The 109282-nt window shown below is 42.8% G+C and overlaps 1 protein-coding gene across 9 annotated transcripts; it reads right to left on the bottom strand.

The window, feature by feature from the left end:
- Positions 1–14696: 14696 nt before the first annotated feature.
- LOC140212604 (uncharacterized) lies at positions 14697–107442 on the bottom strand. 9 transcript variants are annotated; one of them, XM_072283604.1, is made up of 13 exons: positions 72100–72187; positions 59791–59825; positions 51760–52138; positions 45847–46018; positions 39019–39197; positions 36551–36647; positions 32303–32362; positions 30895–30937; positions 19199–19372; positions 17100–17212; positions 16881–16965; positions 16592–16674; positions 14697–15191 (listed from the first exon to the last, which is right to left on the bottom strand). In XM_072283604.1, exons 3-13 carry the CDS (start codon positions 52133–52135, stop codon positions 14798–14800), a joined length of 1776 nt encoding a protein of 591 aa, XP_072139705.1. In that variant the 5' UTR covers positions 52136–52138; positions 59791–59825; positions 72100–72187; the 3' UTR covers positions 14697–14797. The 9 variants fall into 9 exon arrangements, with proteins under 9 accessions (XP_072139705.1, XP_072139709.1, XP_072139706.1 ...); XM_072283608.1 differs by having other exon boundaries at positions 51760–52087; XM_072283605.1 differs by having other exon boundaries at positions 59791–59897; positions 72100–72185.
- Between the last annotated feature and the right edge of the window lie 1840 nt (positions 107443–109282).

Below are 109282 nucleotides of genomic sequence, written 5' to 3'. Positions count from 1 at the left end.
GCATCTCCAAGTTTGCGGATGACACAAAGCTGGGCGGCAGTGTTAGCTGTGAGGAGGATGCTAAGAGGATGCAGGGTGACTTGGATAGGTTACATGAGTGGGCAAATTCATGGCAGATGCAATTTAATGTGGATAAATGTGAGGTTATCCACCTTGGTGGCAAGAACAGGAAAACAGATTATTATCTGAATGGTGGCCGATTAGGAAAAGGGGAGGTGCAACGAGACCTGGGTGTCATTGTACACCAGTCATTGAAAGTGGCCATGCAGGTACAGCAGGCGATGAAAAAGGCGAATGGTATGCTGGCATTCATAGCAAGAGGATTCGAGTACAGGAGCAGGGAGGTACTACTGTAGTTGTACAAGGCCTTGGTGAGACCACACCTAGAGTATTGTGTGCAGTTTTGGTCCCCTACTCTGAGAAAAGACATTCTTGCCATAGAGGGAGTACAAAGAAGGTTCACCAGATTGATTCCTGGGATGGCAGGACTTTCATATGATGAAAGCCTGGATCAGCTAGGCTTATACTCTCTGGAATTTAGAAGATTGAGGGGGGATCTTATTGAAACATATAAAATTCTAAAGGGATTGGACAGGCTAGATGTAGGAAGATTGTTCCCGATGTTGGGGAAGTCCAGAACGAGGGGTCACAGTTTGAGGATAAAGGGGAAGCCTTTTAGGACCGAGATGAGGAAAAACTTCTTCACACAGAGAGTGGTGAATCTGTGGAATTCTCTGCCACAGGAAACAGTTGAGGCCAGTTCATTGGCTATATTTAAGAGGGAGTTAGATATGGCCCTTGTGGCTAAAGGGATCAGGGGGTATGGAGGGAAGGCTGGTATAGGGTTCTGAGTTGGATGATCAGCCATGATCGTACTGAATGGCGGTGCAGGCTCGAAGGGCCGAATGGCCTACTTCTGCACCTATTTTCTATGTTTCTATGTTTCTATGAATCATGGTGTACAAAGGCTATTGTAAATCGAGTCAAGAAGAAAAGAAGAACTTACAAAAGGTTAAAAAACTAGGTAATGATAGAGATCTTGAAGATTATAAGGCTAGCAGGCAGGAGTTTAAGAAAGAAATTAGGAGAGCCAGAAGGGGCCGTGAGAAAGCCTTGGCAGACAGGATTAAGAAAGACCTCAAGGCATTCTACAGGTATGTGAAGAGCAAGAGGATAAGACAGAATAGGACAAATCAGGTGTGACAGTGGAAAAGTGTGTATTTAACCGGAGAAGGTGGCAGAGATACTTAATGAATACTTTACATCAATATTCACTACAGAAAAGGATTTTGGTGATTGTAGGGATGACTTGCAGTGGACTGAAAAGCTTGAGCATGTAGATATTAAGGAAGGGGATGTGCTGGAGCTTTTGGAAAGCATCAAGTTAGATAAGTCACCAGGACCGGACAGGATATACCCCAGGCTACTCTGGGAAGCGAGGCAGGAGATTACTGAGCCTCTGGCGATGATCTTTGCATCATCAATGAGGACGGGAGAGGTTCCAGAGGATTGGAGGGTTGCGGATGTTGTTCCCTTATTCAAGAAAGGGAGTAGAAATAGCCCAGGAAATTATAGACCAGTGAGTCTTACTTGCAGTGGTTGGTAAGTTGATGGAGAAGATCCTGAGAGGCAGGATTTATGAATATTTGGTGAGGCATAATATGATTAGGAGTAGTCAGCATGGCTTTGTCAAAGGCAGGTCGTTCCTTACGAACTTGATTGTATTTTTTGAGGATGTGACTAAGTACATTGATGAAGGAAGAGCAGTAGATGTAGTGTATATGGATTTCAGCAAGGCATTTGACAAGGTACCCCATGCAAAGCTTATTGAGAAAGGAAGGAGGCATGGGATCCAAGGGGACATTGCTTTGTGGATCCAGAACTGGCTTGCCCACAGAAGGCAAAGAGTGGTTGTAGACAGGTCATATTCTGCATGGAGGCTGGAGACCAGTGGTGTGCCTCAGGGATCTGTTCTGGGACCCCTACTCTTTGTGATTTTTATAAATGACCTGGATGAGGAATTGGAGGGATGGGTTAGTAAATTTTCTGATGACACAAAGGTTGGGAGTGTTGTGGATAGTGTGGAGGGCTGTCAGAGGTTACAGCAGGACAATGATAGGTTGTAAAACTGGGCTGAGAAGTGGCAGATGGAGTTCAACCCAGATAAGAGTGAGGTGGTTCATTTTGGTAGGTCAATTATGATGGCAGCATTTAGCATTAATGGCAAGACTCTTGGCAGTGTGGCGGATCAGAGGGATCTTAGGATCCCGGTCCAAAGGACACCTAAAGCTGCTACGCGGGTTGAGTCTGTGGTTACAAAGGCATATGGTGCATTGGCCTTCAGAAGCTGACAGCGATGCAGGTGGATGCTTCCCTGGTGTCATGGATTCTTGATTACCTGACTGGCAGACCACAGTATGTGCGCTTGCAACGTTGTGTGTCCGACAGAGTGATCAGCAGCACTGGGGCTCCACAGGGGACTGTCTTGTCTCCCTTTCTCGTCACCATTTACACTTCGGACTTCAACTACTGCACAGAGTCTTGTCATCTTCAGAAGTTCTCGGATGACTCTGCCATAGTTGGATGCATCAGCAAGTGAGATGAGGCTGAGTACAGGGCTACAGTAGGAAACTTTGTCACATGGTGCGCAGAATTATCTGCTGCTTAATGTGAAAAAGACTAAGGAGCTGGTGGTAGACCTGAGGAGAGCTAAGGTACCGGTGACCCCTGTTTCCATCCAGGGGGTCAGTGTGGACATGGTGGAGGATTACAAATACCTGGGGATACGAATTGACAATAAACTGGACTGGTCAAAGAACACTGAGGCTGTCTACAAGAAGGGACAGAGCCGTCTCTATTTCCTGAGGAGACTGAGGTCCTTTAACATCTGCCGGACGATGCTGAGGATGTTCTACGAGTCTGTGGTGGCCAGTGCGATCATGTTTGCTGTTGTGTGCTGGGGCAGCAGGCTGAGGGTAGCAGACACCAACAGAATCAACAATCTCATTCATAAAGCCAGTGATGTTGTGGGGATGGAACTGGACTCTCTGACGGTGGTGTCTAATAAGAGGATGCTGTCTAAGTTGCATGCCATCTTGGACAATGTCTCCCATCCACTACATAATGTACTGGGTGGGGACAGGAGTACATTCAGCCAGAGACTCATTCCACCGAGATGCAACACAGAGCATCATAGGAAGTCATTCCTGCCTGTGGCAGCTCCTCCCTTGAAGGGTCAGACACCCTGAGCCAAAAGGCTGGTCCTGGATTTATTTCATAATTTACTGGCATAACTTACATATTATTATTGAACTAATTATGGTTCTATTACTATTTATTATTTATGGTGCAACTGTAACGAAAACCAATTTCCCCCCGGGACCAATAAAGTATGACTATGACTATGACTATGACTATGATCAATCGTGGGACTGAGTTTAAGAGCCAAGAGGTAATGTTGCAGCTGTATAGGACCCTGGTCAGACCGCACTTAGAGTACTGTGCTCAATTCTGGTTGCCTCAGTACAGGAAGGATGTGGAAACCTTAGAAAGGGTGTAGAGGAGATTTACAACGATGTTGCTTGGATTGGTGAGCATGCCTTATGAGAACAGGTTGAGTGAACTCGGCCTTTTCTCCTTGGACCGACGGAGGATGAGAGGTGACCTGATAGAGGTGTATAAGGTAATGAGAAGCATTGATCATGTGGATAGTCAGAGGCCTTTTCTCAGGTCTGAAATGGCTAACACGAGAGGGCACAGTTTTAAGGTGCTTGGAAGTAGGTACAGAGGAGATGTCAGGGGTAAGTTTTTTATGCAGAAGGTGGTGAGTGCATGGAATGGGCTGCCGGCGGCGGTGGTGGAGGTGGATACGATAGGGTCTTTTAAGAGCCCTGAATGGATACATCGAGCTTAGAAAAATAGAGGGCTATAAGTAAGCCTAGGTAGTTCTAAGTTAAGGACATGTTCGGTGCAGATTTGTGGGCCGAAGGGTCTGTTTTGTGCTGTGGGTTTTCTATGTTTCTATTGTTGGCATTGTTGAAAGAAGATCAACGTTGGGAGCTAAGCATCCAATAATACACATTCTATCAAAAGGACAGATGGGTTGGCAGAGGGGGTGAGGTGCCTCTGTTGGTAAAAGAATTTAAATCAAATCCTTAGAAAGAGATGACATAGGAAGATGTAGCATCCTTGTAGGTAGAGTTGAAAAACTGCAAGGGTTAAAAAGACACTGACGGGAGTTATATACGGACCTCTGAACAGTAGCCAGAGGACATGAGGTAAAAATTACAACGGAAGATAGAAGAGGCATGTAAAAAGGGCAATGTTATGAAAGTCATGGGGGATTTCAATATGTAGGTAGATTGGGAAAATTAGGTAGGTGCTGGATCCCAAGAGAAGGAATTGGTGGATTGCCTACAAGAGCAGCTTGTGCTGGAGCCCACTTGAGAAAAGGTAATTCTGGATTGGGTGTTGTGTAATGAAGCAGATTTGATTAAGGTATAGGAACCTCCAGGAGGCAGTAGTCATAGAAAGAAAGAATTCACCCTGCAGTTTGAGAGGGAGAAGCTAATATCGGATGTATGAATATTACAATGGAGTAAAGTGAACTACAGAGGCATGAGAGAGGAGCTGGCCAAAGTTACTTGGAAGGGGACACTACCAAGGATGACAGCAGAACAGCGATGGCTGGACTTTTTGGAAGCAACTTGGAAGGTGCAGGATGCATCCCAAAGAAGAAGTACTCTAAAGGGAGGACAAAGCAACCATCACTGATGAAGGAAGTCAAAGACAGCAGAAAAGCAAAAGACTATATAGCAAAAAATTATTGGAAGATAGAGGATTTGGAAGCTTTTACGAACCAACAAATGGCAACTAAATAAGCATTAAGGAGAGAAAAGATGAAACATGAAGGTAAGCTAGCCAATAATATACAAGAGGATACCAAGAGTTTTTTGTTACTGATTAACAGTATAAAGAGTAAAAGAGAGCAGGAATAGATATCACACCACTGGAAAATGACCCTGGAGAGGTACTAATGGAGGACAAAGAAATGGCAGATGAACTTACTAAGTATTTTGTGTCCATCTTCACTGTGAAAGACACCAGCAGTACGGCAGAGAGTCAGAAGTGTCGCTGGGTAGACATTGCTATTACTAAGGAGGAGGTGCTTGGGAAGCTGAAAGGTCTGAAGGCAGATAAGTCACCTGCAGCAGATAGACTCCACCGAGGGTTCTTAAAGAGGTAGTTGAAGATGTCGTGGAAGCATTCTGGAACAGTTCCAGAGGACTGAAAAATTACAAATGCACCCCACTCCTTAAGAGAGAGAGGCAAAATATAGGACATTATGGGGCAGTTATCCTGATTTTAGTGGTTGGCAAGAAGTTAGAGTCCATTACCAAAGATGAGGCTTCAAGGCACTTGGAGGCACTTGACAAAATAAGTCAAAGCCAACATGGTAAGTGGAAATCTTGCCTAACATTCTATTGGAATTATTTGTGGAAATAACATAATCATCATCATAATTACATGTCATATCATATGATATGGATGATCATGGTCTTATCCATGACCATGATTGTTCTTGGCAAATATTTCTACAGAAATACTTTGCCATTGCCTTCTTCTGCACAGTGCCTTTACCAGATGGGTGACCCCAACCATTACCAATACTCTTCAGAGATTGTCTGTTTGGCACCAGTGGTTATATAACCAGGACTTATGATATGCACCAGCTGCTCATATGACCATCCATCACCTGCTCCTATCACTCACATGACCCTGATGAGGTGGGTAAGCAGGTGCTACATCTTGCCCAAGGGTGATCTGCAGGCTAGCAGAAGGAAGGAGCACCTCCTTTGGTGGAAAGGTATCTCCACCCTGCCACCCTGAGGAAATAACAGGCAGGATAAACAAAGGAGTTGTTTGCTTGGATTTTCAGGCCTTTAATGAGGTGCTGCACATGAGACTGCTAAACAAGATAAGAACCTCTGGTATTACAGGAAAGGTACTAGCATGAATAGAAGACTGGCTGATCGGCATAAGGCAAAGAGTGGGAATAAAGGGGGCCTTTTCTGGTTGACTGCTGATGATTAGTGGTGTTCCACAGGAGTCAGTGCTGGGAGAGCTTCTTTTCATGTTATATGTCAATAACTTGTATAACGGAATTGATGGTTTTGTGGCCAAGTTTGTAGATGAATCAAAGATAGATGGAGGGGCAGGTAGTATTGAAGAAGCAGGGAATCTGTGGAAGGACTCAGATTAGGAAAATAGGCAAAGAAGTGGCAAATGGAATATAGTGTAGAGAAGTATATGGTCATGCACTTTGGTAGAAAGAATAAAGATGCAGACTATTTTCTAAATGGGAAAAAATTAGAAATCAGAGGTGCAAAGAGACTTGTAAGTCCTCATGCAAGATACCCTAAAGATTAACGTGCAGGTTAAGTTGGTGATAAGGAAGGCAAATGCACTGTTGGCATTCATTTTGAGAGGACTAGAATATAAAACCAAAGATGTAATGCTGAGGCTTTATAAGACAATGGTCAAACCACTGGTAAGCAGTTTTGTGCCCTCTGTCTTAGAAAAGATGTGCAGGAATTGGAGTGGGTCGAGAGGAAGTTCAGAAGAATAATCCCCAGGAATGAAAAGCTTACTGTATGAGGAGCGTTTGATGGCTGTGGGCCTGTACTCACTGGAGTTCAGAAGAATGAGGGGGAATCTCATTGAAACATATTGAATATTAAAAGATCTAGAGTGGATGTGAAAAGGATATTTCCTATAATGGAGAGGTTTAGGACCAAAGGGCACAGCCTCAGAATAGAAGGATGTCCCTTTAGAACAGAGATGAGGAGGGACTTCTTCAGCAAGAGGGTGGTGAATCTGTGGAATTCATTGCCTCAGACGGCTGTGGAGGCTGAGTCATTGGGTATATTTAAAGCGGAGGTTTTTCTTTAGAAAGGGCAACAAAGGTTATGGGAAAAGGCAGAACAGATTTTGAGAGGTTTGCTAAATTGGCTATAAAGGAATAGTGGAGTGGATTCAATGGGATGAATGGTCTAATTCTGTTCCCATGTCCAACGGTCTTATGGACTTAATGTTGAAACCAGTCAATGCTGTAATTGAAGATGTTTTTTTTTTTTACCAAGGACAAAGTATTGAAGCATTTCTACAGTGAAGTCTTGGAGACAGTAATGCTTGGTGTTGAATCACTATGGAGTGAGCTTTAAATGTTTGTTCCTTCACCAAAGCATCCCCATATCCTTATTTTCTTTTTCATTACATCGCTTCTTATGCTTTGAGACTTTTTTTTACATTGAAGGTCCCATTGAAATACATTCTCTTATATTATGGTTAGACACAGGATGATTTCCCTTTGATCATGCTCCTGACCTCAAGGTTATTGATGTGATGTGGTGCTCTGCCAGTTGAGTAGTTATGCTGAGGACACCCATATCCAATTTTTGTATTTAAGCTTGTCTGATAAGGACTGGATTGAGAAGGTTTTGCAAATCTGAACAGAGTAGTAGCAAGGATGTTCTGGCTGAGTGTTGTTAAGATGATTCCTTGAACATCTACCAAGACTATGAAAAGATAAACAGTAGTGAATGGTCATGTTTTATTTTGGGAATGAGCAGTTTTTCCAGATAAGTAGATGGCAAAATACTGGTGGGTGGTGGGTGTGAATTTGGGGCAATAGAGAGCTGTTTGTTTTAGTTATAATGCTGGAGGCCTATACCCTAAGATGTTGTCAAGACTCACAATCATTCAATATGATTGAAGAATACACTCAATATGAGATGACTGGAATAGCATGGCATTATTACAAGAACCCTGGCCTCTCCTGTGCTCATAATATCATAGATGCCAACTGATATCCACTATATGGTGTTTCTAATATTAGTCATTACAATTATCACTGTAGTTTATTTGTGTTCTTTTAAAACAACCTTTAATATGTATCAGCATTTTTTTTAATATTAGGTATCCTTATTATATAGATAGAAGACAACCTGCTTATAAATTACTCCAGCCTAAAACTGGAAATCACTTGCCATTAATACCTACAGGAAGACAAGATTTATTTGTGGATTTAATATCAAATTTGCACATTCTCTGGTTTGAACTAAATATATGGTTCAGCTACATTAGAATACAGCCATCTGGTGCTACTCTTATATTTACAACCATTCTGGCACTGAGAAATTTTTGTGCTCTTGTACCATTACCTCTGGAGATCCCACAAATCAGTTACAGAAGCAAATAAGAAGGTAGATTAATAGCCAGTTTTTGACGATCCAGGGTCTTGATCTCTCAACTTCCCTTTGCTCAACCAAAGAAGTGCTGCCATATGGACAAAAATAGTGAAAATTATGGATGTCTGCTTTCATTGAGAGATCATTCCCAGAGTATGGGAAACAATCAACTTTTTTGTCAAAGAGGGCAGTGGGGAGAATGGTAGAGGACTTTTCTGTTACAAACATTGTCAAATACTTTTTTGAACAAATTGATGATGGCTTTAAGGTTGACCTCCAAACAATCAATACAAACTGCATCTACTTTTTAAGAACATAGAAAATAGAATAAAACAGCACAGTACAGGCTCTTTGGCCCGCAATGTTGTGCCGACCCTCAAACCCTGCCTCCCATATAAGCCCCCACCTTAAATTCCTCCATATACCTGTCTAGTAGTCTCTTAAACTTCACTAGTGTATCTGCCTCCACCACTGACTCAGGCAGTGCATTCCATGTACCAACCACCCTCTGAGTAAAAAACCTTCCTCTAATATCCCCCTTGAACTTCCCACCCCTTACCTTAAAACTATGTCCTCTTGTATTGAGCAGTGGTGCCCTGGGGAAGAGATGCTGGCTATCCACTCTATCTATTCCTCTTATTATCTTGTACACCTCTATCATGTCTCTTCTCATCCTCCTCCTCTCCAAAGAGTAAAGCCCTAGCTCTCTTAATCTCTGATCATAATGCATACTTTCTAAACCAGGCAGCATCCTGGTAAATCTCCTCTGTACCCTTTCCAATGCTTCCACATCCTTCCTATAGTGAGGTGACCAGAACTGGACACAGTACTCCAAGTGTGGCCTAACCAGAGTTTTATAGAGCTGCATCATTACATCGCCACTCTTAAACTCTATCCCTTGACTTATGAAAGCTAACACCCCATAAGCTTTCTTAACTACCCTCTCCACCTGTGAGGCAACTTTCAGGGATCTGTGGACATGTACCCCGAGATCCCTCTGCTCCTCGACACTACCAAGTATCCTGCCATTTACTTTGTACTCTGCCTTGGAGTTTGTCCTTCCAAAGTGTACCACCTCACACTTCTCCAGATTGAACTCCATCTGCCACTTCTCAGCCCACTCCTGCATCCTATCAATGTCTTTCTGCAATCTTTGACAATCCTCTACACTATCTACAACACCACCAACCTTTGTGTCATCTGCAAACTTGCCAACCCACCCTTCTACCCCCACATCCAGGTCGTTAATAAAAATCATGAAAAGTAGAGGTCCCAGAACAGATCCTTGTGGGACACCACTAGTCACAATCCTCCAATTTGAATGTACTCCCTCCACCACCACCCTCTGAAGCCAATTCTGAATCCACCTGGCCAAACTTCCCTGGATCCCATGCCTTCTAACTTTCTGAATAAGCCTACCGTGTGGAACCTTGTCAAATGCCTTACTAAAATCCATATAGATCACATCCACTGCACTACCCTCATCTATATGCCTGGTCACCTCCTCAAAGAACTCTATCAGGCTTGTTAGACATGATCTGCCCTTCACAAAGCCATGCTGACTGTCCCTGATGAGACCATGATTCTCTAAATGCCTATAGATCCCATCTCTAAGAATCTTTTCCAAAAGCTTTCCCACCACAGACATAAGGCTCACTGGTCTATAATTACCCGTACTATCTCTACTACCTTTTTTGAACAAGGGGACAACATTCGCCTCCCTCCAATCCTCCGGTACCATTCCCATGGACAACAAGGACATAAAGATCCTAGCCAAAAGCTCAGCAATCTCTTCCCTCGCCTTGTGGAGCAGCCTGGGGAATATTCCATCAGACCCCGGGGACTTATCTGTCCTAATGTATTTTAACAACTCCAACACCTCCTCTCCCTTAATATCAACATGCTCCAGAACATCAACCTCAGTCATATTGTCCTCACCATCATCAAGTTCCCTCTCATTGGTGAATACCAAAGAGAAGTATCATTGAGGACCTCACTCACTTCCACAGCCTCCAGGCACATCTTCCCACCTTTATCTCTAATCAGTCCTACCTTCACTCCTGTCATCCTTTTTTTCTTCACATAATTGAAGAATGCCTTGGGGTTTTCCTTTACCCTACTTGCCAAGGCCTTCTTGCTCTTCTCAGCCCCTTCTTAAGCTTCTTTCTTGCTTCCTTATATTCCTCAATAGACCCACCTGATCCTTGCTTCCTAAACCTCATGTATGCTGCCTTCTTCCACCTGACTAGATTTTCCACCTCACTTGTCACCCATGGTTCCTTCACCCTACCATTCTTTATCTTCCTCACCGGGACAAATTTATCCTTAACATCCCGCAAAAGATCTCTAAACATCGACCACATGTCCATAGTACATTTCCCTGCAAAAACATCATCCCAATTCGCAGCCGCAAGTTCTAGCCTTTTTGCAGTTTGACTACTGTGGTTTGTGTGAATATGACTTTGGATGCAGTGACGATAGACTGAATAGTTTCCCTTTCACTCCAGAAGTTAGTTCCACTCCTGTAGGAAGATAGTTGCAGGACAAACGATTAAAGTGCTGGGGAAACACAAGCGTTGTTTGACACCTTTATTAACTTAATCACTGGCATTCCATTTTAAGCAAACATCAAAATTTCTGTAGGCAATCAAATTTGAGGACAGTGTTCTATATTCCTTCATCATTAACTTTAGTGAGGTCACCAAAGGGTATTATCGTGGGTAATGTTGCTCCCTGCATCTGCCTTAATCATCAAATGCTGAAGATCATTCCAGTCTAGACAAGGAGGATTCACACTGTAATTCAGGGAAGTTTTTAAAGTCACTGGGAGGCAACTAAGGAAGACCCTGGTGATGACTTTCCCCATGGTGGGCAGCAGGGAAGGTAGGCAGCACTTGTCTCCTTGCATCAGACATCCCAGAGTATATCCTCCTTTCCCCAAACTGTAGATAGGTGACTGAAGCTCCATTCCCAAGGACTTGATTTTTTTTTAAAATTTGGGATGTGGCTTTTATCAGGACAGGTGGCAAGGCTGGACTGTGGAAAAGTCAAGAGTGCCCACATTAAGGACAAAATCAGTTGAGATCCTTTAAGTTTTCTTTCCAGGTGGTATTTTCTCTGTCCTGGATAAGTTCACCACTGTTCTTGGGTCTGTTTGGTATTGGCCTTGACAGTGCCAAAGAACTTGTTGATGTTATGACTGTCTGTTGCTCAGCTTCCTTAAGTCTTTGAATCACAGGGCTTCTGCTGGACCTCTATCTTCAGGTGTCTAGAATTGTTTTGTTTTTTCCCTAAGGAATGATGGCATTTCCAATACCAGAGCACCTTATGTTTGAAGTTGATTAGCTCCTCCATATTCTGGTCAAACTTCTCCTGGTTCTGCTTAGTAGAGATGCCAAAAATCTCTTCACAAGTATCAGTTATGGTGAACTTCCAGGCAGCCCATAAACTATGCAGCTGGTTGTGAGTCAACAGCTTAGCTGGAGGGCACCATCTGAGAACAAGTTTTGTGGTTCTAAGCCTCAGCATTGATCTTTCACCAGATTTTGTTGATGCTCATACTTTGCAGCCAAGGTAGTGGAGATAAACACAAAATAATCTGCAGATGCTGGGGTCAAAGCAACACTCACAACACACTGGATGAACTCAGCAGGTCAGGCAGCATCCGTGGAAAAGATCAGTCAACGTTTCGGGCTGGAACATTTCGCCCTGACAAAGGGTTCCGGCCCGAAATGTCGACCAATCTTTTCCCACAGATGCTGCCTGACCTGCTGAGTTCCTCCAGCGTGTTGTGAAGGTAGTGGAGATAACTGGACATGCACAAAGAAGATCAGACCAGTAATCATGATACAATTCTGCAGCCCCTCACCATAACAGCGATATATTCTAGCAGTTACAAGTACCGTTACTTGGGAATACTGCCATTGTTTTGTGCATCTCTCACAAAACATGATGGGTTATGATAGGAATACTGTATCTTCCAAACATATTATCAGAAGAATCCCAATGGAGTTGGCCTTCCCTAAACCAACCTTTTGCACCAGGCCTTGGCAGAGAGTTGCAATTTTTCCCACTCTGGCATTGAAGTCATCAGTAGGATCAACTTTTCTCTCTCTGGGATACACACCAGGATTTAAGAGAGATCAGAGTATAAGTCCTCCTCTGTAACAGAACTTCTAGGATTGAGGTATGCACACTGTCAGATACAAAATATTAGTTCCAACTTAGAATGGGACAATGGTCAAAAAGCATTCACCAGGTTCAGAGGGTTATTATATTGTCAAATAGCCTTTTCTCAATGATACCTTCTCTCTTGTGAAGATAACATTTTTCCTCATTTGCCTGAGTTTTGTCTAACTCAGAAGGGATGTCAGTGTCGAAGTATCTGAGTTCCAAGAATGGGGGTCAAATCTGACAATCATACTGAAGAGTAGAATATATTTATGCATGCATCCTTTTAACACGGAGTGGCCACTGCACACCACTACTTTGTTCTAATTTGTTTTAACAAAACATCTTTATCCTGTCCAGATGTACAGAACTTTTGCCATTGTTAGGATGATAGGATGAGCAACTATTTAGATGTAGCAAAACTAGGAACAGGATACTCTAATAAGACTAAAAGAAAATGTCATAAGTACTGAGCAGTAACCTCAATATAAAGTATTAACAGGGTCTTTTAAGAGACTCCTGGATAGGTACATGGAGCTTAGAAAAAGGCAGGGCTATGGTAACCCTAGGTAATTTCTAAGGTAAGGACATGTTCGGCACAGCTTTGTGGGCCAAAGGGCCTGTATTGTGCTGTAGGTTTTCTATGTTTCTATGTGTTCACTTCATGAATCTATGCCTATAGATAGTTTCCATCTGAGGCAAATGGCAAAGTACAGAAAATATATTGTTACATTAAATATGCATAGAATAATTGGATGGTATACTACCAACCACTTTAATAGTTGTCTCACCAATATGTCAAGCATAGCAATCAAAAAGGCTAAAGGAGTTGAGTGCATCTGTTCCAGTCAGAACTCGTGTTGCACATGAAGCATCCCTGCATCTAGACCAAGGGTAGCCAATATACTGTATATCTCATCAACCAAAAAGAAATTTGTCTGTTCTTGAAATCTAGGTTTTGACACTTGGCACTTGCTCGTTCAATAAACTCCATGCAAAAGATACAACTGCAAAAATTATTGTCATTTGCAACCTATTCTCATTCTGAACCAACTAAACAACATTTTAAACCCATTATAATAATCAGATGTTTGTTAGGATAATGGAAAATCTCCCAGTTTGTTTTTTATCTGAAGAGGAGCATCAATGTCAATAAAGCATGTTCCAAGACTGCTGTCAGTTTGGGAGCATTTATGTATATTACAAGTTCAAGTTACTAAAAGGAACTTGAATCTGCACTGATAAACTTTACAAGCTCTACAATCAGAAAATAAAAGCTGCAAATATGTCAATAATTCAAGTACCATCTGCAGTTGTTGATAGATGTTGTAATCTCTGCCACTTCTAAAAATACAAACTCTGGTGCTCGCTCCATGGATGCCAATCTGACCTGAGCATTTCCAGCACTCTTTGTTTTTATTTCAGATTTCTAGCATCTGCAATTTTTTTTTTCTTTTTTTTAATCTACAAGCCATTAAAACTGAATAAGTTTCAGGAAGGTTTAAGCCTCCAGCAGTGCAAAAATCAGTTACAAATTCATGTTCAGAAAGGGAAATGAGAAGGATAACAAAATCAGAGTGAATATCTTTTGAAAAGTATTACAGAAGCTGAACACAATGAATTCAAACAAGTTATCAAAAACTTTTAAATGTAGAATTACCCTTTGAAAGGGCAAGAAAAAATATTTAGTCTATCTAGCTAACCATTTAGGTTTCACTAATACTCACTCATTTCAGTCAATACCTGAGGGCCTCAAAGTGTATGCTCTATAGTCAAATACAATCCATTTGGTCAAAAGCCACACATGTATTGAAGTTGTTCACCTTTTGAAAATATACCACTTGTGCAAGACAGTGCATGTCAGGAAATTGTTAATAGTATGACTTGTACCTGTTAAATATAATCTATCCAAGTCAAATGCAAATTTGAAGGACTGTTGTAATTCCATAGAAGTATATTTGTCTTTGAAAATCATTTGCAGTACACATTATTTCCCAACAGATGGCAGTAAATGAAAGAACACCCAAGGAAAAAACTTCAAGGCTAATTGGAGGCCTACAATCAAGTGAAAGGTCACCATGTTCAAAACACAATTGTCCCTGCCCTCTCGACAGCTGTTGATGAAGGTAAAACAAAGTTAATTATGCTGTGACTTTTTAAATTTGGGATTAAGTAGATGGACTGCAGACAATGACATTCAGCAGATCTTCTGCAACAAAATAAAATAACATGGATGCAACTTCATCTATGGAGTTTCAACAGGGTTAACACCATAAGCACAGAAGAATCAAAATTTAATTAGTTGTAGAAATTGGAGAAATGAAGGCTGTTACAAAATACATTTATTTTATATCTTCCGGAACTTTTGACGGATTTTCTCAATCTTCTTCCTCGAATTCAAGCTCTTTTATTTCATCTAATTCTTTCAGTTCCTCTTCCCTATCTGAAAATGTGTCCACAGAGTCCACGTTGTATTTTTCTAACAAGTACATTTCTGGTGTGATATCATCAAAACTAGAATTAAATTTCTTCTTCTTTACTTTTAATTTTTTTAGCTGAGCTATTTGTTCCAGGTGCTGTTCTGACAAGGTTGAATTATCAGTTTCCAGTAACTTTTGAGTATTTTTCTTTTTATATTCCAGTATTTGTTTGTTCAATAAGTCATGGTCAATACCAAAAAGGTCAAGTCCAGGAGCTGATGGTGGCAGGTGGGATGAGACTGGAATAGCTCCTTGATGAGTAGGCTTCAACGCAGGATCTGCAGCAAGTTGCCTAGAATAAAAAAAAACTAACATAGTAATCCAGAGAAAATGATTTGTCCTGGGACAGATGAAAAAGATGAAGTTCAATTTACTTTGCTTTAAAGTAAAAGAGTGATACAGCATGGAAAGCAGCCCTTTGGCAAAACTCATCCATGCCACACAAGATGCCCATCTAAGCTAGCGCCATTTGCCTGAGTTTAATCCACCTTCCTCTAAAAACATTCCCTATCCCTGTAGCAGGGTATATAATGAAATGGACTAATCATAGGAATCCACCTCTTTCAAATTTGCCCAGTAGGTGCAGACATGATTCACTATAAAACTTCAAGAGTTAGAATTTTAATGTCACTTTCCTCCTAAACATGCTGTATTGACTGCATTGTGTCCCACATACATTATTTTCTGAAAACTCTCTTTGAGTAATCATTCCCCAACCCTCAAAGAAAATGTGGGAATGGTGTTTTCTAGTTTGCAGCCTTCCTCACCTGGTCGGTCATTTGTAGGTTGACACCAGAGAAAATAATAGTGAAACCAGTTAGTATAATGTTAAAGCCCATAGTGTTATTAATAATCAGATGGATTTCTCTTATATACAATACTAGCTCACTGCAAAGAAAAGAGTCATCAGTAGCATCACAGAGGCTGCTGTACAAGCTTCCAGATGGAACCAAGGACCAATATACTGGGACACAAGCCAGGAGCAACTGAGGGTATGAGACTAACCCCCCCCCCCCCGGATAGTACGCCAGTCTATCACAAGGTTAACCCCCAGCATTTTTGCCAGTACCCATTCCCAGCTAGGTAGACTGGAGCATTGTGTGGTTAAATGCCTTGCTCAAGGACGCACACATTGCCTCCGCCGAGGCTTGAACCCATGACCTTCAGATCGCTAGTCCAATGCCCTAACCACTTGGCCACACGCCACACGAAACACCCAATGACTCCAGGTTACATCACTGATGATGTGTCCCAGCACATCCTAAGATGTACCTCAGAATCATAATCAACTGCTTAAGTGCCTTCTGGAAAAGAAAACGCCAGCTTGCAAAAGGAACTTACAAGACAGCTAGGGAATCAGCAATAAATCAGTTCTCCCCAAGGTATGAATAGATTTATTTCAAGTCAGCTCCATCTAACCCTGAGAATGAAAGCTGTGGATATCTTCCTGGCTGTTTCTCTTTTTTCCCTTGCAATTTTCTCCATCCCCTAACATAGCTAATTGCTGACACTGCATAAATTGACTTGGTACAGAAGTTTAATTATTGCAGATGTTGTGATCAGATGAAATACTCTGCCACAAGTTGGTTTTACTTTGTGCATCTGCTAAAACTGTCAAACATATACAGCATTCTAAGATTATAAACTAGACCTGATGGATTAAAACAGTTTTAAATTATATTATGTAGTTACCCAAAATGTTTTGTGTCCAAGACTTGCGTTGCATCAGCAGTGTTTTCAGAGCCATAATCAGCAATGTCCAACAGATTCTCAACCTGGGATAGCAAATTAAATGTTTTAGAATCATGCATTAAAAAGCAACAATATACATTAATTAAATTTTTTCCTGGTCATGATCATGAAATCACTTTCTTGAGTAGTTAGTTGAAGGCTTACAGCTGTACTTTAGGACTTTAGCAGTACATCATCAACTGGCCTCAAACTTTTCACTTATCACCCAAAACATGTGATTATTACCCACCTCAGCAATTGCTGCTTGTTCTCTGTCTCTAACAAAGACCACAGGTGGAGGACAACCCATAACTTGCTGGGTTATGAGAAGGTGTCTAGAAATTAATAAAATGTTATAAAATAATTTAAAATTAACCTCTAAATCAATTTTGAGCACTATTTTGAAACTATTTAAATAGCATGTAATTGCCAGAGTTCCGTTTAAGTGTCAGGTGTTGAGGACACTTACCTTACACGAGGAGAATGTTTTTCTAAGACTTGCTGAATGTGATTATCTTTTTCCAGCAAACCGCTTGGTACCCAGTATACACGGCATGCTGAAAAGTCAACAGTCAACCGAACCTGTAATAGTAGCACATTTCAACTTTGATGCCAAAACATGAACCAAAGAGAATTCTGTCTAGATTATTAAAGCATCAGGGTTTCTGTACCACTTTTCACCCAGTTCTGCGGAAGGATCATGGACTGAAAATCTTAACTGTTTCTCTTTTCACAGAATCTGCTTGATTGGTTGAGGTCTTGCAGCATTTCTGATTTTGTTTAGGATTTCTGAATAGTTTGGTAGCAGATTATCCAAGTTATATAAAGTTTGGATCCTAAGACAATAAAGTTGTAAACTTAATGCATTATTTCATTATTTAGCTACTGAGCGACAAGGTAAGAAAAAGAGGAAAATAAATAAATGTCCATGTACTGTACATGGAGATGTGTTAAGATGCTGCATGAAGCAGAATTCTATGGATTTCAGACTCTGGCAATTTCTGTTGAAGTTCAAGAGGAATTTGCTGAAATTTTTTGAACATTTTCACAATAATTTTTTGAAGTTTTTTTTTGCAAAAGGTAAAATTGCAGTTGACAAACTTAACAAAGCTTGTCAAAGTTCACAGTCCAACTAAGTTATAACACATAATTCAAATATGCAGGTCAAAGTGGAGGTGGGTCTTCCCACCAAACCTCAAAGCTCTAATTACTTTCACAAATTACTAGAGGTTCAAAACTCAGTCAAATTCAGAGTTCTCAAATACTTCAATCCATTGAAATATATCAAATATAACTGTCTGGCTTCAAAAGTAAGATCCAAAGTGAAAACTCAAATGTTTTTCAAGTGTTCTTAACTTTGTTTGCTTTTGAACAGATGATCAGTCAGAACGGCATATCAGAAGGACAAATTATGTCTTACAGGTTTCCCAGATTTCTGATGATCTGTGCACTTTATCAGTTAGATAACACAGTTTAAGTATTTGATTTCAGAAAGGCAAGCAAAATGGTTATACATTACACTGACACGCCAATGTGATATCACTGTTGGGGTGAACAAGGACAGATAAGAGTTTCAAATAAGCGTCTCCCATTCAAAATTAAGACAAGGAAAAATTCTCTGAGAGCTGTGAACCTTTGGAATTCACCACAGGCAGCTATGGAAGCTGAAATTGTTTGAATACGTTAAATGCTGAGAAAAATCATCTATTGGGAGTCAAGAATTTTGGGAAACCAGACAAAAAGATGGAATTAAAACAGAGATCAGATTTGCCATGATAATACTGAATGGCACAACAGGATTGGTGTACAATCCTGCTTTTACATTTAATGTTCTTATTAAAAGGTATCAGTATTCGTTTGGCAAAAATTACAAAAGACAGACAATAGAGTTCAATGCAAGTATGCTGGAATTAAATGAAAGAACTGAATAAACTAAGTCCTTCTGCTAGTTTCAGATCACTAGTTCAAAATACAAATGGTAAGGAAGGATATCATAAATGTAGTAGGTTAGAAGACAAAAAAGAGGTGATATTGAAAGAGGTATTTGAACTTGGTGGGAAAGTTCAGCCTGAACTGTACTATAGTACACGAAGAATAAAAAGTTTTATTCCAAAGGGTTGAGTTAAAAGTCACATCCAAGGATTTGAGTGCTCATGAGGGAAAGCAATGAGAATTTTTAGACATTCAGAAAACCCAGATTTAGGAAAGCCCCTCTTTGGACTATTTAAAAGAAATAGCATGAAAATACACGGAAGCAGTTGGAAATTCCATGAAGGAGTAATGAAATTGAAACTGGTTTCCATCAATGTGTTAAAAAGAAACAAATAGTTTGGAAAGATTATTAAGTGGATCAATGGTTTGCTGTCACAAAACAGTAATAACATTTATAAAAAACAATTAATACAAAAATATACTGTACATTAATGTATGAAGTTACTGATAAATTTTCACTAAAGTTCTCAGTAAGTTACAAAATACTGCTATTAAAATAATCTGAATTGTTTCTTTTCCCTGCATTATACTTCTGGATAGAACAATGCATTTTCAAATAAAAAAAGATGCTCTTACTTTGGATATCTCGACTTTCTCCTCAAAAACCTCTGGGCTGACTTCAGTGCTGTTCAACAGATCTGTGATTGCTTTGTAAAGAACTTTATTAAGAGCTCTCATCCGAAGAGTGTCCTCCTTCTGCATCTTGTGTTGAGGTTTCAACATGTTCTCCAAACTGGAGGGCTTGTAAAGCTACACAAAAGCAGCAAACAGAACAGGGTAATTGTGGAATCTTATTTATAATAGAGATCCAATTTTACACAAATAATACCCAAATGTGTCCAAAATGGTTAAATCCAGTCAGTTTGATTTCATTCATGCTCTAATGTTACAGTTTAAATGATGTGTAATGTCATAAATCAGAAGTTAGTGGACCAACGATCCTTCACAGATCTGCAGACAATCAAGGCAAACTCTCCTGTGATGCTTGTTATTCTTTGTTTTAAAGTCGACCCTTTGCATTTTAAGGAACATCCTCTAGCCACTATTTTCTCTAAATCCAAGCTAACAACTGCGATCATTATATAGATAAGATGCTGGTTTAATTCACAGCTGTTTTATTAAAGCAGGGAAGTCATATCTGGTAATGTACAAAACATTACCCTGCTGCTTGGTCTAAAACTTCATCTGTTAAGTAAGTAGGGGCTAAAATCAAAATTTAAAAGTATTTGTAAATTTAAATACAGCCAGACATAAGAATTAGTATCCTCTGAACAGACCCATAGATATTGTACAGGAAGGTTTAATTATTTGACAAACAGGCTTGATTTCAACGTTCAAGTGAAAACTCCAACTGAGCATAAAGCTGCCAAGTTGTAAGGATAACAGATAGGTTCCATAAATTTAACAAATGGGTATCGATAACAAGCTACTTGCTAAATATCCTGTTCAAACATCTCAAAAAGTCACTAGAAAGCAACAGCCTAGCCTTTAAAGCTGGAGTGCAGAATATTTATTTATTCAGATACAGCGCAGAATAGCCCCTTCCGTTTCTTCTAGCTGTGTTGCCCAGCAACCCACCTATTTAACCCTAGCCTAAACATGGGACAATTTACAATGACCAATTAACCTACCAACCAGTACATCTTTGGACTGTGGGAGGAAACTGGATCACCCAGCACAAACCCACGCTGTCATGGGGATAATGTACACACTCCTTACAGATAGGAGCAGGAATTGAACCCAGATCACTGGTACTGTAAAACACTGTGCTAACCACCACACTACCATGCATAGCTCCCAGAAATCTAAGAAAATGGCCATTGGTTCAATATAGGAAATCCAATGAAAACCCCTTCTTTCCATATTTCCATAATTGGCCCGGCACCTCCCACAAAATTAGCATGTTATATAAATAAACAAACACACACACACACACATATATATATATATATATATATATATATATATATATATATATATATATAAAGAAATGGATATTTATATATATAAAGAAATGGGTATTTTCTAGCTCTGGCTTTGTTATTTCCATTTGCTTACTATCAAACAAGTATCTAATTAAACTTGTTTTATTTTCCCAAACTGTATGCTCATTTCAAAAGCATATTCCAAATGAACTAGATATATTCATTTTCTCAATTGCAAGGACCTAAATCTGTCCATCCTTACCAAGGAACTTGGATGATGAATGAAGTTTGGCCAGAATAGTTATTTCGATTTCCTTATCTGGGCTCTATTATCACCCATTACCACGTCAGGAGCAAAATTTGGCATAATACATTTATGTAAAAGCCAATAGCAACGACGTTAGTATTAAGTTTAAATATGAAATACAACTAAACAAACTAAAACTGCCTGAAACGTCGACTGTACTTCTTCCTAGAGATGCTGCCTGGCCTGCTACGTTCACCAGCAACTTTGATGTGTGTTGCTTGAATTTCCAGCATCTGCAGAATTCCTGTTGTTTGCGAAACTAAAACCTTCTTGTTTTTCTAATAACTAGTAACAAATACTTCTGGGATGATTTAAGCTAACTTGGTAAAGGAATTAACAATGGTACAAACCATTATAGAAGGTATACAAGGTGTATGGAGGACCAGTGAAAAGAACCATTAAAATAAAATGAATCAAACAAGGAGTAATGTGAAGCAGAACAGATCATACCCATAAATCAATAAGATCATAATATTAGATTGGAGAACTACTACATAAGTAGCCAGAAGAAATATGGTGGTAATAACAATGAAAAGGTAATCATGGCCAATGGATTCAGAAAAGACGGGGCAGGAGAAAGATGATAGCAAAGAATTTGAATCAAATATAGCATGGTACTAGAGGTTATGTTAAAAACAATCCTTTTGCTTAAAATTATGCGATAGAGATATTAGCTGTAGAATATAATAAAAGGAAAGAAACAAAAAAGCTAATTTACAGAGTGCAGAAACCTGTATTATTTGTAATATGTTGAGAGAGGATAGAGGAAAGGTGTAAACTAAAGTACTTAAAAAAATGAAAGGAAGCTTCAGTGGAGAGGCCAGGAAACTGAAGTTCGAGGTACATTTGACAGATATTCAAACTCTTGAAGACCACTGCCAGAGTAAATACAATAAGAAATAATTTCTAGTAAACAACAAATAATACAAGGATGAAAATTTAACATAATTCTCAGGCAATATTAGATTAGATTCAACTTCATTGTCATTGTGCCGAGTACGGATACAAAGCCAAAGAAATACAATTAGCATCTGAACAGAAGTGCAAAAGAATAGTATTATTTACAAAATAACTACAAATAAAAAGTAAGTGCTACAGCACACATATATAAAAGTACTGAGACAGTCCAATATAGGTGCAATACTGCTTAGCGCTGTGATGTGAGGTTCAGCAGGGTCAAAGCGGAGGCTCCTGTCGCGCCTACCGGACGGGAGGAGAGTAAAAAGTCCATGGTTAGGGTGAGATGCATCCTTGATAATGCTTTTCACCCTGCCCAGGCAGCATTTATGGTAGATGATCTCAATGGTGGGCAATTGGGTGCTGATAATCCGCTGGGCAGTTTTCACCACCCGGAGTGCTTTGCGGTCCAATACGGGACAATTGCCATGCCACACTGAGATGCAGTTGGTGAGTATGCTCTCAATTGTACAGCGGTAAAAGTCCGTCAGTATCCTGGGACAGAGGCGAGCTTTCTTGGTGCTCCGCAGGAAATAAAGATCATCGGAAATGTGGACACCAAGGAATTTGAAGCCTGATACACGCTCCACTACAGCTCTGTTGATGTAGATGGGGACATGAGTGTGGCTCCTAGCATGCCTTAAGTCCACAATGATCTCCTTGGTCTTCAGGGTGTTAAGGGCCAGGTTGTTATCAGCACACCATGCGGCCAGGTGCTGGACCTTGTCCCTGTAGGGCAGACAACCCCAACAGGCGGACCACGGGCCAGGTCCGGTCTGCGAGAACCAAACGTCTGGACCGTGCCGACCCATTGGCACTTACATGAACACGCCTGTCATAACATGTAAATAAAGCGCACACTGCTCCAACTTATTTTAACCTCATCCCATACCGTATACTTGACCTACGCCCCTGTTGATTGCGCGATGCCCAGTTGATTAAAACATGTGCAATTGATATGGTTGGTGAAGTTTTAAGTCATGGTGAGAAAACCAAGAAAATGGTTGTGGAGCTATTAATGACAGTGCCATTGTCAGCTAACACAGCAACAAGAAGAGTAAAAGTTTTAGCGGAGGAGTGTTTTTCTAATCTACTCACCGATTTGGAGAAAGCAGAAGCCATATCACTAGCCATAGACTCCTCCTGTGACTGAACCGATATGGAGCAGCTATCTGCATTCGCAAGCATTCAAGCTCTTAATCGTTAACTTGCCATAACTGGTGAAATATTCTGCTATTTAATGGATGAGCTTTAATTTTGTTGATAGCAGATGTTACAAGAAATATTGCTTGAAAAAAATTGCTGCAAGATGTTGATGATGGGACTTTCCACTAGGGGGCCCAAGGAGTGAGCTGTACTTTGGCATCGCTCCTTACCCTTTACTTTTTTACATCTTAATTACTTTACCTATACCTACACTAAACAATTTATATTACAAACATATCATCGAACTTCAACTTTTACTTACTGAAAATGCTCACCAGAGGACGAGAAGTTAAAAACGGAAAGGGTCCCAGCGGGAACAGAAAAAAAGATGGTGATCCTGGAACATCGAAGGAGGCTCCGTTAACTATGGAGCTAATGAAGAAACTTCTAGAAGATACAGCTAATCAAAGACTCGCCGCAACTGAAGGAGTGTTGAAGATGATTCAAGATGATGATTCTAAATTATTCAGACGTGAAATCGATCAACAAGAAGCTAGAATCTCGGAACTAGATGAAGATGGCCACAAAAGGGATCGAAAAATTGAAGCTCTTGAAAAAAGTTTAACTTCGGTAACTCAACAGCTGGAACATTATCAAGCTAAGACTATTGATCTTGAAAATCGCTCTCCATGACAGAATTTGCGAATAATCGGTTCTAAATTGTTAACGGATGTGTTCGGTCCAGACATATTGGAGGAGCCCCCACTTTTAGATCGCACACACCGTACTTTTCGCTTTAAACCGGAGAATTGGCCAGACCAAGACCAATTATTGTTCGGTTTCATTATGTCCGTGATAAAGAACGAGTGATTCGAGCAGCTCGGCAGAAAGGCATGATTGAGTTTCAAGATTTTAAGTTTCGGATTGTCGAAGACTACAGCCAAGATGTATTGAAAAAATGGATGGCTTTTAAACCACAGATCTCAGAATTTTATCGTCAGGGCTATAAAATAGCATTACTGTTTCCAGCCTGTTTGAGAGTTGTTATGCCGGACAACTCTCGTAGCTTGTTTAAAACTCCGATGGAAGCCCAAAGTTTCCTTGACAATCTGTCTCCCCCCACGGAGGATTAATTAATGTATCGTTTTTTTTTCTTCCTTGCCTTTGATTTGTTTTTTCTTTTTAAAAGGAAAAAAAGTTAATATTTAGTTTGTAAGAGTAGAACTTTATAGAGTTTTTGCCTTGATCTTGTATCGTAGGTCCACTCTAGATTGTTAAATGATATTATGCTTTTCTGTTAGTGATCTTGTATACCTTACTCTTAATATTTTTTTCTTTTTGAAAGTTATTTAGTTACAATTTTAATGCTTGTTTTCTTTTTTTTCCTGAAATGTTACTGGAGTATTATATTTTAAGATGGTGGATTGTTTACTTCTTCTTCCTAGAATTCTCTCTCTTTTTTTAACGTCACTTCCGATTATTTATATACGAAAAATCAATAATAAGATCTGGCACTTGATTTTTTTTTTGAAATATGAGTAAGAAGTAACTATTCTATGCTTGTAATCGTTGTAAGCTTTTTCTTACTGTTATAGTAACTTTTTTTTAAACTTCTTTGAATATGGGTGGTATTTCTTATGATAAACATATTTCTTTTGGGTTGCCTTCTGGAAAGATGGGGTTAGAATTAGCTGTAGATTTAGCACTGGCCACTTTCTGGCTTTTTTCCGGGTTTTTGCGGGAGGAGGGTGGTATCCTTGTTCTTACTTTCAATTTATTTTTGCTTTTAAGCAGGCTGACCTGAAACTACCAAAATGTCCAAAATGTTGTAACTTCCGGTTCCTCTTCGGACCTTTTTTCCTCTTCCGAGGTCATGAATTTGTACTCTGGCTAACCCTTTACATACCTTATGCTCCAGCTCATTACGATGGATAAGATTACTAATTTGGTTTCTCGGAATACAGATGGTTTAAACCACCCGAGTAAACGGAAGAAAATTTTTAAAGTATTCCATAGGATGAATGCTCACATTATCTTTGTACAAGAAACTCATGTCTGGAAAGAGGTAATCAGCATTTTTTTAGATTCTGGAAGGATCAACAGTACCACTTAAATTCACAGACCAAAGTAAAAGGCGTTTCTATTTTTATAGATCTGTCAATTTCATTTCTGCACCATGAGACGATTTCAGACCCGAATAGCAGATTTTTGTTAATTACTGGTTTGTTATTTAACAAAAAAGTTGTTATGCTTAATGTTTATGCCCCAAATGTTGACTGTCTCGATTTTTTAAAGAATCTCTTTACATCTCTTCCTAATTTAAGACTCTGTGACGGTGGTGTCTGAAAAGAGGATGCTGTCCAAGTTGCATGCCATCTTGGACAATGTCTCCCATCCACTACATAATGGACTGGGTGGGCACAGGAGTACATTCAGCCAGAGACTCATTCCACCAAGATGCAACACTGAGCGTCATAAGAAGTCATTCCTGCCTGTGGTCATCAAACTTTACAACTCCTCCCTTGGAGGGTCAGACACCCTGAGCCAATAGGCTGGCCCTGGACTTATTTCCTGGTATAATTTACATATTATTATTTAATTATTTATGGTTTTATTACTATTTAATTATTTATGATGCAACTGTAACGAAAACCAATTTCCCTCGGGATCAATAAAGTATGACTATGACTATGATTAATTTAAATGACATTATGGGTGGAGATTTCAATTGTTGTTTAAATCCTTTGACGGATAGATCCATGTCCAATCAAGTACTTCCGAATAAATCAGCTATCCTTATTAACTCTTTTATGACCAACTCTGGAATCTCAGAAATTTGGAGATTCTTGCATCCAAATGAGAAAGCTTTATCATTTTTTTTCCACATGTATATCATCACTACTCAAGAATTGACTTATTTTTTTTTAAACGATTCTCGATTAATTCCTCTTGTTACTGGTTGCGAATATGATTCCATTGCTGTTTCTGATCATGTGCCGTTGAAATTATCTATTAAGTCAAGGGATACATCTACTAATTCTAGACAATGGTGATTTAATACCACTTTGCTTCAAGATTCAGATTTTGTCAGGTTTATTGAGGAACAGATTAATTTTTTCTTCACAATGAATTCTACAGAGGATATTTCCAGTGGGACATTATGGGATACCTTTAAAGCATATATTCGTGGACAAATTATTTCATATACTGCTGGATTAAAAAAGCGAACCAATAATGAAATACTTAATCTGGTTGACAAGATTAAAGAAATTGACAAGAAATATTCTATAGCCCCTAATCAAGAGCTTTATAAACAGAGAGTTGAACTTCAAATGGAACATAATCTCTTACTACCATCTTCGATTGAAAGTGAATTAATCAAAACTAAGAGTCAATTCTATATACAAGGTGATAAAACTGGGAAACTTTTGGCTAATCAATTGAAATCGGCCTTGGTTAAACGACATATTGTTAAGATTCATAAACAAGATGGCACTTTGACGGTTGACCATGACGAGATAAATAAATCCTTTCAAGAATTTTATACCTCCCTATATCAATCAGAATTTCCTGATGACTCCACTATAATGCATGAATTTTTAAACAAATTGAATATTCCAAAATTATCATCTAATGAACGCTTAAAACTAGACATACCTATTACAATAGAGGAAATAAAAAATCCTATTCTTTCGATGAACTCAGGTAAAGCACCTGGCCCAGACGGATACACAGTAGAATTTTTTTTAAGTTTTTCTCTACTACACTGACTCCTTGGCTATGTAGAGTTTTTAGGGATACAGTATCTATAGGTAAATTACCACAATCTTTTTATCGAGCTTCTATTTCCCTAATTCTCAAAAAAGATAAAGATCCTACTGAATGTCCATCTTACAGGCCTATATCTTTGCTGAATGTGGATTCTAAGATTTTTTCTAAAATATGTCAATGAGATTGGAGAATGTATTACCACAAATTATTTCTGCTAATCAGATTGGATTTATTAAAAATCGTTATTCTTCTTTTAATATTAGATTAATGAATATTGTTTATACTCCTTCACCCAGAATTTCAGAATGTGTTATTTCATTGGACGCTGAGAAAGCTTTTGACAGAGTTGAATGGACATATTTGTTTAACACCCTTGAGAAATTTAACTTTAGTCCGATATTTATATCTTGGATTAAACTGATACATCTCACTCCTTTGGCTTCGGTATCTACTAACAATCAAAGATCTCCTCTTCTTCATCTATTCCGTGGTACTAGGCAGGGCTGTCCTCTTAGTCCACCACTATTCGATATTGCCTTGGAACCGTCAGCTATTGCTATTCGAGACTCCTCTAATATATTTGGCAACACCCATGGAAATGAGACTCATAAATTATCACTATATGCAGATGATTTACTAATATATATTTCTAACCCAGGAAAATCTATTCTGGCAGTATTAATTTTGCTTGCTCAGTTTAGTAGTTTTTCTGCTTACAAACTGAACCTAGGTAAGAGCGAACTTTTCCCATTAAATATGCAGGTTCCCATTTATAGATATTCTCCATTCAGAGTGACTACTGACTATTTTACTTACTTGGGAGTTAAAATTACTAAGAGACATAAGGATCTATTAAATTTCAACCTTTTAATAATTAATTAATTTTATTAGGAAATGACTTTATTTGGAAATGCACGGAGGACTGTGTGTCTCACAAGATGATGAGGATATTCCCTAACCGGAAACCTTGCATGAATTATGAGGTCAAGTCCCTTTTAAAGGCTAGATCTGCGGCTTTTAGGTCCAGGGATACCAGTCGCTACACAGAACCCAGGCATGAACTCCGGAAAGCCATTAAGGGCGCCAAGAGGCAATATCGAGCCAAGTTGGAAGCCCAGGCTAAACAAAGGGATGCCAGTAGACTATGGCAGGGTCTAAATGAGATCACTGGGCGCAAAGGCTGGGAATATCAATAACTGTGGCGCTTCTCTTCCTGACGAACTTAACGTATTCTACTCAAGATTTGAACAGAAGAGGAGCGTCCCGCTCCCTCCAGATGAACCGGACCTGGTGGCATCAAGATTCATCGTCACCAAGGAGGACGTTAGAGGGGCCTACCTGAAGATAAATCCAAGGAAGGCGACGGGCCCAGATGGCGTCCCGGGATGGGTTCTCCGGGCCTGAGCAAGCAAGCTAGCTGGAGTGTTTGCTGACATCTTCAACTGCTCCTTCCTTCAGTCTAAGATCCCCTCGTGTTTTAAGAAGGCAACGACAATCCCAGTGCCGAAGAAGAGCAAGGTGGCATGCCTGAATGACTATCAACCTGTGGCTCTGACATCAATTGCTATGAAGTGCTTCGAGAGATTGGGTTTGGCACACATCAACCACAGCCTACCGGTCAACCTCGACGCTTTGCAGTTTGCCTACCGGAGCAACAAGTCAACAGCAGGTGCCATCTCTCTGGCCCTACATTCCTCCTTAGAACACCTGGGGAATAAAGACGCATACGTAAGGCTCCCTTTCATTGACCACAGCTCTGCCTTTAATACCATCGTTCCAAATAAACTGATTCCTAAGCTCCGGAACCTGGGCCTTAGCACTCAGATCTGCAGCTGGCTCTTCAACTTCCTCACAGACAGGACCCAGGCTGTAAAAATAGGGGACAAGCTCTCCTCTACAATCACTCTGAGCACCGGTGCCCCACAAGGCTGCGTACTCAGCCTCCTGCTGTACTCACTGTACACCCATGATTGTGCAGCCAAGTTTCCATCAAACTCAATATATAAGTTTGCTGATGACACAACAATTGTAGGCCGTATCTCGGGTAATGATGAGTTTGAGTACAGAGAGGAAATTAAGAACCTGGTGGCATGGTGCAAAGACAATAACCTATCCCTCAACGTCAGCAAGACGAAGAAATTGGTTGTTGACTTCAGAAGGAGTAGTGGACCGCATGACCCAATTTACATCGGTGGTGCGCAAGTGGAACAGGTCAAAAGCTTTAAGCTCCTCGGGGTCAATATCACAAATGACCTGACTTGGTCCAACCAAGCAGAGTTCACTGCCAAGAAGGCCCACCAGCGCCTTTACTTCCTGAGAAAACTAAAGAAATTTGGCCTGTCCCCTAAAACCCTCACTAATTTTTATAGATGCACCATAGAAAGAATTCTTCTAGGGTGCATCACAACCTGGTATGGAAGTTGTCCTGTCCAAGACCGAAAGAAGCTGCAGAAGATCGTGAACACAGCCCAGCACATCACACAAACCAATCTTCTGTCCGTGGACTCACTTTACACCTCACGCTGTCGGAGCAGTGCTGCCAGGATAATCAAGGACACGACCCACCCAGCCAACAGACTTTTCGTTCCTGTTCCCTCCGGGAGAAGGTTCAGGAGCTTGAAGACTCGCACGGCCAGATTTGGGAACAGCTTCTTTCCAACTGTGATAAGACTGCCGAATAGGTCCTGACCGAGGTCTGGGCCGTACCCTCCGGATGTCCGGACCTGCCTCTCGGTTTTTTTGCACTACCTTACTTCCCATTTTTCTGTTTATGATTCGTAGTTTGAATTTTTAATAGTTACTGCTTTTAACTATTTTTACTATCTTTAATATTTAATATTTGTGATCCAGGGAGTGTGAAAGCGCAGAATTAAATATCGTTGTGATGATTGTACGTTCTAGTACCAATTGTTTGGCGACAATAAAGTATAAAAAGTATATAACTCCAAGCCCACATTGGGTAAACCTTGAAGGCTACTCTGTCCAAGAGTTCTCTTTAGCTTCCATCTTCCATTTTAGGAACTTCACTTCCTTTTGTACTATCTAAATTGAATAAACAAATGGTTAATCCAATAGTTAAACATACATTGCAAATATGGTTTCAATTTCGTAAATTTTTTGGTTTGAACAAATTTATGTTATCAAGTCCTATTATATCTAATTTCTTTCTTCGACCCTCGGTTATGGACCAAGCCTTTTTGATATGGAAAACGAAAAGTATAACATGTTTTCGTGACTTATTTCTGGATAACTGTTTCATGTCTTTTGAAGTTATCTAAGAAATTTGATTTGCCTAGATCCCACTTTTTTTTAGATATTTACAAATAAGAAATTTTTTAGATACTACGTTGCCTACCTTTCTGACTTCATACCCTACTGATATCACTGATAAAATTTTAGGTTTAAATCCTCTTCAGAAGGGATTAATAGCATTTATCTATGATATAATTATGAAATTACAGCCAGGTATATCTGATAGAATTAAAAATGAATGGGAAAGGGAACTTCAACTTTGTCTACCTATAGAGAAATGGGATAAAATTTTTCAATTAGTCAGTACTTCCTGTATATGTGCTAAACATACATTAATACAATTTAAAGTAGTGCACAGAGCCCATATGTCTAAAGATAAATTAGCCCATTTTTATTCCCATATAAACCCTATTTGTGACAGATGTCACTCTGAGGTGGCTTCTTTAACTCATATGTTTTAGAAACATAGAAAATAGGTGCAGGAGTAGGCCATTCGGCCCTTCAAGCCTGCACCGCCATTTATTATGATCATGGCTGATCATCCAACTCAGAACCCCGACCCAGCCTTCCCTCCATACCCCCTGACCCCCGTAGCCACAAGGGCCGTATCTAACTCCCTTTTAAATATAGCCAATGAACTGGCCTCAACTGTTTCCTGTGGCAGAGAATTCCACAGATTCACCACTCTCTGTGTGAAGAAGTTTTTCCTAATCTCAGTCCTAAAAGGGAATTCTCAGAACAAATCAACAATTCAACATATGATTTGATGTTTATCAAGGCTTTTCACTGCTATAGAAAGCACACACATTCCTTATAATACACAAGCTAACAAGTTTTGAGCCCAAACAATCAATGACCAAACTATTTATTTTGGTAAGAAGCAACACTAGTTTATTTACTAAACATGTTCTTACCAGTTGTGATCCCAGCATAGGGCTATCATACCAAAACTTCTTCCTGCATGGAAGCACAAAAAAAAAACAGGACTGACAATTTTTTTCTGCAGTTTTAGGCTGTGATTACACCAACCAGTTCGTGCTAGAAAAATCCCAAGTCCTCTCCACTCTCGTTCCCCTCTCTATTACAAATGACAGTCATGCCATTGAAATGGTTCACAAACATGTATATCAAGGCTCCAGGGAAAATTCTCAGAGTCTAGATATAATCATAGGTCCAGAATTGGGCCTTTGGCCCATCAAGTCTGTTCTAACCATCATGCATCCACTTACCCTGATCAATGAGCAACTTTCCAACAACTACCCACATTTTAATCTATATATATATCACTAAAGCATTAGTGTGCAGAATAATAGCAAAATATCTACAATTAAAATATGAAAACAGCAGCATGTAAACGCAGGTGCAACCACGCGCTCAGATCAAGACTGATGTTACTAGCACCCATGTAAAACGTGTAATAACTTAGGTTTGTCCTGGTCTTGTAATGTACTACTGTAAAAAGAAAACATGGGATTTATACGCTGTGTATGTATGCTTATATTGCTCTGTTTATTTCTTCCCACAGATGCCACATGACAATAGTACACTTGAGTTTTGGGGTCACCGTGCTTATTTACAAACACTCGGGTAGCAATCTTGGTGACTAATGATTATACCTAGAAGACTTACTTTGTCTTGGCCAGAAATTTCTTGAGGGGATTTCTCTTCGCGAGCGCGCATCCAGTGGTGTGCACGCACATCCTCTGGGCTGCCTGCGCGAGCTGGTCTTTCACTGGGGCCCGGGCCACGAGCGGCGCGCATACACGCAGCGCGCCCCCCAAACCGGCTGCAGCTAATGCCTTCATCGAGTCGCAAGGCCCACAGTCTGGGACTGGCGTTGGAAAGCCGCAGAGCGAGTTGTTTGCAGCTGGCGGCCGCGCGTCCACAGTTGTCTCAGCAGACGGACGGGAGGATGTGATACGGATTTACGGAGTTGAATGAAACAGAAACGGCCAGGTAGAACCACTCGGCCTCCAAGACGGGTACCGCCATGTGACAAAACTGCGCATGCGTTCTCACCCTCAGCGTGCGTGACGTACACAAGTATGGTCCACATGTTGAGACTCATGCTGGGAAGTATGAACGCTACTGACTGTACGGACACAAAGGCTGTGTTCGTTCTTCCGTCTACATTTCTATCATGAATATAGTTTATTTTTGGAAAATAAAAAAAAGTAGACTGATACTTGCTTCTGGCAATTCAACATAATTGTGGTCAATGCAAATAGGCCTCTGCATTGTTAAGGCAATTTAGTCACAAACAAGAGAAAATCTACGGATGCTGGAAATCCGAGCACACACACAAAATGCTGGCAAACTCACCAGGCAGCATCAATGGGAAAAAGTACAGTCGACGTTTCGGGTTGAAACCCCTCGGCACGGCTGGAGAAAAAAAGGGCGATTTAATGATCACCGAGTTAACCTCAAATATAAAACTCTCGAGCACTATATTATGAATCTTGTCCTAGCACTAAAACAACTCCACCACAAAAGCAACAGTATCTTTACTATCATAATGTTTTCTAATTATTACTACATTACAAAGTGTTGGAAAGAGTTAGGTGCCATCCGTGAAAAGATTAAGGATCTTTGACCTGAAGTAATTGCTCTGTTTATTTCTTCCCACAGATGCCACATGACCTATGTTCCCTCTAAGTTGTGCGCGTGCACACATTTTCAACCAGCTTACAAAGGAAATTAATGTGCACACAAAACGTTAGTTACCTAAAATAATGTAGTAATTAATAATTATACTTAATGAAAATAATCCTTTAGCTAAATGTTTCTGTTAATGCACACAACAGGAATTCTGCAGATGCTGAAGATTCAAGCAACACACATCAAAGTTGCTGGTGAACGCAGCAGGCCAGGCAGCATCTCTAGGAAGAGGTGTAGTCGATGTTTCAGGCAGAAACCCTTCGTCAGGACTAACTGAAGGAAGAGCTAGTAAGAGATTTCAAAGTGGGAGGGGTAGATCCAAAATGATAGGAGAAGACAGGAGGGGGAGGGATGGCGCCAAGAGCTGGACAGGTGATTGGCAAAGGGGATATGAGAGGATCATGGGACAGGAGGCCCAGGGAGAAAGACAAGGTGGGGGGACCCAGAGGATGGGCAAGGGGTATAGTCAGAGGGACAGAGGGAGAAAAAGGAGAGTGAAAGAAAGAATGTGTGTATAAAAATAAATAACAGATGGGGTACGAGGGGGAGGTGGGGCATTAGCGGAAGTTTGAGAAGTCAATGTTCATGCCATCAGGTTGGAGGCTACCCAGACAGAATATAAGGTGTTGTTCCTCCAACTTGAGTGTGGCTTCATCTCTACAGTAGAGGAGGCCGTGGATAGACATGTCAGAATGGGAATGGGATGTGGAATTAAAATGTGTGGCCACTGGGAGATCCTGCTTTCTCTGGCGGACAGAGCGTAGGTGTTCAGCAAAGTGGTCTCCCAGTCTGCGTTGGGTCTCGCCAATATATAGAAGGCCACATCAGGAGCACCGGACGCAGTATATCACCCCAGCCGACTCACAGGTGAAGTGTCGCCTCACCTGGAAGGACTGTCTGGGGCCCTGAATGGTGGTAAGGGAGGAAGTGTAAGGGCATGTGTAGCACTTGTTCCGCTTACAAGGATAAGTGCCAGGAGGGAGATCAGTGGGGGGGGGGAGAGGAATGGACAAGGGAGTCGCATAGGGAGCGACCCCTGCGGAAAGCAGGGGGGGGAGGGGAAGATGTGCTTAGTGGTGGGATCCCGTTGGAGGTGGCGGAAGTTGCGGAGAATATGTTGGACCCGGAGGCTGGTGGGGTGGTAGGGGAACCCTATTCCTAGTGGGGTGGCGGGAGGATGGAGTGAGAGCAGATGTGCGTGAAATGAGGGAGATGTGTTTGAGAGCAGAGTTGATGGTGGAGGAAGGGAAGCCCCTTTCTTTAAGAAAGAAGGACATCTCCCTTGTCCTGGAATGAAAAGCCTCATCCTGACAGCAGATGTGGCGGAGTCGGAGGAATTGCAAGAAGGGGATGGCATTTTTGCAAGAGACAGGGTGAGAAGAGGAATAGTCCAGATAGCTGAGAGAGTCAGTAGGCTTATAGTAGACATCAGTGGATAAGCTGTCTCCAGAGATAGAGACAGAAAGATCTAGAAAGGGGAGGGAGGTGTCAGAAATGGACCAGGTAAACTTGAGGGCAGGGTGAAAGTTGGAGGCAAAGTTAATAAAGTCAACGAGCTCAGCATGCGTGCAGGAAGCAGCGCCAATGCAGTCGTCGATGTAGTGAAGGAAAAGTGGGGGACAGATACCAGAATAGTGGTGATATCTGTTATTTGTCAAGTAGGGGACCGTGCACAATTCTGATTTGATGCAGACAGACATGAGAGTACGGAGGAACATCTGGAGAATCTTCTGAAATGCCCGCTTCGCTGCTGCTGTTACTGTGTGGGCCAGAATCTCCGGAGAAGGCCCCGAATCCTCGGCTTTGCTTGTTTCGGTGGCCGGGCAAGGTCGAAGGCACTTGGCAGAGGACGGCACTCGGAAGGCTGTATCGGAGGGGTTGGTCGGAGGATCGAAGTTTTCGGACAGATGGACTCAGTGTCGGCTGTGGTCGGGTGCTTCCAATGCATCAGCAGTTGTCGGTGCCTGGAGGTTTATGGCAGGGAGCTTCTCCCTTTGCCGCCTGCTATCGGGGACTCGGGAGTCAATCGACTCGGAACTCTGAGACTTTTTTTTTACTGTGCCCATGGTCTGTTCTTTATGAAATTATGGTATTGTTTTGCACTGCTGTAACTATATGTTATAATTATGTGGTTTCGTCAGTGTTAGTCTGTGGTTTGTCCTGTTTTTCTGTGATATCACTCTGGAGGAACATTGTATCATTTCTTAATGCATGCATGCATTTCTAAATGACAATAAACAAGGACTGAGTGTTATCATAATCTAAAAAAAAAATAATTCTATGGGCCCAGAATAGATCCTCAGAGTTGTCAACACCCAGGAACTTGAAATTGTTCACTCTTTCGGCTTAATCTAATACTTATGTATGGCATGATCTGTCTGGATTGCACTCAACAAAAACTTTTCATTGTATTTTGGTTCATCTGTCAATAACAAACCAATTACCAATGGTCTTCTAATTATTGATCATGATTGATTTGTTTCTCTCAACATCTCTGCACAAGAAACTTTTGCTTGCTTATAAGAGTAACGGTAGAAAGAGAGAAGAGTGAATTCTCAAATCAGATGTTATATGAAATCCTTTTTTGGGAAGAGGGAAAATAAATATTTCTTGGAATATTACTGCCCTATACATGTAACCGTATATTTCAACTATCATTGCATACAGAAATGCATAAAAGATAAGAGGAAGCTAAGATTCAACAGGCCAGGCAGCATCTGTGGAAACAGAAACAGAGTTTCAGTTACCTGATCTTTGATGAACCCACCATTATCAAGTTTCAAACAACTCCAGTTTTTTTTTGTTTTCTATATATTGATTAGATTGGTTACAAATGTGAATGTGGATAGGTGGAGGGGGCAGCTGATTGAGAACATTTTGGGGTATGATAATTCAGTTACATTTAATGTTTTTAAAGGACAGGTCAAGACAGTTCCAAATCTAAGCTAATCTTTCTAAGCAGTGATAAGAAATGGGTAAAATTGCCTAAAATGGCTACTTGCAGGTAGGTCTGTGTCAGAGTGAGAGTTATTCAAGGAAGAGAGAGTGAGCATGCACACCAAATATGTCCTTGATAGTTTAAAAAATTGAAAACGTCTAGCTCTAGACCTTTTTGATATCAAGAGGTATGCAGGGTAGAATAAGAAAAAAAATATGACGTTGAGCTTAAAAAAAACCCAGAAAATCTGGGGCAGTATATTAAGTCCAAAGGTGAAATTAAAAAGGAAGTTAAGGTGACAAAGATGTTGCAAGAAAACATACTGGAAAATTAAACCAAGGAAAATCTAGGAGCTCATTAAAGTAAAAAGGACGACTAAGTGTTCCTAAACACAAGAGAATCTGCAGATGTTGGAGATCTTGAGCACAACATGCAACTTGGCACATAGTAAAGGATTATCACCAACTAGAGTTTTATTATTTGGAAGGCTAAATGTCATGGTTTTTGATCAGGCTCAGTGATAGATTCCTTACCACAAAATGTAGAGGTCAAGATTAAGAACAGCCTATATATTTTAAGTTTAGTGTTTTCAATGGACAAAATGGTCTCCTCTATGTTGTAGATTTCTATAATAAATCAGTGATTATATTGTTGGTGTTAGATGAACAATATCTCTCTTGCTTGCATCCTTCATGATAACAGTACTTCATCAGGAAGTGGAAGTCCGTGAATGGCAGCCAAAGCATTTTCAATCATTTTCTCCAAGATTTTAAAGCTCGCCTGGTCAGTGGCAGTTCCAATATGGGGAGTCAGAGTGATGTTTGGAAGGTGCAGCAAAGGATGATCCCTTGTTTTGAAAAAAAAACACACACACACAAAACATTTGTAGTATCAGTTGTGTTCCTGTATTTAGGTTATTGACATGCTTTCAATTGACATGTATGAAACTTTGAGTAGTGGAAGAAACAACATACCTCGGAAGTAGTTCCGGATCGGTAACATCCAAAGCTGCTGCCCGAATCCATCCCTTCTGAAGTGCTTGTACCAATGCAGCCTGATCAATCACTGCACCTTGCAACATCAATATTAATCTCTATTAGTCGTGACTGGATGTTCTACTGAATATAGAAAATCGACTGTAAACATGTTGAAACTTTGTCAACAAAGCAGCGGTTGTGTATCTTTTAATACCAGTTGTGCTATTGAAGTCTATTCCAAGACCTGCATGCATCAATTTTCAAAATGAAATATTAAATTTATTGAAATAAGTACAAATCAGAGAAACATGATAATATATAATTGTTTATGACATACATCCATAATCACAAAATTTTGAATGAAGTCTGATCCTTCGTAGGTTGACAATACCAAATTACATGCCTGGTTTAAGTAACTTCCCAGTATCTCTGACATTAGTTTTATTATATCCCTTATTATCCACCTGACAAAGCTGATACAGAAGATTTATGGTCAAATCCTAAATTGAAATGAACCTCTGGTCATTTTGAATTCAGTGTCGGGATACACAAGCCATACAATGCTGGATTATCTTCCTATGTCAGTTAGTCCCAGGAATCCCCAACTTTGACTCCACACCCCAAGCAGTCTCATGGCAGCAGGTTAAACATGGGTCGGGAACCTTCTCTTGATTATCACCCACTTTCCTCCCTCAGCTCGATTGTCCACTATGTTGAACCGGATTTGGAAGAAGCACTGAAAGTAGCAAGGTCATAGAATATACATTGGGTCAGGCATTTTGATGTCCATCACCAGAAGCAGCGTCACCACTGGCAGAACCCTGAAGGGTAAAGCTCTCAGAATGGTCCTTCAGTGGGCTCCAAGTGAATCCACACAGTAGGTTACACTACTCTGTTTTCACCAGTCTACCCAAGCTAGATGCAATTGCCCAAAATGAAGACACCAACACACAAGGTTTGTGGAGACAAAAATCAAATCTCTATGTCAAGGACATCTTAGAGCATGTTGCATTGGCACTATACCATGTTAAATGAGATAAACTGTAAACAGTGTGGCAGCTCAAACCTGAGGGTCCATGAGCACTGAGGGCCATCAATAGTGGATCTGTACACCACCAAAATCTGTAACTACATAGCCTGACACATCCATCCCCTAAGGTTACTGCCAAACCTTGTTTGGTGAAGAATACAGAAGAGCACAGTAACGGCAAGCACCAGTCATACATAAAAATGATGCCGTGCTAGCCCAGGAAAATTGCAGCCAATGATTACAAGTGCTCTAAAGTGCAAACAGAGGTAAGTGATCTCAAAGTCAAATAATTCAGGTTCAAATGCTGCATCCTGCCACATCTCATCATGAATGGTGTGGATGATTAACAGGAACAGTTATCATTAACCCACTTGGTCTCACCCATCGGGGATATTCCCTTTACTCTACTTACTGGACTTGTTGCGCACCATTCTGCTGAGATGAAGCACGATCCAACAAACTTAGTGAGTGATTATCTTGGAAGCTTTTATTAGGATCGCAAGACCCTGTTGGACATTGGTAACGTTGAATACTGCAAGTCTGTTGATTGGCAAGACCAATGGTGGGGAAAGCTGCATTGCCATGGTTGTGGCAAGGACTAGGCCTCAGCCACAGCGGCCTGTTGCAGCTGCCCAAGGTAGAAAACAGGGTCCTCTGCTGGGTCCACTGGAATCGTGCTGGGTTGCAGCTGCCCACGGTAGAAAATGGGGTCCTCTGCTGGGTGCACTGGAATCGTGCTGGGTTGGAGGCCGAGCCCTCCTGTCAGTGCTGCCTTCTAGTGCTCACTTGGTGCTGTCCTCCAGTGTTCGCTCAGTGCAAAAACAAGCTGGACCAGGACAATCTATGGTCATGCCACTCAGGGCCTTGGGCTATATAATTTTTTTTCTTTGTGACTTTATGTTTTTTTGAAATTGTAACCATATGTGCCATTTGCGCTCTGTGTTATTTGCACTGTGATATTTTCAGTGTGCTGTTGGTAACTGTGTTTTGCACTTTGGCCCCAGAAGAATGCTGTTTCATTTGGCTATATTCATGTATGGTTGAATGGTAATTAAACTGGAACTTGAATTTACATCTTCTCTCCTGCTAAAAACCATCTTATTTCTCCACCAACCCCCAATTCCTCCATATTTTTTGGGGTTATTTTCTAACCCTGCTATCCTGTATCTAATCCTGCATGAGTGCAGTTAAACACGAGGAAGACAAAAACTTGTGTTTTCAGCTGCAGCCAAAAATTCCATTCCTAAAAATCTGAAATCATTTATTTATGGAATGAAGGTAATGTAATACCATAAAAGTAGTAGCATTTTATGACTTTGTCTGAGTAGAATTAATCTCAAAGTGAGTTCACAAAATAAATAAGAAAATAATGATTTTTTTTTTGAAAAAGAAAACACACAGTTTTCTATAAAACTAAACCATCATGCATTTCTACCTCGAGAAATATTGATAAGTGTTGCGGTGGACTTCATAAGGCAAAGCTCTCTTTCCCTGATCAGTTTGCAGGTTTGAGGAGTCAGATTTACCACTACTATCACAAAGTCTGATTCCTGAAGGAGATCGTCAATCCTTGCACAGTAGCGAGCGCCAACCAGTCTCTCCTCCTCATCGGCTCTAAATGTAAGTAAAAGCTACAATGAGTATATTTTGCTTACTAGTTAGCAACAATAAACCTGTAAAACTTCACCACACTATAACCCTCTCATTATTCAACATTACTCAAAAAGTGTCCTTAAAAACAAAGTGCAAATTCAGATGGTTAGTCTGATGATTATAGAGGCTATGCCATATCCTATTGGCAAAGTGCAAGTAAAAGAGCCAATGTTAAATTTGTACACAAGGTATGTTATGCCATGGAGTGAAATTCCAGAATCCATAATGCAAAAGGTTATTGAATCACCGGAGAAATTACAACAAATAAAAATGGTAAATTTATTAACCAAACATGAGAGTGCAACTTTCAAAAAAGATTTGTTAAGAGGAGATTTGATAGAGAATCTTCAAATTATGAGGGGGAGTTGATTGGTTGACTATGAAGCAAGCAACAGTTTCAGTTAGAACAGAAGAAATAGCATCTCTACACGTCATAAATTCGTTTGACCTTTTTCTTCAATTCAAATATAGGATCATGACTGATCCTAGTACTGTGTCAACTTTTCTGCCAAATTCTCAAACGCTCACCAAAACATTTTCATTGCAGTTGGGAATAAAATACAGGCTTCTCTTGAGGTAAAGAATCAGAAGAATGAAGAGTCAAGTTTTATTATCACTGACAATATGTCATGAAAATTGTTGTTTTGTGGCATCAGCACACTGCAAGACACATCTATCAGAGATGCCTTAATGTTTATTTTGCACATTTCATGGACTAGCTTATGATTCACTTGCTTCTCATTATAAAATACTGTGTTTTCCTATTCTTCACACAACATGACCGATGCCAAACTACCCCCCCCCACATTATATGCCACTTCCTTGCCAAATTGCTTAACCACCTTTCTTCCTTTTGCAACTCAAATTCATCATGTCTTCCTCACAATTCACTCTTCCACCTAATTTTGTACCATCAGCAAACTTGAATGTCCTTATTTTATCTTCTAAGCCACTTCTACAAAAACTGAATTGCTGAGGGCCCAGTACTAATCGTTCTTCATCCTACTAAGAACAGTCTGCCAGCCTGAAAACAACCCATTTACTTCATTCTGTTCTGACTCTAACTACTTCTGCACTGATGCTACTTTTACCTCCAACCTCACTTTATATAATAAACCTTGTTGGATAGCTTGTCGAGTACCTTTCTCATAATCAATCTTGCTACATCCAGATGTTCTCTCTTATCTACTCACCGTTTGGCAATGGATCAATCTTTGGTCACTTTAATTATTATGCACTGGATCCACATCAGGGAAACTCCTAACAATTCCACAAACATTTCAAGGAATTTTGGTGTGATTGCAACTTACCATTATATGCAATCCCAGAAATATTCATAAAAAAAACTACTAACACAACATTCCCTTCACAAAACATACTGACACTGCCCAATCATATTAAAAATGTGTCAAAATTACACTATTAACAAAGGATTCCCACAGTTTGCTTATAAGAAAAATCAGACAAAATGTCTATATGTGCTTTCTCCTTTGTCATGTACTAGTGTTATTGATGAGTACTAAACAAATAAACAGAATCATAAGGGAGTCATTTTACCTAAAATAAAGTACTTTGGATAGATTCTTAACACAGTGTGAAAGACATGGAACAGGTTGAACATAGAATGAGTGACATTTATTTCCACTACAACTTAAAAAAAATCATACTCTTTCTTAGTTATTGCACTGGGATGAAATTCTGGGACACACTAAGATGCAAACATTAGATCTCAATCTGCAGCTTTTCCAAAGACAAAAAAAAGTACTGTTATCCTCCAGCTCATTGAACACATGAGGGAACCACCTGATGAAAGGGAGTGCACCTGCTCATTGGCATTTTGATGGTTGTCTTCCTGGGCTTGAATGTGGAATGGGAAGGATCAAGACCAGCCAGGAAGATACAGGAGAACAAGGCTGGTAAGACAGATTCCTTCACTCTTCTGGACTTATGCCGCTAGGACCTCCATTGCCACTTCTGAGAATCTACACACTCAGGCTGTTCATCTGAAAGACTTTTACAATGTGCCAGCTACAACAATCAGCACCTTCAGTAGAAGTAGTGTGTGCTGCCCACGGGTATTGCTCCACAGAAAACGTTTATCCAACATCACTTTTTGAAACCTTCAAAAAGCTGTTTATTATCTCCAAGCAAAATCAAATTTTATCAATGAAGCATTGTGCTAAAACAGATAGGTAAACCTTACCTGTACTGCTGGTAGTTTGTTTTATTTAACCATAGGATTTTCATGAATTGGTTCAATTTTAAAGAGGATGGACGTACTTACACATAAAGGTTTGAAATTGGCAAATCAAGAAGTTCATCTGACTGTACATATATACAACCAAATGAAACAACATTCCTCTGACCACGGTGCACCCATACAACATACAACACACACAGCAAATAAACCAAAATAGTATACCATAAACAAGTTAATAACATGTTATTCAAAATGTATAAAGCACAACATAGGTAAACAGAAGAGTAAACAACTCACTGCCCTAGTGACAAGATCTCAGTGGTGGCAGGGTACCAGAAATCTTTTAACAAACATATTTGAGTACCCCATTTTTATTGAGAGAGATACAGAACACAAAAATTTTGCTGAACCTCTGCAACTAGGCTCCAGTCATGATGGCGCTGAGCTACAGTCTCCATTGAGGTCATAGCTCAGACTGTTTTTTTCAGGTTCTTAGGGATGGCATGGAGACAGAGTAGGGAGTTTGGAGTCAGATTAAGGTTTAGGGACAGGGATGTGGGGAGCTGGAGGTCAGGCTGGAGTCTAGGCCTCATTCCATGCTCTGTGTTCAAAGGCCAGCAACCATGTGGAAGAAGGACATCTGTGAACGTACGTCGGGCTGGCAGACCTGATAGACGAAGACCTACAAGGGCAAGGTCTGGTGCCCATCCCCAGGTCAGCATCTACTCCACAGGATCAAAGGTCCATGTGGCCAATGATCCCAGGTACGTGGGTCAGCGGAATTTGAAGCTTGAGTTTGGAGTCCTGTCATCAGTAAATCAAGAGCTGAAGGCCTGGGGTTTAGGGTCCCATCGTCAGCCAAGGATCGAAGTCCAAAGATCAATACAGTACTCTGGAAGTTGAGGTCCGGTGACTCAAACCCTGGGTCGGTGAGATCATGGGGAAGTCGGAGGCTAATGTCTGCAATTCGAGTCCAATGGAAGCTGGAAGGAAGGCCTGTCAGTTTGTGTGAGTGGATGGGTGGGCGGGAGGGAGGAAAGGCGTTTGTTGTTCTGCTGAACATTGTGGGTATGCTTTGTTGGCCCAGAATGTGTGACAACTCTTGTGGACTGCCCTCAGCACATCCTTAGGTTGTTAATGCAAATGACGCATTTCACTGTATGTTTTGACATGTATGTGATAAATACATAAAAGAATCTGAATCTGATATAAGCTTTGGTGTCATTTAGACTATTGTGAGAACTTCATGTCAAGGCTTTTGAGAAGGTGAAGAAGAAATCTACTCTGTAACAGGGGAGAAAGAAATCAGTTTGTGGAGACTTGGATATTCTCTTTGGAGCTAATATGTCAAGAAAATATTTGACAGGGTAAATAAGGTGAAAAACAGATTACAGGAAGGGTCATTAGCCAGAAGACAGATTTGAGTTATTTGCAGAAGAATCAAGGATGACATGAGGAAAAATTTTTAAAGTTTGGGTCTGGAATGTATTGCTTGAAGTGATGGTGGAAATATAACATATTTTAGAAAAATTAGATAAGTTGCTTAGGGGAAAAAAGAATAAAATGCTCTACAAAAAGAACAAAAGAATGCAACAGACTGAATGGGTAACCATGAGCTAAAATACTTCCTGCTAATGGTCTTGGGAGTAGCATTGTCTAAAGATCCTAAGACACTTTGATAATCAAGAATAAATAATCAGGAAGTGCATCAAGAGTAGTAGAATATAAGAATAAAATAAAATTACTTTGAACAAAGCAGCATTCAATGGGTATTGACAACCCCAATTTAAAAGAGATTTATCAGATTCAGGTTTATTATCAATGACACTTGCCATGAGAATTGTTTTGTGGCAGCAAGTCAAAGCAAAGACATAAAAATCACATCAGTTACAAATAAATGAATCACTTACACAAAAGAGTGAAAGTGAGGTAGTTCAAGGCCCATTGAAAAGCTGAAGCAAGTTCTTGCTCTCAGACTGATAAAAGGAGTACTGAGAGATTCTGAAATATTTAATGGAAGCTAAATGGTGAACTATTTTTAAGTCACACAGCTTGACATTTTACAGATAATTTATTCTTCCATTCTGCTGGCGCAATATATTTTCTTCCCTTAGGTCACATATTTTAATTTTGTTGGACATATCGCTGCCAAGCACTGCTGGCCAGTGGGCTGCACTGCAATCCCACAAAGAAAAACTCTCAATTAGAAGCCGTATCATTTCTGATTCAGAAGATCATGGTTTCCAGACCTGGTGTACTTTGAATGGCACAGAACTACTGTCCTTCATGCTGATATACAAAGACCTGAAGTCAGATATACATAAAATATTCCACTGCAATACCTAAAAAACAGAATATTCTGCAGGTGCTTCGGCCAACATTCATCCCTTAAACAATGTCCCAAACACAGCACAATGTATTTATTTGTTGTTTCTGGAACCTGCGTTTGCAAGAATTCTTCATTTGCACATTAATTGTTTTTTACTAATCCCCAGTAAGCACATCAAGGAAGGCGACAGACCCAGATGGCGTCCCGGAACAGGTTCTCCGGGCCTGTGCAAGCGATCTAGCTGGAGTGTCTGCTGACATCTTCAACAACTCCCTGCTTCAGTCTAAGATCCCCTCGTGTTTTAAGAAGGCAACGATAATCCTGAGGCTGAAGAAGAGCAAGGTGGCATGCCTGAATGACTATTGACCTGTGGCTCTGACATCAATTGCTATGAAGTGCTTCGAAAGATCGGTTATGGCACACATCAACCACAGCCTACCGGTCAACCTCGACGCTTTGTAATTTGCCTACTGGAGCAACAGGTCAACGGCAGATGCCATCTGTCTGGCCCTACATTCCTCCTTAGAACACCTGGAGAATAAAGACACATATGTAAGGCTTCTTTTCATTGACTATAGCTCTGCCTTTAATACCATCATTCTAAATAAACTGATTCCTAAGCTCCGGAACCTGGGTCTTAGCACTCAGATCTGCAGCTGGATCTTCAACTTCCTCACAGACAGGACCCAGGCTGTGAAAATAGGGGACAAGCTCTCCTCTACAATCACTCTGAGCACCGGTGCCCCACAAGACTGTGTACTCAGCCCCTTGCTGTACTCACTGTACACCCATGATTGTGTAGCCAAGTTTCCATCAGGCTCAATATATAAGTTTGCTGATGACACCACAACTGTAGGCCGTATCTCGGGTAATGATGAGTTTGAGTACAGAGAGGAAATTAAGAACCTGGTGGCATGGTACGAAGACAATAACGTATCCCTCAGTGTCAGCAAGACGAAGGAATTGGTCAAAAGGCGTAGCAGACCACATGACCCCATCTACATCGGTGGTGCGCATTGGAACAGGTCAAAAGCTTTAAGTTCCTCAGGGTCAATATCACAAATGACCTGACTTGGTCCAACCAAGCAGAGTCCACTGCCAAGACCAGTGCCTTTACTTCCTGAGAAAGCTAAAGAAATTTGGCCTGTCCCCTAAAACCCTCACTAATTTTTATAGATGCACCATAGAAAGCATTCTTCTAGGGTGCATCACAACCTGGTATGGAAGTTGTCCTGTCCAAGACCAGAAGAAGCTGCAGAAGATCGTGAACACAGCCCAGCACATCACATCACACAAACCAATCTTCCGTCCTTGGACTCACTTTACACCGCACGCTGTCGGAACAGTGCTGCCAGGATAATCAAGGACACGACCCACCCAGCCAAAACACTTTTTGTCCCTCTTCCCTCCGAGAGAAGGCTCAGGAGCTTGAAGACTCGTATGGCCAGATTTGGGAACAGCTTCTTTCCAACTGTGATAAGACTGCTGAACGGATCCTGACCTGGATCTGGGCCGTACCCTCCAAATATCCGGACCTGCCTCTCATTTTTTTTTTTTGCACTACCTTACTTTCCCTTTTCTATTCTCTATTTGTGATTATTATAATTTCAAATTTTATTATATTTACTATCGATTTGTACTCCAGGGAGCGGGAAGCGCAGAATCAAATATCGCTGTGATGATTGTACGCTCTTGTATCAATTGTTTGGTGACAATAAAGTAATAATCCAATCTAGTCACACTTTAGATATCTATGACCCAAAGGTATCTACAGAGTTTGATTTTATTACCCTTCCTTCCATTTCTTTGAAATCAAAGAATGTAGTTAGTTTGTTGCAATTATTTTAAAAAGTTAATTCATGAAAATAAATATCATTCAAAATTAACACAGGTCCCAAAATACATTCGTATTAGTTTTACATCACCAGTTTAGTACAGAAATCCTGGATTTCACCATTGTCCAACATAAATAAGCTTAAAAATGAGGATCAAGCATGAATTGAGCTCCCCAGTCTATTCCTATCACAGTGTGTCCAAGTGTTTGTCAATGCACATTAAATGATATTGCTCAGAAAACTTGCCTCCTATTTCTGTTATGATACAGAATTTTCATATCAAATCCTCTGGCTCTTTGGGCAACTCTATATCCAACCCGTCCCATTCCAATGATTCCAAGAGTTGCCCCTGTCACATCCGTTCCATTCCAGTTGACAGGATAAACTTTAGTATCTGGTGAAGTTGCAATCCTGTGACCTAAAGTTTTAAAAAAACAAACCATCAGGAAAGTGGATCCTGTCACAGAGGATCTGATTTAGTTTCAGAAAACTCGAAGGAGGTGAAAACAGGTCACTGTCAGTGTGCTATTGAAATGCACAGCCTTTTGTTGGCAAACTGGTTTCACCTTGAGGTTAGCAATGTATCACATGTAATTCCAACTGAACTCTTGGGGTTAAATATTTACTGTAGTTGCAAAGACAAAGTTAAAAACTAATTATGTCTAAGGTGAAATAACAGCTGCAAATTTTCTACTAAAACACCAATGTGTACTGTGGAAAAACAATTTTCAAGTAGCACCATTCTGTTACCATAAGTGTTAACGGAAACTCTAACAAAAATTTCTATATAAACTAATTCAATTTCCTTTCAGTATACAAATACCAAAAAGGCTTAAATTCAAAGCCTGCTCCTGCTGCGGCCCATTAAGCCACAGTGCTGGTATACTAGCTCGTTTGCACAAGGCAAGGTTCTTATGCCTAAATACTGCTTCTGGACAATAGTGTTTGGAATTCAGTCATGCAAGCTTCCCCCAAAGAGTCACTGTATGCCACTAATGCATTTTAACCTTCAGTGAGCAATCTAAGACAAATGTGAATGATTTCAAAATAAATTGGAATGTACTTAAGCTTTGACAAATGTCAAGAAAACATTCCCTAAAAACTATAAACACAAGAGATTCTGTGGATGCTAGAAATCCAGAGCAGCACACAAAATGCTGGAGGAACTCAGCAGGTCAGGCAGCATCTATGGAAATGAATAGACGTTGCTTCAGGCCGGGACCCTTTATCAGGACTGAGAAGGAAGAGAGAAGATGCCAGAACAAGGTGGAGGGAGAGGAAGAAGGGTAAGCTAGCCTGGTGGGTGGGGGAGGGGGGATGAAGTAAGAAGCTGGGAGGTGACAGGTGGAAGAGTCAAACAGCTGGAGAAGGAATCTGATAAGAGAGGAGAGTGGATCATGGGAGAAAGAGGAGGAGGGACGCAAGAGGCCAGAGCAGGGAATAGAACAAGGGAGAAGGGGAGGGAAAAAAATATCAGAAGTTGAAGAAATCCATGTTCATGCCATCAGGTTGGAGTCTGCCTAGACAGAATATGAGGTGTTGCTTCTCCACCTGAGAGTGGCTTCATTGTGGCAGAAGAGGAGGCCATGGACCGACATGTTAGCACAGGACTGGGGATAGGAATTAAAATGGTTGGCTACCGGGAAATTCCAATTTTTGCCGACTGAGTGGAGGTGCTCAACAAAGTAGTTGCCCAATTTATATCAGGTATCACCAATGTAGAGGAGGCCACATCGGGAACACCAGATACAGTAGGTGTTGGTCCTCCATCTTGAGTGTGGCTTCATCATGCCAGAAGAAGAGGTCAAGCACAATAGAAATGGCCAGATACAATTTATTGTGCACAGAAACCTTTCCTTCTCTGGGCCTTATCATGGATAAGGAGTTCAATCCAGACAATTGCACAGTGATGCATTCTGCGACCATTAATGAAGCTTGGATGCATTTCCACTCTGGAACGTATACAGAGAATACTGCACTCTGCTTACATGTGTATTGTTGATTGATAATAAACTTGAGAGTTTGAAATAGGCCATAAAAAGTAATGTCTTAGGGAGTATCGACAATTAGTGTGAGTCCTTGAAAGTAGCAACACAAGTAGACAACATGGCTGAAAAGTAATACAAGACACTAGCCTTCATTCGTTGGAGCAGTGAGTGCAGAAGCAGGGTAGTTATGCTCCAACTTTATAAAACTTTCATCAGACCTCAGCTGGAGTACCCTGTGCACTTGTGCTCACCAAGATAGAGGAAGGATGTGATAGTGGTGGAGTTAGTGCAGAGGAAATTCACCAGATTTGACCTTGGATGGAACGGTTCAGTTATGATAGGAGAAGCCAGGTCTTTTCCCTCTGTAGCAGCAGGGGCACGATGAGGTACATAAAACTATGCGGGGTATTAATAGAGTAGACTGCAGAAAACCTCCCCCCACATAACAGCCAGATAAAACTACAGAATATACGGTAATAGGGAAAAGATTTAGAAGGGGTATGACGTGAACCTATCATACACCTGGGGTATGGTAGAACTGTTTGAGACAGCATTTGAGGCTGGGCTGGGTACAGCACTTAAGAAGTGTCAAGGTGAAATGTTGAATCACTTGTGCATAGAGTGCTGTGGATCAAGTGCTGGGAGATGGGGTTAATATCGAAGGGTGCCCACTAGACAGTATGGATAAGTTGAGTCAAATGCCTTGTTTCCCTGCACCACAATTCTATGATTCCAGCAGGAATACAGTAATAGTTATTGCCATTGGATGGAAGACCTTAAAATTGCTGTTGCTGGAAACCTGATACAAAGAAGATAAGCTGAAAATACTCAGATCAGCACAGATCTGTGGGAAATGAAACAGAGTCAATGTTGCAGGGTGAAACCCCTTTGGGCCTTTGAAACTTGCTAAAGCCAAACGTTGGGAAAGGTAAGGAAAATACCTCTGATAGGGAAAACTGGGGTGACCATAGGGGATAAGCTGTAAAGAAGGTTATCAATGGCAGAGATGCTTCACATGCTTTATGCATGCTTTGAAAGGGAGAATAAAACTACAACTGTGCAGATTTCCACAGCTCCAGGGAACACTATGACCTCTATCTCAGAGGCCAAGGTCACAGCATTTCTTTGTGAACACACACAAAACATCAGGTCTTGATGGTGTTCGTTGGCAGGGTAGTGAAACCTGGGGAATTTCCTTTGCAGTCTCTCCAGCACCATTCTACATCTTGATGAGGATAAGTGCACAGAGCACTCCACACCCAAAAGAAGTGCTGCCACACATTCTGCTGCCATCTTATCATGCCCACAGTTATCAACAGAATAATACAAGCAGGAACAACAACAGCAACAAAACAAAACAAAACAATAACAGCAAAACAAGCTCCTTTCGTACCCTTCCACCCACCTGCCTCCTTGCACACACTGCCAAGCCTCAGGAGAGGCCGCCTCCAGCCTCTAGTCCTGGCCTGGACTTGCAGACTCAACATTCAAGATTCAAAAAACTTTATTGTCATTCCAACCATACATCAGTTCTGCAGGGCAGAATGAGACAGCATTCCTCAGTGGCACTGCAATCATAACATAACAAACGCAACACTAAATAATAAACATAACAATAAATAGTAAAACACAACAGCCACATGTCAGTTAAATCAGTTATAAGTGTCCAGTGCAAGTTAAAAGTGTCCAAAGCAGAGTCAAGTGGAGCAGCTATTTAGCAGTCTGACTGCCTGTGGGAGGAAGCTGTTTAGTAGCCTTGTGGTTTTAGTTTTGATGCTCCTGTAACGTTTGCCTGATGGCAGAAGAACAAACAGTTCATGAAGAGGGTGTGAGGGGTCTTCAGTGATGTACCGTGTCCTCTGGCCCTCTACCTCCAGACTCGGCGACTTTGGTTTTTTTGACCCGAGTTGGGTTTTGTCCCAGCCACTGTTGAAGTCCCTGCACACGATAGAACCAACAACTTTCTCAGAGGTCATTGGGGTTGTTTCATTACTAGCAGCCTTGCTTCAGCAGGAAAAGATTTCACTTGTAACTTCTCTGTCCAGAGATAGTGATGAAAGCTTTTATTAATTAGCTGTGTCGTATCACTTTACACAATGAGGACAAGAGTCCAGTACAAACTCATATACAGATCGGATCCTGTATAATTAAATTCTCTTTCATATATGCATTGCTGTTTCTCAAGTAAATTTAACTCCCACAGTCAATTGTACACTGAAATAAGCTCAAAAGTTGTTTCTTTGGATCCAGCCTCAGCACACCATCATATTTCCACTGAGTTTAACTTCCCAGTCAAGCCCACACCTTCTGGAACTGAGAAGAGCAGGGTGAGGTACCTCAATGTCAATCGCCTGGCAGCACTCATATCTATCGCGATGAAATGCTTTGAATGGATGGTTAAGGCCAGAATTAATTTCTGCCTATGCAGGGATCCAGACCAACTGCAACAGGGCATAATAGGTCCGAATCAGGTTTCAATATCACTAGCAGAAATCCTGAAATCTGGTCTATAGCAGACGTAGCTTTACTGGCTCTTCACTCAGCTTTGGAGCACCTGGGCAACTACATCAGCCTGCTGATCATCAACTACAGCCAGTATATCAAAGCCTAGGTCTCTGAACAGGGATCTTTGACATCCTCATCAAGGGACCACAGTCAGTGCAGATCATAATAATATCTTTCTTGCTGATAATCAACAGAGGCGTACCTCAAGGATATGTCTTTAGCTCACTGCTTTGTCACACGTACATCGAAACATTCAGTGAAATGCATCATGTGCAGCAAATCAATCAGCGAGGGTTGTGCTGGGCAGACCGCAAGTTTCACCACACTTCCAGTGCCAACATAGCATACCCACAACTCACCAACCCTAACCATACATCTTTGGAATGTGGGAGGAAACAGCAGCACCCAAAGGAAATCCATATGGTCACTGGGAGAACGTGCTGTAAGAACTCTTTACAAGCGGTGGCAGAAACCGAATCCTGATCTTACAGCTGGTGCTGTAAAGCATTGAGCTAACTTCAAGGTGAAGAAGGAATAGGGGAAAGCACAATGGGTAGTAGAAGGAGGCGGAACCATGAGGGAGGTGATAGGCAGCTGGGGGAGGGGGCAGAGTGAAACAGGGATAGGGGAAGGGAGGGGGAGGGAATTACCGGAAGTTGGAGAATTCAGTGTTCATGCCAAGGGGCTGGAGACTACCCAGACAGTATACGAAGTGTTGCTCCTCCAACCTGAGTTTAGCCTCATCATGGCAGTAGAGGAGGCCAGGTATGGACATATCTGAATGGGAATGTGAAGCAGAGTTGAAGTGGGTGGCTACCAGGAGATCCTGTCTGTTGTGGCGGACAAAGCTCGACAAAGCGGTCCCCCAATCTGCGTCGGGTTTCACCAATGTAGAGGAGGCCACATCGGGAGCACCGGATGCAATAGGTGACCCCAACAGACTTACAAGTGAAGTGTTGCCTCACCTGAAAGGAATGTTTTGGGCCCTGAATGGTGGCAAGAGAGAAGATGTGGGGACAGGTGTAGCACTTACGCTTACAGGGATAAGTGCTGGGTGGGAGATCTCTGGGGAGGGACGTGTGAATCAGGGAGTCGCGGAGGGAACAATCCCTGTGGAAAGTGGAGAGGGAAAGAAGTGTTTAGTGGTGGAGTCCTGTTGAAAGTGATGGAAGTTGTGGAGGATAATGTGCTGGATCCGGAGGCTGGTGGGGTGGTAGGTGAGGACAAGGGGAACTCTGTCCTTGTTGTGGTGACAGGAGGATGGGGTGAGGGCCGAAGTGCGGGAAATGGAGGAGATGCGGGTGAGGGCATCATTGATGACGGCAGAAGGGAAACCATGATCCTTAAAGAAAGAGGACATTTGAGATGCCCTGGATGGCAGATAAGCCAGAAATGATGCCATCAAAAGTGTCCTTCGTTAAATGAGGAGCAGCTATATTTGCTTTGCTATGCGTCGTTCTTCTTTAATAAACTGGGGTTTTCTACTTTAGTTTCCAAAGCAAAGCGATACCAATAGCATTCAGGAAAATTTAATGTTCATTCTGGTCACATCAGATTGCACTACCCTTCTCTCAAAGGGTGCCCCAACGGGTCACCCTGTTGTCTAGTACATTCACAAAATTTAGTTCCTGCTCATTTTACAGAAATAACCTGAATCCCATCCTACCTTCCAAGATATTCCTGGCAGATGCCAACATTAAAGCCATGCCCATATCAGCAGTAGAAGCATCCACCACGTGAGGAGTGTTGGTCACCTTCACCCCAAAACTGGAGATCAAAGACAGGTCAAGATGGTTCACACCAACACCATAGCATACAACCGCCTTCAGAAGAGGTAGTGATTTCAGAAGTTTCTCGTCTACCGTGGGGCAGAACTCCCACACAAAAATGACCTGGATTTTATTTCCAAACTCCTCCTTGTTTCTCTGGAATTCCTCCATACAGATGATTTTGAAATGCTTCATGATGATTTCTGCACATCTTTGTGGGATACCCTGTGTTTCATGAAGTTGAGATACCAAAATATAGGCACGGTTACTCATTATCTGTGAACAAGAAAAAAATGAAATGAAAATTATTCATAAATTTTCTTACAGGATTTTCTTCCTGTTTCTCCTGTGTAATTTACCAAAGCAGGAGTGAACCACTCACCATGCATCATATGGGTCTGAGACAAAGGCAGATGTTTCTCTGCACTAGAGCAAAGAAATTATCTTTATACATTCAAAGTTCATAGTAAATTTATTATCAAAGTATGCATATATCACCATATACTACCTTGAGATTAATTTTCTTGCAGGCTTATACAGTAAAGAAATACAATAGAATTTATGAAGAAATATACATAAAGACAAACAACCAACGTGTAAAAGATGATTACACAAATTTAAAAATAAGTAAACAAATTATACTGAGATCTCAAGTCTCTGAAAGTGAGTCTATAGGTTGTAAAATCAAATCAGAGTTAAGCGAGTGAAGTTATCCATGCTGGTTCAGGAGCCTGATAGTTGAAAGGGTAATAACTGTTCCTGAACCTGCTGGTGTTGCACCAAAGGCTCCTGTACCTCCTGCCCAATGGCAGGAGTGAGAAAAGAGCGTGACCTGGATGGTAGATGTCCTTGGTGATGGATGCCCCTTGTACCTGTGCTCAGTGGTGGGGAGGATGGCCTGTGATAGGCTGGGCTGCATCCACCACTTCTTGAAGACGTTTCCGTTCCTGGGCATTGGTGTTTCCATACCAGCAGTGATGCAGCCAGTGAGGACACGCTACACTGTGCTTCTACAGAAGTTTGTCAAAGTTTTAAATGACATGCCGAATTTACACATTCCATGGGTTCACTCTCCTGAAGGATATTCTTATGTTGGCTTCAGAGACTGAAATCACAGGGTCATCAGGCTGTGGGGATTCGTGTAGATGCTTCCATGGTCTGTCTGTCAAAGTGAGCATGAAAAGCACTGAACCCTTCTGAGAATGAAACCTTGTTGACATTTACGTTGCTGAGCATTTAACTAAATCCCCAGAGCAAGATTTCAGAACATAGAAATCGACAGCACATTACAGGGCCTTCGGCCCACCATGTTGTGCCAACCATGTAACCTACTCTAGAGACTGCCTAGAATTCCCCAGTGCATTGCCCTCTATTTTTCAAAGCTCCATGTACCTCTCTGAGAGGCTCTTGAAAGACCCTGTTGCATTCCACACAACAACAACACTGTGTGAAAAACGTACCCCTGAATCCCCTTGGTACCTATTTCCAAGTACCCTAAAACTATGACCCTTCATGTTCACCATTTCAGCCCTGGGAAAATGCCTCTGGTTATCCACATGATCAATACCCCTCATCGTCTTATACACCTCTATCAGGTCACCTCTCATCCTCTGTCATTCCAAGGAGAAAAGGCCAAGTTCACTCAACTATTCTTATAAGGTACGCCCTCCAATTCAGGCAAAATCCTTGTAAATCTCCTCTGTACTCTCTCTATAATATCCACATCCTTTCTGTAGTGAGGTGACCAGAACTGAACACAGTACTCCAAGTGGGGTCTGACCAAGGTCCTATATAGCTGTAAAAATACCTCACGGCTCTTGAACTCAGTCCCATGGTTGATGAATGCCAACACACCATATGCCTTCTTAACAACACTGTCAACCTACACAGCAGCTTTGAGTGTCCTGCTGACTTAGACCCCAAGATCTCTCAGATCCTCCACACTGCCATGAGTTTTACCGTTAATATGATATCCTGTCTTCAAACTTGATCTACTAAAATCAACCACTTCACACTTCAATCCAACTGCCACTTCTCAGCCCAGTTCTGCATCATATCAATGTCCCGCTGTAACTTCTGACAACCCTCCAGACTATCCACAACACCCCCAACCTTTGTGTCATCAGCAAACTTACTAACCCACCTACTTCTTCATCCAAGTCATTTATAAATATCACATTGAGGAAGGGCCCCAGAACAGATCCCTGCAGAACACCGCAGGTCACTGACCTCTATACAGAATACAAACCATCTACAACCACCCTTTGCCTTCTGGCAAGCCAATTCTGGATCCACAAAGCAAGATCTCCCTGGATCCCATGCCTTCTTACTTTCAGAAGGAGCCTCACATGGGGAACCTTATCAAATGCTTTACTGAAATCCATATACACTATATCCACTGCTCTATCTTCATCAATGTGTTTTGTTACATCCTCAAAGAATTCATTCAGGCTCACCTGCCCTTGACAAAGCCATGCTGACTATCCCTAATCAGATTATGTCTCTCCAAATGTTCATAAATCCTGCCTCTCAGGATCTTCCCAACAACTTGCCCACCACTGAAGTCAGGCTCACTGGTCTATAATTTCCTTGGTTATCTCTATTCCCTTTCTTGAACAAGTGAACAACATTTCCAACCCTCCAACCTTCCAGTACTTCTCCCGTCCCTATTGATGATGGAAAGATCATCGCAAGAGGCTCAGCAATCTCCTCCCTCACTTCCTATAGTAGCCTGGGGTACATCTCATCCGGTCCCGGCGACTTATCTAACTTAATGCTTTTCAAAAGCTCCTGCACATCCACTTTCTTAATGTCTATATGCTCAGGTGTTTCAGTCCACTGCAAGTCATTCCAACAATTGCCAAGATCTTTTTTTCCTGGTGAATACTGAAGCAAAGTATTCATTAGGTATCTCCTCTACCTACTCTGACTCCATGTAAATGCTTCCACTATCGCACCTGATTGGTCCTACTCTCACACAACTCATTCCTTGCTCTTCACATACGCCTTGGGGTTTTCCTTAATCCTGCTCACCAAGGCCTCTCGTGTTCCCTTCTGGCTCTCCTAATTCCATTCTTAAGCTCCTTCCTAGCAACCTTGTAATTTTCTAGAGCTCTAACAGTACCTAGTTTTCTTGAACGTTTCATAAGCTTTTCTTAACGAGATTTTCTACATCCTTTGTACACCATGGTTCTTTGACTCTGCCATCCTTTCCCTGCCTCAATGGAACACACCTATGCAGAACACCATGCAAATATTCCCTGAACATTTGCCACATTTCTACTGTGCATTTCTCTGAGAACATCTGCTTCCAATTTATGGTCCCAAGTTCCTCCCTAAAAGCATCATATTTCCCCCTACCCCAATTAAATAATTTCCCAAATTATCTGCTCCTATCCCACTCCAGCGCTATGGTGGAGATAAAGTTGTGGTCACTATCTCCAAAATGCTCTCCCACTGAGAGATCTGACCCTAACCTGGTTCATTTCCCTATACCAGATCAAGAACAGCTTCTCCTCTAGTTGGCTTATTGTGTCAGGAAACCCTTCTGAGCACACCTAACAAACTCCACCCCATCTAAACCCCTTGCAATAAGGAGATGTCAATCAATATTAGGAAAGTTAAAATCTCCCATCACAACAACCCTATTATTATTGCACCGTTCAAGAATCTGAGTAAACCCTGAGGGCAAATCTGGAGCTGGAGTCCCTAAGGCAGTCCAACGTTGCCTTCAACTTCATTCTGGCAACTCCTGCGACGACACTGGTGCCAAGTTGTATCGGCCCTTGCCCTTCCCTTGGACAACATCGGTGTGGTGGAGAGGGGAGACTTGCAGCACGGGCAACTGCCGGTCTTCCGTACAACCTTGTCCAGGCCTGCGCCCTGGAGAGGACACTCCAGTATCACCTCACCGCGACGGCACAACACGGAAAGCAGCAGTCTACCGGTTGTAAGCCTGCGCTCGATTGGCGTAGAGCAGGGCACCAGGGGTTGCTTTCGACGGAGGGGGAGACCATCACGTCTCACTGGAAGCTACCCCCCGCCTCAAGCTGGGCAGCCCCCAGCCAGTTAGGTGCTGTCCTGGCACAGTCCGCCCGCTCCACTGGGTGCGTGGGGCTTAGGGGTACAAGTAGCCCCAACTGCGGACTGTAAACGCTGCACCAAGCACAACAAGAAGACAAAGAAAGAAGCCAGCACTCAGACTGGATGCTGGAATATACGAACTATGACCACTGGTATATCAGATGACCTTCGGGAGATCAGCGACACACGCAAGACAGCAGTGATTAACAATGAACTGTCGAGTCTCCAAGTGGACATCGCAACGCTCCAAGAAACATGTCTCGCAGAATCGGGAACCCTACGTGAAAGAGACTATACCTTCTTCTGGTAGGGGAAGGGCTCAGACAAGACCAGGCAGCATGGTGTCGACTTTGCCGTGAAGAACTCGCTGCTGAAGATGGTAGAGCCTAGTGAGAAAGGGACGGAGCGGATTTTCTCACTTTAACTCCACACATCCGACGGGCCTGTCAACCTTGTCAGTGTCCATGCCCCAACCCTCTACTCTACACAAGATGCAAAGGACAAGTTCTACGATGAGCTCTCATTGATGATACAGGAGATCCCAAGTCAGGAACAGTTGCTGCTACTTGGCGACTTCAACGCCAGAGTGGGCGCCGACCACGACTCCTGGCCAAGCTGCCTGGGGCGGTATGGGATTGGCAGCATGAATGACAACGGGCAACGACTGCTCGAGCTTTGTATTCTCCATGAATTGTGTGTCACCAACACCTACTTCCAGACCAAAACTCAGCACAAAGTGTCCTGGCGACATCCCCGCTCCAAACACTGGCACCAGTTAGACCTGATAATCACAAGATGACATCACCTGAGAAACGTGCTCATGACTTGCTCCTTTCAGAGTGCTGACTGTGACATGGATCACTCTCTGGTTTGCTGCAAGATCAGACTTCGGCAGAAGAAAATGCACTACGCCAAGCCTCCAGGGAAGCAGCGCATCGATGCCAGTAAGACACAACACCCAGACAAAGCGGTGGAGTTCATCAAGTCACTGGAGGATGCTCTCCTTGCAGATCCACCAGAAGGAGATGCTCAGCAGAGATGGGATTCTCTCAGGGACACTAACCACAGCACTGTGCTCAAAGCCTTTGGGAAGAAACGGGGCAAGACACAGGACTGGTTTGAAGCAAGCTCAAGTAAGCTCACCGCTGTCATCGAGGTGAAGCGTGTTGCACTACTACAGCACAAACACCACCCCACCCAGGCAACACTGTAAGCACTAAGGACAGCAAGAAGCAAGGCCCAGGAAACAGACAGACGCTGTGCAAATGACTAATGGCTACAACTATGCGAAAGCATTCAGTCACCATTTGACACAGGCAACATCCGTGGAGTGTACGAGGTGATCAAGAAAGCCATCAGGCCAACCCAGAGCAAGACAGCACCGTTGAAAACCATAACAGGCGAGACCATCGATGACAAAGGCAAGCAGATGGAGAGATGGGTGGAGCATTACTCTGAACTCTTCTCCAGAGAAAGCAGCATCTCGGACAGCGAGCCAGATGCCGTGGAATGCCTGCCTGTCATGGAGGAACTTGATGCATTGCCGACTGCCGACGAGCTGAGTAAAGCCATCGACAGCCTGCCCACTGGGAAGGCACCAGGATTGTCACCATATATAAGAACAAAGGGGACCGAAGTGACGTGACCTTCTCCCTTCGACAGCTACAAGAGAAAAGCAGAGAGCAAAGACAACCACTCTACATCACTTTCATTGATCTTACGAAGGCCTTTGACCTTGTGAGCAGAGACAGCCTGTTCAAAAGCCTCGCCAGGAATCGTTGTTCCCCCAGGGCTCCTCAGGATAGTTCAGTCATTCCACACAGACACGAAGGGCGTTGTTTAGTTCGACGGATCTTCTTCAGAGGCCTTCAACATCCGCATCAGTGTGAAGCAGGGCTTTGTGCTTGCCCCCACCCTGTTCGGCATCTTCTTTGCAGTCATACTAAAGCACGCCTTTGGAACATCAACTGATGGTGTCTACCTCCACACCAGATTGGACGGGAGGCTGTTCAGTCTGTCCCGGCTGAGGGCGAAAACCAAGACTCGTGAAGTACTCATCAGGGACACGTTGTTTGCAGACGGCGCGGCATTAGCAACACATGCTGAAAAGCAACTGCAACGCTTCATGGACAGCTTCTCAGGAGCCTGCCAGGACTTCAGCTTGACCATCAGCCTTAAGAAGACCAACGTCTTCTTAAGACCAACGTGGCCAAGGCGTTGAGCACCCTCCTGCCATTACCATCAACAACTACGAGCTGGAGGTAGTTCACGAGTTTACATACCTTGGCTCCACCATCACGGACAGCCTCTCCCTAGACCCCGAGATCAACAGACGGATCCGGACGAGCAGCCTCAACATTCACCAGGCTGACAAAGAGTCTGGGAGAACAGAAAGCTGACGACGCACACCGAAGTTGCAGTCTACAGGGCCTGCGTCCTCAGCACACTGCTTTACAGCAGCGAGACCTGGAGCCTCTACTACAGACAAGAGCGGCGTCTCAACGCCTTCCACCTTCGCAGCCTGAGACACATCCTGGACATCAAGTGGGTTGACCGAGTCACCGACAATGAGGTCCTGGCCCACGCCAAGATACCCAACCTCTTCACCCTGCTCCAACAACGCCATCTCCACTGGCTGGGCCACGTACACTGCATGTCATAGACGGGAGGATCACGAAAGCTGCTGTACGGGGAACTGGCCTCCAGCAAGAGAGCACAAGGGCAGCCCCATCTTCGTTTCAAAGGTGTCTGCAAGAGAGACATGAAGTCACTGAACATGAACTTTGAGAGGTGGGAGGACATCGTAAGCGATCGCTCACGCTGGAGGCTGGAACTTTGCACAGGTCTAAAAAGAGAAGAGAAGCTGAGGCTTGCTGCTGAAGAAAAGCACACTCGTCAGAAAACAAGCACCAAGACAATACTGGAGGACAGCACCTTCAAGTGCAGTCGCTGCAGCAGAGACTGTCACTCCTGTGTGGGCCTCTACAGCCACAACAGACGCTGCTCTACCAGCACAGACTAAAGCAAGACTTTCCAGGCACAGATCCATGGTCTTGCAAGACTAAAGAATGCCACACACATAATGTCCCTACACAAATGTTGTATGATTGCTGAGTATTTCCAGCATTTCTTGTTCTCACTGCAATTCACACAGAACTATTCCAGGGATTGGTGAGCTCCTATCATTCACCTTATCCTCATGCACTGACTACAAATAGTGTGGCTGCTGTGGCATTACACAGTAAGAGTCAGGACTGTGAAGAACAAACTGAAACTGTACATCACCTCTTACCAGTTGCATCATTTGTCAATGTAGCCCATGGTTTCAACATCTTTAAAACTTTTCCATGCCATAGCATATATTATTGCAATTACCACAACGGAAACCCAGACTTCCTGCTTGGGTATCTTCACCCCATGCCTCAAATAATAAATATTGTTGTTCATTCAACTTGGAACATGTAAAATCTTTAATAGAATTCCTATTACAATAAGTTAAAGAAATTTTACTGTCTTTTTTTAATTTTTAGGATAATTTATTTCAATTCCTGTATGCTGTGCTCATTATTTTCAGCTAAATAAGGGAAGGATTAAAAGGAGGAAACAAATATATATAGCTGTAATAGGAAATGGCATGGATTGCGACTACATCTTTTGTTTTAAACAGCTGCATGACAGCTAGAAGTGAATGGAGAGTTTCAAAAATTGAAACAGACCTTCAAAGACACTCAGACTTAGTAACATTCATATTCAGGACCAAGTGCATTGGATACATTAAATGATTTTAGGTAATGTTAATAGACCAGAACACAATGGCAACACTTATAATTCATAGTAATACTCACAAAATGCTGTAGCAACTTAGCAGGTCAGGCAGCAGCTATGGAAAGGAATAAACAGACTACGTTTCAGGCTGAGACTCTCCATCAGGATTGAAAGGAAGGGAGAAGACCTAAGAATAAGGAGAGGGGACGGGAAGAGCACAAGCTTTAGGTGATATGTGAAGCCAGTAGTGTGGGGAAGGCAGAATAAAGTAAGAAGTTGGGAAGTAATAGGTGGAAAAAGTAAAGGGCTAGAGAAGAAGGAATCTGATAGGAGAGGAGAGTGGGCCATGGGATAAAGGGTAGGAAGAGGGCTCCCATGGAAAGGTGATAGGCAGGTTATGAGAAGAGGTAAGAGGGGAGCCAGAGTGAGGAATGGAAAAAGAGAGAAAGGGGAGGGGGAGAAATTACTGGAAATTAGAGAAATCTATGTTCATACCATCAGGTTGGAGGCTGCTCATGTGGAATATAAGGGAGAGGTCCCCAACCTTTTTTGCATTGCGGACCGGTTTCATATGGACAATATCCTTGTGGACCGGCCGACCCGGGGGCGGGGTGGTAGGGTTGCCAACGGACAAGAGTAGCAGTCAAATACGTTGTTTACCCTGAGAAAGGCTACAATGACCATGAAGCCTTGCGCGGGCACCAGTGCGCATGTGTGACCTGCGTATGTGTGCACGTGCCAATTTTTTTCTACAAATCGTTTTTGGCGATTCTGTTTGGGGCGGGGGGGGGTGTTAATCACAACCGGAATATCTGTGTTAAGTGGCTAATACACTCAACTTCATTTCTAAAAGGGTTTATCTGACGAATTTAATATTAAACACACACCGCATATTTTCCTCACATGAATATAGCAATAAGTCAATTATCGGGGAGGACGGGGAGCTTGAAGTAAGTGTTGAACGAACTTCCAGTAGAAGCTGTAGAGGCAGGTTTGATATTATCACTTAAAGAAAAATCGGACAGGTATATGGACAGGAAAGGAATGGAGGGTTATGGGCTGAGTGCAGGTCGGTGGGACTAGGTGAGAGTAGTGTTCGGCACGGACTAGAAGGGCCGAGATGTTTCCATGCTGTAATTGTTATATGGTTATATTGTTATATAAGTCAAAAGCATCATAACATTTTAAGTAACGTTTGGATATTAAACACACAGCACATATTTGCCCCATATGAACATATAAAATCATTGCAACACACCAATATCGCTGAATCAGTGGGAGCCCTGGGCTTGGTTTCCTGCAGCCACACGGTCCTATCGAGGGGTGACGGGAGACAGCGATACTCGAACGGGGTTCCTTATGTCCAGTCTATTCCGCAATTTAGTTTCGTTGCATTCATTGCAGAGATATGTTGGAAATGGAAGCAACGTTTTCAGTGCACTCGTGGCTATGTTAGGATATTTAACCTTGACTTTGATCCAGAATGCCGGCAGAGATGTTATGTCAAGCATACTTTTCAGCCCATCGTCATTTGCAAGCTCAAGGAGTTGATCTCCTTCCCGCGCTGACATGGATGACGCATGCGTAATGATTTTGCGTGCCTTCAAGCTCAACAGTGGCCGTGACAGAGAATAAGGAAAGGTGCAGCTGACTCATATCGCCAAATCATATCGTTTCCTCGCGGCCCGGTAGCACATGCTTTGCGGCCCGGCACTGTGGTTGGGGACCGCTGATACTCCCCAGACCTGATAGTAGCCTCATCGTGGCGGTAGAGCAGGCCTTGAACTGACACTTCAGAATGGGAATGGAAATTAAAATGCTTGGCCACTGGGAAATCCTGCTTATTGCGGATAGAGCAAAGGTGCTCAACAAAGCAGTCCCCCAGTCTATGATGGGTCTCACCAATCTAGAGGAGGCCACATCAGGAACACCAGATACAGCAGAGGAAGTGCTTCCTTACCTGCAAGGATTGTTTTGGGCCCTAATTGGAGGTGAGGGAGGAGGTGAATAGGCATTAATTGCCTACACTAATTCCTTATACCTGTATTATCTACAGATCTGTCAGGAATTTGCTCTATGGTGGAGCTTACACAACCCTCTTGGTGGCTTCTTATCTTATTTCTGAATTGGCTGATTGCTAAACCTAACTTTTGATTCTAGATACCTCAGGTAGGAAAATATCATTCTGGCCACTCTTCTATCATGCTATATAAGAATTTTGTTCTTTTTAATTAGATCACTTCTCTTGCTTCTAAACTCTTAGTGTATCAACCCATTCTGCATAATTTCTCCTCACATAATCACATGCCCATTCTGGGAACAAATTTATTGAACCTTCATTATACTCCCTCTGCCTTTCTCGGGTGAGGAGAATAGAACTGTGCACAAATACCTCAGACAAACAACTGCAGAACGACATTCTTTTTGCAACAAAGGTCAATATATTGTTTGCCTGCCAAATTGCTGGTGGCGTCGGCATTTTAAGTTTCAATAATTTATGTGTAAGGATACATATATCCCTCTGGGTACCAATACTTTTTAATCTCTTGATATCTTAAAAAATTGCTTTTTTTCCCACCGAAGTGGATGACTTTGCATTTTTCCATATTATATCCATCTGCCAATCTTCAGCTTTTCACCTGATCTATTTGTATCTCCCGAAGGCTCTAACCTTTCCCCTTATACCTTTAACCCCTACCCAGTTTAGTGTTACATTTGTCACTCCCAGCCCCATCTCCAGTCATATCACAGATATAGATCGTGAATTGCTAGGGCTACAGGTTTGACTACTTGGCAAACCACTGTCACAGCCTGCCAATCAAAAATAACAAACGTTTATCACATGCTTTGTGTCTGTTAGTGAATCATTGTTACCCACAGTTTTGTATGCTCTAAATTTCCTTAGTGATTTCTCATGTCATTTTATTGAAAGTTTTCTTAAAGTCTGAATAAACCACATACACTAACATCCCATTTACCTATTCTGCTCGTTGCAAGTAAAAAAAAGTCAAATAAATTTATCACACTTGATTTCTCTTTCATCAGTCCATGCTGACTACTCAATACAATTATTGTTTTCTAAGTGCTCTATTACTGCTTCCTTAATAATAAATTCTTGGATCCTTGGGCTAATCATTCTGCAGTCTCATGTTTTCTCTCACGTTCCTTAAAATAATGGGATTATATTTGCTTCTTTCCTGTGGGAACCATCCTATGATCTATGCAAATATGGAAAATGGCAGACAGTGCATCTGTCTCCACAGTCAGCTCCTTCTAAATCTTGGAATGCAGGCCACAACCTCATTGGGGTTTAGCAGTTTTCAGTCACATCTTTATCCTCGCAACACACACACAAAATGCTAGAGGAATTAAACAGGTCAGGCAGCATCTATGCAACATCAGCATTTTTATCCTCACTGCTTTCGTAAAGCTGATGTCAATTCCTTTCAACCCCTCATGTACACTTTTTTCCTTCCTTGAATATTTGAATCTGTTTGTTGAGAAGAAAAACTTTGGCTCATCTTTGACTTTTTTATTCATTCAATAACCAGATCTTGAACCAAAAAGCATCTCTCTTGTTCAACACAAAAATTCAGCTTGAACACAAGGAACACTGGTGATGCTGCTCCAGTAATGACTACTTCGGGATCAAATCTTAGAGCAGAGCCTAGACTGCAGACAGACAGGATTAGTTTCATTTGGCATAATGGTCAGCACATACTCTGAGGGCCAAGTGGACTATTCCTGTGCTGTACTGTTCTGTTTGTGTATTTATGTAATTTTGCTGTGAGATAGGAGTCAATTCAGTGAGATCGAATGATTGGCTATGAATAATATTGACAGTACAGAAGAGTACTTCTGTAAGTGAGATCACAATGTCTTATTATTAATGAGAGACCAGGTTGTAACAGTAATGGTTTCTGATTTCAAAACTACGCTTGAAAATTTTCCACACATTTATAATCCTTTTACCTTTACCTGCAAGATGTGAAAGTAATAGCACTATGTTAATGATGAACTAAAGGCTTTTGAAATATTCAGACATGTGACTATCATTTACTAGCCTTCTTTGACAATTATTAACTTTTTATTATACATAAAGTATCACTGAATATTATCTGTAATGATTCAATCATTAACTTGCCTTCGGCTGATGCGTTAACAACTCTTCTGAGACAGTGGATGGGAATTTCCTCAGGGCTGCTCCTGCATTTTTGCTAAAACTTTACTGAATATGTAGTTGGAGCACTGTTATGACAGAGAAAGGAGTAAGAAATTCACTCACAAGGCCCTGGAATTTCATAAGAATTCTATTTGTTTCCCTCTGTAATATAGTGGGAGACGGATAGAAATTCCAAGCGAAGATCACAAGACAAAGGAGCCAAAGTAGGCCATTTGGCCCATCGAGTCTCCACCATGAGCTAAACTATTCTCCCATCTAGTTCCAATTTCTGGCTTTTCCCCCATATCCCTTGATACCCTGACTAATTAGATACCTATCAATCTCCTCCTTAAACACCCTCAATGATCGGGCCTCTACAGCTGTATGTGGCAACGAATTCCATAAATCCATGACCCTCTGGCTAAAAAAATTTCTCCTCATCTCTGTTTTAAATGGGTACCCTCTAATTCTAAGACTGTGGCCTCTTGTCCTGGACTCATCCACCAAGGGAAACAGCCTTTCCACATCTACTCTGTCCAACCCTTTCAACATTCAAAATGTTTCTGAGATCACCTCTCATACTTCTATACTCTAATGAATACAGTCCAAGAGCCGACAAACGCTCCTCATATGTTAGCCCCTGCATTCCAGGAATCATCCTCGTAAATCTTCTCTGAACTCTCTCCAACATCAGAACATTCCTTCTAAGACAGGGGGCCCAAAACTGCACACAGTATTCCGAATGAGGTCTCACCACTGCCCCATAGAGCCTCATCAACACTTCCTTACTCTTATACATTATTCCTCTTGAAATGAATGCCAACATAGCATTCGCTTTCCTTACTGCCGATCCAACCTGGTGGTTAACCTTTAGGGTATCCTGCACGAGGACCCCCAAGTCCCTTTGCACTTCCAATTTTTGAATTTTCTCCCCATCTAAATAATAATCTGCCCAATTATTTCTTCTTCCAAAATGTACAACCATACATTCCTCAACATTATATCTCACCTGCCATTTCTTTGCCCACTCTCCTAAACTGACCAAGTCTCTCTGCAACCTTTCTGTTTCTTCAACACTTCCTGCTCCTCCATCTATCTTGGTGTCATCCACAAACATAGCCACAAAGCCATTTAATCCATAACCTAAATCATCGATAAACATTGTAAAAAGAAGCGGCCCGAACACCAACCCCTGCGGAACACCACTAGTAACCGGCAACCAATCAGAATAGGATCCCTTTATTCCCACCCTTTGCTTTCTGCCTATCAGCCAATGCTCCACCCATTCCAATATCTTTCCTGTAATTCCATGGGCTCTCATCTTATTAAGCAGCCTCTTATGCGGCACCTTATCGAAGGCCTTTCGAAAATCCAAATACAGGTGGCCCCCATTTTCCAAATGTTCGCTTTACGACACCTCGCTGTTACGAAAGACCTACATTAGTTACCTGTTTTCGCTAACAGGTGTTTTCACTGTTACGAAAAAAGGCAGCACGCGCCCGAACAGCTAAGCTCCTCCCCCAGAACTGCATTTTAGCCGCCACTGCTTAAACACGTGCTTTATCTCGATTTATTTTGTGCATCCGTTAGCAAGATGAGTTCTAAGGTATCGGAAAAGCCTAGAAGAGCTCGTAAGGGTGTTACACTTAGCGTAAAACTAGACATAATTAAGCATCCCGATCGTGGTGAACGAAGTAAGGACATTGTCCGCGCGTTGAACTTGCCTGCGTCCACCAATCGCACTATTTATATGCAGAGAGAGAGAATTTTGAAAGCTGCTGATAATACTGTTGGTTCTGCTCATAGCAAAGTGGTCTCTCTTAGTTGGCATCTAATAATGGATAAAATGGAAAGTCTAATGCTTGAGTGGGTTGATGGTATACAAAGCGTGGTGTTCTGTTAAGTTTTCTTATACTTAAGGAGAAATCAGCCTGTCTTTTTAATAAATGAAACAGAAAGCACTGGACGATGGTGATGAAAGTGTTGCGAAAGTGGAATTTAAAGGTGGCCATGGGTGGTTTGATTGGTTTCTGAGGCGAGGGCAGCTTCATAGTTTAAGCAGTGGTCCCACACCTCCCAGCCGCGGACCGATACCGGGCCGCAAAGAATGCAGTGGTGCAGCGGTAGTCAGAACGCACCCAACACATCTTTAAGAAAAAAGCCAAAATAAACAAGCTAATTAATTAGGTGCTGCCTGGCACGTAAATGTCAGCCCAGATCAGAGGCGATTGCATCAGTTGCTTATTCGTGTAAGTGTTTAACTGTGACAAAACTGCAATTTATTGGAGTCTTCCCGATTCTGGTAAGTGAAACTACACTGTACATACATTATTTCTACTTTATATAGGCTGTGTATTTTTATGTGTTATTTGGTATGATTTGGCAGCTTCATAGCTTAAAGGTTACTGGAGAAAGTGTTTCTGCCGCGAGCGCTTCCGTGAGATTTTCGCTGCACTAGACGGTGCTGCAGAAAAGTATTTCTACTTTATATAGGCTGTGTATTTATCATATCATTCCTGCTTTTACTATATGTTACTGTTATTTTAGGTTTTTATGTGTTATTTGGCGTGATTTTGTAGGTTATTTTTTGGGTCTGGGAACGCTCAAAAATTTTTCCCATATTAATAAATGGTAATTGCTTAATCACTTTACAACATTCTGGCTTACAAACCGTCTCATAGGAATGCTCTATCTTCGGTTAACAGGGGAAACCTGTACACAACATCCACAGCCTCTCCCTTATTAATCTTGTTTGAGATTACCTAAAAAAATTCCAATAGGTTGGTGAGGCAGGATCTTCCCTTCATGAAACCATGCTGGCTTGGGCCTATCTTGTCATGCACCTTGAGGTATTTCATAACCTCGTCCTTGAGGATCAACTCCAATAACTTTCCAACTACCGATGTCAGACTAACAGGTCTGTAATTTTCTTTTTGCTGCCTCCCTCCTTTCTTAAACAGCGGAACTACATTTGCAACCTTCCAGTCCTCCGGAACCATGCCAGAGTCTACTGATTTCTGGAAGATCGTTTCCAATGCCTCCACAATCTCCAAAGCCACCTCCTTCAGAACCCGTGGGTGGACCTCATCCGGTCCGGGAGTCTTATCTATTCTTAGTCCATTTAGTTTCCCAAGCACTTTCTCGCTAGTAATCTTGACTGTACCTAATTCTATTCCCTGAGACCTCTGGCCATCAGGTATGTTGCTAATACCTTCCACTGTAAAGACTGATGCAAAATACTCATTTAGTTCCTCTGCCATCTCTTTGTTACCCATTATAATTTCTCCAGCCTCATCTTCAATCGGTCCTATATCTACCCGTGTCACTCTTTTACTCTTCATATATTTAAAAAAACTCTTAGTATCCCTTTTTATGTTAATTGCCAACTTCCTTTCATAATTCATCTTTTCTTTCCTAATGATTTTTAGTTTCCTTCTGTAATTTTTTAAAAGTCGTCCAGTCCTCAGTTTTCCCACTAATTTTTCTTCCTTGTACGCCATCTCTTTCACGCCATTTATTTTAGCCTTAACCTCTATCATTAGCCACATTTGTGCCATCTTTCCATTCATGATTTTCTCTTTTCTTGGAATATATTTTTCCTGCACTTTCCTTATTCCTTGTAGGAATTTCATCCAATTCTGCTCTACCGTCCCTCCATCTAGCTTACTTTTCCAATCTACTTGGGCCAGTTCCCCTCTCATACCACTGTAATTTCCTTTGTTCCACTGAAATATCAATACACCTGATACCAGCTTCTGCTTTTCAAATCTGAAACTGAACTCAATCATATTATGATCACTACTTCCAAGGGGTTCCATTACCTCCAGCTCCCTAATCTCCTCAGGTTCATTACACAGCACCCAATCCAAAACAGCCGGTCCCCTGGTGGGCTTATGGACAAGCTGCTCCAAAAAGCCATTCCGTAGGCATTCTACAAACTCCCTCTCCTGAGATCCAGTACCTTCCTGACTTTCCCAATCCACTTTCATATTAAAATCCCCCATAATTATCTTGACATTTTCCGTCTGACACGCTTTTTCTATTTCCACCTGTAACTTGTAGTCCACATCCTGGCTGCTGTTTGGAGGCCTGTATATAACTGCTATTGGTGTCTTTTTATCCTTGCCATTTCTTGACTCGACCCATAAGGATTCTACCTCTTCTGGTCCTATGTCCTTTCTTTCTAGTGATTTGATATCATTGCTTACCATCAGGGCATGCCACCCCCTTTACCTACCTTCCTATCTTTCCTATACAGTGTGTATTCTTAAACATTCAGCTCCCAATCACATCTATCATTTAACCATGACTCGGTGATGGCCACAATGTCATATCTTTTAACCTGTAGCTGTACAACAAGGTCATCCACTTTATTTCTAATGCTGCGTGCATTTAAGTACAGTACGTTTAGATCAGTATCTGTTACCGATTTTGCTATATCTCTATCACACAGCAAATTATCCTGTCTATTCACCTGCCTGTCCTTCTTGCCATCTTTGCTGCACAGTATCTTTGACTTATTTCTATTTTTCTCTTCCCCAACCCTAACACCCTGGTTTCCTCCCCCCTGCCAACTTAGTTTAAACCCTCCCTAACAGCTATATTAAACAATCCTGCCAGGATATTAGTACCTTCTGAGTTCAGGTGTAACCCATCGTTGTTGTATAAGTCGTACCTCCCCCAAAATAGATCCCAATGATCCAAGAATTTGAAGCTCTGCCCCCTGCACCAGTTACTTAGCCACACATTCATCTGCTTAATTCTGCTATTCTTACCTTCATTATCGCATGGCTCAGGCAGTAATCCTGAGATTATTACTCTGGAGGTCCGGCTTTTCAATTTTCTTCCTAGCTCCCAGTCATTTTCCTTCAGGACTTCCTCTCTTTTTCTGTCTATGTCATTGGTACCAACATGTACCAAAACTTCTGGCTGCTCACCCTCCCTCCTCATTATATGTAATCCCCATCAATCACAATCAATAATGGAACCTAATTTGTATATGCCCTTCAACCCCTTATGTTGTACCAACTCATATAAACATATTCCATAATCAGTCTATCCCTTCCTTCCTACACCATCCATAATCCTCCATTTGTGCCTATCTTAGAATCTTCTAACTGCTCTTATTGTACAAGCGTCTACCAGCACCCCCAACAGTGCATTTCAGGCACCCACCACTCTCTATGTTTAAAAAAAATCACCTCGAACATCTCACCTTAAATAGATGTCCTCTGGTATTGGACACTGTCACCAGGACAGGGGTTGTCAACTTAGGGTTCATGGACTCCTTGCTTAATGGTTTTGGTTCCATGGCATAAAAAAGGTTAGGAGTCCCTGCCTTCGGAAATCATTGCTGGCTGTCCACTCTATACTTGTCATAATCTTATACACTTTTATCAAGTTGCCTCGCAGCCAAAGAGAAAAGCTTAGCTTACTCAACTTTTCCTCATAAGACACATTCTCTAATTCAGACAGCATCGTTGTAAAGGATCTGCCTCCTCTCTAAAGCTTCCACATTCTTCCTATAAGGAAGTGACTAGAACTGAACAGTGTGGTCTAACTAGTTTTATAGAGCTGCAACATACTCCCGTGGCTCTTGAACTCAGTCATTCGACTAAGCCAGGACACACCATCAACTTGTGCAGAAACTTTGAGGAATCTCTGGACTTAGACCCCACGATCCCTCTGTTCCTCCACACTGCTAAGAATCCTGCCACTGACCCTGTACTCTGCCGACAAGTGTGATCTTCCAAAGTGCATCACCTCACAATGTTCTGGGCTGAACTCTACCTGCCACTTCTCTGCCCAACTCTGCATCCTGTATACATCCTGTTGTTACCTACACCAGCAGTCCCTAACCACCTGGCCGCAAAGCATGCGCTACCGGGCCACGAGGAAACGATATGAGTCAGCTGCACCTTTCCTCATTCCCTGTCATGCACAGTTGAACTTGAACATAGGGTTGCCAACTGTCCCATATTCGCCGGGACATCCCACACATTGGGCTAAATTGGTTTGTCCCATACAGGACCGCACTTGTCTCGTATTTTCCCCGCTAAGGTAGAGCGTTCCTATGAAATATTTTGTGCCGAAATGGTGTAAAGCAAAGAAGCAATTACCATTAATTTATATGGGAAAAATTTTTGAGTGATCCCAGACCCAAAAAATAACCTACCAAATAACACATAAAACCTAAAATAAAGAACACTAACATATAGTAAAAACAGAAATGATATGATAAATACACAGCCTATATAAAGTAGAAATAATGTATGTACAGTATAGTTGGGAAGATGAAGGTAAAACCGATTTGTGGGGAAAAAATCAGCATGTACACGTATGCACACATCACATGCGCATGTCACGCATGCACACACAAGTGCCCGCGCAAGGCTTCATGGTCATGGTCGTCTTTCTTGGGGTAAAGTGTCCCATGATTTGACTGCTACTTTTGTCCCTTATTTGAGTGTGAGAAAGTTGGCAACCCTAACTGTAAAAGACATGTTGAGGTGAGTTTAACCCTACTTGAACACCCTCCCCCGGTCACCTGGGAAGGTGAGGGGGAGAGTGTGGTGGGTGGGAGGGGGGGGAGAGAGGAGGGGGGGGGAGAGAGGAGGGGGGGGGAGAGAGGAGGGGGGGGGAGAGAGGAGGGGGGGGGAGAGAGGAGGGGGGGGGAGAGAGGAGGGGGGGGGGAGAGAGGAGGGGGGGGGAGAGAGGAGGGGGGGGGAGAGAGGAGGGGGGGGAGAGAGGAGGGGGGGGGAGAGAGGAGGGGGGGGGAGAGAGGAGGGGGGGGGAGAGAGGAGGGGGGGGGAGAGAGGAGGGGGGGGGAGAGAGGAGGGGGGGGGAGAGGAGGGGGGGGGAGAGGAGGGGGGGGGAGAGGAGGGGGGGGGGAGAGGAGGGGGGGGGGAGAGGAGGGGGGGGGGAGAGGAGGGGGGGGGAGAGGAGGGGGGGGGAGAGGAGGGGGGGGGAGAGGAGGGGGGGGGAGAGGAGGGGGGGGGAGAGGAGGGGGGGGGGAGAGGAGGGGGGGGGGAGAGGAGGGGGGGGAGAGAGGAGGGGGGGGAGAGAGGAGGGGGGGGAGAGAGGAGGGGGGGGAGAGAGGAGGGGGGGGAGAGAGGAGGGGGGGGAGAGAGGAGGGGGGGGAGAGAGGAGGGGGGGGAGAGAGGAGGGGGGGGAGAGAGGAGGGGGGGGAGAGAGGAGGGGGGGGAGAGAGGAGGGGGGGGAGAGAGGAGGGGGGGAGAGAGGAGGGGGGGGAGAGAGGAGGGGGGGAGAGAGGAGGGGGGGAGAGAGGAGGGGGGGAGAGAGGAGGGGGGAGAGAGGAGGGGGGAGAGAGGAGGGGGGAGAGAGGAGGGGGGAGAGAGGAGGGGGGAGAGAGGAGGGGGGGAGAGAGGAGGGGGGGAGAGAGGAGGGGGGGGAGAGAGGAGGGGGGGAGAGAGGAGGGGGGGGAGAGAGGAGGGGGGGGAGAGAGGAGGGGGGGGAGAGAGGAGGGGGGGGAGAGAGGAGGGGGGGGAGAGAGGAGGGGGGGGAGAGAGGAGGGGGGGGAGAGAGGAGGGGGGGGAGAGAGGAGGGGGGGGAGAGAGGAGGGGGGGGAGAGAGGAGGGGGGGGAGAGAGGAGGGGGGGGAGAGAGGGGGGGGGAGAGAGGGGGGGGGGAGAGAGGAGGGGGGGAGAGAGGAGGGGGGGAGAGAGGAGGGGGGGAGAGAGGAGGGGGGGGAGAGAGGAGGGGGGGGAGAGAGGAGGGGGGGGAGAGAGGAGGGGGGGGAGAGAGGAGGGGGGGGAGAGAGGAGGGGGGGGAGAGAGGAGGGGGGGGAGAGAGGAGGGGGGGGAGAGAGTGGGGGGGGGAGAGAGGAGGGGGGGGAGAGAGGAGGGGGGGGAGAGAGGAGGGGGGGGAGAGAGGAGGGGGGGGGAGAGAGGAGGGGGGGGAGAGAGGAGGGGGGGGAGAGAGGAGGGGGGGGAGAGAGGAGGGGGGGGAGAGAGGAGGGGGGGGAGAGAGGAGGGGGGGAAGAGGGGGGGAGAGTGTGGTGAGGGGGAGGGTGAAGGGGAGGAGAAGAGGGGTGAATGTGGAAGAGGAGCGGGGAAAGCGGGCAGAGAGGGTGGGCTTGTTTGGAAACACTCAGGCTGTCGGCTGCCCCAGGCCACCCCAGTTGTCGCGGTGCGTTAGGAGCTCCTCACATGCAATCCCTAGCTGAATAAAACCCGAGGCGGTCGCTCTCTCTCTGGTGTAGGACTCACACAGATAGTTGTCTCGGGTTCTGCGCCCTGCAGTCCGCACCTCAGCGTCTCCGGTCGGCCCGCTCTCCAGGAAAACACACCGCTCAGTGTCGGGAACGACAACCGTCGGGTCAAGCTTCCAAACCGACGTGCCCGTATCATATCGGCATGCGCGCCGCCGGCACTACCAACAGGCTGAAGCAAAAGATTTCATCTCATCTCATCCCCTTTTTAGCATTATGCATGTGGTTCATGCTCTTCTTTCGTGTTCATTTAGCTGACTCTGAATGACTGTCCAAAGCGAATTTATTGTTAAGTTACACACACAAAACTTGCTGGTGAACGCAGCAGGCCAGGCAGCATCTCTAGGAAGAGGTACAGTCGACGTTTCAGGCCGAGACCCTTCATCAGGACTAACTGAAGGAAGAATGAGTAAGAGATTTGAAAGTGGGAGGGGAAGGTGGAGATCCAAAATGATAGGAGAAGACAGGAGGGGGAGGGATGGAGCCAAGAGCTGGACAGGTGATTGGCAAAAGGAATATGAGAGGATCATGGGACAGGAGGCCCAGGAGAAAGAAAAGGGGGAGGGGGGGAAAACCCAGAGGGTGGGCAATGGGTATAGTGAGAGGGACAGAGGGCGGAAAAGGAGAGAGAGGGAGAGAAAAAGAATGTATATATATAAATAAATAACGGATGGGGTACGAGGGGAAGGTGGAGCATTAGCGGAAGTTAGAGAAGTCAATGTTCATGCCATCAGGTTGGAGGCTACCCAGATGGAATATAAGGTATTATTTTTCCAACCTGAGTGTGGCTTCATCTTGACAGTAGAGGAGGCCGTGGATAGACAAATCAGAATGGGAATGGGACGTGGAATTAAAATGTGTGGCCACTGGGAGATCCTGCTTTCTCTGGCAGACAGAGTGTAGGTGATCAGCGAAACGATCTCCCAGTCTGCATCGGGTCTCGCCAATAGTTCAGCGAAACGATCCTCTGGGTTTTTCCCCCCTTCCCCTTTTCTTTCTCCTTAGCCCTCCTGTCCCATAATCCTATCATATCCCTTTTGCCAATCAACTGTCCAGCACTTGGCTCCATCCCTCCCCCTCCTGTCTTCTCCTATCATTTTGGATCTCCCCCTCCCCCTCCCACTTTCAAATCTCTTACTAGCTCTTCCTTCAGTTAGTCCTGACGAAGGGTCTCGGCCCTAAATATCAACTGTACCTCTTCCTAGAGATGCTGCCTGGCCTGCTGCATTCACCAGCAACTTTGATGTGTGTTGCTTGAATTTCCAGCATCTGCAGAATTCCTCGTGTATGTGTGTGAGGCCGGTCTTCTGTGCTCAGTGTCAGATGTGGGAGGTCCGCGGGACTCCCAGCCTCCCAGATAGCCACATCTGCACCAGGTGCATCGAGCTGCAGCTCCTTAGGGACCATGTTTGGGAACTGGAGATGCAGCTCGATGACCTTCCTCAGGTCAGGGAGAATGAGGAGGTGATAGAGAGGAGGTATAGGCAGGTAGTCACACCTGGGCCTGGGGAGACAGAGAAGTAGGTAACAGTCAGGAGAGGGAAGGGCAAGAGTCAGAAGCTAGAGAGCACCCCTGTGGCTGTACCTCTTGACAATCTGTACCTGCTTGAGTACTGTTGAGGGGAGGGGGGAACTGCCTACCCGGGGGAAGCAACAGTGGCCATGCCTCTGGCATAGAATCTGGCCCTGTGGCCCAGAAGGGTAGGGAAAGGAAGAGGAAGGCAGCAGTGATAGGGGACTCTATAGTTAGGGGGTCAGACAGGCGATTCTGTAGATGCAGGAAAGAAACACGGATGGTGGTTTACCTCCCAGGTGCCAGGGTCTGGGATGTCTCTGATCGCGTCCAAGATATCCTGAAGTGGGCAGGAGAACAGCTAGAGTTTGTGGTACATATTGGTACCAATGACATGGGCGGGAGAAGGGAGGAGGTCCTGAAAGCAGACTACAGGGAGTTAGGAAGGAAGTTGAGAGCAGGACCTCAAAAGTAGTCATTTTGGGATTATTGACTGTGCCATGTGACAATAAATATAAGAATAGAATGAGGTGGAGGATAAATGCGTGGCTGAGGGATTGGAGCGGGGGATTCAGATTTCCGGATCATTGGGACCTCTTTTGGGCAGGAGTGACCTGTACAAAAAGGACGGGTTGCACTTGAATCCCAGGGGGACCAATATCTTGGTGGGGAGGTTTGTTAAGGCTATTAGGGAGAGATTAAATAAGAATTGTTGGTGGGATGGGAACCGAACTGAAGTGACGGAGGAAAGGGAGGTTGGCTCACAAATAGAGAGCTTGGAGACAGTGCAAGAGGGAGGATAGACAGCTGATCGAGAAGGGACGTGCTCAGACCGATGGGTTGAGATGTGTCTATTTTAATGCAAGGAGTATTATGAACAAAGCGGATGAGCTCATAGCGTGGATCAGTAATTGGAGCTATGATGTTTGGCCATTACGGAGACTTGGATGGCTCAGGGACAGGAATGGCTACTTCGAGTGCCAGGCTTTAGATGTTTCAGAAAGGACTTGGAGGGAGGCAAAAGAGGTGGGGGCGTAGCACTGTTGATCAGAGAGAGTGTCACGGCTGCAGAAAAGGAGGAAGACATGGAGGGATTGTATACAGAGTCTCTGTGGATGGAAGTTAGGAACAGGAAGGGGTCAATAACTCTACTGTTTGTCTTTTATAGACCACCCAATAGTAACAGGGACATCGAGGAGTAGATAGGGAGACAGATTCTGGAACAGTGTGATAATAACAGGATTGTCATGGTGGGAGATTTTAATTTCCCAAATATCGATTAATAATAAGAAGGCGTGCAGTGCATTGGGCTTCATCAATCATGGGATTGAGTTTAAGAGCCGTGAGGTAATGTTACAGCTATATAGGACTCTGGACAGACCCCACTTGGAGTACTGTCCTCAGTTCTGGTTGCCTCACTACAGGAAGGACGTAGAAACCATAAAAAGGGTGCAGAGGAGATTTACAAGGATGTTGCCTGGATTGGGGAGCATGCCTTATGAGAATAGGTTGAGTGAACTCAGCCTTTTTCCCTTGCAGTGACGGAGGATGAGAGGTGACCTGACAGAGGTGCATAAGATGATGAGAAGCATTGATTGTGTGGATAGTCAGAGGCTTCTTCCCAGGGCTGGGATGGCTAGCACAAGAGGGTACAATTTTAAGGTGCTTGCAAGTAGGTACAGAGGAGATATCAGGGGTAAGTTTTTTACACGGAGAGTGGTGAGTGCGTGGAATGAGTTGCCCGCGACAGTGGTGGAGGCGGATATGATAGGGTCTTTTAAGAGACTCCTGGACAGGTATATGGAGCTCAGAAAAATAGAGGGCTATGGGTAACCCTAGGTAACTTCTCAGGTAAGGACATGTTCGGCACAGCTTTGTTGGCCGAAGGGCCTGTATTGTGCTGTAGGTTTTCTATGCTATCTAGAGTTTTTTGAAGAAGTAACCAACATGGTACACGAGGGTACAGCTTTGGGTGTTGTCTATTTGGATTTTCTCAAGATCTTCGACAAAGTTCAGAATGATAGTCTTTTTGGAAAGTTAGGTCCAATGGAATCCAGGGAAAATGAGTTAGTTGGATTCAAAATTTGGCTCAGATGTAGGAAGCAGAGGCTGGTGGTTGAAGGCAAACAACAGGAATTCTGCAGATGCTGGAAATTCAAGCAACACACATCAAAGTTGCTGGTGAACGCAGCAGGCCAAGCAGCATCTGTAGGAAGAGGTGCAGTCGACGTTTCAGGCCGAGACCCTTCGTCAGGAGTCAGGATTCGTCTGGAGTCCTGATGAAGGGTCTCGGCCTGAAACGTCGACTGCACCTCTTCCTACAGATGCTGCTTGGCCTGCTGCGTTCACCAGCAACTTTGATGTGTGTTGCTGGTGATTGAAGGTTGTTTCTCAGAATGGGGGCCAATGGCTAGTGTGTCATAAAGGTTGATGAAAGGACTTTTGTTATTCATCATTTATCCGAGGCAAATGCAAATTATGCAAATAATTTAAATGCAAATGCACAAGGTTTAAACATTAAGCAATAAATTTGTGGATGACATGAGATTAGGAGGTGTTGTTGACAGTGAAGAAGGTTATCGTAGATTATAGAGGAATCTTGATCAGCTGGGGAAGTGGGCTGAGGACTGTTAAATGGATGTCAATGCTGTTAAACTTGAGGTGATGCATTTTGGAATGTCAAACCGGCATGAATGTTGGGGCATTAGTGTGTAATGCACCTGAGGGAGCTAGGAGTACAAGTGCATAGTTCTGTGAAAGCAGCGTCACAGGTCATGAAATGGGCACAAGCACACTGGTCTTCTAAATCAGGCCATTGTGTATAAGAACTGGTAGTTAATATTCACTTCAATTCAATTTCACTTTAATTGTCATTCAACTGTACATTAATCCTCCTCAATTCAGCCAACTGAGACAGCATTACTCTGGGGCCAAGGTGCAAAACGCGGTACCAATGGTCACACAAAGCACAAAGTACACAGAGCACACATAGATAGAAAGGTACAGCCACTCAATAAAAGAGTCCAAGCTTGAGCCATCCAACACCACAGAAATCTGCCGACGACCGGAACAGAGCTTGTCTTCTGCCAAGCGAACATACGGGGTGGGTGGAGAAGGCAGGACTGATTCCAGCCTGGATGCTGCGCCACACAGCCCCTGGTGGAGCACGCTGGCTCCGATGCCTCTCTCCTGGCAGCTGTAAACAGGCGACACTGTGGCTTGAGGCCTAGTCCTCGCTGCGACAGAAGCCACGGAGCTCCCCCGCCGTCCATGCCTGCGCACCCACCAGTAAATCAGCAAACAACAGGAATTCTGCAGATGCTGGAAATTCAAGCAACACACATCAAAGTTGCTGGTGATCACCAGCAACTTTGATGTGTGTTGCTTCAGTAAATCAGCAATCCACGTTAACAATATCCAAAAGAGTCTTGCGATCACAAGAAAAGTGACCAAGACTGTCAGTCGCCAGTAGACTGTGCATCTCCTTTTTGCACGGCTCCTTCGTCTTCTCCGCCAGCAAGCAATTTGCTGATGGAGTAGACCTGCAGTGCTTTAAGTTCTTAATGTATAGCAGGATCTTGCAATCATTAAAAATACATTTAAATACAATAGTAGCACCTTTTGTTGACCCCATAGAAGCCTCTGCGACAGAATGCACCGCCATCTTACTGGAAGATTGCAGTTGTATGTCATTGGTGAGGCCAGTCTATGAGTACCACCTCATGTTGTAATAGGAAATATGTGATTAAACTGGTAAGGGTGTGAAAAGGATTGATGTGGATGTTGCCAAGACTGGAGGGTCTGAGCTACAGGGAAAAGTTGGGCACCAGAGTGTAATGCAACAGAAGGAGCTAGCGGTACAAGTGCATAGTTCTGTGAAAGCAGCATCGCAGGTCATGAAAAAGGCATTTAACGCACTGGCCTTCAAAAGTCAGGCCATTGTGTTTGAGAATAGGTACTTAATGTTGCAGTTGTACAAGTCACTGGTGAGGCCAGACTAAGAGTACTGTGTAAAATCTGGTCATCTTGTAATCAGAAATCTGTGGGTAAACTGGAAAGAGTACAAAAAAGATTTATGAGGCCTAGAAGACCTGAGTTATAGGGAAACATTGGCCATGCTAGGTCTTTATTCCTTGGAACATAGGAGAATGAGGGGTGTCCTTGCAGAAAAGTTTAAATTGATGACAGGCATTGGTAAGGTGGATGGAAAAACTTTTTCACTAAGGTGTTCGTCCATCGTCGATGTTGATGAGGACCTCGACACCATTATGATGGTGTCAAGACTAGCGTGTGATTTGGATTTAAGTGAGGGAGAGTTGCACAGTGTCAGCCTCACTCTCTCTTCCCAATTCCCATCTGTATCCAGTGGCAAGACAGAGTCTAGATGGCTGGAGATGGGACTAGGTGCAGTGGATGACCAGGACGTCTTCTGTGTCTTGTCCTGCTCTACACGTTCCACGACGCTTGCAGAGACTGCCTTCTTGACCGTTGGACCTTCCATTGGTCTCATCCGCTCAATCCGCTGGAGTCTGTCTTCACATGCTGGGATAGACAACTCCCTATCTCACCGAGGGTTTGAGACCCGTCGGCTACCCTCACCTGGTTTAGCCGGCTTGTCGAAGTCATTGCCCGGGGTGTGGCCGCTGTCGCATGCAAACAGCTACGGGGAGCCACAGGTGAGAGCTGAGTGCCAGGTGGAGACCAAAGGTGGACTAACCGCCTTGAAAAGGATGCGACATGTTCCCCCCCCAGAGGTGCTACCCCTCCCTGACACCCCATACACCCCTTCACTAAGGTAGTGAAAAGTACAAGGCACAGATTTAGGGTGTGAGGGGAAAGATTTCAAAGGGACTTGAGGGACAACATTTTCACACAGAGGGTGGTGAAGATACAGAATATAGAACAGTACAGCATAGTATGGGCCCTTCAGCCCAAGATATTGTGCAGATTTTTTAACCTACACTAAGATCAATCTAACCCTTCCCTTCCACATTGACCTCCATTTTCCATTATCCATGTACTGATCTAAAAGTGTCTTAAATGTCCCCAGTGTATCTGCCTCTACTACCACCACCCCTACCATGCACCCACCACTCTGTGCAAAAACTTACTTCTGATATGAACCCTATGCATTTGTCCAGTCACCTTAAGATCCCTTGTAGAGATCTGTTTTCACTTTGGCATGAAACAGTCTTTTTCTGTTGATCAGTGTTGGAAAAGCCAAATTAAAACCACTGATTCAGCATTGTATAACAATAAAATGTGGACACTTCCAAGGATGGTGAATACTTTTTATAGGCACTTCCATGCCATTTGATATTGTAATTGGCTTGGAAGGGGCAGATAAGAATGCAGTTTTGTTGCAACAGTGTAACGTAAAAGGAGAGGCAACATCACCATCACCTACAACTACCGCAGGTTATACTGATGTTCACAATGTGTCCCAAGCTAAGAAAGAAGGGATATATACACAGGATTTCCGACGTTACTGTTGTGATAAATTTTATCAGAAGCCTGCTGACTGTCGACATCAAGGCTCTGTCTTCCATACTTGCCCAAAGAAAGGACACTTCCTGATCTTGGTCTCCATCCATACTAGAATGTTCCACATCAGCACTCTACGTGGCTGAATTTGAATTTGAACTTATTTAAATCTTATATTCGTCCCACAATATAAAGGAGTAAAAATCTTTGCATAATGACTCCATTGTAATGTACAGATATGTGAATTTAAAAGTCTAATGGCTTGTAGAAAGAAGCTGTCCCATAGCCTGTTCGTCCTGGCTTTAATGCTGAGAGAACATTTGTCAGACAGAAGCAGCTGAAACAGTTTATGGTTGGGGTGACTGGTGTCCCCAATGATCTTCCTGGCCTTTTACACACCTGCTGCTATAAGTGTCCTCAATGGAAGGAATTTCACATCCACAGATGCGCTGAGCTGTCCGTACCACTCTCTGCAGTGCCCAGCGGTCAAGGTTGGTGCAGTTCCCATACCAGGCGGTGATACAGCAAGTCAGGATGCTGTCATTGGTGCCCCTGTAGAAGGTCGTGAGGAGTTGGAGGCTCATGCCGAACTTCTTCAGTCGCCTGAGGTGGAAGAGTGACTCCTGTGCTCTTTCTTGCCACAGAATCGGTGTGTACTGTCCAGGTGAGATCTTCAGTGATGTGTGTGAGGAACTTGAAACTGCTCAGCCTCTCAGCACAGAGCGAAAGGCGGTCGTAATGCACTCAGATGGTGTAGGGGCTGATCCCCCTATATGGATGATTTTAAAGTATAACGCAGACCCATTCCCTTTGAACTCGACACTGGATGTCCTATTACTCTATGCAGTGAAAATACATGGGTAGATATGTTTGGCCCTGACTCTTCGTAGACACCTACGCCACTGCATTACAGACTGGAGATTTCCATGGGGGAGCTGTTACAGCTGCTTGGGCATGGCAGGGTTCTTCTTGAGCATGTTAATCAATCACACCGATTACCAGTGCGCATCACTAGGTGAGAAGGAGTGAACTTACTCGGGTGTGATTGGCTACAGCAAGTGCCTATCCTAGGTGTGCATCAGATGAAAACCAACATGTCGGTCGAGAGCTTACTCAAGGGTTATGAACTTCTTTTGAGAAATTCTGATGAAGGTAAACTCAAGCATACCCAAATATGTCTTCCAGACTCAGGCACAGCCAAGCCAAATTTCTCCATGGCACATTGCCTGTCATACATGCTTCGTCCGAAAATTAAGGGGGAGTTTGCGTGATTACAAGAAAACAGGATAATTGTGCCTGTGAGATTTTCACATTGGACAACCCCTATTGTGCATAGTGAAGAGTGATGGGAGCATAAGATTACGTAGAGATTACAAGGTCACAGTGAATTTATGCCTACCCATCGAGACATACCCAATTCCAAAGATAGAAGACATCTACACGACACTAGGAGATGGAAAACTCTTCACTAAACTTGACCTCGTGCATGTATACCAACACTTCAGGCAAGAAGAGCAGTCTAAGAGCTTCACGTCTATTGTAACACACAAAGGCTTGTTCCAGAATACGAGGCTCCCATTCAGCATAAATTCATCTCCAGCAATTTTTCCAACGAACTATCGAATCCTGCATTAAACACCTGCCCCATATAACAGCTTACTTAGATGATATTCTGATTACTGGGTCGACCCTAGAAGAGAACCAGAATAATATTGGTAAAATCTTCTCCTGACTGACGTAAATTAGTCTACGACTAAAGTGCAAGAAATGCATCCTTCCAGCAGATCATGTGGAATACCTGGGCTTTCACTTGGATTCCAAAGATATGTAGCCAATCAAAGAAAAGTTTTGCTCCATTCTTGAAGCCCCAGCTACCAAGGAATGTCCAGAAACTTCGCACCTTTTTGGGCATGTCCAATCATTATGTCAGATTTTTGCCTCACACAACCACGCTTCAATTATCTTTTGAAGAAAGGTATGAGGGACGGGCAGAGGAATCTGTTTTTCTGAGAGCCAAACAAAAGCTGACTCAGTCCCAAGTGTTAATACACTTCAGACCCAGGGCGCCAATAGCTTTGTACTGTGATGCCTCCCATATGGTGTTGGGCAGTGCTAACCCAGAAGGGTACCGACGGCAATGAAAAGCCGTCAAACAAAACTATGCACAGTTGGACAATGAAGCACTGGCACTTGTTTTAGAGGTCATGTATTTTCACTGTCACCTGTATGGCCAACATTTCGAGATTCGTATGGAGGACAAGCCACTGGTGGGATTGCTTGGTGAGAGTAAGGCCATGCTGCATATGGTGTCACCAATGATGCAACAGTGGGCCCTATACCTGTCCACTCATCAGTACACAATGTCTTAAGTTCTTGTTAGAAACAATTACACTGCAGATGTCACAAGCTGTCTTCCATTACGTGAATATCTTCGTGAGTCAGAACTTCCAGGCGAACTGGTACTACTGATGGACTGGGTCAACACATCTCCAATCACTGCTTCTCGGGTAAAAGAAGAAACTGAGCGAAATGTAATGTTGGCACAAGTAAAAAGCTACGTAGAAGATGAATGGCCAACTAGTGTGCCTGAAACTGTGCTACCCTATGCCAAACATCAAAACAAGTTTCATGGCTTCAGCAGTTGTCTACAGGAGGGAAGTTGTATTGTAATTCCTACACTATTGTGGTCCCCTGTCTTAGATGAGTTACATTGTGCACATCCAGGAGTATCATGTATGAAGGCACTAGCCCGGAATTACGTTTGGTGGCTGAACATTGATAAAGACATTGAGCACATTGTTTGTGCATGCGACCCATGTCAGCAGCCTCAACCTTTAAACACTCCCTTACCTATGGTTCCATGACATTGGCCCACCAAACCCTGGAGACATTTATGTGTAGACTAAGCAGCTCCATTGGACGGTCACATGCTGCTGGTAATCAATGTGCATTCTAAATGGATTGGGGCCAAGGCTGTGAAGACTTTGACCAGCCAGACAACGATAAACATTTTACGCACACCATTTTGTATGCATGGAATTCTGATACTGTGACCTGTGACAATGTTTCCACATTATAAGTAACAAAATCGAAGTATTTTTTACAAGACAATAGTTTGATTGCATCATACACCCCCTTATCACCATCATCAAACGATATGGTTGAAAGAGCTGTTCAGACTGTCAAGCAGGTGATACAAACGTTGAATGGTGACATACACAAAAGGATAAACTGGTTTTTGTTTGGTCCTGAATAACCCCACAAACTACCACCAGGTTCTCTCCATCAGAACTATTAATGGGCCATAGTTCCATTCCCTCCTGAACTTATTGAACCAAGAGCCAGGAGACTGAATAAGAGATAGATAAAAGACAATGAAAGTGCAGTACAATTCAAATACAGAACACTGGAACTTTGAGTTGGGAAATCCAGTTTATGTTCACCTGAACCCAGAGAGCTGAAGGTGGATAAATCCGGTCAAATCAAGTCGCTTTTATTGTCATTTCAACCATAACTGCTGGTACAGTACACAGTAAAAACAAAACAAGATCCTCCAGGACCATGGTGCTACATGAAACAACACAAAACTACACTAGACTTCAGGCCTACACGGGACTATGTAAAGTGCACAAAACAGTGCAAGGCAATACAATAATTAATAAACAAGACAATAGGCACAGTAAAGGACAAATCACAATATAATAATAAATGAAGTAAATGTAAACGTAAACAATGTTTTAGTAGGAATTGAGAAAGAAATGAGCAAAAATTGCAAAGGGAGTGGAGTGGTGTTCAGTTGCGAGAGAGAGAGAGAGAGAGAGAGAGTGTGTGTAGGTTGGTGTCAGACTAGACTCTGGGAATTGAGGAGTCTAATGGCTTGGGGGAAGAAACTGTTACACAGTCTGGTTGTGAGAGCCCAAATGCTTCGGTACCTTTTGCCAGATGGCAGGAGGGAGAAGAGTTTGTATGAGGGGTGCGTGGGGTCCTTCACAATACTGTTAGCTTTGCGGAAGCAGCGTGTGGTGTAAATGTCTGTAATAGCGGGAAGAGAGACCCCAATGATCCCTTCAGCTGCAGGGTTTTGCGATCTGAGACGGTGCAATTTCCGAACCAGGCCGTGATGCAGCTGCTCAGGATGCTCTCAATACAACCTCTGTAGAATGTGGTGAGGATGGGGGTGGGAGATGGACTTTTCTCGGCCTTTACAGAAAGTAGAGACGCTGCTGGGCTTTCTTGGCTATGGAGCTGGTGTTGAGGGACCAGGTGAGATTCTCTGCCGGGTGAACACCAAGAAATTTGGTGCTTTTAATGATCTCTACAGAGGCGGCGTCGATGTTAAACGGAGAGCGGTTGCTCCGTGTCCTTCTGAAGTCAACAACCATCTCTTTTGTTCACATTCAGATACAGATTGTTGGGTCTGCACTAGTCCGTCAGCCTCTGCACCTCTTCTCTGTACGCTGACTCATCGTTCTTACAGATGAGACCTACCACAGTTGAGTCATCGGCGTTTCCTGGGTTGATCTCTATCTGATCTCAGTTTAGCCCTGCATCCTATTAATGTTCCGCTGTAACCCTTGATCACCTTCTGCAAAATCCACAAAAAGAGAAGTTGTGGTGAAAGAGGCTGACAAGCTACTTCAGCACTTGAGGATGGTAGTGTATGTCACCAACATCTAGACCTCATGATGAGTTGGCCAAGTGAATCCCTTGTTTCAGAATGAGCGGGTTAGCACTGTAATCTATCACAGCAGAATGCCCAGCCGAAAACACTGAATCCACACCAACGATTGTGTCGATGAGAAGGGGCCAGAAAAACAGTGGAACATTATCAAGCTGTTTTGCCTCAAAACGTCTTATCCACCGGGTGACTGTTTATCGGTCTGTTACGTGACATCACGTGATTGGTCAATTTTGCGGGCTTTTTCATCGATCAATTAATGTTTGACCTACTAATTGTGTGAATGTGTTCATTGCTTCCTGGTGACTGTGAGACCTACTAGGCTGCACTGTACACGATAAACATTCTGATCCAACCTTCGGGTTTTTGCTTAATTTGGTAAATGTGGTCCAAGCGTGGACTAACCAGTGTTTTGTAAAGTTGCAGCACTATCTCACGGTTCTTGAACTCCAATTCCCTGCCTAATGAAGACCAACAAATTATTAACAACGCTATCAACTTTTATGGCAACTTTGAAGGTTCTATGGATGTGGAGCTAAAGATCCCTCTGCTCTTCCACACTGCTAAGAATCTTTCCGCTAACCCTATATTCTGCCTATAAATTCGACGTACCAAGATGAAATCACTTCACACTTTGCTGGGTTGATCTCTATCTGATCTCAGTTCAGCCCTGCATCCTATTAATATTCCACTGTAGCCCTTGATAACCTTCTACAAAATCCACAAAACCTTGTGTCATCTGCATACTTACTAATTTACCCTTCTACTTTCTCATCCAAGTCATTTATAAAAACCACAAAGAGCAGGGATCCCAGAACAGGTCCCTGCAGAACACCACTGGTCACTAACCTCCATCTAAAACCTTCCACGGGCAAGCCAGTTCTGAATCCATAGGTTTCTCTGGAGCCTGATTTTCTGAATGAGACTGTTATGTGGAACCTTATCAAAGGCCTTACTTAAATTCATCTACACCACATCCACTGCTCAGTCTTCAATGTGTTTTGTTATGTTTTCTGTTACATGCTCAAGGAGACCTGTGTTTTTTTTTGTGAGAATGATGTAATGGTCTTTTGGAGGTCACCTGATGTGATATTCCCACCAATGTGAGGTCACGTGATGACATGTGACCCATGACTATATAAGGGTCGACCCAGGTGACGCAGGGGCTTTTTAGTTTGTAGATTTCCGGGTAGAACATGTTGTGTCTCCGTTTCTGTTGTGTGTTTGTTCTTGTGACACAGTTTCATGTTTAAAACGGAGTATTGCGTTCTATAGAAAAATACCATATTATTGGACTGGAAATTTTTGATAAATGTGTTGATTTACCCAATCCCAACAGCAGAAGGGAGAGTGAAGAATTTATCAAAGTACAGAATCGAAGGATCAAGAGGAGTCGGCATCGTTTGGCAGTTTAATAAAGGATCGACCTTATTGAGTCTTTGTTGGAGGAGTACGACCTGCGTCAAGGTAACTCTTGCCAAAAAGAGCAAGGAGTTCATACAAAAAGGTGCTCTTTCTCTCTAAAGGAATTTAAAGTCAGTTGATTTAAACTGTTTATCTTTGGCATCGTGAATCCTGTGGACCGATCCAGCAGTAAAATTGTGTCTGTGAAGAAATACTTCTCCAGAGAAGTCTCTCCCAATTGAACGTGTAAATCTGTTGGACTTTGAAAGTTATCGCTTTAAGATCTGTATCTGACTGTATCGCTTTAAGAACTGTTTTCGCATTTAACACTTTAAGAACCAGAGTTAAGTGACGAGTTGGTGAACAGCTGCATATCTGTTAACTTCCAGTTAAAGTTTTCGTTTTTTTTCCCCCTATCACTTATACGTGTTTAATAAATGTTAGGTTGTTTTCATATAACCTGTCTCGATTGATATTCATTGTTGCCGGTTACGTTACATTTCAAAGAATTCAATCAGGCTTATGAGACATGACTTGCCCCTCACAAACCTGTTCTGACTATCCCTAATCAGACTATACTTCTCCAAATGCTCATAAATCCTGTCTCTGAGAATCTTCTCCAATGATTTGTCCACCACTGAAGTAAGACTGGACTTATCCCTACTCCCTTTCTTGAATAACATTTGCTACACTCCCATCTTCAGGTACTACATCTGTGGCCAGCGAGGATGTAAGGATCATTGTCAAAAGTGCCGCAAACTCTTTCTTGCTTCCCTTAGTAATCTGGGTTGTATCCCATTGGGCCCTTGCGACTTAACTATCCTAATGTTTTTCAAAAGTTCCAGCACATCCTCTTTCTTAATGTTGACATGTTCTAGCATATTATCCTGTTTTATGTTGTCTCCATCAACGTCAATGTCCTCTCACTAGTGAATACTGAAGCAAAGTATCCATTACAGACCTCCACTAACTACTGTGACTCCAGGCACGTGTTTCCTCTTCTATCCCTTTACTCTAATCATCCTTCTGTTCTTCACAAACCTGTAGAATGCTTGGGGTTTTACTTAATCCTACTTGCCAAGGCCTTCTAGATCTCCTTTGTCCATTCTTAAGCGCCTTCCTGTCTACCTCATAACTCTCAAGAGCCCTATCTGATCCTTGCTTCCTAAATATTAAGTAAGCATCTTTCTTCCTCTTGAATAGATGTTCTATGTCTCTTGACAACCCTGCCATCCTTTTCTCTGTCTCAATGGGACAAACCTATCCAGAACCCCCTGGAAGTTCTCCCTGAAGAACCTTCACCTTACTGTTGTGCATTTCTCTGAGTATATCTGTTACCAATTTATGATCCCACGTTCCTGCCTAATAGCATCATAATTCACCCTTCTCCAATTAAATGCTTTCCGCACCATCTGAAGTTATCCATTCCTGCTCCTATTGAGACAGGTACAATAGTTACATTTAAGAAGCACATTCAAGAGATGGCCTTAGAGCAAGGGTTCCCACCTTTCTTCTGCCAAGGACCAATACCATTAAGCATGGATCCCAGTTGGGGACTCCAGAATTTGGACCAAATGAAGGAAATTAGTATTGGGTGGGTGGGTACCATAGTTGGTATGGAGTCATTGGGCCAAAAACCCTGTATCCCTGCCATATTGATTTGCGACTCTAGAACATACTTTCTCCCCCACTTTTCTAGTCCAAATGTGGGTTCATTGACCTGAAGCTTTTACCCTCCCTCCTTCTCCAGAGATACTGCCTGACCTGTCCAGTGTTTCCAGCATTTTTTTAAATTTTTTTTTAAATTTCAGACTCTGTGGATATATTACGTGCTCCAATGTTGATCATGTAGTGTCATCAATACACCACTTTAAAGACATGGAAATATTTCTTGGCCACTCCTCCATATTTTTAGTGCTGACTCACTGGGTCACATGTGATCAAGATACTGATATTTATAACGTAATGGAATATGGCCCTGACAAAAAGATAATGCAAAAACAATCCAGTGATACCTACAAAGGAGAAATCATTCAGATAATCTGTCTAGAATTTAGAGTAATAGTGATACTAACATTTGCACATGAAAATACAATACTGTGCAAAATACACAGGCAGATATAGTATATATATAGTTAGGGCACTGAAGACTTCTGCACTTCATGACTTTATGTATTGTACTGTGCTGCCACTGCAAAAAAAACAATTTCATGACGTATGTGAGTGATGATAAACTTGATTCTGATGTGGATCTCTATTGTGGACTGAGAGTGGAAAGGGGGCAGGGCGAAGGGAGTCATGGTTAGGAAAAGGGAAAGGGAGAGGGGAGGCAGTGGGAAGCACCAAAGAGACATTGTGCAGTGATCAATAAACTGATTGTTTGGAATCAAATGATCTGGCCTGGTGTACCAGAGCTGAGTGAATCTGCATCCGTGCCATCCCATCCCTGGCACTTCTCTGCCACCAGTTCCACAACTTGCTCTCTGCTCCACGTTGACAAATATGGTACTGTGCAAAAGTGTTAGGAAACCTAGCTACGTATATATATGTGTGCCTAATACTTTTGCACATATGGTATCTTTGACAGGTTATTTTGTGTGTTGGAGAATAATCTGTTTAAAACTCCAAATGAATTCAGTAATACAAAGATCAGAGCAAGACTTGGGACTTCAGCAGGAGACAAATATTATAGGTTTTCTCAGTAACATTTAAAGTTTGAGTTTGAGTCTGTTCTGAGACATGTTCATGACATTAGTCCAAATGGCATGATTCAATAGATACATTTAATGTCAGAGAAATGTATACAATATACATCCTGAAATTCTTTTTTTACAAACATCCACAAAAACAGAAGGAATGCCACAAAGAATAAATGATAATTAAATGTTAGAACCCCAAAGCCCGCCCAGCTCCCTCCTCCCATGCATAAGCAGCAGCATAGCGATGACCCTCCCCACCAGTAAAAGAGCATCTCACCCTCCACCAAGCACTCAAGCATGCAGCAAAGCATCAATAAAGACACAGACTTGCAGTACCCCAAAGACTACTCGTTCACCTGGTATTTGAGATTTGGCAAGTAACCAAATACTCTTAAAAAAAATTTGGGAGATAACTGGTTGTATCATGGCCTGATATGGTAATTCGAACACAGGAGGCTGTAGAGAACTGTGGGCACAATCTGGTATATTATGGCACCACTGACAGAAGGTGGCACCTATCATCAAGGATCTCCACCATTCAAACAGTGAATTCTCACTGCTACCACCAGGCAGCAGCTAGAGAAACAAGAAGTCCCACACCATCTGGTTCAGGAACAGCAATTTCCCCACAACCATTTTCTTGTACCTACCTTCACAATCTTAACCCTACCTCAACAATGGAACACTGTAGATCACCTCTTGAATTACCATGGTCTTGTCATCGATAGTGCCTTTGTTTTTGTTGCTCCAGGGTCTTGCATTTGCACAGTTTCCTTTTTCACTGTGTGACATATTTTTATGAGTACATACACACCTGTTAAAGTATTCCGGAGACTTAAAGCACATATTCTATTTTTACAAAAGACCCATGTGCGGAGGGGGGACAGACTACGTTTTTTTAAGTTCTGGAAGGATCAACACTTCCATTCGAATTCCAACGCTAAAATTCGAGGAGTTTCTATTTTTACAGATCCCTCAATCACTTTTGTACAACACGATATTATTTCTGATCCGAATGGTAGATTTCTATTGGTTAGTGGTTTACTCTTTAATAAAAAGGTAGTTTTGGTTAACGTCTATGCTCCCAACATGGATTGTCTGGATTTTACAAATCATTATTTAATTTGTTCCCGAATTTGAATGAGTTTTCACTAATCTGGGGCGGGGACCTTAATACTTGTTTATCCCCATTATTGGACCGTTCGGCTCCTTTACAGACTCTACCCAATAAATCTGCAACCTTGATTAATTCATTTCTCTCAGATTCCGGATCGATGGACATTTGGCGTTTTTTGCATCCTCGGGAAAAAGATTTTTCTTTTTTTTCACATGTTCATCATTCCTATTCAAGAATTGATTATTTTTTTTATTGACTCTCATCTTATTTCTTCAGTGGTTAAATGTGAATATGACTCTATAACCATTCCAGATCATGCTCCACTTAAGCTTTCTTTTAAAATATCGGCCAATACACAAAATAATAGACAATGGCATTTTAATTCTCTGTTGCTTCAGGACTCGGATTTTGTTAACTTTATGAATGAACAGATTGATCTCTTTTTTACAATCAACTGTACAGAGGATATATCCATGAACACTCTTTGGGATACTTTTAAAGCTTATATTCATGGTCAGATCATCTCGTACTCTGCCGCTTTGAGGAAGAGGTTGAAGGAGGAGGAGCTGGTTATTGTGGACAAGATTAAGGAAATTGATAAGAAATATGCTACAGCTCCCTCTGAGAAGTTGTATAAACAAAGAACTGAACTTCAAATGGAACACAGTTTATTGCTTTCGTCCTCTATTGCAAATCAATTAATGAAAACAAGAAGCGAATTTTATATACATAGTGACAAAGTTGGTAAACTGTTGGCTAATCAGTTGAAGACTAACTATACTAAATTTCTAATTAATCAGATTTATAATCAAAAAGATCAACTGATATTTGATCAAGCTGAGATTAATCAATCCTTTTTTGACTTTTATTCCTCCTTATATCAATCAGTCTCCACGAGACTCTAAACATATGTATGACTTTTTAGATAACCTAGATTTCCCTAAGATTTCACATGATATATCTTCTATGTTAGACTCTTCCTTTACCACTGATAAGATTAAGAATGTTATTTTTTCTATGAACCCGGGGAAAGCTCCTGGTCCTGATGGGTTTACCGCAGAATTTTATAAATTTTTTGCATCCTCATTAATCCCTTGGTTATTCAGGGTTCTGGAGGCCTCATTAAAACTTGGTAAACTTCCCGAATCCTTTTATAGAGTATCGATCTCTTTAATTTTAAAGAAGGATAAAGATCCTGCTCAATGTGCATCTTATAGACCAATATCCTTATTAATTGTTGACTCTAAAATTTTTTCTAAATTATTAGCAAACAGATTAGAAAAAGCACTTCCTTATTTTAGTTTGGAAGACCAAACGGGTTTTATTAAAGGTCATTACTCTTTTTATAATATTCGTACACTGTTAAAAATTGTATATACCCTGTCACAAAATGATCCTGAATGCGTCATTTCCTTAAACGCTGAAAAAGCCTTCGACAGAGTCAAATGGCCTTACTTATTTAAGGTGCTTGAAATGTTTAATTTCAGCCCAAAATTTATATCCTGGATCAAATTGTTATATCATTCTCCTATGGCCTCAGTTCGTACTAACTCTTTAAACTCACCTTTTTTGCCTCTTTTTCAAGGTACTAGACAAGGTTGTCCTCTTAGTCCTTTATTATTTGATATTGCATTAGAATCTCTTGCAATTGCTATTGGAGAATCTCCAAATATTATTGGCATAACTCGTGGTTTAATTCTCATAAAGTATCACTTTATGCTGATGACTTACTTTTATCTATTTCTAATCCTCAAAAATCTATTCCTGCTGCTTTAGATTTATTAGCACAATTTAGTCTTTTTTCAGGTTAAAAGTTAAACCTCAGTAAGAGTGTACTTTTCCCGATTAATAAGCAAGTTCCCTTATATCAGAACCTCCCGCCTAAATTGGTTAATAACCATTTTTCATATCTTGGGATTAAAATTACCTGTAAACATCAGGATTTATTTAAGACTAACTTCCTATCCTTAAGTGATCACGTTACTCAACTTTCATTTAAATGGTCTCCATTTTATTTAACTTTGATTGGTCGTATTAATGCTAAGATGTTTATTCTGCCAAAATTTTTATATGTATTTCAGGCACTTCCGAGTTTTGTTCCAAAATCCTTTCTTAACAAAGTTGACTCTAAAATTTCTTCATTTATTTGGCAAAATAAAAACCCGAGATTGGGTAGAATACATCTACAGAAAGCTAAGAGAGGTGGAGGTTTGGCATTACCTAACTTTAGATTCTACTACTGGGCAATTAATATTTGACACATGAAATTTTGGTTACTTGACCAAGATACACTATCCATTCCTAAATGGGTAGTATTGGAATTACAATCTGCTCAAGCTTATGCACTTGGCTCCATTTTAGGTTCTTCTCTTCCTTTCGATTTGAAACGCCACAAACAGGTTTGTAACCCGATAGTTATATATACCTTACGTATCTGGTTTCAATTCTGAAAATTTTTCGATCTTAATCAATTTGGGCTTGCGATTCCTATTTTAGGCAACATATTCTTTCCTCCCTCTTCCACGGACCGTGCCTTTCAAATTTGGAAGACTAATGGTATATCACGGTTTTTGGATTTATTTTTAGACGGCTCCCTTATGTCTTTTGAACAATTATCTAACAAATATAACTTACCAAGAATACATTTTTTTAGATATCTCCAAGTTAGAAATTTCCTAAGTACTATACTCTTTTCCTTTCCGACGTTACCTCCTACATATATTTTATATACTATAATTAACCTTAATCCATGTCAGAAAGGTGTAACGGCTATTATTTATAATACTATCATGAAACTCAGGAAAGCTCCATTCGATAAGATTAGGTCAAATTGGGAAAAGGAACTGGGCTTTACTATCTTGGCGGATGACTGGGCACATATTTTACAACTAGTCAATACTTCCTCTATCTGTTTCAAACATTTCGTAATTCAATTTAAAGTTGTTCATAGAGCACATATGTCTAAAGATAAATTAGCTCATTTTTATTCTCATATTAACCCTCTTTGTGACAGATGTCATGGGGAGATAGCTTCCTTAACTCATATGTTTTGGTCCTGTCCTACTTCGGAAACTTTTTGGAAAGACATTTTTAATGTTACTTCAAAGGTATTGAATATAGATATTTCTCCCCATCCTATTACTGCTATCTTTGGATTACCTAAAATTTCCAGTAATCTTTCCCCTTCAGCCCGTAGAATGATCGCATTTCTTACTTTAATGGCGAAAAGATGTATTTTACAACATTGGAAGGAGATTAATGCCCCAACTACGTTCTTTTGGTTTTCTCAGATGATACTATGTTTAAATTTGGAGAAAATCAGAAGCAATCTTTATGATACTTCAGTTAAGTTCGAACAGACCTGGAGATCTTTTATTCAACATTTTCATTTAATGTAATTTTTTTCTCTTTGCCCATATTTACATTCCCTTCTTGCTTTTTTAACTGTTTTTAATGGAGGTCGGGTTTGAGGACGTGATTGTTTTAAGTTGTTTAAGTCTACTTGTTACCTAGTTAGCCCATTGCTTTGCTTTGCTTTTTAGATTAGTTGCACGGTGGGTTTTTTTGGGGTTTTTTTTGGGTTTTTTCTTCTCTTTATTGATATGTATGGAAATTTAGTATATTACCTTGTTATTTTATACCTAAACCGCACTGTTAGTATTAACTTTTTTTGTGTATTAATATCTCTTGCAAATTTATATTGCAACAGTGTATTAGTGTCTACACGGTTTACTTTTTGTGTACTAATTTAATAAAAAGATTTAAAAAGAAAGAAAGAAAGACAAATGTAGGTCCCCTACAGACAGAAACAGGTGAATTGATTATGGGGAGCAAGGACATGGCAGACCAATTGAATAACTACTTTGGTTCTTCTGTCTTCACTAAGGAGGACATTAATAATCTTCCGAAAATAGTAGGGGACAGAGAGTCCAGTGAGATGGAGGAACTGAGGGAAAAACATGTTAGTAGGGAAGTGATGTTAGGTAAATTGAAGGGATTGAAGGCAGATAAATCCCCAGGGCCAGATGGTCTGCATCCCAGAGTGCTTAAGGAAGTAGCACAAGAAATAGTGGATGCATTAGTGATAATTTTTCCAAACTCTTTAGATTCTGGACTAGTTCCTGAGGATTGGAGGGTGGCTAATGTAACCCCACTTTTTAAAAAAGGAGGGAGAGAGAAACCAGGGAATTATAGACCGGTTAGCCTGACATCGGTGGTGGGGAAAATGCTAGAGTCAGTTATCAAAGATGTGATAACAGCGCATTCGGAAAGTGGTGAAATCATCGGACAAAGTCAGCATGGATTTGTGAAAGGAAAATCATGTCTGACGAATCTCATAGAATTTTTTGAGGGTGTAACTAGTAGAGTGCATAGGGGAGAACCAGTGGATGTGGTATATTTGGATTTTCAAAAGGCTTTTGACAAGGTCCCACACAGGAGATTAGTGTGCAAACTTAAAGCATACGGTATTGGGGTAAGGTATTGATGTGGATAGAGAATTGGCTGGCAGACAGGAAGCAAAGAGTGGGAATAAACGGGACCTTTTCAGAATGGCAGGCAGTAACTAGTGGGGTACCACAAGGCTCAGTGCTGGGACCCCAGTTGTTTACAATATATATTAATGACTTAGACGAGGGAATTAAATGCAGCATCTCCAAGTTTGCGGATGACACGAAGCTGGGTGGCAGTGTTAGCTGTGAGGAGGATGCTAAGAGGATGCAGAGTGACTTGGATAGGTTAGGTGAGTGGGCAAATTCATGGCAGATGCAATTTAATGTGGATAAATCTGAGGTTATCCACTTTGGTGGCAAAAACAGAAAAACAGATTATTATCTGAATGGTGGCCGATTAGGAAAAGGGGAGGTGCAACGAGACCTGGGTGTCATTATACACCAGTCATTGAAAGTGGGCATGCAGATACAGCAGGCGATGAAAAAGGCGAATGGTATGCTGGCATTTATAGCAAGAGGATTCGAGTACAGGAGCAGGGAGGTACTACTGCAGTTGTACAAGGCCTTGGTGAGACCACACCTGGAGTATTGTGTGCAGTTTTGGTCCCCTAATCTGAGGAAAGACATCCTTGCCATAGAGGGAGTACAAAGAAGGTTCACCAGATTGATTCCTGGGATGGCAGGACTTTCATATGATGAAAGGCTGGATCGACTAGGCTTATACTCTTTGGAATTTAGAAGATTGAGGGAGGATCTTATTGAAACATATAAAATCCTAAAGGGATTGGACAGGCTAGATGCAGTAAGATTGTTCGCGATGTTGGGGAAACCCAGAATGAGGGGTCACAGTATGAGGATAAAGGGGAAGCCTTTTAGGACCGAGATGAGGAAAAACTTCTTCACACAGAGAGTGGTGAATCTGTGGAATTCTCTGCCACAGGAAACAGTTGAGGCCAGTTCATTGGCTATATTTAAGGGGGAGTTAGATATGGCCCTTGTGGCTAAAGGGATCAGGGGGTATGGAGGGAAAGCTGGTACAGGGTTCTGAGTTGGATGATCAGCCATGATCATACCGAATGGCGGTGCAGGCTCGAAAGGCCGAATGGCCTACTCCTGCACCTATTTTCTATATTTATGTTTCTATATTCTCATACCCATTAATCTTTCTGCAGCCACTATTAGTGCACACCCTCTCCTCTACCTTCCTCCTTTCATCACTAGCACTCATCCCAACTCAGTAAGCCTTCCATATCTCAGTACATTTCCTTGCTGTTGATCAATTCCTAACGTACAGGTCAGAGCACTTCACAATGCACCTGTTTGATTGTTACCCTCACTAAATCCAGTAGCGTGCTCTGCTGCTACTAAAAGGTCAGTAATGTTGTTTTCAAAAGGGAAAAAATGCAAAATTGAAGAGAGAAATAGCAGGATTATTAAGTCATACAGCACAGAATCAGGCCCTTCAGCCCTCTGAGGCTATTTTGATGATTCAGCGCCTCCTACACGAATCCTATTTTATTCTCTCCATATTCCTGTCATCTTGTCCAGATCCTACCACTCACCTACACACTAGCCACACCTCAAAGCAGCCAGTTAAAAGAAATTTGCATTTCTTTGAAATGGGAGTACCTGGGTGGCAGAGCAAGAAAGTGCAAACTCCACACAGACAGTACTGGAGATCAAGATTGAACCTGAATGGCTGGCGCTACTGTGAGGTAGCTGCTCTGTTAAGAAGAAACAGATTTTGGAAAAGAGTTGTGGTGACATGACGTATAAGAACGTGATTGGAGAGAGTTCTGAGCATGCGCAGGGATGATAGAAAGATTGAGAAACATGGTATTGTAAAAAACATTGTGGTTGTTGTTAAATAGAAGTTCTATTTCCTCCAGAAGATGGGTCTTTATTAGTAACCCACGGTATGTATGAATATAAAGTACACAACATGGTGTTAGAAGTCGGTCTGGAAGAATAATACGTTTCCTAACACGGGAGAACCGAAGATAATTTTCTGAAAAAAGAGTTTGAACTGTTTTGGTGTTTGCTAACAGTTTTACAAATGGAAGGTTTGCAGCCTCCATCGACACTTCAATTGTCTGGGAACGTAGCTGAGAACTGGAGAAAATTTAAGCAACGTTTTGAATTGTATTTATCGGCGATCGATGCGGATTGAAAACCAGAAAAAATGAAAGCTGCGCTTCTACTCCACGTAATAGTTGACGACGCAGTGAGGATTATAATCATTTTATTTTTGAAAATGGAGATAGATTAAAGTTAAAATCGATAATGGACAAATTTGAAGCATTTTGTATACCGAAGCATAATGTGACATATGTGCGGCATAGATTTCTTACATGTACGCAGAGAGCTGGTGAAACTATTGATCAATATGTTACTGAGTTGAGACACCGGAGTAAAACATGTGAGTTTGGAGAACTGACGGACTCTCTCATCAATGACAAAATTGTTTGTGGCATTCTGGATAATGGTCTGAGAGAAAGACGGTTAAGAGAACAAGACTTAGACTTGGAAAAAGCTTTGATGCTCTGCAAAGCTTCGGAAACTGTGATATCACAGGCTAAAGAACTTTTCATTGAGAACTGCAATGTAGACGCTGTGAGGAAGTGCGAACATATTAGGAAAAATAATAAAATGATAACAAAACCGACAGAGAGTAAGACGTCATCTAAGAGAAAAAAGCTATGTGATCGCTGTGGGCAGCAGCATCGACCGAAACAGTGTCCAGCGTACGGGAAAATGTGCAACGACTGCGGTAAGAGTAATCATTTTTCACGCTGTTGTGAAGTAGAAAGAAAATAAAACACATAAATGCAGTGCTTGAAAATGAACTTCAGGAGTTTTATATGGATGTGCTTTGTGAACACAAACAAAGTAAGAATGACTGGACTATTCCATTGCAAGTGAACCAAAACAATATTCTGTTTAAATTGGATACTGGAGCACAAGTAAACATTCTTGCAGAGTCTGAGCTTAATGCATTAAAGTCAAGACCAAAGTTACATAGCTTGACAGAATGGAACCACTAAGAGTCCCAAAAAAAATTGATGAACCGATTGCATGGGTCAATTCGCTTGTCATTGTTGATAAGAAAAATGGACACCCAGAAACCTGAAGGTCTCCACAGCAGACACAATACTGTTGAGTATAGTGAGTGGGGGGAGTACTGGGGGGCTCCTCCTGAAGTCCACTGTCATCTCCACAGTCTTGAGCATATTTAGCTCCAGATTGTTCTGACCACACCAGAGGGCCAGCCATTCCACCACCCGTCTGTATGCAGACTCATCTCCATCTCGGATAAGGCCAATGACAGTTGTGTCGCCTGCAAACTTCAGGAGTTTAACAGTGTGTGGTTAAAGTGTCTGAAGTGTGTGGTCTGAGCAGAACAACAGCAGAGAATGTAATTACATGCATGAAATCAGTTTTTTCCGGACATGATGTACCTGATGAAGTTTTCACAGCCAATGGTCCATAACTCAATGGTGAATGCATGAGACATTTTGCTAATGAATGGGGCTTTGGTCATGCAACATCTAATCCATTTTTCCCTCAGTCCAATGGATTAGTTGAGAAATTGGTAGGAATTATCAAGAAACTGATGCACAAAGCAAACGATAGTGGAGGTAATTTTTACAAAGCTTTGTTAGCCTATCGCAGTACTCCACTTGAATGTGGATTTTCACCTGCTCGGCTCTTGATGGGACGCGTTTGAGATCCAATCTGCCAATAGACGAGAGCCTTCTGAGAACAGAGGAAGGTGAACAAGTGAAAAGATGGAAAGATGAACACAAAGCAAAGCAGAAAACATACTTTGACAGATGTTCCTGTCCATTCCCTGAACTGCACCAAGGAGATAAGTAAGGATACAAGACAAAATGAACACATGGACACAGAAAGCTACAGTACTTGAAGAAGTACAACCCAGATCATACATGGTCCAAACAGAAGAAGGAGCAGTGTTAAGAAGAAATCGCGTAGACCTCAAGAAAGAGCCAACTTCAGAGTTTCAGTTAACTGATGTAGACCAGACAAAACATGGAAATAACAATGAAACACAAGAACTGTATGAACCACTTAGAAGGTCTACTCGTGTTCGTAAACCCCCAGAGAGACTGATAGTGACATGTTAAATTATGCATTTGCTCTGGTCAATATTGCTAATTGTTTTTCTTTTTAAGGAAAGGAAGATGTGGTGATATGACCTGTAAGAACATGATTGGAGAGTTCTGAGCACACGCAGGGATGATAGAAAGATCGAGAAACATGGTATTGTAAAAATGTTGTGGTTGTTGTTAAATAAAAGTTCTATTTCTTCCAGAAGATGGTTCTTTATTAGTAACCCATGGTACTTATGAATATAAAGAACACAACAAGAGTGATCCTTCATCCTTCCAGAGCAGAGAAGGCAGTAAAATTATATTTTTTTGCTGCAGGGCCACATAATTCACAGTTGCATCTCCTCGAAGTAAGTTGCAGAAACTTGTAAACTTAGTCAGCTCCATCATGGGTGTTAGCCACCAGAGCATCCTAGACATCTTCAAGGAGCAGTGCTTTAGGGGCATCCATCATTAAGGCTCCCCACCACCCAGGATATGCCCCCTTCTCATTGTTACTGTTGGGAAGGAGGTACAGAAGCCTGAAGGCACACACTCAGCAATTCAGGAACAGCTTCTTCCCTTCTGACATCTGATTTCTGAATGGATATTGAACCCAAGAACTCTGCCTCACTACTTTTTTTAATTTCAATATTTTTTGCATTACTTACTGTATTTTAAGTTAACTATTTAATATACATATATGTATATACTTACTGAAATTGTATTTTTCCTCTGATCATGTATTTCATTGTACTACTGCCATAAAGTTAACACATTTCATGACAAATGCCAGTGATATTAATCCTGATTCTGATTCCAGGCAAGGTTACTTGGCTTGAATTCAGCTCCCAAAGAAATATTACCATCTGAGTAATGCTCATTTCAACACTCGTACTTTCTCAAACAACATTATAGTAGTTACTTCCACCTCAGACTCGCCATCCAAAGAACGGCACTCTTCAGCTAAATACCAGAAAGATTAATCTTGCTGAACCAGAGAATAAGTGGGCATCTTGCTGAGATATCGTGGAGTGTCAGCAGGGATCAGGTTAAGACAGGGATCATGAATCTATTCCAGAAAGCCTCAAGACCTCCTCTACAAGCTGGAACACTGAGGCCTATTATATTTGACAATGATGCAATTAAGAAATAGAATATTTAAGTTTCCAATTCAGACAGAATAAAGATTCTTCATTTATATTATGTAATAAAGTACATCAGCATATTAGAACATAGAATATTACAACACAGTACAATCCTTCAGCCCACGGTGTTGTGCCATCCTTCTCAGATCAATGCAGACAAAGCCCTGCCCATCATTTAGATTAGATTATGAGGACGCGCAGTCCTCCTTTATTGTCATTTAGTAATGCATGCATTAAGAAATGATACAATGTTTACTACATTTACGTGGAGTGCTGCCACAAGATAGCAGCGTCATCATCAAAGGAATTTACCATCCGGGCCATGCTGTTTTTCTCGCTACTACATCGGGCAGAAGGTATAGAAACCTTAGGTCTCATGCCACCAGGTCAATGAACAATTATTACCCAACATCAGGCTCCTGAACCAGTGTAGATGGCTTCACTCGCCACAATTCTGAACTGATTCTCAGAAATTTTTATTTGCATATTTTGTCTTCTTTTGTAGATTGGCTGTTTGTCTATTTTGTCTGTTTATGTACAGCTTTTTAGAAATTTTATTTTATTTCCTTACTTTTTCCTATAAATGCGTGCAAGTATATAGTAACATATACAGTACTGTACAAAAGTCTTAGGTACATATATATAGCTCAAGTGCCTAAAGCTTTTGCGCTGTACTGTATTTGTCAACGTGGATTGGAGAACAAGTTTGTAAATCAGGCAGGAGGAAAGGATCACACACAAAATGCAGAGGAACTCAGCAGGCTAGGCAACATCTATGGAAAAGAGTAACCAGTCGACATTTTGGGCTGAGACCTTTCATCAGGACTGGGAAAAAAGATGAGAAGTCAGAGTGAGAAGGTGGGGGAGGGGAGGAAGTACAAGGTGGTAGGTGACAGGTGAAACCAGGAGGGAGGGGAGGGATGAAGTAAGGAGCTGAGAATTTGGTTGGTGTAAGGGACACAGGGCTGGAGAAGGGGGGATCTGATAGGAGAGGACAGAAGGCCATGGAAGAAAGCAAAGAGGGAGGAACACCAGAGGGAAGTGATGGGCAGGTAAGAAGATAAGGTGAGAGAGGGAAATGAGAATAGGGAATGGTGAAGGAGAGCAGGGGTCTTTGCTGCAAGTTCGTGAAATTGATGTTCGTGCCATCAGGTTGGAGGCTACCCAAACGGAATATAAGGTGTTGCTCCTCCAACCTGAGTGTGGCCACATCACGACAGTAGAGGAGGCCATGGACTGACATGTCGGAAAGGGAATGGGAAGTGGAATTAAAATGGGTGGCCACTGGGAGATTCTGATTTTCTGGAGGATGAAGCGTAAATGGTCAGCAAAATGATCTCCTAATCTTCATTGGGTCTCAGCGATATACAGGGGGCCACACCATGAGCACTAGATACTGTAGATGATTCCAACAGACTCACAAGTGAACTGTTGCCTCACTTGGAAGGACTTTTTAGGGTCCTGAATGAAGTGGGGGAGGAGGTGTAGAGGCAGGTGTAGCACTTGTTCCACTTGCAAGGATAAGTGCCAGGAGGGAGATCAGTGGGGAGGGACGAATGGACAAGGGAGTCGCGTAGCATCTGAAAGCAGCAAGTTGGGGGGGTGTGTAAAGGAAAGATGTGCCTGGTGGTGGGATTTTGTTGGAGATGGCAGAAGTTACAGAAAATTATGCGCTGGACATGGAGGCTAGTGAGGTGGTAGGCAAGGACAAGAGGAACCTTATCCATGGTAGGGTGGCAGGAGGATGGGGTGAGGGTAGACATGCGCAAAATGGGCGAAATGTGGTTGAGGGCAGCATTGATGGTGGAGGAAGGGAAGCCCCTTTCTTTGAAGGAGGACATCTCCTTCGTTCTGGAATGAAAAGCCTCATCCTGGCAGCGGATGCAGTTGAGATGGAGGAATTGGGAAGGGAATGCCATTTTTACAAGAAGCAGGGTGGAAAGAGGTACAGTCCTGGTAGCTGTGAGAGTCAGTGGGTTTGTAATAGACATCAGTGGATAAACTGTCTCCAGAGATAGAGACAGGGAGATTGAGAAAGAGGTGGGAGGTTCTGGAAATGGACCGGGTAAATTTGGGGGCAAAGTTGATGAGCTCCACATGGCTACAGGAAGCAGCACCAATGCAGTCATTGATGTAGCGTAGGAAAAGTGTGGGGGGCGGGTGGCGCCAGTGTAGGCTTGGAACATGGACCGTTCCACGTAGCTGACAAAACCACAGGCATAGCTGGGACCCATGCGAGCACCCATGGCTACACCTTCTGTTTGAACGAAGTGGGGGGAGCCAAGGGAGAAATTATTGAGAGTGAGGACGAGATCCAACAGACGAAGGAGAGTGGTCGTGGAGGGCAACTAGTTGGGTCTGATGTCCAGAAAGAAATGGAAAGCTTTGAGACCTTCCTGCTGGGGGCTGGAGGTGCTTAGAGTCCGGACATCCATGGTGAAAATAAAATGCTTGGGACTAGGGAAGTTGAAATCATTGAAAATATCCAGAGTGTGTGAAGTGTCACGGTTGTAGGTAGGAGGGGACTGAACTGGGGGGAAGTGGGTAAAACAGAGTCAGGGTATGCAGATATGAGTTCAGTGGGACAGGAAAAACTGAAACAGTGGGTCTACCTGGACAGGCAGGTTTGTGCATCTCGGGTAGGAGATAGAAACTGGGGGTGTGAGGTGTGAGAACTGTGGGGTTGGTGGCAGTGGATGGGAGGTATTTGCACACCTCAATTCAGTTTATCCACCCCCTCTCCACCCCGGTTCAGTCCCTTCCTACCTACATCTATGATACTTCACATGCACTGGATCTTTGCAATGATTTCAAATGTTTGTAATGCCTGTATCTAGAATCCTTATTTTATAATTGTAGGCCGTATCTCGGATAATGATGAGTTTAAGTACAGAGAGGAAATTAAGAACCTGGTGGCATGGTGCGAAGACAACAACCTATCCCTCAACGTCAGCAAGACGAAGGAATTGGTTGTTGACTTCAGAAGGAGTAGCGGACTGCACGACCAAATTTACATCGGTGGTGCGCAAGTGGGACAGGACAAAAGCTTTAAGTTCCTCGGGGTCAATATCACAAATGATCTGACTTGGTCCAACCAAGCAGAATCCACTGCCAAGAAGGCCCACCAGCGCCTTTACTTCCCAAGGAAACTAAAGAAATTTGGCCTGTCCCCTAAAACCCTCACTAGTTTTTATAGATGCACTGTAGAAAGCATTCTTCTAGGGTGCATCACAACCTGGCATGGAAGTTGTCCTGTCCAAGACCGGAAGAAGCTGCAGAAGATTGTGAACACGGCGCAGCACATCACACAAACCAATCTTCTGTCCTTGGACTCACTTTACACCACATGCTGTTGGAGCAGTGCTGCCAGGATAATCAAGGACATGACCCACCCAACCAACACACTTTTCGTCCCTCTTCCCTCCGGGAGAAGGTTCAGCAGCTTGAAGACTCATATGGCCAGATTTGGGAACAGCTTCTTTCCAACTGTGATAAGACTGCTGAACGGATCCTGACCCGGATCTGGGCCGTACCCTCCAAATATCCCGACCTGTCTCTCGGTTTTTTTGCACTACCTTACTTTCCCTCTTCTATTTTCTATTTATGATTTATAATTTAAATTTTTATTATTTTGTAATCCAGGGAGCGGGAAGCACAGTATCAAATATCGCTGTGATGATTGTATGTTCTAGTATCAATTGTTTGGCAACAATAAAGTATAAAGTATAAAGTTATAATCTAGTAGAGCATGTTACTGAAGAGATTGTTTTGATTAGCCAAGCTGGCAATTGTTTTACTGTTGGGATGTGTAAATGCTGAACTCCCAAGAACTACAGAATGGGAGGGCAAAGTGCATGAACTGTTGGGCAAAGTAGACCAGGGACAGAACAAGGAGGAGTAACTAACCAGGCAAAGGGACAAGGTTAGCAGGAGAATTAGCATTGCCAACCTGTTCTATCACATCACCCCCCCTCCACCTTTTCTGGATTGCACAAGGTGGGCGATCGGAAGAGACAGTCTGACGTGACCTTGTGCTGCCCTGCTTTATAACGGATATTGAAATGGAACGGTTGTAGAGCCAGGTACCATCTCATGGTCCAGGCATTGTGGTCTTTCATGGAGCAGATCCAGGTGAGTGCTTTGTGGTCGGTCTCCAGAATGAATTCTCTGCCCAGCAGGTAATACCGGAGACTCTCCAAGGCCCATTTTATGTCAAGAGCTTCCTTCTGGATAGTGGAATACCTTGTCTCCCATGGTAGCAACTTCTGACTAAGGAACAACACCAGCTGTTCTTCTCCCTCTTTCCCCTGGGCCAGGACTGTTTCAATCCCCACTGCTGAGGCGTTAATTTGGACAGTGAATGGTTTGGTGAAGTCTGGGCTGGCGAGGACCAGCCAGGAACACAAGGTCTCCTTCAGAGTCACAAAGGCTCCCTCACACTCTTTAGTCCAATGGACCGGATTCTTTGAGACTTTAGCGTCAGTTCTGTTAGTGGGACTGCCAAAGTGGCAAACTGAGGGATAAATGGGACATACTACCCGATTAGCCCCAGGAAGGATCAGACCTATTTCTTCATGCGGGGTTGGGACTATTTCTGATGCCTCGACCTTGACGACCAGCGTCTGAGTGAGTCCTCACTCTAGCTGATAGCCCGGGGACCGTGTCTCAGCGCAGGCCTGCTCACACATCCGGATGTTTAGTGACAAGCCAGCGGCTGCACCTTCTTCAGGACATCCTCCAGGTGCTTCAGGTTGTCCTCCCAGCTGGTGTTGAGGATGAAAACATCATCCAGGTAGGCCATACAATGTCTCTCCAGTCCCCTCAGCACACGGACAGTCAGCCTTTGGAAGGTCACTGGGGCTCCATGCAGCCCGAATGGCATGACAGTGAAATGAAAGAGGCCAAGGGGTGTTCTGAATGTGGTTACTCGCGAGAGTCCTTTGCCAGCAGGATCTGCCAATAACCCTTGCAGAGGTTGAGGGTTGTTATAAACTGGGCCAGGCCTGACCTTTCCAGCAGCTCATCAATCCGCAGCATGGGGTAGACATCGAACTCTGAGAGATGGCATTAATGTTTTGGAAGTCAATGCAAACCCTGGCACACTCACCACTGGGCTGAACCACTCAGTCTCAGAGGGCTCGATCACTCCCAGGTACAAGTCATGACTGGTTCCATCACCCTCTCTGGGACTCGATAAGGTTGTTGCTAGACGGGCGGTGTTGTCCTCCAAGTGAGTGGTGTGCACTGTCAGTTTGTTCGGCCAGGGGTACTCATGGAAGACTTGGTTCAGCCCTTCCTGTTCAGAACCTGGATGGCCCAGGGTAGTGCTTTGGAAAAGCGCTCCAAGACTGCAGGTCTTCACCCATTTCTCCCCTGTCTTCCTCCACCTGCTGGACCATCCAGGGAAGCTTTGGGCCCTCTCTTTCCTTCCACTCCCTCAGCAGGTTGACATGACATGTCTGAGAAGCCTTTCCTTTCCCCAGATGGAACACTTCATAGGTGACTGGACCTTGCTACCTCAGGACTTCAACAGGCCCCTGCCACTTAGCCAAGAGTTTGTTGGTGGAGGTGGGGAGCAGCAGAAGGACCTTCTGACCAGGAGTGAACTCACGTTCCCGTGTCTTACGGTCATACTAACTCTTCTGGTTCTCTCCAGTTTGCACCGAGCCTCCTCTCTGTAGGCCTCCAGGTGATCCCTCATTTGTAAGACATAGGAGGCAATGCCCTTACCTGTGCTGCCTTGGGACTTATCCTCCCACTAGTGGCGGAGCAAATCGAGGGGCCCCTGGACAGCCCACCCACACAGGAGCTCAAATGTGGAGAAGCCAGTCGATGCCTGGGAAACCTCCCAATATGCAAAAAGGAGGAAGGGCAGCCTCTTCCCGTGTCAGACACAATCTTCCTCAGCATGTTCTTGAGGGTTTGATTAAACCTTTCGACAAGGCCATCCATTTGGGTTTGGTACAGATACCTGAGATACCCAGCTGATGGTGTAACTGAGACACGAGGCATGAAGTGAAATTTGTGCCTTGGTCAGTTAACATTTCTTCAGGGAAACCCACACAAGAGAGGAGTTGTACTTGGGCTACAATGATTTTAACGGTGGTAATGGAACACAGAGGGAAGGTCTCAGGGAACTGGGAAGCATAGCCGCAATTGACCAAAAGAAGATGGAAACCAGAGCTGCTTTTCTCTAGAGGGCCTTCAATGTCCACAGCAATCCATTTGAATGGGGTAGTTCTGATGGGCAGAGGCAGCAGTGGGGCTGTCAGTGTGTTGGATGTGGCGAGTCTTTTGGCACTCAGGGAAGGAAGTACTGTATTGCTGGAGATCAGCATACACAGATGACCAAGAGAATCTGTGTCTTACTTTCCAGTAGGTTTTTGCTGACCAAATGGCCAGCTCTGGGGATAGTGTGAGCAAGATGTAAAACAAGATTAACAGCTACCCCTGCATCTCGAAATGAGACATCCCCCTCCCTTGGGACATAATAGCTGGACAGCTTAGGTTTTTTTTAAAAAAAGGGCAAACAGAAGATTTGTGATCAACTCATTGGCAGTAATAGCGAGTTAGGGGAGGTTTAGATTTTTTGCATTGTCTCATGTGTCTCTGATTTGTGGACCAGGGTTACCTCCAAGTGGTTGCCATTCCCGTGACTTAGCAGGAGATGATGGGGGTGCTCCTCTCTGGGCATTGATGTACTGCTGGGCTAGCTGTGCCACGACCAGTCCATTAGAGGGTTTGTGTTTTTGGACCCAGGTACGAACATCCCCCGGCAAGACCTGCAGCAGCTGCTCGAGGATGATGAACTCCCCTATCTCTTCCTTGCTACGGACCTCTGGCCTTACCCAGCGCCAGTAGAGTTCTTTCAGCCGGTGGTGGGTCTCCTTTGGTGACTCTCCAGCTGGCACAGACCTCCCTCGGAACCTCAGTCGATAGGTCTCTGGCGATATGTCAAATTTTGCCAGGAGCACCTCCTTCAGGTCAGGGTAACAGCTGGACCTTTCCTCATCCATTGTTGAGTAGGCTTCCAATGCTCTACCAGTCAGGAAAGGGACGAGTCAACACGCCCACTCCTCCATGGGCCACCCCCATGTCTTAGCCAGCCATTCGAACTCCAGGAGGTATTTCTCGATATCGTTTCCCTCTTGGAAGACTGGCATCTTGGCTCCTTCAGGTCATTGTAACAGCTGGACCTTTCCTCATCCATTGTTGAGTAGGCTTCCAATGCACATGGAGGCGCAAATAACAGAGAGCGCCAGGGTGATGGTGGTGGAAGCAGCACTCTTGGGTTTCTGCTATCTGAGGAGACCGGAGACGCTATGAACCTTGGGGGTCCTGATGCAGTGGGTGCTCCCGGGTCAACACTTGTCTCTGGTGGTGGCTCTGCTCAGGGTAGTTTGTAGCTCTTGGAACCACTGTAGAAGTTTTTCTTCCCAGTCCTGCTGCATGGAGAGGAACTGGCCAAGAAGAGCTGCCAGCTCTGACATCCCCACAGACTGCCCTGGCTGCTCAGGATCCCGACGTGTCTTGGGCCATGCACCTTGGGCCACGTACTCTTTCCTGGATTCCAATCTGTCCAACCATCCACCCTCATGAGACTCCATCCCTGGCACATCTGGCTTTACTCTGGACCTGTGAGCACAGCACAGCTCTTCGATATCTTCACCCCTTTTTGGCTAACACTCCCACCGCTGCCACCATTTGTCACACCTCACTATCAGGTGCGGGTAAGTGTGCCCAACAAGGGTCACCATTTTTTTAAAAATGCCAAAGCATGTTATTGCAAGGGGTTTTTTTTACAGCCAGGTGGAAAAAGGCAAAAACTGCCCAAAAGTTTTGAAGAAAAGATGTACTTACAAATAGACCAATGAAAAAAAATATGTATGTGCAAAAATTTACAAACATACAGAGGCTTTCTCCACAACACACTAGTCTTTAACGTTCCAGTATAACTGTTCACCAGCCATCCAATCAACCTCCACACCTCTCTAGCAAAGCCAGACTGAGGGTTTAAATCTGTCTCCACCAGCCTAGGAGGACCAGGAAATTCTCCTGTTGGTCTGAGCCGGGGGTGGGGGGGCATAATCACATGACTAGACCATAATAAATATTTCAGATGCAGAATTGGAACATTTTAGAAAGGGATTCTAACATTCTACAGTTTTATTCCACAACAAATGCCTTAGTTAAACGCATAGATCAGTGTCCACGTGCTCAGATGAATAGAAACGAATAATACCTCCCCCCCGCACCAGTGGTGTTTCCTGTGTAGAGTGTGGTGCACCTGTTCCCACTAACACAGGCGTTATTTCAGGACCCCCCAAACTGTCCCTTGGGTCTTTTGGAGTCCTTCTGCTGTCTACAAACCAATGTAACAATGTGACAGAATATAAATTAATCTGTTTGTAATGCCTGTGTCTAGAATCCTTATTTTTGTGAGTCATAAACCAGTAGAGCATGTTACTGAAGTTTTGATTAGCTAAGCTAGCAATTGTTTTACTGTTGGGGTAGTGGTCACCAGCCAGTCGATTGCGATCGACCGGTCGATCTTTGAGACTCCCAGTAGATCCAGAAAAAAAAAGAAAAATGAATACACACATGCATTATGCGTGATAAACCTTTTGATGCAAAAGCAAATTTTACCCCTAGAGCACATATGTGAGTCATTTTTAACTTACATTTAGTTGCTTTCCCTGGTTATTGTGTTTCTCTTTTTCCACAGCCCAGTGTCATATGTCACATGTGTGCTGGCATCATGTGACTATTACTGCTATCTGTCAAATTTCCATGGAGCGTGGGAGAGCTGATAAAGTGCTTAAGATAAATAAACGAACGGGCAAACTGTCCAATGGCAAAAGAAAACAACACATGAGGTTAAAAATGACTCACTTATGCATTCATGACTTAACTAGAACATTTCTCAGTATAGCGCAGACTTCTGCCGAGGGGGCAGTTAACTGAGGAGTAATTATTAAAGTCTGTAATTCAGATAACGTAATTGCAAAATGCAGTCCTCATTGGCATAAAAATTTGATCAACTTTAATTGTTTTGACTCTATTATGCTGCTATCTATATTACGTCAGTTATGCAAAAGTTTGATCATTTGTACTGCTCTTTCTTTCTTTTGAATTTTTTGCCTTTGATTGCGTGAATTCATGTTTAACACTTTGGATAGTGTGCTAGTAATTAGCATTAATTTTAGTTTTTACTGAAAAGTTAGCCCCTCTCTCCCTCTTTTGATTTAGCTGCTGTATTTTTTTCAGTTTAGCTTGCGCTGCATCAAAGCGACCAATTAGATTAGATAAGAGTACAGACTGTCGCAAAAATCAATATATGGCACTCGCTTGTGATACTTTCCCAACTTGGAGGAAATGTTACAGGCCATCAAGGAAAAAAAAGCTTTTTGCCCTGAGCAGTACTGTGCTTACCTAGACAAACTGGCAATAGAGTTCGATCAGTGTTTTGGGGGGGTTAAACGTCATGAAAGATATTGCTGCATTTATTTCAAACCCATTTCTGCCGACCGATATAGAACAGATAGCAGCCAAATTCCAGCAAGTATTTGGTGTGCCAAGTGATATTGAAATGGAAATAATTGATTTGCAAAATGACATTGAGCTTAAAGGAAGAGCAAGGAACGGTGACTTTCGGGGGCTTGTCAGCAGGGAGAAGTTTCCTCATCTCACCACATGTGCACTAAAAGTCAGTGCCTACTTCGGGTCAACTTGTCTGTGTGGAATTTGATTTTCGCAGGTGAAAATTATTAAATCTAAGTACAGGAGCTGTCTTAATGACAGATACCTCACAGACTGTCTCAGACTGGCTGTCTGTAGTTATGAGCCAAATTTCAGGGAACTAGCAGAAAGTATTCAGCCCCAGTCATCACACTGAGTGCAACAGTCAATTTTTATTCATTTATTTTTTGTGTTGAAATAAAATTAAATAATGAAACTTAGAATTAAAGGTATGAAGTATGGTAATATACTTAAAGAGAGACAGCTATGGCTTGTTTGATATGCTAGTTACAGTGTTTTCTTGGTTGAATTAATTTGAAAGTTTGACAAAAGCATTTTATGTAATTCAAAAACAATTAGCCCAAATAAAAGGCCTCAAATTGGAAGTACAATCTGAGCTGTTTTTTTCTCTAAATGATTTAGTAGGTCGATCTTGCCTTTCTCTAAGGTCGAGGTAGGGGATCTTGGGCTTAAAAAGTTTGACAACCACTATGTTGGGGTGTGTAAATGGTGAACTCCCAAGAACTGCAGAATGGAAGGGCAACATGTGTGAGCTACTGGGGAAACCAGACCAGGAACAGAACAAGAGGAGTGACTATCCAGGCAAAGGGGCATGGTTAGTGGGAGAATTAGCATTGCCAACCTGTTCAGCCACATTACCTCCAACCTCTTCTGAATTGCACAAGGTGGGCAATCGGGAGAGATAGTCTGCCATGAATTAGCATTGCCAACCTGTTCTGTTATAGTCACCGTATACAATTCTGAGATACATTTTCTTATGGGCATACTCAATAAATCTCTAGAAAAACAGCCATAACAGAATCAATGAAAGACCGCCTA

This window comes from Mobula birostris, chromosome 19, assembly GCF_030028105.1.
Source record: "Mobula birostris isolate sMobBir1 chromosome 19, sMobBir1.hap1, whole genome shotgun sequence".
Taxonomy (NCBI): domain Eukaryota; kingdom Metazoa; phylum Chordata; class Chondrichthyes; order Myliobatiformes; family Myliobatidae; genus Mobula; species Mobula birostris.
The sequence above is the reverse complement of the archived record's forward strand: the minus strand, read 5'-3'. Positions and strand labels throughout refer to the sequence as shown.

Excerpts from the sequence above, each read along its gene's own strand:
- LOC140212604 (XM_072283601.1), bottom strand. The coding sequence starts at position 72,240 with ATGATACGGGCACGTCGGTTTGGAAGCTTGACCCGACGGTTGTCGTTC. Across the intron at positions 39,198-45,846 it reads TATCATAACAGAAATAGGAG|AGCCGATGAGGAGGAGAGAC; the intron begins GCAAGTTTTCTG and ends ACTTACATTTAG. Across the intron at positions 16,966-17,099 it reads AAACATTCTCCTCGTGTAAG|ACACCTTCTCATAACCCAGC; the intron begins GTAAGTGTCCTC and ends ATTAATTTCTAG.